Raw genomic sequence first — 120,000 nt, forward strand, 5'->3', positions numbered from 1 at the left:
AATCTCAGGACAGATAACACGACTGTACGTACAACTCAATGGGGAAATCAATGTGTGAATGCTTCATCAACACCCTATTTCACATGTGATTCCATACGTGCGAAGCCACTATAGGCTTGTAGAATCACCAGAGAAGCAGTACATACATATGTTAAAGGCTTCAGTTTCTCACGGGGCAGATTATTTAACACATGTGACGATGATGGTAAATGTTAAGTAGGAACTGTATGGAGGACGGTAGCTGTTTGTTTGCATGTATTCCAAGCAGAGGAGAATTTAATTAGCGATATTTACGACTCCTCAAGGCAAATCTGGAAGGTCTTGTTTATCGAGAGAGCTAATGGTAACACCAATAAGCAATAATGAGATGCGGTGTGTCGCGTCTCAGAGAGAGAGAGAGAGAGAGAGAGAGAGAGAGAGAGAGAGAGAGAGAGAGTACCGGTATGTATGTACGACTATGTATTTACAAGAAAAGTGAGCAGGGGTGAAAATGATTGTTACAGAGCCAGACTGAGTTAACCCATTTTGGGGCGGGAACCCCTTTTGGTGTTTTAAACATTATGTTATAATTTAGCTATTGAAAAATAGCGGACCTACAAGCTCGTAGCGCGCCACTCGGTGGCGCGCCTACGAGCTTGTAGGTCCTGCTATCTTAGAAAATGTCAGGATGTAGAAGAAGAATCTGATCTCAGGTCAAAATGGGTTAAGCCTGATTTTCTATTTATTTATTTCTATAATTTATTCGACAATAGTAGCAGTGTAGCAGTTCTACAAGCTCACCGATGCGTCGCATCCGCAACGTGCCGTGAGCTTTTAAGTCGTAGTTCTGCTGTTTTTTTTGCGTGCGTTGACAGCAGAGCATAAATCAGCCAGAGCAGTGGTTTCCAACCCTTTTCATGTCAAGGCCTGCATCATTTTGTTCGGCATTGAGGCCTGAGGCCGAATCTGGGAACGCCTTCTCTAGGCCTGACCTATAAGGTTCTGAAAACCTTCACATTTTGATTCATTATTTGTTTTAAACAGTTATGTTGCTACATGTATATAGCAATAGCTGATGAGACACAGAGAGCGCGCCGGCATCAAAGGGTAGAACAACGTATAGGTCGCACCAGGCATCAACGGGTTAAGCCACGGCCCACCATGATGAGATTTGCTTCGCAGGACCGAAAACTAAAGAATATTTTGTTGTCGTTGTTGGACACCATTTTGCCCCCAATTCCATGCCGTGTTGATGTGGTATACCATAGCTGAGATAAGGCAAACGTTGATCAAAATGACAATTATTTTACATGCTCGTGTAGACTTCTTGTAAATTAAGTAGCCTAATGGAGGTATGTAACAATAATTTAAGTCTCGAGGACCTGACAAGAGTTAAAGATCTAATAAGGGTCTTTGTTACCAACTCTCCATCATTTAGCCGGGGACCACCTGGGACACCCTCGAGGACCACTGGTGGTCCCGCCCAGACCACTGGTTGAAAACAACTGAGCTAGAGGAAAGACAGTGATCTCCTGCTGTTCCTTAATCCCTCTCTTCTCCTCCTTACCGTTCCATCGTCCAACACCAGCTGCAGGGAAGTGTCGCCATTGTTGTAATTCTTGGATAGCGCAGCCGACTTCCAGACCTCCTCTGTGTCGGGAATCCACACCCGAGCAAACTGAGAGAGAGGAGAGAGAGAGACATTACTATAAAAGAAAACAAGTTGACATTAAAAATCACACCTGTGTGAAGTGAGTGGTGCAACTCCGTGTGGGTTTTTTTTCCTCAAAAACCCTGCTGAAGCCACCAGGAGGAACCATGCTATAGCCACCAATATAACACTAGTTTAGCCTGACTTTGGCCAGACTCATAGCGTGGATTCTCTGACGCTTCATCTGTGCCGTTTCTCCTTTATTTGCAGATGGGTTCTCAGATTGCTAGTTATAGTAGAAAATGGTATGTCTGGTTACTGTATGACAGGTACAGTTGGTTCAAGTTAGTTTCAATGTTCAAGAACACCTTGAACGCCCTTGAGGTTGAGATCCCCTTTAAATATGCACAGCACTGACAATGAAATGAATTGTTTTGCACATCCCCAATCAGAGCGTTTATCAGTGTTCATACGTTGGTTCAAACTTTTTTAACCCATTCAAAACCGGGAAAGCACCTATAAAAAAACAGATCTACAAGCTCACAACACGTCACTTTGTGCTGCACTGCGAGCATGGGCATCTGCTATTTATGTTTGAGCTGCGCACACCGCTCCAATGAAGGGCTGTGTGTGTCTCTATATCTGTCTGTTCGTTTAGAGTACGACCCATTGACCCATGCAGATGATTGGGGTCACACACTGTTGAGCAGCCTACAGCTGGGCCATTGACACTGAGCAGTCATCTAATTTGGGACACACACACACACAGTCACACACACACAGTCACACACACACACACACACACACACACACACACACACACACACACTTGTTTTTCTTATTTTCTTTTCCTTTTTACAAAAAAGTTAGTGAACTACCGATTTAGAAAAGATTTTGTAGAATTGGCCTCAGGTTGTGTAATGGGAAATGGGTTGTTAATGATCTCTCTTCCTTGTAGTTTTCTGTGGGTGAAATCATGTCCACAGTTACACACAGTTCAATTCAGAAGTGCATTGAGGAATGTGGAGAGAACCCTGCACATTGGGTACAGTACATCAGTGGTCCAAATTAAGAGACCTACACTTAGAGAGTTTTCTAATGTGGCGGCTAACACCAAAGATGACTGCAGGGGCCAAACCTTGAACCAAAACAACTTTGAACCAGAGACAATAAAGCAGGCATTGTTCATCCATCATACAGCAGTAACACACTGGCTCAGGATGACAAGTCTACCGACAGACTATACTTAGTAAGGGAAACGTCGTACAATTATTTAGATAACGGTTAAATAATAATGAACTGAAATATGCAACAGAGAATATGAGGTCACGTGGTCCTGTTGGTTAGTAGTGCTGTTCAGTAGCAAATGTGTTGTTGGTGTGATATAGATGTAATGTGGGCCGCTGTATAGCCTATGGTGTAGGGATAGATGAACCAAAAGGCAGTGGCAAAGAAAACAAACTGCAAACAGCTGATGAGGAGATTGGAAACACCTGCATGCAGGGTCCTGAAGGCAATTATAGACAGACAAACACGCACAGCTGGCCCCAATAGGACAGAGGGACTAAAGGGGACGTGACAACTTACACTCAATTACCGTGTCGTCGCATACTACTAAACTAAAGTTTGTTTAGTAAGAGATAGATTACAAATTGTCAGCGTGTTTGAATCAATTTAAAATGTTTGCCAATAAACATTGGGGCTGTAGTATTAATATGACTCGAGTCTATTACAATCTAATATAAATGTAATACAAGTCCTCCCTGCATTGACACATGCCTAGAATAATTAGCCTACGGGTTCTTTTTTTCCATGACAAACATAATGACTTACATTACAAATTGCCCATGAATCATCATCATTATGAAGTATTTACGTTGCACAAAGGTTGCACCATGACAATTTCATAATGTGAGTGTGCCATGCGTGTTTGTGTGGGGAACAGACCGGCATTAGTGTGTGTGTGTGTGTGTGTGTGTGTGTGTGTGTGTGTGTAGAACTAATTTCATCATGTCTTAACGAGAATGGCAAGAAACCAAACTGGCCTGCTCTTGTTTTGGATGTTTGTCAATGTGCACCACAGCACGTCAGTACAAGCATAATTAAATACAGCTGTACAGTCCAAACAAATGAAACTCTCTATGACATGACCTTTTGACCTTACGGTTCAGCTTTACTTTCAGTGGTCAGCATTTTATGTCCAGATAAAAACATATAGGCTAAAACTATTTGCCTCTGAGCACACATTACCAACCACACCCAGGTGGTGATCGTCTGCCCAGAGGATCCATGGATGCAGCCTTCCTGCCCTCAGTGACATTTACATATAGACCGACTCAGAAACGGGTCTCATGGTCGCAGGCAATTACGTATTTCCTGTAGGTGGAGACGACATATCTGCGGTGTAAAGAGTCGGCTCTTCTACTACATTGAATGGGAAAGTGAGACTGACGTTAGTCTTCTCAAACGTTACTCTTTTACCTGCTTTTTACTAACACTAACTCTACGAAGATGCCCAGAACATCGGGATGAACCTGTGTATAGTTTATGGCTGCTCCAACAGTAGTGGCAACATTCAACTTTGGAGAGAAACGGAATGTCATACTTTAAATGCTTAGTATGAGGTATAAAGTATACAGCAGCCTTGTGTTCATACAACAGAAAGATATTGGTTAAGACTGATGTCATGTATCTTTCAGGGCCTTTCACTGCTTCGTCTCAACCATTACTCTATGGCTCTGGTCTCAGCCAAGGTTTTTTTCAACCAAGGTTCATGTTTTAGGTTGTTATTAGAGAAACTAAAAGTTGAGCATATTCTTTTTTTCATTTGCTGCTTTCTTTCGTTTTAGGGATTTTAGCTGTTTTTGTTGTTTTTACAACATTTCATAGCGATTTATTTTTAAATTATTTACTATAGTCCTAATAAGCCCCAGGAAATTACATCTGGGGTAATTTCCTGGGGTTTATTAGGACTATAGTAAATAATAAAAAAAGAAATCGCCATAATATTCTGTAAAGAAATACATATTTAGCCACATGCTCAAATGCCCCCCCCCCCCCTTGTCAAAAACAGCTAATATCCCTAAAACGAAAGAAAGCAGCAAATGAAAAAAGAAATAACGCTCATCTTTTACTTTCTCTAATAACAACCTTAAACATGAACCTTGGTTGAAAAAAACTAAAGTTGTCCTTTAAGGCCAGCACCTCTAGGAAGAAGAATAGCTTCTTCCCTGTTAGCTGTGAGAATCATGAACTCTAGACCTTGAACTGTGACCTTTGCACTTTGTGATCTGTGTGATTACACTTGAACTCTGCATTGTGAACTTGAGCTGCGATACATGAACCGTTTCTTTTTAATGCTGCTGATTATTTATGGGCATGTGCAATGTTAGTGGGTTGTGCAATTGCTTTTTTTGCACTTTAGGTTTTATGTCTATTCAGGTGTTATTTTTAGATGTATTGTATCTTTTTGCCTGACCAGGACCTGAGTAAACAAATTGTGTTCTGTACTCATTTGGAATGACAATAAAACTCCTTGAACCCTGTCCATATCAGACCTGGACCCAGCAGTATTTCCAAATGTATATAATAGTTTACTTTAGTCTTGTCTATACACACCATCAGATGGGCTGGGTTTACTACAGGAACATTACAACAAGTGCCAGAAGATGTGTTTCATTCGGGGTTAGACCAACACATTTGAGTGTTCACTGTGTATGTTCAGTATAGTTTTGTGATTGAAAACTTGACAACTCAACCTGTAGTTGGTGTGCCCATTTTGGGAGCGTGCGTTATAAAGCGAACAACGTAAAAGGAAAATAAAATCGCCAGAAAATAAAAGCTTGCCTACGGTTTCAAAATAATAATTTATTTTAATTAAAAAAAAGGGCGTCCTAAAGTCGTCTCTTCGTTGCTACTGAAAATTTCTGACGAGCCGAAATCATTTCGGCACTACAGCGGTAAAATAGGAGTATGAATCGGCCCTTAGACTGTTGGGTCTCTGATAATAGGGTTACTGTAAACTAAAATGATCAGATCATGAACGGTGGATCCTGCGTTAGCATCGAAACATGCGTCACAATAATGCAACTGTAATGAGCGGTAATAACTATAACCCCCACACACACACACACACACACACACACACACACACACCCCCATTCATATAAATACACATCTCTATAGAGCCCCTTGGGGCCACAGGCTATCAGCTGATGGCAACTATGTGGAAAAACAAAGATGAAAACACTCAGTCACATGGCTGAGTACTCCCACTGCACAAGCACGCATGTGTGTGTGTGTGTGTGTGTGTGTGTGTGTGTGTGTGTGTGTGTGTGTGTGAGATCACACACAAACTTGTTAACGACACACAGAATGGCAAGAAGATCTTGCAACTAGGGCTGCAACATTTAGCCTAATTGAACCAACTGATTCATAATGGATTATAAAATAATAAGTCAATAGTCAATTAGTATTTTGGGTTATTAAATGTCAAGTGAAAATAGCCGATCTACAAGACAATCGACAGTTTTTACAGCCCTACTTAGAAACTGCAGTTATGTTACAGAGTAGATGAGCCGGCCTTGCAGTTAGTCAGTTACGTTACAGAGTAGATGAGCTGGCCTTGCAGTTAGTCAGTTACGTTACAGAGTAGATGAGCTGGCCTTGCAGATAGTCAGTCATGTTACAGAGTAGATGAGCTGGCCTTGCAGATAGTCAGTCATGTTACAGAGTAGATGAGCTGGCCTTGCAGATAGTCAGTCATGTTACAGAGTAGATGAGCTGGCCTTGCAGATAGTCAGTCATGTTACAGAGTAGATGAGCTGGCCTTGCAGATAGTCAGTCATGTTACAGAGTAGATGAGCTGGCCTTGCAGATAGTCAGTCATGTTACAGAGTAGATGAGCTGGCCTTGCAGATAGTCAGTGCCAGCAGGTTGCTGGGCATGGATCCAGAAGTCAGCACGTTTGTCCGGGCTCAGGGCTAACTCGCTGCTGTCACCTTGCAGGGCCGCAGCTTCATTCAACCACTTTCACACCCTGGTGTCCCTATTGGGAGCATTATAGGTGAACATGTTCCACAAAAATAGCATGTCGTTGGGCACAAACCCCTATCGCCACCGCCCACACCCCGCAAAGCATTGTGGTAAATTGATGCGGCAAACGACAAGACAATTAAAATGACAAGACACTGATTGTCTCGTTGTTTCAAAGGTGGGACAGGCGCCTTCATCGGGCACAAACCCCATGTCAATCTGCTACTTTTTTTTAAGTTGAATCCTGAAAAGTGACGTTTGGACATGTCAACGTGTGACACGTTGTGAGCCTGTAGATCTGCTATTGTGTCCAATAGCCTAAGTATAAGCGGTTGAGAGCACATTGCTCATGGTTTAAACAAGGAAAAGCTGGATTTAGGCTAATAGCATTTATTTGACCAGGGATTACATCAAAAACTAATTTAGGCCCCATTAACCTTCTATTAGCCATATTTTTCATATAGAAAAAGAAAATCACACAGTGAGGGGCGCTCTTATCATCATACGTCTATACATCATCTCATTCTGGCCAATCACAATTTGTGTCCTCACTTTTGTCTTCAATGTTTGTGTTTACACACTTTGGTCTTCAATGTTTGTGATTGCACAGACGCTCAAAGCTGGACATAGGAGGGGCTAGCGTCCCTCAAAGATATTTATTTTGAGGGGCGCCAATAGACATTGTTTTGCTACAGTTTCCTATGACTACTTTTGAGTGTGTGTGTGTAGTGTACAAAATCTCTTATCATCGTACATCATTATGACGTAACATGTCTACTTGCTCAGACACTATGACGTAAAATTCTCCATTCATTGTCAATGGAAATGTAATGTTTGTGTATGACGGAAATCTACACTGTAAACACAAACATTGAAGACAAAAGTGAGGACGCATGCACATTGTGTGAATGGCCAGAATGAGATGATTCATGATTATGTAAGATCTGATCTAGTTAGTCGGGTCCATCTGATTTAAGCAACCCGCCACGCCACGCCACAGACAAATTCCTTATGAGTTCAAGCATAGTTTACTTCACCTTTAACACTGCTGTCATTTCAAACTGAGTGCATGCTGTGCTAAAGCCTGCCTCCGCTAATCTCAAACAAACATCCACATTTACTCGTAATAAAAGGTGAAATCAAGGTCACATGAGGACAAGTGAAGGATGGCAGTGTTATTTGATAAGGTGGAGGGCTTCACACCAGCTCACCAACCTCTTTATGTTGTACAGTGGTTTTCAACCAGTGGTTTAATTGTACGCTCTCAATAGTTAAATTATTGTCAGACATCTATTCTGCATTACTTACACACTGAAAGCAGAGTCAGCCAGGCAGTAGCTAGACATGTCAACACCAATAACATCATTACATGATCTGCTAACAACAACTCAAATGAGACGCTCTTGTTTGGTTCAGTGAGCAATTAAACAGGTACAACTGCCTAGACTGGATGGTACAGTAGATGTACAGTAGGAACAAGAAGACTCCAGGCCGACCCATGCCAGATGATTAGGTCCGATGCCAATCACCAATATTGAAGAGTCCCTAGACCAGACATTACCATGGTTTTGACTAATAAACTTCCATTTGTTCCATTTGAGAACATTGGTCTTAAACAAATAAAAACACACCCGTATGAAGTGAGTGGTGCAACTCCGTGTGGGCCGTGGGGGTCCCTGGAAGTTCCAGACCCACAGGAACGCGCCCAGGGTGCTGGCCCGGTGTGTGTGTGGCTGTGCAACAGTGACACTTGGTTGTGACAGACCCAGCCAGGGATGGACACAGCCAGCCAGCCAGCCACCCACGGACACACATAGCTCCGTAAGGGAGTGGTTGCACCACTCAAAAATTTACCCTCATCTTTTACTTTCTCTAATAACAACCTAAAACATGAACCTTGGTTGAAAAAAACTAAAGTTGTCCTCTAAGTAAAACGTTAAGAGTACAGTGATGCAAACATCCTGCATCCTTAGACTCACTAAATTGAGAAAGGACGCAATCATGTCACCCTCCGGCGGTCCTGGGATGCAATCAAAAAGACCATCCCTGGGTCCCGGGACGCATTACATTGAAAAAAAAAGTATTGACATAGTTTCCACCATTGCAGAACACACATTCATAAAGCACTCTCCTTCACAGGGGTCTGTGTTACACTGTGTGACGTACTGCACACCTCTGAGTATAGACTGCTCATAAACCACAGCCGGCTAGTGTTTGGCCATCACCGTGGCAACTGCAAGCTATGCCAGTACGTTGCCTACTTTAGTTTAAACTATAGGGAGTGCTTTATGAGGATTATGTTTCAATATAGCAAATGATTAACCGTTCAAAGCAAGTTGTGCAGCAAACCTTTTGCTACGCCACCACAGGATCACGCTGCAGCACGTCGTGAGCTTGTAGATCTGTTTTTTTGTTTTTCTTTTTTGTCACGTCCAGAACACATTAGGCTGCAATCACGCAGCCCGTTTGGTGAAAAACTACTTAGGTTACATATTTTGTGTAATGCTATACCGTATATGTTTTGGGAAATGCTGAACTAAATCAATAGCCAAAAACAGGACCCAGGATAAATTCCAAACCTTTTCTAGGAATGGAAAGTTTTTTTTCTTCTAATTTAAAAGTATTTCCAGGAATTTCATGACCGTGGGAACGCAGCATTTAGAATGTTACTCTCAGTGAGCCCGATTCACCAAGCTGTCCGTAAATAGTGCCTAAATAAAGGGGTGTGTGTTTTCGATGAGCACATGTGCCATTCAACCAGGAACTCTAATGTGATGTAATGTAATGTGATAATGTGACGTCTATGGTCTCACATCGGGACGCACTGCACAAGAACTTGCAGATCAGCTTATTTTGGCAAGCGAGTCCCTCACATGTCCACACATTTTTTTCAACTGCATGGCAGGGAAATAGAAATGAAGAGTTTACATAGTACACATAGTACAATCTGGTTTCAGTATTAATTTATGATATACTCTATTATTAAGGTTATTGTCTCCACCAGGCCAAAGGCATGTATGTTTTGCACTCCGTCCGTCTGTGAACAGCTAATCTCCGGCACCGTTAACCCAGGCGACATGGCCAAAGCATTTCCGGGGGTCCGCAGCCAAAAAACGAGAACCCCAGCTGCACTAGTGGACGTTAATGAAGTATACAGCCTACTCTCACAAAAGAGAAATAAGTTCAACCTCACGACCAATGGCTGATAAAACTTGGCAAGGATATTATAAAAGCCCTTTCTACTGACCAATTGCTCGGTCACCTTTGCAGAGGAAATGCAGTAATGCAGTAATGGACATGACAAGATCCCATGATCCATACCGGACCAGACCTTGGCTACCTGCCTGCCCGGCGCGTTGCTCCGGACCAGACCTTGGCTACCTGCCTGCCCGGCGCGTTGCTCCGGACCAGACCTTGGCTACCTGCCTGCCCGGCGCGTTGCTCCAAACATTCCATGGGAAAAGCATTCCGCTGGTTCCGTTTCGTAAAGCGCTGCTCGCGGTGATGATGTCATGAGGGCACAGAGAGGCCTCGTTGTACCGCAGGAGATAAAATTGATCACGCGCCGCCAAGCGGATTTATCAATTTGGTCCACTACATCATGGAAGATTATCTAGCTCCATGACATCATGTTCTCACAAGAGAGAGGGAGGTATGTCATTCAGTTACATAAGATTACAGGTCTGACTGAATTGACTTTTGTGTGAGGACTGATAAAGTACTGTGACATAGTCAGAGTGAGAGACAGAGAGAGATGGAAAGAGAGAGAGAGAGGCTGCTGACCAATGCTACAACGCTAGCCATTAATGGCTAGCGTTGACTTGGCTTCCGCTCGTAATTCAGACGGCGCATTTAGTCCGACAACGTGGCTTTGCGTTGGGGTTAGGGTTAGTAATGGGGAAAGTCAGACCAACGCGGCAATAATGATGCCGAGTCCTGCGAAGTTGCCAACCAAATCAATAGGAGTATATGCTCAAATAATGGGAAAAGATGCATTTATATAATAATAATAAAAATAATGGATTTTATATAACGCACTGTATATTCGTCAGAATCTCAAAGTGCTACAGCAAATGAATAAAAGCAGAAGAAACAACACCATTAAAAAACATCTAATAGGCCTACTGTCTGTCCCTCCATAACAAAAAATATATATATATAAAATCAAACCGGAAAACACAGGTTTGACCCCAAGCGGACACTACAGTCTACAGCACAGTACCACCTGACTCAGGAGCGCCAGCATTGGTCAGAAGGGCTGCTGAGACACTGGCGCCACCCAGGAGGTCAGGTGGAGGGGTGAAGGGGGCTTCACTGGTCACATGGCAACATGGACAGTGCTGCTAAACCCTGCTCTCTTGACAATGTTGGTATTGATTGATTGAAAAACAGTTTGTAGAATGGGTACAGTTCAACGAAAGTACAGGTCAATACAAAAACTGCCACGAGGATGCAACCAGAAAAAAGCACTAAGACTTGTTTAGATCAGGGTCCTCCATATTCAATTCATCAAAACATCATATATATTTTTTTTAAAGAAATAAATAGGGGCGGGGGAACGTTAACTGTTTTACAGGGGCCAGTGTAGAATTGCAGCCGCCTGTAATGAGAGCACTTACCCATCTCTATTCTTGTCTCTGACTGTCTCTCTATGGCTAGACATCCCCCCCCCCCCCCAGTCTCTCATTTTCAATGATGTCTCTTCCCATTTATCAGGTAAATGTGAAAGTTTTGTAACTTACTAAGACTGTATGGGCAACTAATAAAGTTCATGACAGTTAGCTCGTTGCAAAACAATGATGTCTATAGTGTCTATGCTGCCATTCCAATACTGTGTCACCGTTTACACTCAGAGATATTTAAAAAAAAAACATGTTGAAAAAATGAGTGAGTGAATCTAGGTAGAATGGGACCAATCAGCCGAATCGCTAATGCGCTACTGCAGGGATCACTGTCCGTTCACTCCACTACAGAAGACTCTGTAAACATCCTCATTCCTTGCATCCATCTTTCTGTCCATTCACCTTGTTCTCCACAGAGGGCAATGTTCCAGAACAGAGAGAGAGAGAGAGAGAGAGAGAGAGAGAGAGAGAGAGAGAGAGAGAGAGAGAGAGAGAGAGAGAGAGAGAGGCACAGACAGAGAGGGAAAGGGAGGGATAAAGAGGAACAAAGCTGGAGGAATGGGGAGAGAGAGAAAGAGACACACTCGGGGGGTTGAAGAAGAGGAGATGTATAAATAGCCACAGCAAGTGTTGAGCAGCATCACACCTCACCGAGGCATCACTGTACCGCTGAGCTGAACTTCCTGATCTCACACACACACACACACACACACACACACACACACACACACACACACACACACACACACACACACACACACACACACGTTTAGAATATATTTCTGAAGATTAATACTGCAATATGCTGCTGATTTACTCTCACACACACACACACACACACACACACACACACACACACACACAGGAATTGCATTATAATTTATAGTACAGGGCAGAGTGAGGCAGAAAACAGTTTTATAGCACAGAGCTGCAGCAGGAGGATTTGCTCATATTTATAGAGCAGCAAATTCCCCATAGTCCTTAGAGGAGACGTGAAGGATGAAATTCACACCACGCACACACGCACACACACACACACACACACACACACACACGCACACACACACACACACACACACACACACACACGCACACACACACACACACACAGTTGAGGACATGCATTTCCACACTGTGTGACATGAGCTAGGTGAAAAAGCAGTGAAATCCAGGGTTACGTGATGAGTCTGCAGATGGAACCACCCAGTGTGCCTCATGGGTGGATGGACAGACAGACGGACAGACAGACAGACGGACAGCGAAGTGGAGATGGCAGAAGCACACATACAGTATGGCATCAGAACAAAAGATTCTGTTCTATAGGCCAAATGGTTCAAAACCAATAACCAAAAGATCGAACCATAATCGACTAAATGTTGCTCGTCAATCGAATAATCAAGAAGCAGATTTCTTTTGTGGTTGTACAGTACATTGGTGGCGTAAAAAGTCATGATATTAGCTTCAAGACACACTCTTTTCCGCTGTGACCTTTAGAGTTCAGAGAATTTTGGGATCAGTCATTCTCTGTGGTTTTGGACCCCAGGGTGTGACATGTGGCCAGAGGAGAAGAAAGATTTTTTCAAATTGAATTAAAAATGTCTTTGGTCCATGTCCTAGGGCAGTTAGTAAACGAATCAAAAAAGTATTGGCAGGTATAGCAGAGAGTGTGATTGGGTTTGATAGTAGTGACCTACTTTTGTAATGCAACACATTTCCAATAGCACCTGGTCACTCAGATATACTCAGGTCAGGTCAGGGACAAATCTCGTATTGGGATGTAAGGAGTGCAAACATGTCTTTGCTCATCCGGCAGAAAAGCTCTCATCTCCATACTTTTGTGCTTTTCCTAAATTAACGCCCTAAACTTGATCAATCAGGGGTGTGCACGCTTTTCCGACACACCAAAGGTCCGAAGCGCGGGAACATGCGACGCGACGCGAAAATGCGATGGTCCGACATGCGCTGCTCCCGTGCTTGCGTTTATGGTTAGGTTAGGGATTGAGGTTTCGGATCAATAGTATGTCGGAACTAAAGCCTGTAGCCATCAATCATACATACTACAGCGTCACACAGAAGCATCAAAAGCAGCACATCCGCATTTGAATCCCGAAAGGTTAACAGTTGAGGAATTAGGAGGACATATGAGGTTTCCACCCGACAGAGACGATATATTCCTTACTCGAGGTGAAAAGGTCTTTCTTTTGTGTTTTTTTAGAAGATTATTTTGTCCGCCATTCACAAAACATGAGATATACTGTAGGGCCTATACTGTATCTACATATGTGTCCTGTCCACAAACGCTGGAACGTCCTTGGGGCTCTGCTGCACCCGGCTTTCCTCACTTTGTCGCTTCGTCTCACACTTGACAATGGCTGTCACAGTGTTATCGCTCGCAGTTGTTGACTTGTTAAAGATGACAAGTACTACACGGAGCACTTTGTTTCCGTTCATATGGACTTTCACACATCTCTGGCATGTTTAAATTCTAAAAATGTCTTCTACATGCTGACAGTTTTCTGAAAAAGCTGTGTTTCTATATGTCAGTCGTTCTTCAATTTTTCAAAAATAGCAGACCTACAAGCTATATGAGCTTGTAGATCTGCTATTTTTCAATAGCTAAAGCATAACATAATGCCAACACCAAAAGGGGTCCCCGCCTAAAAATTGGTTAAATGGAGCTGCAACAATGTTTTAAGTCATAGATTAGATTTCACATACAGTATAGTATATACTGGCAGGGCAGCATGATAACTGTGAAATCATAAATATTCATAATAATCTTTGCTGCGATCAAAATTACTAACCAAAACAATTTGTTTTAATATTACACTTTTGGTATCATCCTTGACAATTTTAAACCACAGCTGGCGTCTTACATAAAAGTAATTGAAATGAATACTGAATTCTGTGATCGTGACTGTGTAAGCTAACCTCATGGGGGTGATATATTATACACAATGAATGAATTGTGGATTCCTATTTACAGGTGAAAAGCTCAGGCGAGTCAGTGCAATCATCTGCAGGTGATGGCCCGGCTTCAGATCAGCAGATCAGAGCAGGTTGTAGTATCATGGGAGGAAGAGGAGCGGTGTGATGATAGCCTACAGGTATGAGGTTCGTCTGGCAGTAATCCTAGGGTTGGCTGAGGGAGGATCAGGTCTGGATTAGGCTTTAACTGCAGCTAATCCCATTGCAGTCAACTACAATGCCCTGTCACTACATGTACGAAATAGCACTGTGTCCTGAGTATTGTTATCATCATACAACTAATTAATGGAAAGGTAAATAGCCTCTGTGAAAGAAACAACCTCATTATTTACATTAGATTTTAGGCAATCAGACATTGCATATTATTTATGGAGATAAAGTGGCGGGTTATGAGTGCAAACAACTGAGATCGAAACATAATAACATAATTCCTTTGCCTAAAGATGGTGTGGGGGGGGGGGAAATCGAAATAAACAAGAATCCTAAAGGTGTATATCTTCCAGAACCGTGCACCCGTTACACCATTACGTGGAATTATTCAACTGAGTGCTTGCTCTCGCTTTCTTCGCCAAGCTCATGTAGGTCCCACATGGTCTACATGTATGCAGGCTAACTTGCATGGGTTGGAAGTGGGCAAGCCAATGTAGTTCCACCATGGTCTACATGTGGGCTAACTTGCCCACTTGAGGCCCATATAGTTCAGCCCACCTTGAAACCATAAGGGACCCATGTCAGCCCCACATAATTTGCCATGGTGGGGCCCACCTAGGGCCCAGGTAGAACCCACTTGAAGCCCACATGGGCTAGCCCAGTTAGGACCCACTTATGGGTCCCACATAAAACTGCCTATAGGGGCCCACCTAAGGCCCGGGTAGAACCCACTTAAAGCCCACACGGGCAACCCAGGTGAGAACCATCTGGTGCCCGCTTTCCATATGGGTCCCATAGTTAGCCCACCTGGCTCCCATATAGGTAGCCCACCTCTAAACCATATTGGACCCACGTAGGCGTGCTGCAGGCTGGGAAGTAAGTGTGACATCATGTCTGTCCCATTCTAGTGAATGCAATGTCTCAGGAACGAACGCCTCGAGGAAACTTTGTGCCACAAAAGTCCATTCAGACCCAAGGATGAACTTGTGTGACCTCACAAAACACGCTCATTAAATGCCTTCGAGTCACAGATGTAAACGGCAGCTGGTCGGCCTCAGAGCCATATAGGCCCTCATTTATCAATTGAGTGTAAAATCAAGTGTAAAAGCTGGCACGCCCTATGAAATCAAGCCTCGCCCTCATTTTTGCGACATGAACAACTGCAGTACGACCTTGGAAACCATAGTTACATGACGAAAAAATAAAATAAAAAAGTTTCCCCCCTTTGCCTTGTTGCCTGCCCCCCCACGCACGCACCAAGGCTACATGACACATCACAGTTGCATATCGCCATGAATGGAATATGCATGTCAGCTGGTCAAACAATGCTGCTCCGCTTGTGTACGACAGAAATATTGCTGAGGACAAAGCCTACGTACGACAGCTCTCGACCTAACGTGATTTTTGTCCTGGCTCACGTTCAAGTTCAAGGCGTGCACCCATATTTTGGCGTACGCCAAGTTGATAAATGAGGGCCATAGAGTATAGACAGAGTTACGCAAACTCCATTCACTTCATGGGGCCAGTCCAATGGCGGCTTACATAGACTTCTATTGGAATGCATTGAGTCTATGGGCTTGCGTGAGTATAGGCCTACATGAACCACGTGACCGTGCTGTTTTCTGCCCCCTGAATATCGCAACTCTTCTATTAGATGGCTCTGGTCGGCTTGAGGTACACAACTGCAATGTGGTATTTGTAGTTTTTAAAGCATGGACGGGATTTCTTCCCAGAACTTCTGCTTGATACGTTTAGCATTGCTGCACAATTAATCGAAGGAGGATCGAGATTTACATTCCGACACCCGTCACCTATGCAATTTAATTTTGTAAAGAATCGTGCAGTGATAGTTGGCTGTCCAATTAATTGTAGTACTTCGAAGGAGATCTGGGAGGAACAAAGCTTTTTTTTTGGATTAGGGTTCCGAGACTTGCTCAAGGACACCTCGACACAAACTCTGGGGGAGCCCGGGATCGAACTGGGAACCTCACGGTTCTCATCTGGCCGCTCTTCCGGCCACTCTACCCCTGAACCACTGCCGCCCCCGTAAAGGACATCTGGGAGGAAGGTTTGGAGGTCACAGTCAGGGACAGATAGAGAAGAGGGCTATGCTGTGTGGGGTGAGGTGGTTGAGAGGGTGGGGCAGCTTATCAGAAGTGTTTACAAATGTGTCAACGGCAGATTAGTGAGACTTGACCCCTGAGAGTGGAGCTCAGTGCTTTCACTTGCTGCTCGACAGAGGATAGTTCTGCATGTCCAGTCCAGTCTACTGACTCTTTAAGCCTAATTAGGCTTCACCCTGTTGTTGGACTATACCCACATATCTCTGCTGTCGGGAGGAAACCTCATAACTCCAAAATGTTTTTCAGGAAATTAAAAATATACATTTTTCAGGAAATAAAGAAAACCTTATATTTTTAAAACAAAGCAATACAGCCTGAGCCTCATCTAAGTTTGTGTTGTAACTTTATATATTATTGTCAATTACTTCCATGAGAGGGGGATAGGTGGTGGAGTTAGTTGCTTTAGCAGACATGTTGAGGGTCCAAATCCAATGGAGTTAAGAGGTTTTGTCCAAAGCACTTTTTACTACTTTCCATTGGTTCAATATTTTCTAAACGACACACAGACGTAAAGGGTGTTCAATAGCACTGATTCATGCCAATAACACACACACACACACACACACACACACACACACACACACACACACACACACACACACACACACACACACACACACACACAGTTTAGATGTGTTAGATTAACCCCTGGACCCCTCCAAAAGTAGTTTCCTAGTCCCAGGCAGAACTGCACTCACCCTACTGCTGCAAATCAGAAAGGCCTGAACAGGATGATGGAAAGCCTTGGTGATTCAGTTGGAGCAATCAATAAGAGGCCAATTAGCATATTGCTGAGACTTACTGTTATACAGTACAGTTTGTCTAGCTCCTCTTCCACAGGCCAGGCCGGCCTGCTCATAAATCATTCATTACAACCCTTCCCTGAATTACAAATATCACATGGCGCTTGTATGACTCCACCAACCAGTTGCAGTTGGCATATCTGTCCAGACTCATATAGTCATCTGGTACACGCAATGAATACTTTGAATGAATTTAATACAAAGTATTACGTGTACATTTTTGGCTAAATTCATCTATACTGACAACATGAAGGCTATGGAACGTGTTTTGAGAGGTCAGAGTGACCTTGACCTTTGGCCACTGAAATCTCTGCTTCAAGATTTTATCACCTGTTAGACATTTGTATGACATTTTGTCATAATTAGCTTATGAATTCTTAGTTGAGTCATGGCCACAAACATGTATTCATCGTTCGGGCGTTCATGAGATATTGCATTCATGAGATTGGAAACAGACTTCAACGGAGGGACAGCCAGACAAGCTGAAAACGTAAATGGCAGATGCACGCAAACACCTTTCGGCAATCATGTTTTGAACTTCGACTCAACTTTAGTTTATAGGGTCCGAGACTTAAATAAACAACCGTTCTTCCCATTATGTTTGTTGAAACTACTGCAGTTGCCGAGTTCATAAAAAGCTCCACCTCAGCCTTGCAGTGGGAAAAGAGGTTAGTGAATGATGTAGTCAACAGTGTAGTCCTCTTCTCCTGCCTGTTCAGATTTAGAAGAAACTATAAGTCCCGGAGGCTTGGAGAAAGATCTAAAGATCAACCCAGAAGACATAGATTAGCTCCCAATTATTTCTACAAACACAGGCCTGCCTATTGCGCGTGCGCGCGCACTCAGGCATGTGCACAGTGTTTTGCCCCGCATCTCCTCAGTAGAGCATTGAATGGACTCCCAGAGTACTGCAGAATCCTCATCACATGATGGGGGCTCATGTGAGAATCTGCTGTTTTTCTCCTCAGCTGGTCCGACGCAGCATGACACGGAGAATCCGGGAGAGGTTGCTTGATACTGTGATGGAGAGGAGATTCGCTAATCATACCAAGTGCCAAACACGATTGTCTGAGTCTGCCCAGCCACTTAATTCTATCAGTTGAGTCAGACACAACCAGGAGACAGTGTGTGTGATGATAGTAGTATCATGCAGACAGCTGAGGAAATCTGTGTCGACGTGAATCACTGTTCATTACATGATTTTATACATACATGACACTTGACATTTAACAAATAATTGTGATTAATTCAGATCCGATTGTGTTAACTGGGCTAGAAGAACAATGAACACGGCTTTGTAAACACAAATTGCACAAAGCAGAAAACTGAAAGGTCTTGCATACTTTCCAACGACATACTTATCACAAATTGTCGCAATGTGACATGTTTTGAGCTTGAGGAAGTTCCGAAGTGCTCTTTTAGCTATTTTTGTATATTAATGTAAGCTTTATGAGATTTTGCCCCCCTAAAAACCCAATGTATGGATAGTTTTGCATACCACGTGGAAAGTTGTTAATGGCACAAGCGCGTCACCTAAGCCACCACAAGATAGCATGAGTTAAAAGAGCATGTATAAGGGCAACGACATAATTATAGAAATATTTATTTAGAAATTATTAATGATTTTTTTCATTTCTTCTGTTTTTTTAAATAAAGATGAATATTACATAATATAATAACTGGGATTAGTTCAAATAATCAGGTGATCCTGTAATAATCGGACTATAGAGCGCCGAAGTCTGACGTCACTTTCAGTAGAGGCCGCCAATACACAGGTTCATGTATTCTTTTATTTGCAGTGAAATCTCCATAGGGCGATTTTAGGTCGCTTCATATAAGAACTGTGTTCTTAAACTGACCACCCCGGCCTTTCTGTCAGGGGAGTGGCTGTGCATCATTAATGATGTCCATTGATATTTGATACAGACAGTTTCTGGAGAAAATGGAATTAATGTGGCCGCAAAAGCCTTGAAACTACATATGAAGGCAATGTCGCTGCTAATATACGTCACACCCAGCTGTCAACACATTTGAGATTCCTCGTTGACGTAAGCTCAGCTGGTGGTGACTCGACTCGTACTAACCACGAAACATTAAATATCAATAAAATAAAAATAAACGTAAATTAACATTCAGTTTCTGTTGTGCAACGGGCAGATGCAGCCACCCGCCTACCCGGAAATGTAGTCTATGGTTTCTTTGACTCGTTTCTAACGCTTATTTTGTTACTCTTTGGGTATATTTGTACATTTCCACCTTCAGTCGATGCTTCATATCCATATGAGTGAAAAGGCCGGGGTGATCGGTTTATTTTTCAAACACAGTTCTTATATGAGGCGATCTAAAATCCCCCTATGGAGATTACAATGCAAATAAAAAGTACACGAACCTGGGGACTGGCGCCCTGTATTGACAGTGACGTCGGGACTTCGGTGCTCTATTAAAACCAAATAATAAAGTCTCCTGTTTTGTAAAAAAGATAACATCTGTCCAGAATCGGATTACAGTGCAAAAACAGCATGGGACCAATGTTGTTCATCTAATCATCTCTAGGCAGATGATTTAATTCATTCTTCGTTCCATCTCTGCACTAAACTGTTAGGCCTGTCAATTATTACATAATCGCCTGATCGCAATTATTGGAGATAATCGCAATTAAGTTAGCAAAATCCTCTGAATCGTTTCCTTTCACCCGTCCAAATTAATCTGTTGAAAAATAGCTGAAATAGCAACGTAGATCTGCTATTTAAACATGTTTGTTTAAAGTATCAAATTAATGCCGGTAAATACATGGCCTGTTTTTTGAGGGGCGCCTATATACAGGTTTGTTTTTAGTTTAAAAACGCCATTGACAATGAGGGGAAAATGTATGTCATCTTGTCCCTAACAAACATTAAATGCCAATAACAAAAAAGAGAATTTAATGTTTGTGTTGACGCCGTTTGTTTCACATCACCATTACATCACCTAATCAACATGAGTTATACAATCCATGCCAGTACATTACAATAGAAAATCAGACCAGGTGCCAGCGTTTCTATAGTTTTTTTGTTGTTGTTTTTTTTAAGACACAAGATTACGTCCCGGCACAGGGGGTTATAGTGCTTAAAACGTAACCTGTCGTTCCTTGGCTTGGATTGGGTTTTAATATATTAGCGCCCTTCACTTCACACAGGTGTGATTCTTTTCCTATATACAGCATTTTGTCCTAACTCGTGTCACATTTGCCATTGACAATGAAAGATAATTTACGTCATATATGTGTCTGAGCAAATTGTCTTTTTGTGCCAACACAAAAATGCCATTGACAATGAAAGGAGATTTTACGTGTCTGAGCAAATCGACATGTTACGCCATGATGATGTACGAAGAGCGCCCCTCACTTCTCACGGGTGTGATTTTTGAGGGTCGCTAGCCCCTCCTATATACTACAGGTTTAATGTCTTGTCTAGACAAACAGTAAAAACTTTTGTTTTGTCACTAACAAACATAAAATGCCATTAACAATGAACAGAGTTTAATGTTTGTTTTGTCAGTCACTGAGCAAATCGGCATATGATGTCATGTTATGATATCGCGATGATGTAAGATGATAAGGGTTGGTAAAAGCGCCCCTCACTTCACACAGGTGTGATTTTTACATTTACAACAGGAGGAGAACATCCTAGCCGGCTGCTCTGTGGCTCTGTAAATAGGCCATTTTAATCTTTAGATAACCACAGTGGAACAAAGCTATTATCTAGTTCTGTGCTCTGCCAACTAGGACTATAGGCCTAATCGTTCCTAGACAGGTTAACCTTCAGTGAATATTTCACCAGCCCATATGGAGAACCAGCTGATTATGACATAACACTTTGCTCTAGAATGCACAACTCTGTCCAAAGGGTGTGTCACGGCTTGTTAGCCCAAGACTCCATGGAGGATCCTTGCCTCTCGAACGACGCCAAATTCAAAACCGGAAAGCCGAATTGGACTCACTACAGATGAGATCCACATATAGCTCATAAAACCAAACAAGTGGCTCTTTTTCAAGCCCCTTCTGCCATTGCAAATCCCATTATCTGGAACAAGTGACCCACAGAAGCTTTAAGCATCAGCTGAGACAGTGGACAGACGTATACAGTAAGTAAGGGAGTCGGGGGGGCGAAGGATGAAAGACGGTGCTGAACAAAAAGCGGGGGGGAAAAACCGAAAGAAAGCTTACTTCCACAAACATATAATCCAACTCCTGATTCATCTTGTGGCAAGAGGGGGGCATCTATCTCATGCTGCCAACTCTTCTACCCGTCTTCTGGAGGCCTCCAGCCCTGCACGCCACAGTCACCGACCACACTAATCGACGGACACGGTCGGACACGCTGCTCGACGTTCTGTCCGGTGAAACCTCCCCATTGTGTTTTTCAGGACGGAGCAACGTTGCCTGACGTCCGTCCCCCCCCCCCCCCACTCCTCCCATATTTCTCACCCTGTCGTAGATGCCTGTCAGGATTGGGCATTCCTGTAAGTCCATCAAGCAGCCATGATCCCACCCTCAGTCACATGAGTTCTGGAGGGAGGCAGACTGACTCACAGAGCTCCCAGACACCACTTTCCCACAAACATCAGCCAGCAAAGGGCGCCCTCCAGTTGGCTACTGTCGGTTTAAGACAGTGACACCCATACACCACCGGGTGAAATGCAGTCCAACCCAAAACCTTCCCAGATTTCTGTTACTGGTGCCGATCTTGATTTCCGTAGACCACCGATTACCGATATTTGAACCGTTATTTTGTAAACTATAAAAACATTCATTTCGATTTGAAACTTTTTTGGCCCAAAACAATCTATCGGTTCGGGAAGCTCTAAAAAACCTCTCTGGTTTGCATCTTGTTGTGGTCGCTGTCTGTCTGTAGACAGAGTGTCCACTGGATGCCACAGCACGCACCACATTGGCTACACAATTACTTTAACCGGGTTACCGTGGTAATGGGATGCACATGCTCCGCATCAGCACGGAGGGAGAAAAAACACATGTTATGAAATCTAAGGGCGATAATACCACCCGACACCCTTAAAATTATTTAATGTAAAGTGTGTGATAATACAATTAAGAGCAAGACTAGTGACTTAATTCTGATTCAGCATTGAATGTGTGTATATTATGTGATTTTGTCAATTAAAATGTCAAAGTGTTTTCTCCTGGGTGTCACAGTTATTACATAATCGCCTATTCAATCACAGTTTTTGGAGATGATCATGAATGTATTGCATAGTTTTCAGCTTGTAGATCAGCTATTTTGTAAGTTAATTTGTATGTATTTTTTATTCATAATGTGCCATGACAGAAGCGCAATTAAATCGTTAATTGCGATTATTTGAGAGGCAATTCATCGTTGAGTAAAATGTCCTAATCCTGAAAGGCTTAGATAACCCAACTCATATCATCTCAGCCTTCATCCGTAGGTTCACCTCCTTCCTTTTCATGGCGAGGACCCCCAGATGTAACATTACCCTAATTGTCTTCAACATTCTTGGGAAAATAGCAGATCTCCAAGCTCACAACGAGTGGTCGTGAGCTCACAACCCATGTTGTGAGGTTGTAGATCAGATGTAGATGTACTGTAGATCTGGACCTGGTTGCTTATTTCTCTCGCAAAATCTGGCAATACTGTGTGTGTACCGCTACTGGCAAATACCAGCAAACCACCACCTACTGTAACCGACAACACAGCCAGGGAAAACAACCATGTGCGCACACACACAGCCTGTCACACACGAAAACCTCACTTCTGCCAAACGTATAAGCTACAACCGAAAGAATCATCAATGAAGAAGGCTTTAGGCCAGGGTTTGTTTCGTTAGATTTTTAGTGTTTTAGTGTCTTTTCCTTGACAATTTTGAGAATCCTTGAATGGAAACTTTAAATAAATACTGAATCAAGCAACTAAAAAACTGTCTGGGCCCGGGTGTAGACGATACAATGACCAAAGGTTGCTTTTTTTAAAGTTAAATATCCCTTTAAGTGAAACCACTTTGGGCGGGAACCCCTTTTGGTGTTAGTATTATGTTATGCTTTAGCTATTGAAAAATAGCAGATCTACCCCAGCTATTTTTGAAAAATCGAAGAACCACTGACATAGAAACATATAGCTTTTTCAGAAAACTGTCAGGATGTAGAAGACATTTGTAGAATCGAACTTATATTTATAACTAAATGGGTGGTGCATGCATAATGTGTGTAACGTGTATGATGTGCATGTCTTGCGTGTCTGCATGTTTGTGCGTGTGTACATAAGCCAAGGGAGCCACAGACGCACTCAATGCGCGGTTCTATTGGTTTGCCTCATACACACACACAAAGAGTGGAGTGTTCTCTCACCAGCCAGCACCGGAAAGGAAAAAGAAAATCACACAGCTCTAAAACACAAGATCTGACCTTTTACAAGACAGGATGCTGATTTTACCTTCTTCACTCTCTACGGAACCTACACAACTATGGGAATTGGGAAGGCTCCTCCCTTGGTCTTAAAAATAAAATCACACACGTGTGAACTGAGCGGTGGAACTATACTGTAATTGTTATAGTTACTGTACTGTACTGAACTCCTGTACTACTCTGTACTGTATTGTACTTGTGCTGTATTTTACTGTACTCTACGGTACTGTACACATTCTGTACTTGTAATGTTCGACACATACTGTACTCTACTGTAATAATATATGTACTCAACAGCGACACTTGTGCTGAAAAATAAATTGGTGTTACACTAAAAACTCAGCTTCCCATCATGCACCTGTGCACAGTGTGAAGCTCAACAGTGCCAGACATACAGCGCAGGCACACCTTAGCGCACAGCCGCTAAAAGCCGGGAATGACAATGGGCGTCAGGTTCTTCTGTCCGCGGCTGTGCGCTAAGGTGTGCCTGCACTGACAGGGCCATAGGGACACACAAAGTTACATGTTGGAGACAGTGTCCCACCGCTCAAAGTGCAGAAAGCCTGCTCCACTGGCTCTCAACTTGGGGTTTGGAACCTCCCAAAAGGTCCTTGAGGAGGTTCCAAGGGGTCCTCCCCAGCTTAGTGATTGATAGTTATAGGTACCAAATTAACTTATACAGGTCTGTATCTCTGAGAGTGTACAAATGGAACCAATTTTACAGGTCCATTTGGTTAAGATTTTATTTAACAGTAACACTGCAGGACTTTACATTGTGTAGATTGGGGTCCCATGCAGAGAAAAGACTATCAAACTGCGGGTCCTTGAAATGAAAGATGTTGAGAATCACTGGTCTACTACTCTATTACTATTAGTAAGTGGTTTTCATGGTGTTCAACAACAAAAAAAGAAAAACTACATACTGTAGTCATATACTGTCATATAGTCAACTAACATAATTTGTATTGTTGACCTATTTCTAAAATATTAGTGCAACTTTCGTTCATTTTTTACCCCTCTATCACTGTCACGGAACTATGTTTTTTGTGTCCATATCACTACACCCCAAAAATGGGGTCAACGTTGAATGAAAGTTGCGCTAATATTTTAGAAATAGGTCAACAATACAAATTACGTTAGTTTTGTGAATTAATTTACTTTTACTGCGTGGCCCCAGTGCCCCCCACAAAATGACCGGAACTACTTCATATTGACCAAAACCAGAGCAGAACTCCCACCACGGGACTCAGGGCAATCAATTAATATACAGTTGCAACCACTATATTAATGGCAAGTATTTCATACAGCTTAAGTTAAAAAATATCTGAACTATCCCTTTAAAGTTAAACCGAGTTTAATGCCATTATGTTTAGCTGGCGACCCTTTGGAACCACCTTGTTTTTTTTTACCATCAGCCTATATATAGTACACATTCACTGGGAGAAGAAGTGTGTTGTTGTAGTTTCGAAGAATGCATGTAGAAACAGTGATTTGAAGTGCACTGTCACATTATCATAGCCATTATACAAGCTGCTGAATGCACCAGCTGGCAGCACTGGGACACCAAGACTAATTTCTCTCTATCTCTCTCTCACACACACACGACATTTCTTCCTTTATTGCTCATTTTCAAATCCAACTAGTTTTGACTCCCCTTGTCTAAGGAAGATGTGGGTCATATTATACAATTGCGTGGGTGCTTTTATTAATCTACCTAAGTGTATAAAACGTACAATTATTATTAATTATATTTGCCATGGTCTTATATGGCTAATAATGGTCTGCAGCATAAAACAAGGGCAAATGCCGTCATCGCTTTGACTTAAGAGACATATTGACATTCATATAAAATGTTGTCACACACACACACACACACACACACACACACACACACACACACACAAAACCTGACTCCCAAGTCCCAACCATCTCCCAACCGAGTGACGTCAGCAGAGCTGTGACGTAGGCCTATGCTCCGTTCCAGCATCATTTGAGCGGTACCCACCTAGCCTGGCTGGACCACAGCAACAACACAAATAGCCTGCAGGCTACGAACAATGGACCCATAATAATATAATAACAACACATAATATGTGTATTAAAGGTGTTTGACCTGACGCAGGCCTATAGCAGGCAGCAATATCTTACTAGCTATAGCACACCCTTTTAGATTACAGTGGTTTTCAACGCTTTTCATATCAAGGTCCATTATTTATTCAGCTTTTGAGCCACGGACCACCATTTGATAGCATATATGTAGCCTCTCGGACTCAGACCCAAAACTAAAGAATATTTTGTTGTCATTGGATACTATTTTGTCCACAATTCCATGCTGTATTGATGTTGGTACTGCATTAGGAGATGGTTGAACACTTTTGAGAGCCTAAAATTAAACCGATTTGGGGTTTCGTTTTACACAACACCCTCAGGAGGAGTCAAAGATCTATAAGGCTCCATCATTTAGCTGGGGACCACCTGGAATCGATAAGAACCATGGTTGAAATCCACTGCTTTAGAATAAAACGACATTACGTCTGATCTCGAGCAGGCATAGTCATAAGATAGCCTACTATAGGCTCCATCCATCCATGGTGCCTGTGCTGCCTATAGCATCGCCTGCACCATGCCAGCCGCTGGCCTCAGCAGTGCATGATGATGCAAATGAAAGGTTATATAGAATTTGTTTGGCAGTAAAAAATAACACAAAAACAAAACTACAACATTAACACATCAATAATCTATATCACGGCCCCGGACTGACTGTGGCATCATGACAGATATACTGAGCAAAAATAAAAAAATCTCTGACGCATCTGTTAACGTTGCTTTGTCAGCTGCGCCCATTTTAACATAGGAATCTATATTTAGACATCGCGATCAATCATCATACCGCCTGTCTGGTCGACTAAAAATACCCAGCAACTACACATGCATGGGTCCGTTTCTGGTTTACAGTAATTTTCATTCATTCAAAGTCATCGCTATAACAACATAAAAAAATATACACTCGCATGCAGCGTAAACGTGAACTGTCAGATCGCTGATCGCTTCAATCAAAACAACCGCGTTGCGCGTCGCAGATTGCCAACATTCAAATTATGTTATTATGTACAGCAATGTCACAACAACAAGACAGCGCGGCTCAAACCCTAACATTACATGTCAGTCAGTGATCTCTACTCTTACCTTTGTGTACAGCTCCGACGCTGCCATGATGGTCACCAGTTATAATGTCCTCTCTCCACCCGATATTGTGCTACAACATCAGCAGATTATTGCAGCACTGCATGTAGGGGGTCCAGTTAAAACCTTTGTGGTTCTAACAAAATGCTCCCGTTCAAGATGTGGTCACTGGCGGAGGCACCTATATCGCCATGTTGATGATACCTACGATACCTGAAAGGCTGCGTTTGAGGTTTGATATTTGGCGTTTCACTTTGCATTCTGGGTATACGATAGAGATGAAGCCGTGATTCACTGTTGCCATGACTGAGCTTCCGAAATCTGTCAAATGACGCCCCGATGTGGCGGCGAAGGGAAGCGCACTACTATATCGGGTGTGGTGTGGTGTGGTGGTGGTGGATACAGGTATAACAGTATGTCTCTCAAGAAAGACAGATGGTTTCCCCAGATTGCAATTACATATAATGTCTGTAAGTAACAGGTCGATGCACGCAGCGTTAGCAGTACTGGCCTGGGGTGTGTACAGTACGATTACAGTGGTGGAAAGTAACTACCCGTTAAGCACATTTACTCAAGTATTTATGAAATATAATTAATAGGGATCAAGCCCGAAGATTGATTGATTTTGTGCCTTTTTGAGGGCCCCTCCTATGTCCAGCTTTTGAGGGGTTGTGTAAACACAAACATTGTCCTAACACAAACATTAATGCCATTGACAATGAATGGCCAGCTTTGAGCGTTTGTCCCAACACACACATTGCATGCCATTGACAATTCTTCTTAACCCTTCAGTTCAGTCGGTTTTCGTGAAACGCAGAAATATGGTAGAGGCCGGGCTGCTATGCCAAACAGTGAATTAAGACGCAAAGCCCATGACCAGTCCACTGGCCAAAGAAGGGTGCATGGCGCTCAATTGAAAAATGCAAACTTTGAACAGGCATAGCTCATGAACCGCTTGACCGCCAGCAATAAAATGTCCAAACACATAATATGTGTCTCCTCACGAGGAACAAATGTGTTATGGGGACTTATGACCTGTGAGTGACCCTTAGATCTCCCACCACTTGAATTATATGAAAACACAGTCAAAACACTTAGGAACAAAATCAATCTCTAGTAGAGATTGATTTTAGTAACCCATGTCCCTTAGTAACCCTTTAGTAACCCTAACCCTAGTAGAGAATCTCTACTCCTTGGATTTTTGCGCAATTTGCACAAAACCTTCTACACACAAACTTTGGACCAATATCTAAAAACCCAGTATAAGAGCATACTAATATGGACATATCATATGATACGATTTGTTATTATTGTTAAACGTGATACGATAGCCTTCTGTTGAAGGTACCACAAACCTCTTCTAAACTGGGAGATAGGCTATACTGCCTTCAGGGTGCATGCTCCACGTCTATGGAATATCTGTCAAAACAAGTTGAAGCTAATTTTTTTTTAAAGATTTTTAACTGACCTCACACTAGAAGAAAGCATTGGCCTATGCACCTGCTTTTTGTAATATGTGTTTTTAAGATTCTGATTCTATTTCTGTTTTCTGGTGTGTGTTTTTGTATTATATCTTTTTGTGTGTTTGTCATGTATGTAAAATCATTGCTGTAATTCTTTTTTTTGTATACAGGGCGCCATTGAAAAAGAGACCTTGGTCTCAATTGGATTCCCCTGAAGTAAGGTTTCAATCAATACGATTCGTATCATGTTTAACTAAACTGGCACACCCAAATGCAGACACGGCACTAATGCAAAGTCCAAGGGTTTATGAGGGGTGACAACCCATCCTATGTCCAGCTTTTAGTGTGTTTGTGTAAACACAAACATTGTGTAACACAAACATTGAAGACAAAGGTGAGGATGCAAATTCTGATTGGTCGCAATGAGATGATATATATGATGATGTTACTTGATGTACGATGATAAGAGCGCTCCTCACTTCACACAGGTGTGATTTTTATTCAAAGGAGGAATGGGGGTAGCGGTTGTCGGCTGTAGTGGACGTGGTTGAGAGGCTGATGTTGATGGCAAACAGGCAGGCACTCAGGCAGGTAACTGAAGCAGGAGTAAGTCCAAAAGCAAAGAAAACACTGGGAGCACAAGTGCAAGCAGCAACACAGTAGAGCAGGAATGTACACACACTAGTAGGCCAGTGCGCAAGCAGAGCGTGCAAGTACTGTCGACCGCTATAAACTGTCAAATCTCAGCTTCTCTGTGAAGGAACGTTTGAAATGTTGAATTAGGTTTAGCTATTTGCTACCTACCTACTTTATGCATGTAAAGAAGTAGTATTATGAAGTATGGTACAAGTTTCTATCTATAAAAGAAATACAGTTTTATCGATTTAGAATTATTCTGGATCCCTTTTTAGTTTCTCAAAGAAAAATAAATCATCAATATCCTATGAAAAGAAAATGTATATAAACAGAAATAAAATATGTTATCACGTATACAGTATAATTATTTAATTATTTATTTTAAATTGTCAATTGCTTTAAATGTACTTAATCTTGGACTATAGTGATATTAATACTAAATGCCTCTGTGTATATGTATATGTAATTTGTAAGTTGATTAGAGGTATACTGTGGTTACTTTGCGCCACTTTTGATGCGTATGCACCGTCCCAGCATATATGACGTCAGGGTATAACAGTTATAACTAGCTCTCAATGATGACGTAATAAAGATGTGGTTTAAATGACCCAATGCCAGGGTGTAATTGGTTTTCGATGGTGACGTAATGAAGATATGTTTTAGTGTCGGGAGGATTAAAGGTAATGCCCCTATGTATACATGTCTGTAATCTGACACCACTGCCATATCAAGCACAAGTCATTATATCATACGCTGGCACGGCGCATACACATCAAACGGAGACATACGAAAACGAAAACTATTACTTGTGAGCTCTGCTTGCGCAAGTAATAACTGTCAACCAGTGACCACTTATCTTGTTCGATCAACTCTGCAACGCAGAATCCCTCTGGTCATCTCACACGTGAGCCGAGTGTGATGTGATGATGTCACAGTGTGACATCACATACAGCAAAGGAATACATCACTTGATATAATCTTGCATGATTATTTCAAAGTATATACGGTCAGTCTTTTCCCGACGAATGTTTTTATCGCACTGAGTAGCCGAACTCGGGCAAGGCGCGGGAACCTGGGAACCATGCTGTCTCGCCTTTTCAGACTGCATGGCCTGCTGGTGGCATCCAACCCATGGGAGGTAATTGTGGGCATCATTGCCCTCACCGTCTATTTCATGTCCACGAATGGCCTGGCAGCTAACAACCGAGTGTGTAGCTCGAAGGAGTATCCCACACTTCAGGAGAAAGTCCTGAGTGGTGACATCATCCTTCTAACTGTCACATGCTGTATGTCAATTGTCTACTTGTATCTTCAGTTCAAGAACCTTAGACACCTGGGCTCAAAATATATAGAGGTAGACATCGCGACATATAAGCCGGATGCTGCTATAGATACTCCAGAGCGGGGGGTGCATAAGAGGAGAGAAATGCTGTCGTCCAACTTACTCGACCCTTCTGCCATAGCTCATCTACCTTATAAGGAATATGATTATTCTAAAGTGATGGGCACTTGCTCTGAGAATGTCATTGGATACATGCCTGTTCCGGTAGGAGTTGCCGGCCCTCTTCTATTGAACGGGAAGCGGTTCCACATTCCCATGGTGACCACAGAAGGCTGCCTGGTGGCCAGCACCAACAGAGGTTGCAGGGCTATTGCTTTGAGTGGTGGTTGCAGAGGCATGATTCTATCTGATGGCCTGACTAGCGGTGCTGTTGCACGGCTGCCTTCGGCGTGCAAGGCTGCGGAGGTCAAAGTCTGGCTGGACTCCATAGACGGATTCGATATTATCAAACAAGCGTTTGACCAGGCTAGCAGGTTTGCCTGTCTAGAGAAGCTACGCACAGACTTAGCTGGGAGGACTCTGTATATTCACTTCCAGTCCCAGACAGGAGATGCTATGGGCATGAACATGCTCTCAAAGGGAACCGAGAAGGCTGTGAGGAGACTTAAGGAGCATTATCCAGAGATGGAGGTGTCATCAGTCAGTGGGAACCACTGTACTGATAAGAAGCCTGCTGCCATGAACTGGATTCTGGGCCGTGGAAAGTCTGCTGTCTGTGAGGCCACTATACCTGCCACGGTGGTCAAAGAGGTCTTGAAGAGCAGTACAGCTGCCCTGGTAGCGCTGAACATAAATAAAAACCTGGTTGGCTCAGCCATGGCTGGTGCGATTGGTGGCTTTAATGCTCAAGCTGCCAACGTTGTTGCTGCTATCTACATAGCCTGTGGACAGGACCCTGCACAGACTGTGGGCAGCTCCAACTGTATAACTCTGATGGAAGCCGCTGGTCTCGAGGGAGAGGATCTGTACATCAGCTGTACCATGCCATCTCTAGAACTTGGAACTGTGGGCGGTGGCACTAATCTGCCAGCCCAACAAGCCTGTCTGCAGATGCTTGGCGTGCAGGGTCCCAGCCTAATTCAGCCGGGCGAGAATGCCCGTCAGCTGGCCAGTGTGGTTTGCGCTGCTGTCCTGGCAGGAGAACTCTCACTCATGGCTGATGTTGTGGCAGAGTCGTCCATGTTTCTTAATAGTCCAGTCATCAGCTCCCCTCCTACACTGAGACACGGAGGGACAACAGAAGACTGTTGCAGAAGAGAGTTGCAATCACCCAAATCACTGAAGAGTGCTGCCAGTTCCTCAACACCAAACCCCTCCCTTCTCACTGACTCTAAATCATCAAAGCTTGACATGGTCTCCAAACACAAGGAGGTGATTCAGCCCCTGGCAAGCTCAGTGGAAATGACTTGTCCCTGTGAGTCAACTGAAATGGATTCTTCAGGTGAGACCCCCTCTTCTCAGCGTATTATAACCTCAGAGCCTCGAAGGCTGGACAAATGTTTGGCCATACTCGTGGATCCCCAGATGGGTGCCAGTTTCCTTACCAATGCAGAAGTGGTGAACCTGGTGAAGTCACGCAAAATCCTGAACTACAACCTGGAAGCTGTGATGGACACTCCAGAGCGGGGGGTGAATATTAGGAGAGAAATGCTTTCATCTGACTTGACCAACCCTTCTGCCTTAGCTAATCTACCTCATAAGGACTATGATTACGCTAAGGTGATGGGCACTTGCTGTGAAAACGTCATTGGATACATGCCTGTTCCGGTAGGAGTTGCTGGTCCTCTTCTTTTGGATGGGAAGCGGTTCCACATTCCTATGGCGACCACAGAAGGCTGCCTGGTGGCCAGCACCAACAGAGGTTGCAGGGCTATTGCTTTGAGTGGTGGTTGCAAAAGCGTGGTTCTATCTGGCGGCATGACTAGGGGTCCCGTCGTACAGCTGCCTTCAGCAAGCCGGGCTGCAGAGGTCAAAGCCTGGCTGGACACCATAGACGGATTCAATATGATCAAACAAGCCTTCGACCAGACTAGCAGGTTTGCCTGTCTAGAGAAGCTGTTCATGCGCTTAGCTGGGAGGAACCTGTATATTCGTTTCCAGTCCCAGACAGGAGATGCTATGGGCATGAACATGCTCTCAAAGGGAACCGAGAAGGCTGTGAGCAGACTTAAGGAGAATTATCCAGAGATGGAGGTGTCATCAGTCAGTGGGAACTACTGTACCGATAAGAAGCCTGCTGCCATGAACTGGATTCTGGGCCGGGGAAAGTCTGCTGTCTGTGAGGCCACTATACCTGCCACGGTGGTCAAAGAGGTCTTGAAGAGCAGTACAGCTGCCCTGGTAGCGCTGAACATAAATAAAAACCTGGTTGGCTCAGCCATGGCTGGTGCGATTGGTGGCTTTAATGCTCAAGCTGCCAACGTTGTTGCTGCTATCTACATAGCCTGTGGACAGGACCCTGCACAGACTGTGGGCAGCTCCAACTGTATAACTCTGATGGAAGCCGCTGGTCTCGAGGGAGAGGATCTGTACATCAGCTGTACCATGCCATCTCTAGAACTTGGAACTGTGGGCGGTGGCACTAATCTGCCAGCCCAACAAGCCTGTCTGCAGATACTTGGCGTCCAGGGCCCCAGCCCAACTCAGCCGGGCGAGAATGCCCGTCAGCTGGCCAGTGTGGTTTGTGCTGCAGTCCTGGCAGGAGAACTCTCACTCATGGCTGCCCTTGCTGCTGGCCACCTAGTCCAGAGCCATTTGACACATAACAGAGCTAAAGTGAACAACAAACACCCTTCTCGTAATCAAGAGGGTAGAGACAGAAACGATGATGGTCCAGCAGCATGAGCACAAATGCTTTGGCGTGCCCCCACAGACACCACTCACTTCATACGGCGGGTGTGATTTTTTATTATAAGGCAACATTTTGTACAATTACTCCACTACTACAACTAGGCTATTTTACAGCTTTAGTAATTTGCAGATTTTTATTACTAATTTATACTTTTCGAGTATACTATTAAAAAATAGTTGAACTGATTCTGCTCTGTTGTTTTTGCAGAATCTTGGTAATGTATAAATACATTTCTGATGGCAATACATTTGCACAAGTAAACATTGTGATATTGCTACTTTTAGACAATACAAATTACGCTAGTTTTGTGGATTAATTAATTTACTTTTAATGCGTGCCCCCCCCCCCCCCTGTGCCCCCCACAAAATGACCAGAACTACTTCATATTTCACCAAAACCAGAGCAGAAATCCCACCAGCCAATCAATTAATACAGTTGCAACCACTATATTAATGGCAAGTATTTCATACAGCTTCAGTTAAAAACATTCTGATCATTCTGAACTATTTACAGTATTTCCTTTGAACTCATGCTAATATTGCCCCCAAGGCCAACATCCTGAGAGATGAACAGCACTTTACACATACCGGTATGCACTTTGAATGCACCATGCACTTTCTCCTGCCAATGTTGTCTGCTCCTGCTCTCTTTAATGTGTCTATTGTTTTTAAATGTGAAGCATCATGAGTTGTGGAGAACAGTATTTTGCTCCCCTGTATGCCCAGTGTATATTGTGGAAGTGACAATAAAATCTGATTGATTAAAAACAAACACTGCAACATGAAATAAACAAAAGATGTGTACCATAGGAACACATGCAAACAATGCACATTATGTCAACACATGCTTTTCTCCAATATCATACATATCTTATTTATTTTAGCCACTTATTATGCCATACATAGGCCTACTGTATATAGCTCACATGTTGCGATGTGATCTGTTGCACACTTGCTGACCAGTTTTGAAAATGTTCTATAATGACATGCCCAGAACTGGTATACCAGGTTTAAAGTGGTTAACAAGAAGGAAAGGTGGGTGAGACATAGATTGAATGTTGTGGGACCAATATTGATGACCTTGTTATTAATTATATTACAAAAAGAAGAGGGTGCGATGTTGAGTCCAGGAATGGCCTTTATTGTGTCCCAAAAGCAAGTCCCTCTCCTATCCAGTTGTAACACTTTCACTTAACCCATATTAGCTATTTTTGAAAAATCGAAGAACGACTGAAATAGAAACATAGCTTTTTCAGAAAACTGTCAGGATGGAAGACATTTTTAGAATCTGATCTCAGGTCAAAATATAAAGTGGAGAATGAGAAATGATATTCTTCATGTAACTGAGAACAGGATTATTGACCATATGATATAAAGTGAAACCAATCAATTGGGTGGCCTCTCCATTAAGGGTAATGCTACTCATGTGGTGTCATCACATGATTATTTACTGTTAACTCAGTATAAGGACTTGCAGGATTTGGGGAGGAAAGAAAGTAAGTGAGGGAGGCTCTTATCATACATCATCATACATAATCTCTTTTGACTTCAACGTTCATACAAACACTCAAAACTTGCCATTCATTGTCAATGGCATTCAATGTTTGTGTATTTTGTTAGGACAATGTTTGTGTTTACACCAACCATCAAAGCTGGACCTTGCCCCTCAATAAAGTGTCCATCCCTACATTAATCATCCAGTAGTAGACGTACATTCCCTAAGAATCGACCAGACAGCTGCAGTTACTAATACCAAGAAAGTCAGTGGGCCAAGAAAGTCCAGTTCTCAGACCTTTACACTAACTCCCCGTTGGGTTATTAAGTATTGAATATTTTAGGGCCAAAATAAATTTCTGATCTTCTGCTACGCTAGAACCATCCAGACTTCTCAGGTCATCTCTTTCTGTCCCCAGAATGAAAACTAAATGTGGATAAGCAAGCAGTTTGTATGCACCACATAACTCTGTCAACTGTTATCAAAGGTGAAGACTTTTGTATGCCACTGCCTTTTACTGAGGTTTAAATTAATTTCTTGTGGTGCATTGTAACTTCATTTGTACACGCATCAGTTGTAGTTTCTTTTTAAAACAAAATAGTAAAACCGTTCTGCATTTTGTATTAACTACTTAAGCCCCATTTTCACACAAACGCACAAATTAGCTAGCACATGCCCAAAATAGTGAGGCCAGCTTATCTTGAATAGAAGAAAATAAATCTTGAATAATGCAATATAAACTCATCAATCTTGCTGAGGTGTTCAACTATACATTGTTAAGAAAAAAGGCTGGAAAAATACATTTGTGCAAAACTATTTTATTTACAAAACAAAATGGCACAAAGTGACAGCAGGGCGGCCATGTACATGCACAGCTGAAAGAGATGTAGTGCTAGTTAGTATTGCATTATGGACCAGGCCAGGAAATGTCATATCTGCCAAGCAGAGAGTGTGAAGTTTATAGGCCGTTTTCTGCTCTACATTATGCGAAACAGAACGATTATTTTTATTCCGAGCACCAGATGGCATTCTCTGGGCAAGTTTCAAATTGAAATGCACACCCATGTGTGGTACAGTCCCTAGACAGCTCCGCTCTGCCTTTTTTCCTTCTTCCACTGTGCATTCCTAACAAGCGAGGACGTGTGCCCTGACTGAGGAGAGCGCAGTGTCATCATGAGAGGCTGAACTGCAGACCTGCAGGCAGGCAATAATGCAAATGTTCAGTTTAGCATCTGGTGAAGACACCATCCTCTCCAACACAGCTTCAGAACAGAGGTTCTCAAAGTGGGGTTCAGGGACCCCTCTGGGTTCCGGTCTGAAACTCGGTACAAAATGGAACCAGGTCCATTTGTATACGCTTGTATACTAGGGTCCTTTAAAAGTAAACGCTTGAGAACCCACCGACTTATCAAATGCATACATCTCCAGTTTCAATATACAGTATATCTACTGTGGAATGTGGATATTCATTGTGTGTTCAGTGCACCGGCAGTGGGATGAGTCAGTTCTGGGGGTGGAAGAAGTTGCCCTGTGGGAGCCCTGCGTCACACATGCAGTATCAGATCCATATACACAACACTCTGGCCTTTCACTGCGTGGTCCGTCTCTTTGACCGGTTGCCCTACCTCCCTCAGGTGCTTTTGAAAACATGTACACATCTACAAGACTGAGCGCTCTGATCTCAGCCATAAATTGGGGGGGGGGGGGGGGGGGGGGGGGTTATTTCATATTTCAGTCACTCAAGCACATTAACAGCATAATTTAGATAAGGACATACAGTGAATGATACAATTCTAATGTAAAACTTTCTCTCTTTTTCTTTTCAAATCTAAAAGGCTGATGCCTGCCTCAGTGGCAAAAGAAAAAACAGGATATTATGTACACTTTTGACTCCAAACTGTGCTGGTGATGTGGCCCCACATATGCCCGGGCGTGGTGGTGCGATGCAGACAAAACCCTCAATTTCCTCTCATGGGAATGGGAAAACGGCACCATCATCTCCGTCACCGTCCTCCCATCAGTGGAGTCACTCACATACACACAGATGTTCTGTCTCTTAGTGTATCATACGTAGAAGTAGAAAAGAACAAACAATAAAATAGAACCAATAGATTGATTGATGGGGGCTATGACAGCAGAGCGGGGGGGGGGGGGGGGGGATTGGCAGGGACAAATTGCAGGGAGAAAAACAAAAGTAATAGGGGGGGGGGGGGATATGGAAGTGTATCAGCTAGCAGCCAGGTTCGCTGGCTAGTAGATGAGGGTTCATTTTCAACAAAATTCAGGCTAGTGGGGACGAGGGAGGGGGTAGAGGACAGGAATAGTGTGTTAGGTTGGGGAGGGGGTATTTAGGAAGAGGGTTGAGAGGAGGGCGACGTACGCCATCAGCCAGCCAGTTTGCTGGCCACCAAGGAAGGTTTCCTCTGGGGCAGGTCTTGCGGGGTGGGGATGTGGTCCCCTGTGATCTCCTGTGATGGCTTCTCTGGCGCAGCTGTAGGTAGCTGCTTGTTCTTGATCTTGGCCTTGGCCATGTTGTAGTCTCCCGAGTCAAAGTACTTTTGCTGTAGGAAGACAAAAAGTATAGTGCCATTATTATGTGTGCTTGGTTTAACCACTTAAGCTCATTTCAAAAATAGCAAAGAAAAAAGAAATGGCAGATCTACAAGATGAGAGAGAAGTACTACCGTAGTAGACAACCCGCAGCACTCCAGGTTCAAACTAAATCCTTAAAAAGGTGCAAGGCTCGAAAGTATAAGTTGAACAAACGCTGAGGAAGGCCAGACAGGCCGAAAGCCCGAAACGCGTACGTTTTCAGTCTCAGATATAAATAAAGTCATGCAACGAAAATGTTATTTTATTAGTTAGAATACATGTAGAAGACATATTTGACAGTTGCAGAAACATAATTGCCTTCCTTGACACTTTAACGAAATGGTCAACGAGATGCAGATCCTCTGCAGTAAAGTGAATGGAGTTTCATTTCTCTCCAAACGATTACGGATCCCTGTGATTATGGTGAACTAAGCTCACATTTAATATCACACACACACTGTACCTGTAACTTTCACCAACACGCAAAACAAAAAAAGGGCCTAGTCGGGGGCAGCCCTAATTTCAGCTAATTACTAGTATTAAAATGTTAGTCTTACAACAGGGAGATGTGCAGGTCTGGTATCCCTGCATTGTTTGTGAGACAGCGAGATACAAGACAGCCTCGGTCGCAGGCTTAGGGCCGATTCATACTCCTATTTTAGAGCCGAATAAAAGTTGGTTCGGCGCTGTAGAGCCTACAGTGCGACGTCATTTGAGGTTCGGGGGGGCAGGTACCGTCCTAAAGTATAGTCTCTTCGGTGCTACTGAATATTTCTGACGAGCCGAAATCATTTTGGCACTAAAGCGCCGAAACAGTGGTAAAATAGGCGTATGAATCGGCCCTTACTCATCTGCGAAGAGAAAAGCCTGGTCACATCACATCCATCAAATCTTCCCCGGATAAGATATTTTTCCGGCCAATCACAACACTAATTTCATTCACGGATAATGTAAACTGATTTGTAAAGCATCAACGTAATTTCCTTGAATGGACTTGGACTTGCACTGAACTTTTGCACCATTACATTGCACCAGCACTATTGCACTTGGGTTACTGTACAGTATGGATATTATGTGATGCCAGTGGTGAAGGTCAAGCTCTAAACTGAATTTCGTTGTTTCATGTAAGCAATGACAAAGATCTATCTATCTGGTACTTTTCCACCAAAATAAATGATAACGTCTACAGCGTAGGTCTTGCCCAGCATGGATACAAGAGATACAGTGGGGCATGAACTTGCTCCTCCAAGCATGGCTCAAAAACAAAGCCACTGTCATGTTTTACTTCCCCAAAGGTCATGTCCACTTGCCCGAAAAGTTAACAGTTAATTATAAAAAAGGTAAAGTTTCATTTTTTTATGCCAAATACCTGGTACCAGGTACGCAGCTATGAATACGACTATGGGTTCACACTTATTTTTATATTTTTAAGTGTAGCAACAGTGAAAACAGAACCTTATATTGCACTTATTTTACATTCCAGACCAGAAGACAGAGTGCTGTCTGGCCACGTTCAGGTGTTTTTAGACATATCTCATGTTTGGTTGCGTCCCCTCTCAAACGAGCACTTGCCCGGTCAGGCACCTGAAAGCAAACTCCACCTGCCTGAAAGTTTTATTGGGCAACCCTTAGTGTCAATGCCTGAACACGTAGTCATTATTTTGAGTTTGTGTCAGTATTGTCATTATTTTGAGTTTGTGTCAAAGATACAAATAGTGCAGTCCATTGTAAACTTTGTGCGGGTAACAACCACAATCTAATTAGTTGAAGAATCAGTAACGCTAGGTTTGAGAGGCTTTAATGTGCTTAGTAGTGCTGTACTGCCGTTTAATTGATTTTGACTGCTCCTGTAAGGATAAGTAAAATGTAATACAATATATATTACTCTTGATAGCCAGCTATAAATACTATATCACTACATTTAAAAGTGTAATAAAGCATTAATCTTCCTGAACAACACTGCTGATATGATTTAAAAGTAACATTGTACAGCATATAAGATACTAATGCATTTTTAAGGTTTGCCAAGAGTGTACAGGCCAGGGCTTGATGAGTTCGAGTTGATGCAGAGCCACAAGTGGTCTGTCTGCAGACAGAGCAGACAAGCAGGTCTAAAGACAGGAGATACAGCTACAGATTTGATAGTCAACTGACAACTGTTGCAAAAAAGTTGCAAAAAACAGAAAGGTTTTGCACACTGAGCCTCTGTGCGTGTGCAAGCCTCTTCTATGCTGGCCTCGCACAATTGGCTCTAGTTTTGGTAAGCCTCCAGTTTAGAGCAATTTTTTTTTTTACATTATTGGTTTCAAACGGTTTGACACATTTCTTTGAATTGTACAGTTACAATAAGCCCAGAGATCAACTGCTCGCAACATTAGCTGCACGGTACCCGATTTGTATTTTGATTGCTCTCATACTGTGATATAAATTAATTTGTATACATTTGATAATGAAATGCACTGGATTTTAGGGCTGGGCGATTCGAAATCAGATGTTTTTGTTTGGAAGATGATTATTGAAGGGAAGACCTCCGCACGGTCGACTTACTAATAACAACAGGTGCGTTGGCGACAAAGCAGCAGACTGCAGACACGTAGAGAGGGAGGGAGACCCGCACAGTCACTTGCTGGTTCAAGAGCTTTTTATTTAATGTCCAAAATGCTTGGTTTGGAAGATGATAAAAAAAAAATTAATCGGAAAATCGATTTTCAGTTAAATTAGGGTAATTACAGTACGGATCTCAGGGCTTAAAGCAAAAAAAACATCCCAAGACTGAAAATGTTCAGACCATGTCCCAAATAAGTGATTTGTAAAACGTTGTGAAAGGGGAACCCCCCCAAACTTGCGTCGGTCTACCGCTGTCCTAGACGGTGATAAAAGTCGGTGTAATAAATCATAAATGAATAACATTATTTTTTGGGGTGGTAAAATGGTGTTTTCTCAAAGTTGCCTTTACCGAATGTGTGTGCCAATCCATGCTTCATGGATGGAAACAGCTTTTGAAGTTCTGTTTTATATTGCTAGTCTGGCCAATCAATTCAAATACTCATATCTTGAACTTACTGTAGGCCTTGACTTTACGGTCACATGGTGCAAATCAGCAGTGTGTTAAAGTTATAAAACCCAGGGCCAGAGGAAGACACTTGTATGTAGCCTTCAGTAGTCTATTATGCACCTTGCATAAGGTTGCAAGTGAGAACAAAAGTCAATTACAACTAAAGAGAGACAACCCATTGGTTAGGCAAAGAAAATCGGATAGGATAGGTGGGCACTGGGCAGCTTGACGTTTGGCTATTTTGTCCAAAATGTTTAAAGAAAAAAAATATATAAGAAAAAGTAGTCTTAAGTAATGTAAATGTGCATGGCACATTAGACTTAATTTGATCCTTCAACTTATTGTTTATGCTACAAATAGATATAAACTGGGTTTTGTAGCAATTATATTAAAAATGTCATGGTATATTTCCACTTTTTCCAGCCCAAATACTACTGTACAGTAAATGGCCATTGATTATTATTCACACTGTCGGCAGTTAACTGTGCAGAGGAGCTCACTTCTCGCCTGCATTTTCTGTAGCTCCGCCTCTGTCGATCTACAAGACCAGTGAGACCACAACGCGACATACTAAATCCGACATGGGTTGTGCTTATAACCACGCCCCCAGGCAAGTTTAGTTTACTGAGGTTAAGGTTAGGTATAGTTTTACTGAGGCCGTCAATCACAGCGACTGGCCAATCACAGAGCGTCCTTGCACAACCCGTGTAGGCTTTGGTATGACGCGACCACAACGCGTTGCGGATGCAATGCACTGTGGGCTTGTAGGTCAGTTCTGTTCCCTGTTGCGTGAAGTGAGAAACGGCAGCAGAGCAGCTACAGAACCCAGACATACAGCTGTGTTGTTTACATTTACAAAGCACTACAATCATGTACAATGGGTCACAGACGAGAGCTAGCCGCATACACAGCATTTAACATTAAAACAACGTCATGTCCACCTGTGTCATGCACGCACACACAAAAAAAAAAAAACATACGAGAAAATGAGGAACACAGCTCTGAGCCCATACATTCTAGTAATTTGCATTACTCATACTACATGGGGTGGTTGCTCAGGGAAGGTCTGCTCACTGAGCCTTGATTGCACTCAGTGACTCAAGTGTGCTAATGATGGGATTCAGGACACTAATCACAAAGCCAAGCTATGCTGCTATAAATATGGATACCATATATCCAAATTCGATCTGGTCCAAAACGGCCTAAACCTCAGGTCAAATGCTTGGCTGCGGTGTGTTGTACCAGCATTCAAATCTGAGGGGGGGCAAAAAATGTCTGGCCTTCTTTGGCCCTTGGTCGTGGAATGACCTACAGTCCAGACTAAAACTGGCTTTGAAAGTTCCCTTGAGAACTTTCAAAAGGATCATCATTTGATGTACAATCCAACACTTGCACATGTCTGGATATGTACTAGCCTATGTTTATGCCTATATATTTATTATATCGGCTAAAATCGTGGAGATTGTGTATATTTGTGTATATGGTGTATTTTGCCCTGCTACTAAAAAGAAAAAAGGACATTTATTGTATATTTTGTATTTATGCATAGGTATTTTAAGGTGTATTATGGATGTTGTATTTGCTGGTTTAAAATGTAACTTTGATGATGTGGTATTGAAGTGTAATTTTTATTTCTGCCTCTTGGCCAGTTCCCACTTGTAAAAGAGACGCAGTCTCAATGTGATTTTACTGGTTAAATAAAGGTTAAATAAATAAAAAATACACGGCCCGTGTGGCCAAGATCGCCACAAATGTTTACTCATCTCCTCAATCCTCATGCAGATCGGCTACTTTCGCCGATTTGATAACTTTGATTTGTCCTAATGTTGGTCGTTCGTAGACCAGGGCAGGCTGCGTGGCTGCTTGAGGCCTCAGCAGCACGCATGCAACCAGGAGTGGACGACGTGCACACACTGGCGCTCGCTCGTTATTAATCAAGAGGTGGACGGAGCCGCAGAGAACATTGTTATTATGAGGATTAATTAATTAATGAATTAATGTAATCTTTCTCTGCCGTGCATTTTTCTGGTGCGCGCAGCTCACAACTCTATGATGTGTGTGTGCTCACTCGCACTGATCCACGCACACAGAACATGTGTTAAACATTGAAGTAAACTTGTTGTTTGATTTAACAATGTGCCACCGAAAAAAAGCTCATAGCTTATCGATAACGTGTCCCGACCTGCTGTCCCTTACATTAACCGTTTATTTCTTGTCGAGGAGCGACGTGTGCATCGCCTCGGCTAAAAACAAAGAGAAGCTGACTTATGCTTCATTGTACGACGTGTCGCAAGCTGAAAATAGCTGATCTGGAAGCACACAACGCCCCGCGTCCGCGACAAGTGGTTTGTACATCCTCCATTTCAGGCACGTGGAAATATGCAGGATGTGAGACCTTCAGAAACGTTTGCCTTCACAATAAAAGAAAACAGAAAAAAAAAAAACATTTTTCATTTCATTTCAAGAATGAACATCCTCACCCCCTTTTGAAGGCGTTTACGGAGAAGATCAGAGCCCCCAGGTTTATGTCCCAAATGTGGATACCGGACCTTCAGTTTAGCCTCCTCTGCCTTCTCCGGACTGATCACCTTGTCCTCTTCCTAAAAGAAACACAGCAGGCAGATTAACGTTCGGTTACACTCTCACATGTCAATCTCAGCTCAGACACAATTAGCCTAAATTTTGTAAGTGCTGGAGTTTGGAAGTGCTCGTTAACTATCACTCAATGGCCCATGCGTAGTCGTGTACAACCCGTTTTGATAATTCAAGCTTTCCCTACAGCTGCAATGTTGGCGATTTTGACGTTGTTTAATATAATTACTAGGACTTTTCCGTTTGGATGAATTCGGTGGCTTGTTTTGAAAATCAAAACAAGCCAACATGTCTTTGATGTATATACTATAAATAGTAAATACCCATAGGTTTCAGTGAGTGTGAATCACATTGAGTGACAGAATAGGACTGGTTGGCTAAAGTACAGTATGTGAAATAGTATAATAAATGAGCAAAATATTCATTATTATAGACATACATAGTATTTGTAATGATAAATGCATAAAATCTTTTTTATTGGGATTATATGGCCATATTATTGGGCTTGTTTTTCAAAGGGAGATTTGCCTCATTTCTCTCGAAAGAGTTAGCTTCTTTTTGGAGCTGGGTTGGCAGTTGATAGTTGGCAACACTGAATGGGACAGAAGAACACATGCTCAGCACATTGCTTGTCAATGTCTGCAGAGACCAGTGAAAGTGACAGGACAAGTGGACCTTTATGGGTCTATGGAGTGTAGAAATGGAACCATTTGGGTTCATTTTTTTACGCTTCATTAACAATAAGGATTTTACAGAGTAGATTGGATTTATAGAGATTAAAAGGGTATGAAATGGTGGTTCTTGGCCCTGATGCATATCACACTGGGCGTCCTTCCTTAAAAAGAAAAAAAAAGTTGAGAATCACTGATTTAGCAGACGATAAAGTGCAAGATCAAAGAAACCGACTGGAAAAAGTCCAGCAATGCGCCCAGCAACTGTCGTTTTTAATTGATTAGCTACAGTGGACGCCGCGTGGCATGGCTTGATGATATAGAGATTGTCCCATCGATTGACATCTATATCGATCGACATCCAAGGATCCACAGTTGGCATTAGAACAGCAAATACCGCTGCTTGCTGCATGCGGCTGTGCTAACACAGGCTAATCCTCAACGACGGATCATTGGCAGTCTTGGCAGACGGTCGGCAGCGTTTACTGTGCATAACGGTCAGTCACACTGCCTCGGCTGACGACATATGCACCGAAGTTATGCATAATGGTACTTAAATAAAAACGGACATGTAGTTGACATTGACCCATCAAAGCCAGCTAGCTGGTTTGAAGTTAGCTTCACGTTTAAGGTTTTGAGTTTTACCCAGACAGTTGGCTGGCTGCCTGGCTACTTAGTTAGTTGTGCTACTGCTGCTACTGCATGATAGCTAGCTGATGTTAAAACTATGCATTCCGTCGACACTATAGCCGTGTGAAAACGGACCGGTTTAGATTTGATAGCATTCTGTGGCTGTTGTCAACACGGTTACAGTTAACAGGTCGCTGCTGGGTTCCGTGTTAGCTTTGTGTTCTGTACGTTAGCTTTAGCCGTTAGCTTCGAATGTCAACAAGAAGGCCAGGAACTTGAAGCTAACGGCTTCACTTTGACGAAAACAAATAAAACTAATGGATTTGAAAAAAGAAACTAGGTCGTTTTCAACTTTCAACTGTTTATTCTTCCTCTGTTCTTCTCTGCAAATTACGCCATACATTAATTTATTAAAATCAATGAGTTGTATTCATTCATTATCACCCGCCGCGCTCTTTGCCATGCTAATATTTATAGAAGTGTATATTTTATTTGTACGTCTCTAGATGTTCTGATGAATTGAAAAAAATGGTGGGCCCGGTTGTTAACACGTGTAAATGCTTCATCATGGTTCGTCCACAAAGTAACAAATGTTGTATTGACCTGTGCTTTCGTTTGAAATGTACCAATTCTGCAATACTGTGAATTTGTGAAAGAACGAAAAAAACAGTAAATCACGGTGTCGCGCACCTAAAATAGCAGATCTACAAGCTCACAACACGTCGCGGTGCGACGAGTTGTGAGCTTGTAGATCTGCTATTTTTTTCGGGGGACAGACACGCTTCTACATGTTGGTGTTGCGGTGCTCAGGTGCTGTGAGTGTGGACTCACGGTCTCGGTGGTGATGGTGGTGGTGTCCTCCTCCGCAGTCTTGGTTTCCTCCATAATGTCCTCCTCCGACATTTGTTTGTTCAACTAATATAACTTAATAATAACGTGTCTGTCTGTCTGTGTCTTCTGGCGAAGAGAAGAGACAAGCAGGCAGCTAGTTTAATCAAACAAATGTCGCCTAATGTCTTGTCCCCATGCGACGCTCAAACACACACTCTCTACTGTCCGTCCGTCGCAGCCAACAGCTTTACTCCCGCACTTAATACGGACACGCGCACGCCGTGCCCGTTTTTCTGCAGTCACCGATCGTAGTCATAACGCATAATGGTTCTCTATTTTCATTTTATTCATTTTAATTGTATTTTTTTTTAATAATATTTTTGTTACTCATTTTAGAGCTCATGTGCGTTCAAAAACGTCAACAATAATTTATAAAGCAGCCAGTAATATTTGTAACTGACGCCAACGTGCTCGTGCCCGTTCCCCTGAATTCGTAAGGTGCATTTTTTGCCTTGATTTTGTGAAGCTGCAGCCTGCCTCACACTACAATCACAATCTATTCAATAGAATAGATTCTAAAGATGTGTGAGCTGTAGGGCTCTAATATATTGCCGCATTACCGTTGGTCGCAGTTTACTATGAAAACATGCCAAACCTGTCAGTCAGTTCGTCACACCTCGTGACACGCTCCATATATGGAGCTGACCTGTTCTGACATTCCATATATTGATCTGACCTCATGATTGATTGATTGAGATATTTATTAACAGTTTGCAGAATGGGTACATTTCACGTGAAAGCACAACTCTATAGCTTACAAAGACTGTTATTGTGGACGACACACTGATAAAGCATTGCACTTGTTTACAACAGGGTCCACCTTTTTAAATTAATCAGAACATTTAGAGACATACAAATATACACTTCTATATAAAATTCTATATAAAAAACAGGAAATCATGAAAGGAGGTAAAAATGGAAAAGAATTATAGGCCTAGGCCTAAGGGGGAAAGGGGGTGGGGGCGGGATTCAGATTTTACGGGGGCCAGTTTCGAATTGCAGCCGTGCCCTTTGAGCAAAAGGAGTGAGTGCATTCTCCGGCAGCGGCAGCAGCCACGGCACTGCCGCCAATTGCCGACAACAGCCGGCACCTTCCGGCACCTTCCAGGACATGCCGGCACATGCCGGCACCTTCCGGCACCTTCCGGCACATGCCGGCACTTGCCGGCACATGCCGACACCTTCCGGCACATGCCGGCACCTTCCGGCACATGCCGGCACCCTCCGGCACTTGCCGGCACATGCCGACACCTTCCGGCACATGCCGGCACCTTCCGGCACATGCCGGCACCTTCCGGCACATGCCGGCACCTTCCGGCACATGCCGGCACCTTCCGGCACTTGCCGGCACCCTCCGGCACTTGCCGGCACATGCCGACACCTTCCGGCACATGCCGGCACCTTCCGGCACATGCCGGCACCTTCCGGCACATGCCGGCACCTTCCGGCACATGCCGGTACCTCCCGGCAACTGCCACTTGCCACCGGCACTTGCCGCCACCGTCTTTGGGGGTCTCAAGGTTCGGGGACCCCTGGGACCCCCAAATGGCTACTCTGTCATTTCTCAACCGTTTTGGACGGGGTTGGGCTTGTTGGAATCGTGTCGCCTTGGGGGTCTCAAGGTTTGGGGACCCCCAGGGACCCCCCGGGACCTGCCGGAGAATGCACTCCCCCAGCAGTCTGCTGTCACCCAGGCGGATACGTGCTTCTCGCTCTCAGGGCGTCTTACTGGTATAGGCCTATATTAGAGCTCCTGTGCGTTTAAACTTTAATAATATGTTGATGCCTATTTTAGAGAAACTATAGTAAAATACGCACATCTAATTCGTGGAGGTGCTGGGTTCAAAAAGTGACATAGGAAAAGAGAAGGGAACCCGCACACTCATATGCTCCAAAAGCATGTTGTGTTGGTTCCACCCACTGACTAGTAACGTGAGGTGTCTATTTAAGTGGGTGGATCACTCACATCTTTAGTTTGACCAGATGAAGAGCCTTTTAGACCATAATATTATCTTAATTAAATCTTCCCTTTCATAAATTGCCATATACAGTACTTTAGTTACATTACTAGTATGTATGATATACTGTACATTACAGTAGGTATATCAACTATAAAGCGTATTGGAATTGGAAAGGGCACATTTTATTAATATTTTCAAAAACAGGACAAAAGGTACCCTATGGTCCCTGCACGACACGTGTGGTGATTGGTGAACCCGTGAAACCACTATTATTTTCTGAAATGTCTTTTGTGAAAGATTTGGATCCAGAACCAAGAAGAGAGGAAGGTCTGCCAAAAACATTTCCACAGGATTTAACTGCATACACAGACCTCTCTCTCTTTTATATAATAGACTGGATGATAACTGGAGTTGTGTTTTGGCAATACGTTTGGCCTTGTGTTGGATGCAAAACTGTAGTGTCCCCTCAATCCCTGACCCCTACAGTAATTTTACCAAAGACGACCAGCATTGACAACATAAGCTGAGCAGCAATTCTGTAGACAGACAACTGAATTCGGATAGGGTATAGGCGTTAGCATACATACAGTAGGCTATGTTCTGTTGTGACAGTGATGTTTGGTTCGACTTGATTTTATTCACACACAGAGACATAAGAAACATTTAAAATACAGTCAATACATTTTGTGTTTTTATAAAGTGGATGGTGCAGGTGAGGAAAGAAACCCATCTAGGATGTATGTGTTAATGCCACACCAAAATGTAATATAAGGAGAGAAATGAAACAAGTTAAACTAATAAACAAATAGACAAACATATAGAGTAAATAATCCATGAATTTAAATGAACTAATCAATCAAAAACTCTAAAAACATACATAATTAGGCTACACTTTCTTCTGGATACTAGGCTATTAAGGAAGACAGATTGAAATGTCTGCCAGGCCAGGTGTAGGTATTAGGTAGGAATTCCATATAGTTGTAGGCCTACACCAATATTTGATTGAATAGCTACTGTCCACTATGCCGCAGTGGTTCCAGACCCATTTTGGTGTCTCCCTGTGACCCAAATATACAAAGATATTGTTGCTATTCGGGCAGAATCTCCATGTTGCAACTGTTTGTGTTGACCCTACTTGATCATACTACACTACAGCGTCACACAAAAGTATGAAAAGTAGAAGATCTACAAGTTCGAGCTTGGAAGTGAACAGAATCTACAAGTTAACACATTGCGTTGTACAAACTTGTACATTTAGATATTTTGTTTGTTCATGTTTGAAAATGTATGGAACCTTTTTTCACCTGAAATTTCTGAAATTCTTTTGAAAGTTTGTTTCTTGAAGTATTTTTCCCCCCTTACTTTTTAAATAATAAAAACAAATATAGGAAACTTAAAACAAATTGGATAGCCTATTTATTTACTCGTGACACACTCAAACGGGTGCATGAGTCATGACATGACCCATACATACTAAAAGTTACCCATTGTTTGGGGAAACACTGCTCTACTATGGGAAGATTAGAAAGGGATATGTAGGCTACTTTGATGATTTGATTGTCTCGTTCGATAATAATGTGGTAATTGTTACAGGAATCTATTTCAACCACGTGATTCCCTTATACTTGACTGGGGCTTGGTCTCCCTTTTCCCTCTACTACACCAAGTATCTTCACAGAAAATTGCAGATCTACAAGCTCACAGTGCGTTGCAATGAAACCTGGTGTGAGCTTGTAGGTCTGCCATTGTAATATGGGACTTTATGGTTAATATGTTAAAAAACAATGAAAGATTTGTAGGACGTTTATATATATTTAAAAAAAAGTGGTCCATAGTTTATAAAATAGAGATGCAGATGGTTCCCTGGACGTTGAATGCAGCTAGTCTAACAAACCTTTTCTGAATTGTAGGGCAAGACTTACTGACAAGTGGACAGACTTTCCAAATAATTCCTCGATTTCATCCCTTTATTGCACACTATCAATTTGCCCGCTCCAAAATCGTTCATCAATTATCACCCGTAAGATTTTACGATACAGTATCAATTTCTTTGCACTCTATAAAGGGCTTGACTTCTTCTGCATTCTTTTGTTTTAATATTTAGTGACAATTTAATAAATTATTTCAATTGGAACCATTTAGAATGGGCATGTAGACCAAGGTTCTTCTAAACAATCATTTGATTGTTAGTGTTAAGATCACAAAGAATTCATAAAGCTTTCACAACACAGGATGCACAGAGCACAACAGATTTAAAGATGGCTTTATAAGATATATAGATATTTATTTTTTATTTTTTTCAGATTTGAATATTAATGTCAAAAATACATACTATAATTTACACAGTTTGCACTACATCATAATGCTTAGCATGACAGACGTCACATGAGTAGTAACTGAAATATTAATTTAAATATTAAATAACTGATGGTAAACTGAAAGTAAATGTGTAAACACTAAACTAGGGTTACTCTTTCTATTGCAACACTTCCGATAAAGTGGTTCTGTAACAGTACAAAAATGATTAGAATATTACTATTTTTTTTTGTTTCATTTCCAGTTATCGTTGGAAAAGAACAAACACAGTGCGCTTCTGATGATGTTGTCGATTTTCTCTGGCTTGATTGCTTGATCAACTTCTTCAGTGGTCCATGGCTGTTGTTCTTTTTCTTTCCATTTGTTTTAACAGTCACACCAGAAGCTGCCACCAATGTCTGGTTTCAGATGTAAACGACCCCCCCCCCTCCCTGCTCTGGGTCAAATCACTTTCAATTCAGTCGACGCTGGAAGCGTTTTTTTTTTAAGTTCAAACAATTGGGTATTTTTTTGCCATGAAAAAAAAAAGGGTAGGGTTTCATATCCAATCTATGAATAAGAGATTGACAAATGACAATGAACACTTAAGTCATTACGATATGAAATGTAGTTCCCATTTAACATTTTGAAACAAGTGATTTGAAAATGATTTAGTCCCAAATGTATACAGGGTAAATGTAGGGGTCCGATGGCCTCTAGAGGGAAACCAATGCTTTGCGCTCCTCTCTCCTGCAAGACGCTGGGGAGAGTACACACACACACACACACAGGTGGAGTAAGGCCAGAGAATAAGAAGGAAAAAGTTTTACCTATGAAATCTGGTACGTAAGGCCCTGTTGGCTGGGAGAGCAGGATCTAAAAACACAACCCCGTTCTCTCGAGACCCCCGGAGAGAGACCACCCACCCACGCTTTCTCTCCGAGGTCACGGAGAACGAGGCTACGTTTCTAGATCTCTCAACTGACCCTCTCAGCTCTCCCCTGTCACATCTGTGCCCCTAGGGCAGAGACGGAATTTATAAAGATTTTCAATTTTCAAAAGACTAGCTAACTGTCATCCCTGTCACCCTGCGCCTATTTCACACCCAATTCAAATACTAGCCACACGGGAACTAGTAGGCAACGGAAAAATATCCAATCCCTGGTGATGGAAGAAGAGGTGGTGGTGTGTTGTTTTGTGTCTTAGGCTTCAGTAGTGGGCCCGTTGGGTGTTTTTGTGTCTTAGGCTTCAGTAGTGGGCCCGTTGGGTGTTTTTCGGGATGAGGAGGAAGGGGCGATGGGGGGGGGTCGGGTAGGGGGCTGGTTTCTCAACAGCGTTGGGAGTATGGAGGGTCAGCGGGCGACTCTGTGAAGGACTGGAGCTCGTAGGCAGCGCCGCTGTCCACCTCCATGGACTTCCTGGAGAAGAGCAGTCGGATGTCCCTGTGGAGGTAGATCTTACCAGACTTGGAGCTCTGGAACCTTGAGGACGGAGGGACAGGGATGGAGAGACACAGTTAAACACAATTATCATATTTGGTGTATTTATATAATTTATATCGTTGCTGTCGGGTGAGAAACCTCTCATCTCCATATTTTATTTTGTGTGTGTGCAAATGAACGTCCTACTTGATCATACTACACTAACTAAAGTATCAAAAGTAGCAGATCCAGATTAAAAAAGCTCGAAAAGTGTCGCAAAGCGAGGCGCTTTGAGCTTGTAGATCTGCTACTGTGGCAATTTTAGAATTTTAACCCTGAAAAGTTAACAGCTTTGGACATATGAGATTTCCACCCGACAGAGACATTATATGAATGACTATGAAACAGCTTCTTTGCTGATGATGAAAGTTTGTAATGTGCTTCAAGTTTCAAGCCCTAATGGTTCACCAAAATGCCTACTCTAAAGCCCAAACCACACCAATGGGTCGAGACGCAACAAAACAAGTTTTAGTATTCGTCGCAGCGGTGTGATTATGTCCTTTTGCATGTCGACGCAAGTGACTCAATTGGTTCAATTCAACGGTTGCTTGCAACTACTATTCGCAACCGCTTGGTTGCAAGGAGTTGCATGGCGACCCATTGGTGTGGTTTGGGCTTTAAACAACGTCGTGCGGAAACCTATAGCGATTATACAGGATGTAAAGTGTAATGTGAATGGCGGTCGTTCACACACACCTCAGGTGAACGAGGTAGCGCAGCGTGCGTCCCTGCCCCAGGGCGAGGGGCTTCCGGCTGGCGTGCGAGTCGCGGCGGACGGCGGGAACGGAGAAGGTCCTCTGGCGAAGGAAGGTCTGATGGCCGGCGGGCAAGGCTCGAAGGTCGTACACCACCACGAACATCTTCACCACCGTCTTATTGGGGTTGAATAAGGTCTGGCGGGACACAGGGGAAAACAACAGGGTTGAACAGGTTACTTGGAGCGGACGTAGAATACGCACATCGACAGACTGGGTGCTGGGCTAAAGAACAGTTACTTAGAGCGGACGTAGAATACGCACATCGACAGACTGGGTGCTGGGCTAAAGAACAGTTACTTACTCAAGGCCTAGATTTTACACTCGCTATGTACCTTACGCCGGTTGTATTCAACGTTTGTTCAGGACCCCTTAACCAAGAGAAAGATGAAGCAGGGACCTCCCACTACGTATTTGTACATACAATTGTGTTGCAGATTAACCTTTCCATTAGATTTCATAGATAGTTTCATTGATTTGTTTGACAGCGCTATCATTGTGTAGCATCGAGTTGGATTCATGTTTAAAGTGAATTTTCAGGAAAGTTATCCACTTAAAACCTCAAAACTGGTCTGCTCTTTATTCCCAGCTGTACACCACCCAAAACTCTTAGCCTATCTACAAGCTTTTAGATCTGCTGATTTTCAGATAACGTTTCCTCCAGAGGGTTCAAGAAAAAAAAAAAGGTTACTTCCTATCACAGAAAGATTTTGCGGTGCCCCTGTAGTAACGCTGAGGACCGCCTAGGGGTCCCGGCCCCCCCTGTTCAAGACCCCTTTCCCTACAATACGCAAAATGTATGATGTTCTCGTTATTATCTAATCTAAACCAATGTTCTTGCTCTTTTACACAGACGAAGGAATCATAGAATGAGGCTTTACCCTTTGCTTTTATGAAAGGTTTGACCAATTCAAATTGTGTGTGTCTCTCTCTCTCTCTCTCTCTCTCTCTCTCTATATATTATATATATATTCATTACAGATACAGCATTTGGCATACACGCTTACTAACCGGTTAAAAAGAGCAATGTCTCATTCAGACATTGCTGTACGGTTTATTCACATGGTGCAAAATGATTATGAACACATGTTTTCCATGTGTTTTGGAACACTTGGGGTTCAGAGAAACTCCAATGGAACACTTGGGTCAGGGAAACTCAATAACTTCCACTAGTGGATCAACTGCCAAGGAAACCGATGGAAACCCTCATCCTGTTGTGTTCCCAGCGTCCACTTCACCAAATTCCCCTCTTTCCCCACTAGGGGCCTCCCTCTCCCCATGTTGCCAGGTAGTAATCCCTTCTTTGTTCTCAGATTCTTTGCTAAAATAGCACAACATATCGGTCTTTGTGAAAGTCTCTAGCACTGAGCACAATATTAATAATAATAATAATGACCACAAAGGGTTTGTATGTAGGATGAACGTGGTGTCAACAGTTACTGTCAAAGAAAACTTTTGTTTAAAAAATAATCTATAAAATAATATTGACCAGGAAGGATTCTCACCACTTGAATGGTTCCTGATGGAGGTACACGGTAGCCCCGTTTCCCCAGGGACTCCAGGTTGATCACACCCTGCAGATGAAATGCCACAAAACAGCGTCAGGAATAAATCACAGTACATGAGAATACAGCTTCTTTTTTTAAAGATTTTCTTTTTTGGCCTATTTATTGATAGTTACAGTGAAGACGGACAGGAAAGAGGGAGGAAGAGACAGGGAGAAACACGCAGCAAAGGTCGTCATGAACGGGACTCGAACACGCGACACACCGTCAGGCCAGAGCCTATATGTGGCATGATGCGCCTGGACCGCTAGGCCAGCGGGCACCCCCATGAGAATGTACCTGTACACTGGATCTCAATGTGGGGTCCTTGAACAGTGAGACTGAGATGAAAGGAAACCAGTGGGCCCTTCTGTACAGTCTCAGAGTGTGTGTGGATTGTGGAATCAGAGTTAAAAATTATAATTAAAAAAATATATATAATCATCAAATGTGGGTTTGTGCGGAATAATGTATATCGTTGCTGTCGGACATAAACCTCTAATTTCCATATTCTAACTTTTTCTGGGGTTTACTTTCATCAATTAATACTACTGCTATTTTTGATACAAAAGTATCAAAAACAGCAGCTGGTCAATCTGCTATAACGAGAGACGATTTGGGGGTGCTTGAAAAAAAAAAGAAAAAAAAAGTTGAGAACCACTGACCTAATACACAACAACAAATTACCCCCACATGTCATGTACACAAAAACGCACATAAGACGACGCATGCACGCCGGCGGTTTTGACGATGCCGTCTCTAGTTATCGCAGATTTTACCGTAGGTTTCTGGACTTCAAGCATTAAAAAAAAATCATTCAATCAAAACCAGCCCAGGCGGGGAAGGAAGCAAATCCGAAATGGATTGAATTATTGATAAGAGAGAGCAAAGGGGTACGGATGGAATTAAAGCTCACCATATATGGCGAGGGAGCGTTGTCATCCGAGACACTGTAGAATGACACGTCCACAGGCAGGGTCATGTGACTGGGACAGAAGGATCCGCTGGCGCCCACCTCGGCCGTGAAGCCCTCCACGTTGCCCAGAGGCTCCAGGCGGTAGTTCAGCACACACTCCTGTCAGGACAACAGTGGTTCTGTCAGTTTAATACTCCCACAGCATATATATATATATATATATATATATATATGTTTGTTAAAGTGCTCTAAACAAACACTCATGTCAGGACAACAACAGTCAGTTTAATACTCCCACAGCACAAGCTCGTAACGTGTCGCTTCAGATCTGCTACTTTTTCTATTTTTGATGAAAAGTAACAGTTGTGTCAACCTGACAGGGACGATAGATACTAGGATAACCATGTTTGGACCCATATCCACTTAAGCACCATTTCAACTGTATTGAAAAATAGCGGGTCTACAAGCTCACGACACACCTGATTGCACCTTTCAAGAGAACATGATAAAACATCTACATACAGTATGTAGTAAGACTTGAAAACAAGTATTATTATTACAGTTGTGGTGGAAAACAATGTGGCAGTGAATGTTGAAAACAACTTTTTTCTGGACACGTTTAATGATTTACTGAAAGCAGTTATCGGCATCCCCTCGATACTTGCTGGCTGTCACGCCACATCTCACCCAGCAGCAAAAATAACTTCACTTTCTCATTTGCTGACCACAGCGGGTGGCGGCGGAGTGAAAATGTCAGCAGCCACTTTCACTTTCAGTGGCAGTAGCAGCTTTCAGTGCTCATTGCGGGTTGGGGACAAGCCTGGCCCCTGTCGTGACTCGCATGTGTCCTCTCTCTCTCTCTCCATCTGCCCTTGGGTTTCCTGTCTCTCTACACTTTAAATAATAAAGCAATACATTAAAAATGTATCACTTAACCCATTTAGACCTAACCTGACTCCGCCAGATGGGGGAGTCAGGTTAATTTAGACCTGACACCTTCTAAATCATGACCCAAGTTTTCTGGAAAACTTAAATGTATTACAAGAATCAGATGATGAAGACCTGTTTGGGTTTAAATGTTGTCCTTGATAAAAGTCCATCCAGAGACGTTTCTACAGTGTGCGTACTAACTGTACATCCATTCTTCATTTGTAAACATCATGTTTATCTCAGCATCGTCATGGGAACAGCATGGCTCCGATGTGGATCTCAGACTTCAAGTAGCCCAGTCTGTGACATCAGTTGTCTTTGACATAATCCATGACGTATGACTCAAATTTGGACAAGGTTTCAGCCTGATTAGAGCCACTCCACTTTTCCAGTCTCCAGTTTTTCCATTGATGAATACATTTAAGTAAACATATTTCATAAAGTATAAAGCACGTGGGGAAAGACTAGTGGCTTCAACACTGCCGCTATGGCATCGTAGAAGGTTTTTTGGTAGTGGCAAAGGTCAAATTACCACCCTGATCCCTTCTGTAGTGGACATTCTTAATCTCTCCTAGCATGTGTCAAGAAAGAAAGCAACGTGTGTGTGTGTGTGTGTGTGTGTGTGTGTGTGTGTGTACTTCTTCTGTGTTTTACCTCAAAGTTGCCCAGCAGGCTGAGGCTAGCAGGTGGAGCGCTGGCACTGAACAGCTGTTCTTCAGAGTTCTCGTCTCTCTTCAAACACACCCTGAAAGGTTAACACACACACACACACACACACACACACACACACACACACACACACACACACACACACACACACACACACACACACACACACACACACACACACACACACACACACACACACACACACACACACACACACACACACACACACACACACACACACACACACACACACACACTTGTTGGTTCACATATATACTATACATTTGACTTAAGCTCCAGCTTGCCTCGGGTATAGTTACGTATACACATGAGTCAACGTGAGTCACAGAGCAATAGTCGGAAGGTCTAACACATGACAAGGATGCAAAATATCATACTTCCCAGGACAAGGACTCATCAAAATAAGCAGTTTCAGGCCACATCCTGTGTGTGCTTGGTGAGGGGGAGGTGCTCTACACTACAGATCCATGTATATAACGAACAGGCTGCCATTTTGAGCTTCATGTGTGATTATGAGCGCAGCAGTACACAGGTGCTGCAGCAGGTGGCAGTGTGACAGAGACAAGACAGCAGGTTAAAAAAGGTGGTGTAAGCAGGGGGGCAGTCAGACGGATATTTTGTGAAGCCACTAAGGAAATGAAAGTTCATATAATGGCCTGTTGTGGCGCTCTCATTGGGCTCAAAAAAACCCATAGCCCCATAGAAGTCCATGTATTTGGGCCCAACTTCACCTAGACTGCATTACCTTAATAAACATGGTCATGAATACTTTTTGCTTCCAGTCACTAGTTTAAAGTCTCATTTCTAATGTCATAATATTCTTTTTGGAAAATTATGGTCCCATTTATTAGAAAAATGACCATAAAGTCGCGCATGTTCTGAGGGGCGTGGCTACCGTTAGAGTCTATGAACGGGATCCCCCACCCACTCGAGTCAAAATAAAAACCAACGAAGAAGAAGGGGGAAGTCCCGCCTCGTTGTCTGGGCCAGCCAATGGCCAGCTGGGCCAAAACGGATCTAGAAAGATGGCGACTTCCATTGCAAGGACTGACAGGCTTCATTTTACGTTCACGTTAGACCCGCGGAACGCTTTGTCCATATTTTTTACAGTCTATGGGTGTAAGTGATAATCTGCTGTTGAATTAAGTGTTCCGTTTATTCCCCTAGTAATCATTGCTATAGTGTTTGTTCTGTAACGGCGACCTATCCCTTCTGTCCAGCTCTTTAGTAAACAGCAGAGCCATAGAGTTTTAGACAGAGTTACAACAACTCTGTTCACTTCATGGGGCCAGGCTCTTCTACATAGACTTCTATTGAAACGGGGACAACCGGACGTTTACGGAATGCATTGGGAGTCTATGGGCTCGCGCGAGTATACATGAACCACGTGGCCAGGCTGTTTTCTGCCCCCTCAATGTCTTACTCTATGGCTCTGGTAAACAGAACCTTCTCGGTCGGAATACACATTTCTATCCAATCAGGAGAGATAATACATGCAGGATGGAGGACTTTTATTTTCCTTTTTTTCCGTTTAATGAAGAGCCGGACAGACAGGGAGTATCAATGAATACTATCAAAATATAAAGCTTTAACCTTTTAAGAAAAAACGGTGGGGGTAAAAGGTAGTTTTTTAACAAAAATAACTAATCACTTTCACCCCCTTTAACATGTGACGGGAGGTTTGAGTGACGTCTCCGGGGATATGACCTCACATGTGTTATTGTTATTCATATGTTATTGTTATTCATGAGATATCTTTTTTTCCCCTTTTTTTGACAGATGAGTCATTGTTGGCGAGCATGAGCAACACTCTCCTCCCAATAATGACAAGACGTGTCTTCATTCTTCATCATGGGAATACCGCGAATGCCTTGTTTTGGTTTTCTAGAATCTAGGCTGTACGTATCGAACAACTGGAATGGCTTCATTTCATGACACTTCTCTCTTTAACCATTTTAAATTGGGCAACACCACTTGTCAAACAATAGCTCTACAAGCATGTGACGAATTGTGAACTTAAATGCTAAATAGGCATACATTTTGCAATTGGTTGTACCATGAAGTGTATAGGACTTAACCACATAAACCAGTGGACTTGGTTGGTTAGTGTCTGCCCTGAGGTTGGGAGGTCAGGGTTCAATCCACGGGCAAGTCATACCAAAGGCTATAAATGGTATCCCAATGCCACCCTGCTTGTCACTCGGCATTACGCACCCGACCGTTGGGGGACGTTATTTGCTAGGTCCGTATATACGGACGCCAATATACGGACTTCCCACTGGGAACTGGGATTTATGCTAACAGCTAGCCGCAATAAAATAGTTAAGGGGCTGGATTGGACGAACGTCCCAGTGACATACAGTACTAGCATCATGTCCAGGGGGTGTACTTGTACATCGTGTCCAGTGGGTGTACTACAAACTGCCCCACGCTCCTAGAAACAGGAGATGGGCTCCTGACCTCTGGGCCAAATGGCTCCCGAGCCTACTTAGATAAAACCTATTATATACTTATTTGACCGCAGTGTCCCTCCGGGGTAGTTTAACCGTTTTGGCAAGACCTTTTTTTAATATTATGCTGACTTACCGCATCTGGAGTATTATGACATGCAATATCCTCCATCTATAATAGTTTTTCTTTATTATATGTACGTCATATCCAAGACATTATATCCCTCAATAAAACATTTTCAAAGCAGATGAATTGAGCACTGAGACCAACATTGGGTCCCACTAGTCCATGGACCGAGACACAGAGTGCTTTCAAAGTGACAAGAAGCAGAGGTGAATGTACCTTTTCCCAGAGGCCCAAGGCTGACCCTTACAGGCGGTCAGAGACGGGTCCAGGTCAAAGTAGCCCGTGGCGTTCTTTCTCTGAGGGACCTGTGGCAGACGGAACACGTGGTTAGAAAGCACACAGTGACAACAGAGAGAGAGAGAGACTAGACTGTTGGCTCACAAAAATGCTTCGGGGTGCATACTTAGTTTAGACTACCGGTAGTCATTAGTTAGACATGGGTTAAGTTTAGGTTTAGGTGTGCTGCCCTGTGGGAGGTTAGGTTTAGGGTGAGGGTTTGAGGGTAAGTCCTTGCGACATACTAGCGTCATGTCCAGGGGGGGTATTTGTAGATCAAGCTGCCTCACGCTACAGAAACAGGAGATAGGCTCCTGCCCTATGGGCCTCACGGCTCGGCAAGGCTACTTACTTACTTACGCCTAGCTTGCTGCTTAGCAGAAAAGGTATTCTAGGTATTGGTAGGTATTCTAGGTATATTCTAAAGATATTCTTCAAATATATTCTGTGTAGAGGTGTGACAAAAACAGCTGTCAGCTTCTATTTACGACATGTAACTGTCAAAGATTGTGCAATAGTTGTCCGGCTTGAAAGACTACAATGTCAAGAGAGCATGTGCACGCACGTGCTTGTGTGTGTGTGTGTGTGTGTGTGTGTGGAGGGGGATTCTGATTTTGGAACATACTCACTCCTGCTACTTTGCAAATGGTGACAGTGTCCATGGAGCTCATAACAGATCAAACTGTACAGGTCTATCCTCACCATCCAGCCAACAGCAAATTTTGATTTAAGTTTTAGACATGAACTTATGAGTAGTTTTCATTTAGTTTCAGTCACATTTTAGTCACCTGGAATGTTGTAGTGTAAATATCATAAGATTTTAGTCGTAATGGCAGATTTTACACTTCTGTTACATGCCTTTAGAATCCCATGATTCAAGGCATTATGACACACAACAGTGTGATAAAAAAGAAATATGACATTGGGGTGTGTGTGTGTTAAAGTTAGTAATGAGCCAGTCACGTGATGATCTGACATTCTCACTTCAACTGCAACTTAGTCAGATCTGTGGCTGATGATGAGCCACAGATGAGTCACGACGTGGCTTTGTGTGTGTGTGTGTGTGTGTGTGTGTGTGTCAACCTTAGCTATAACTAACCACAGAGCCAGTAGTATGAAAGTCTGTCGGTCTGTCTCAATGGGACAGGTTCTATTGGCGTCTGTTGCCAGAGGCCAAGGATGCCCTTTGACGCGCTATGTTGACAACGAGAAAGTGAATGAGTGTGTGTGTGTGTGTGTGTGTGTGTGTGTGTGTGTGTGTGTGTGTGTGAATGTGTGTGTGTGTGTGTGTGTGTGTGTGTGTGTGAGTGTGAGTGTGTGTGAGTGTGAGTGAGTGAGTGTCTTACAGGGCTGGAGAGCAGGGGCAGGCCGGTGCACGGGTGGAAGGCCTTTGTCGCAGTGGCATCCAACGAACGTCGGTTCTGCTTCTTCCAGCTGTTGTTGCAGTGTGGACGCAGGGGGGAGGGGCCGTGGGACCGCTGGAGCAGAGAGAGAGAGAGAGAGAGAGAGAGAGACAGACAGAGAGATGAGGGGAGAGAGTGAGTCTCAGACACGGTGAGTCTCAGCCAGCCGGGCCAGTAAAACAACACCAGCAGTGTTCATCAGTCAAGAGGGTTGCATGCCGATCCCCCCCCCCACAGCTGCTGCAAACTTGAACACTTTCACCGTTTACGCAATAACATCAAATCCCAAATGGACCCACACTGGGGGTTTTTAACCCATTTTGACCCGAGATCAGATTCTAAAAAATGTCTTCTACATCCTGATAGTTTTCTGAAAAAGCTATGTTTCTATGTCAGTGGAGTCGATTTAAAAAAAACATAGCAGAGCTACAAGCTTGTAGATCTGCTATTTTTCAATAGCTAAAGCATGACATGATGCAAACACCAAAAGGGGTTCCGGCCCAAAATGGGCTAAAAATACATATTTAGGTAGGAGACCTGACTTAGTTCTTGAATAGGTTGAATTCTGGATTTTTACCAGGCAAAATGTTAAGTGGTCCTGCTGTTGTTCACACTCTGGCAGAGGCAAAGCCACAAGGCTACCATTTCGACGGTTTGTAGCTGCTATAAAATCTACAACGTTAGTCGCTATCTGAGTTGAGCTTGCTTCAACTGTGGCCACCGGTTAGTTTTAACCACTTCCTTCTCACCTTCCTCTCTTCTTCACACAGTTCCTCCTGCATGTAATTATGTGAGGGAAGCTAATTATCTAACAGTCAGTCAGTTCCACGTTCTTTGAAAGCCAGGCAATAATAGTTTCTAGCTCAGTGGTTTTCAACCAGTGGTCCGGGGACCACCAGTGGTCCTTGAGGGGGTTCCGGGTGGTCCCCAGTACAAAACTATGGGAGAGTTGGTAACCAAATGGACCCTTATTACTGTATATCTTATGAAACCAAATGGACCCTCATTTTACACTCTCAATAGTTAAATTATTGTTAAAAAAAGACATCTACACAATTAGAGAATGTAGAAAGAATTGCTATCTTGATCAGCCCGTTATCTCTCCTAATGGTACCACGTCAATACAGCACGGAATCGCGGTCAAAACCTTATCCAGCGATAACAAAATGCCCTGTAGCTCTAATCTCATCAAATGGTGGTCCGTGGCTCAGATGCATAATAAATAATGGGCCAGGATATGAAAAAAGGTTGGAAACCACTGCTCTAAATCGAACGCATGCATGCCGACATCGACGAACGATGTGTTGATCAACACTTCAACATTGAGCGAAATGCTACGTCGCTTTGTATCGGCCACAGTGTGAACCGAACACAGCACGTTGCACAGCAATGTGCTGTTTGTTTACCACATTAACTCTGGCATCTCTATTATGGGAAAAGAACAGAGAAAATAAAGTAAAAAAAAAAAGCTTGAGCATTTTCCAAAACTCGATCTACGAGCTCCCAGCGTGCGGCACTGCCAACGTGTTGTGAGCTTGTAGATCAGCTCTTTTCGTACAACAACAACGACGACAAAGTATAAAGGGCTCAAGTGGTTACTTAAACAAGGCGCGTCCTTTTCCAGCCAGGAAGTTATTTTAAAAAAAAACACACGCACACAACAAAGTAAATGTTGTGCCAGCCGCATAGTTTTGAGGCACTGCAGACCACAGAAGACAAAAGAATGGACAACGCAGAAATGTCATGAGAAACCGCTCATTAAGGCAGTGGCTCTCAAACTTGTCTTAATTTCGAGGACTCGGAGAGCGTACAAAAACATACATTTGTATACGCTCTCAGAATTACAGTCCAGTGAGAACCACAAGCAGTGGTTCATGGCGTGGAGTCGGACCCCCAGGGCTTTGGGTTTCCCAACAAAATGCATTCACACATGATCACAATCATTTAAACCACAAACTCACAGCTTGTAGAGAAGGGGAGGGGGGGGGGGGGGTTAGCAGCCGATTACATATCAATCTGGGGGTCCTTGACATGAAAAAGGTTGAGAACCACTGCTTGTAAACGGTTCATTTGAAATTGAACCCCCTTCTCTCACGGGAAAAAAATCCCTGGACACCCCACGCTGTGAGAAGCAGTGGACTAAACGAGGGTTAACTTCTTACCAACAGGTTAGCAGGAGGCGTGGGCTCTGGACTGGAGGAGGGGCAGCTGGAGCCCGCCGAGCCACACGGCGGGGGGGAGGAGGGCGCCCGGTTCTCCTGGTCCTGGGGGGCAGTGGGGAGCTGGTGGACCTGCGTGATGCTGTAGGAGGAGGAGATGGTCTGCGTCGTCTGGGAGGGGACGACGGTGCAGTTCTGGCTCAAGCTCAGACACGCCAGGAGGGCCCCGTGTGGGCCGGCGTGGTGGTGCAGGTTGGTCTTCAGGCCGTTCTCCAGAAGAGGGGAAGAGGCGTGTTCGGGGACGACGACGACGACACCGGGAGGAGGAGGGGGAGGGGTAGGGGGAGGGGGGGTCCGGTGTCCGTCATGGGGCTCCTCTCGGGAGCAAGTCTGTTGTTGTAAACGTAGGCCGGCCTGCTGTGAGCCGTAGTGAGCGTGGTGGGGGGCGAGCTGCAGGCCTTTGAAGTCTTCAAGTGTAATGTGAGCTCCGTTCTGGGCTCGGGGGAGGGGGGGAGGAGAGCGGCATTCGGTGTTCCCCCCCGGCGGGTCCACCACTCTCGGGGGCTTTTCTGTGCAAACGGGGGGCGTGCGGCGCGTGGCAGCGGCGGTGGCGGTGTGCGGCGGCGGCTCGTGGCCGTTGGCGTCATAGCCGTTGGTGGTGGTGGTGGTGGTGGCGGCAGTGTGGTGCGAGGAGGTGGTCGACGTGTGCAAGGAGACGTGCGGGGGAGGAGGAGGGGTGTGCGAGGCGTAAGTGGTGCGCACCGTGTGCGTGACCGTGGTGGTGTGCGTGTGGTGCAGGAGGGGGCCGCCGCCGCCGCTCCGGGAGGAGGGGGACAGCGAGGGCGCCGAGAGGCGCTCCTGGATCAGTCTGGTGATGTCCTGGACCGCCTGGGCGATCAGGGTGCTGTCTCGCTCCCGCTCCCTCTCCTTCTCCGCCTTCTTCTCCTCCTCCTCCTCTCGGTGCTCTCTGGTCGTCGCGCTCAGTTTCAGCTTCCGGCAGGCGGCGGGCTTTGGGGAGGAGGAGGAGCTTGTCTCCCGCTTGTTGAACGCGGCGGTGGTGGTGGTGTCGCCCGCGACGGGCGTGTCGGGGAAGGAGGAGGAGGGGGCGGGCCGGTAGCGCCCCATGGTCTCGTAGGAGGGCGGCAGTGCGTCTTCTTTGGTCTTGTTGTTGGTGGTGGTCACGTCGTCGTGGTTAACGCCGCCCCACGTGGCTTTAGGCGTGGCGGTGGTGGTGGTGGTGGTGGGGGGGTCGTGGTGGGGGGCGAACAGGCCCGGCGGGAGGGGCGGGGTGGTCGGGTCGCAGAAGTTGAGCCTCTGTGCGATGCGGGCGATTACCTCCTGCCTCTCCTGCAGCAGGGAGCCTATCAGGGGGTTGGTCTCTGTGGCGGAGGAGGGCCTGCAAGGGGGGAAAGCGGTTGTTAGAGTTAATTAACTAAAACTAATGAAAATAATGTGTTAACTGAACTAAAAAACTAGAAAAGGAAAATAAAACGATAACCAAATTAAACTGTATTGTGTGTTTACAAAACTAACTAAAATGATAGACAAAAATGCCCATAGTTTTCGTTTTTGTCAATTTATTTATAAAGTTAATCTGTAACTGAATATATATTTTTTTTAAATGCCATCTTTTGCAAAAATATAAACTAGCAAAACCGCTCTAAAAACTAACTAAAATGTACTGAATTAGAGAAAGAAAATAAGTCAAAACTAACTAAAACTAAACAATAATAACTATTAATAACCTTGGGGAGAGGCTGCGCGGCGGCTCGGCCAATGAGAAGGCCTTGAAGGCCCTGAGGGGTGGCGGCTCTGGGAGCCCCGCCTTGTTGGCGAGGTCACCGTTGATGAGGTCGCTGACCGGGCCGAGGAGGTCGTCAGTGTGGTGCGCCGGGGGCTCGGGGGAGCCGTTCAGGGTGGGGTACAGCCACCTGGACACAAGCACAATCAGGACATTTTAGTTGACGATTATTGTCAAAATTGTGATTGATTAATTATTTAATTGTCTGTATACAAAACAAACAAATAAAAATATGACATTTAAACAAACATTGCGCGTGGGAGCTATGACAAATAACTGAAATATATATTTTTTTAAAAGACCAAAACAAAAGACTGACAATGACAGAATGCCGATAAACAAAATGCATACTTTAAATAATTACGATGACGACGACGCTGATGATAATAATAATTCTATACTTATACATTTATTTTTAATGGAAACAATTCTAATGAATATGCAAAAAAATAATTGTGACCAGGCGATGACGTAAGACAGGCCTACCTTGACGTCTTGGCTCCGGGCAGGTGTGGGGAGGGGGAGTGGGAGCGGGAGGGGGTGGGGGAGTGGGTGGTCCTGTGGAACAGCGGGGAGCCCTGACGAGGAGGGAGGTTCACCTGCAGAGGCAAGCAACAAGGAAATACGATGTGCTTGTTATACGTTTAAATATGCAAATTAGGCAATTTAAGGTACTCATTCTAACTGCACCCCCTCACGTCTACGCAACCTTCCAACTGACCTGCGGCAGCTCTCCGTTCTGAAAGGGGTGGAGGAGGCCGTCGGTGGCGGTGGAGGGGGGGCTTCTCTTCCCGTAGAGAGGGAGGCCGCTGATGGGGAGGTTGGGGATGGAGGCCGTGTTGATGGACAGGCTGGCCATGGGGTGGTGGTGGTGGTGGGGGTGGGGGGACTTGCCGCCGTAGAGGGGCAGGTTGGTGCTGTTCAGGACGTTCTCCTTGCTGGCGTGGTGGTGGTGGTCCTGGTTGTTCCTGAGGAGGCCAGGCGGGGCACACGGTTAGTTGCGAACGCAGTGAGCACTTACTATGAGACCTAGCAGATCATGTCTGTCTGTCTGTGTGTCTGTCCCGCTTTTGTGCCCATATATGGAGCCGAGTGATTTGTGTCACCATGACTCAGCCATAACCATATAAGGAGTCCCCAAAGCAGCTATACGTCCAAAACCCAAATATGTATACGAGCTGCGTTCGCTTCCCGCGTTTGCACGTCTTACTGGTAGAGTTAACTAAAAACTAAAACATACAACACAATACTTACTGGGGACCTTTTCAATCCTGCACCTGACTTATTCGTCAGGCGCAGGATTGAAAAGGGCAGAAAAACTAAAAACTAAAACTAAGCATTGTCTCAAAAATAGATAAACAAACCCGCTCTAAAAAAAGGAACTAAAACAAACTGAATTAGAAGGGGACAAAATGGTCGAAACGAACTAAAACTAAACTATAATGAAAAATCACACCCGTGTGAACCGAGTGGTGCAACTCCCCTCCCCCCCCCCCTCTCTCTCTCTCTAGCAGGCAACAGTGCAGCACTATCTCTCTCTCTCTCCGTTTCTGGCACAACAGCGCCACTTTTGCCCCTATACTAGTACTCATAGTCACACAGTCACACAGGTAGGTTAACACAGACATTGCTGCATGTTCCTTGGAGTGGTTGCACCGTTCTAACCTTGGCGTGGGTGGGGCGTGGGTGGGGGTCTTGCTGTAGAGCGGGGGCAGGCCTGTGTGGATGGAGCAGTGCAGCGTGGGGTAGGTGGGCTGGCGGGGCAGCGACTGGACGCGCACGCGCAGCGCCACGCTCTGAGACACGTTGGGCACCGGGAACAGGTGCTCCGAGGGGGGCTGGGAGAACTGCCACACCAGGTCCTCGTCCGCCGCGCTGATCCTGAGAGAGAGAGAGAGAGAGAGAGAGAGAGGACGGTGGAAATGGTTATTTCTGAATGCCAAATAGAATGTCAATGCTTAGAGCTAACTTTTCACAGCATCAATGTACTCGTTCTGACTGCGACTGTCGATCTAACAGCTGACCTGACTTTTCCAAGCGAATGTGTACTTGTGTAACTGTTTGTGTGTCGCCCTTTATCTTTAGAATAGATCCTTATATGACCATTTAGTATAGGATCTCTATTAAGAGTGAACTATAAGGATGGTCTGAGGAGGGGGTTGGGGGGTCTCCTGTGAGGGCATGGAGAGAGGACTGGTCTAGCACACCAGTCTCTTACGATCATGATCTTTCAATAAAACTTTGTCAGTCCTTCATCTTTTGAAGATTATTTAACAACGGACAGACAGGACAGACAGATAGATAGGTGGTGGTGAAGCCGCTGCCGGGGCTGAGGGTGGGGGCCTTGCTGTAGGCCCGTGTCTGTTGCGGTGGTCTGTTGTGTTGTGTCGTGTGTTAGGAGTGGTGACCTGTAGAGCGGCGGGTGTCTGTTACCTATATCTGCCGGGGCGAAGTACAACAATTGGCAAACAGCAGCAAGATTTGTGAGCTGCTGTGTTCAAATGGAACACAACCACCCTAAAAAGGACTAATCATTGCGTGTATTCCTGCACTAGCTGCCTCGAGTGATCTCGGTACATAGAAATTGATTTATTGGAGATTCTGACTTTCAATTGTGCATACATTTTGTTCCACTTTTTGCTTTGGCAATGTTAAACTATGTTTTCTCATCGTGCCAATAAAGCCCTCTGAATTGAATTGGAAGACAATGTAACAGCAAGAAAGGGCTCTAGCCCCAAATAGTCTTATCTACACAAGCTCACAAAAACTCTCATTCACGACGACGCGTTGTGAGCTTGTAGATTGGCTATTTTTGGTAGGCGACACCATTGTGCGACGGAGTACAGTAGTACAGTGGTTCCCAAACCTTTTCATATCAAGGACCCCCCAAATTGACACTTATCATGCCTGCGGACCTTAGAGTATATATGAATAGAGACGGCACCCAAGTTCTCCTCCCGTCCACTTGCATTGAGTTGCTCAGAAGCGCATGAGGCGAATCCACTCCTCCTTCCGGTTTAGGAGCCCTGTGCATTCTGGATTTTTGCCCTCAAACACATGAACGCGCGACGACCGACACATGAACTAGCATCGTGCGTGTGTGCGTGTGCGTGCTACTCGTGGTGAACGCGCATCGCTATGTTGGCAGCAGACTCGCCTTTTTACAGTCTATGCCAGGCATAGATGGTATAGGATCGTCTGCCCCCCAGTGTTGCCCCCCATAAGAGAAGAGTTTTACGGCTCTAGCAGAGATTCTCAACTATTTACATTTCAAGGACCCCCCAGTTTGACATGCAATATGCTACAGACCCCCATTTAATGGCATTTCTATCTCCGAGACTCCAATTTATATACCGGTAGTAAAATCAATGTTAATTTGAGTATAAAATAGAGTCTTCGTTACAGAGAGAAATGGAATTTCTGAGAGAAATGGAACCAAAATGAACCAAATGGACCCTAACAGGTCAATGTTGTTCCATTTGTACACAGAGTTACAGACCCACAAGGGCCCATTTGGTTCCTAACTATCATTTAGCTGGGGACCCCCTGGAACTCTCTCAAGGACCCCTGGGGGTCCCCGACCCCACTTTGAGAACCCCTACAGTAGTCAGTGTTTTGGGACAGAGAGGAACAGGCATAGTCTATAACAAATTAACAGGCCTCGAAAAATGTTGTTGACATTCATGAACTCTGGGAGTTTTGAGGCCTCCGGCGATTCAGTTGCTACTTCCTGTGATTCACATTTTTACTTCCAGACCTGAACCCAAAATGTTCCACTGATTGATGTTTTGACTTTTTGTGGGTTTTGCTCACAAAAGGTCAGCCGGTAAAACGCCAAAAAGATATCTATCAAACGTTAAAACAAGAGTAATAAAAAAAAAAGGGTATATTATACACGCAAATTGATAGAGAGAGAGAGAGAGAGAGAGAGAGAGAGAGAGAGAGCATGTGTGTGTGCGTGCGTGGCATACCTGTAGAGGATGTTCCTGGGCACGATGCCGTGCGAGGCGCTGAGCCACGCACTGAGCTGTGAGAAGAACACGTAGGATCTGACGGCGAGCAGCAGGGTCTTCTCCTCGATGAAGCGGTCACCACTCCTAACACACAACACAACACAACAGACAAGACACAGTCAGAACAACACAACACAATACACCACACCACCGCAAGACACAGTCAGAACAACACAACACAATACACCACACCACCGCAAGACACAGTCAGAACAACACAACACAATACACCACACCACCGCAAGACACAGTCAGAACAACACAACACAATACACCACACCACCGCAAGACACAGTCAGAACAACACAACACAATACAACACAACACAACACACCACACCACACTACCGCAAGACACATGTAGTCTGAACATGAACAACACAACACACCACACCACCGCAAGACACAGTCAGAACAACACAACACAATACACCACACCACCGCAAGACACAGTCAGAACAACACAACACAACACACCACACCACCGCAAGACACAGTCAGAACGCAACACAACAGAAGCGGAATGGAACGGAACACAACACAACAGATGGGAAACATGCCGGCTGATCTAGCGAATGACACTTCTAGGACGGGATCCTGGGAGGTTTTAAGTGTGCTAGTGGGTTGTGTGTGTGTGTGTGTGTGTGTGTGTGTCATCTTGTCCTCCCCATAGCGCATGCAACAGGGAATTGGTGGCCGATGTAGCTATTTGTCGCACTAATTAGCCAAGTTTTATTCATTGTGTTTTTTTTTTTGTGGAGGGCTAAAGTGCATCTGTGCAGCTGGTGTTGGTGTGCGCATTAAAGAATTGTCCTGGGACGACTGAGTAAAGTGCCGGTATGCACTTTAAAGTTCCCACATTATGGGGTTATTGTTGAGTATTGACGCAGCGATATATCAGAGTATATCAGATAATTTTAAGATGGCTTTAGAGTAAATTAGATTAACCACTTTGTCTTTCACCCCGGGGAGTTTGCAAACTTTTCTAAAATAGCAAAGACAGCCCACCTACAAGCTCAAAACAAGAGCTATTTTCACGTATGACAAAGTATAAAATAGGTAAGAAGATAGGTATATACTGTAAGTGGTTAAATTCCATTTTGGGTGGAGATTTGGGTGAGTATGTGAAAATGACAGCTGCGAAAAGTATCAAGAAACATGTCTTGAGACTCCAACTCAATCACTAGCACTTGTGTCTCCTTGTAATCACCTTCGTTTCGACAGATGCAAGTTTACTGTGCAGATATGTCTTAGTTATGTTTTCTCATGTTTTTGTTACTTATATTGGTTGTTTCGTGACCACAAATATTAAGAATATAATTTAGACAGCGAGTTGTCCTTCAGGCAGATGCGAGGTTCATTATTTACTTGGTATGCTAGATTATTTGAGGTACTACACTGTTTTCTTTGCACTCTACTTATATTTGCATTGTTTATTGACTGGAGTTCATGCTTACTCTGCTATTCCATTCTCACACAAGTAAGTAGCATTGGATGAGAGCGTCTGCTCAATTAAATTGTTAATGGGCTCTATGCACACACGCCATTTTGGAAAGAACTGGGTTGCTTCCAGACAGTGGAGTCACGAAGATGCCAAAAGCAGCGCTGCGGCAGGCGTCTCTTCCGGGTTTTTAAGACAGCTGGTGGATGGAAATGAAGCTCCACCCACGCGGCAACTTGCAAGCGTCGGCCAGAAAACCGTTAACTCTTTGCCGACGCTGCAAATTGCCATCCGCCAGCTGTCTAAAATCCCGGGAAGAGACGCCTGCCGCTCGTGGCATCTCTTCGTGACTCCACTGTCTGGATGCGGTGACTTGGGCCCCTTCCCTAATGTACATCCTTCAGGTGTTACCAATGATACTAACGAAGGCTCTGTTCCATTTTGGTCGAACAGAGTCAGGGTGCTGCTAGTGTGCATGTTGGCTCAATGGAAACACTCTGCTACACCAGTGGGTCTCAGAGTGTCCTTGAGTTGGTTTCAAATGGCCCTGTACGGGTGGGTCCATTTGGTTAGTTATGGCGGTCCTTGAAAAATGTAAGTCTGAGAACCCACTGCACACTAAATGGAACAGAGCCTTAATTAGCATAATCGGTAACACCTGTGAAGGAAGTATAGGGAAGTGGCCCCGGAAGTAGGAAGAGTAATTCTGTGTGCATATATAAGCCCATGGGAACAATGGCGTTGCATGTTTGTGACTGACTGTGTGTATTATCTTACTGTCTGGGTACAGGCGTTAGGGTCCATCTCTCCAGCAGCAGGGCGTCCTGTTTGAAGACGGGGTCAGAGACGGGGTCGCTGGGCGGACATAGCTCGTCCCCGTAGCAGCAGTCGGGCAGGAGCATCACCTCGATCATGATGGGGATGCTGTTCCTCCACAGCAACATGACCTCGGAGCGCGTCCGCCTGGCCTGCCGACACTGGACACACGCACACACACACAACAGGAGAATTAGTGATAGCATTATGCTATACTTTAGCTATTGAAAAATAGCAGATCTACAAGCTCATAGCGCGGCACCGAGTGGCGCGCTACGAGCTTGTAGCTCTGCTATTTTTTTGAAAAATCGTAAAAAATGCGGCACAAATCTTTGAATATATATATTCTTACAGCGCAAACTTTCTTTTTTTTTTTTTGACGTCAGGCCTAAAATAAATGGGTTTAAAACTAGTGGCTTGGTATACAGTCTCCACCAGAAGAGACCCAAATAAAACACCTCATAAGAAATACAAATAGAACCACCATAGGATTCAGACTGATACAAATTCTCACACTCAAATAAAGCTCTGAATGTTATACCATTACTGACAGCAACGTCCAAAGACCAAATCGGGAGCAGGTGAAAAGTGTGTGTGTGCGTGTGTGTGTGACTAGTTGATAAGAAGAAAAATGTTTTCTTTTTACATAATAGGTAGTTAAACAACTAGACTAGTCGACTAGTCGACTAGTAAATCCACTAGTCGACCTTGTTGGTACTAGTCGACTAGTTGATAAGAAGAAAATAAAGTTTAGTTTTCTTTTTTGGTCAAAGTTTTCTTTTTACATAATAGGTAGTTAAACAACTAGTAAACTACTAGTAAACTAGGCAACTAGTAAAAATGACTAGAAGTGAATGCCCTAGTGTGTGTGTGTGCGTGCGTGCGCGCGCGCGTGTGTATGTACAGTATGCTACCTGGGGTAATTTGTCGCTACACTCATGCTTGTGAAGCGGCGGCATGGCCGACTGGGCGGGCGGGCAGTGGAGCCCCTCGGCGCGGCCCTTCACGGAGCACTCCGGGGTCCGGCCCTCGGTGATGAGGAGGGTCAGGAACACCAGGAACTCCTCCGCGTCGTACTCGAAGAACTCCTCCGACGCATCTGGACGACACACAAGAGGAAGAGAGAGAGAGAGAGGGGAGTCAGGAGAAGTCCAGCTATAGCACATCAAGAAACAGCCCTTAAGAAATGTGAATCCCCTAGACTCCTTCAAAAGCGCTCTCAAAGAGCACTTACACGGACGGCTGTAATTTCGAAAATGTCCTTTTTCTAACTGTGTATATGATGATTTATTTTGCATGTCTTTAAAGACAAGGAATTGAAAATGGAGGACCATTAGGTAAACAAGTAGTGGCTTTTCTGGTTTTATCCACAGAGCACATTTTGTATTGACCTGTACTGTACTTTCCTTGAACTGTACCATCCATTCTACAAACGGTTAATAACATTCTCAATCAATCAATCAATCACACACACTTCCATCGGTACTGTAGTAAAGACTAAAGAGCCACGTTTTCTAACAGTGACAATGGGAAGATCACGCCAGCAGCGTCCACACTCAGCTCAGTACATCTATTACGGAATACTTTTGACAGTCCTAATCTGAAGTGGGGATTTTTCCATCCAGGCACAATATTTGACAAATAAACGCTGATGTTTTTGGGCCCGTGGCTGCCAGCAGCAGCAGGCGGTACACGAAGAGAGATGCCAACAGGCATGAAGAAGGACAAGCACCCGATACCTCACATGAATTCAATCTGTCACATTGCAGCAACACTGCACTAGTCTCGCCTTGGCCAGACTATTGCCTCTCGCAATTTTCAAATGCTTCCATCATACAGTCTGGAGCAACGGAAGGAAGCTAGGATCATGAGTACGTGATAGCGCGGAAGTGAAGACTCCTCCCCACTTCCGTTTAGCCACAATCGCGCAGATTTATCCTAATATAAATCTTGATCTAAGCAAAAATAAGCTCTAAAGATATTTTTTAAATATATTTTTGTGAATGGAAATGACAAACCGACTCGGATTTCGGGAGGTGTAGTCCCAGACTCTGTTGTCTGGCTACGCGATACTAGCCCCCCCTTTTCCCCCCTCACTGTATATGTTTCTTTTCCCTTTTTGCTTCCTTTATGATGAATTCCTGTTCTGTTCTTTAACTATATAGAAGTGTCTATTTGTACGTCTCTAAATGTTTTGATGAATTGAACATGGTGGACCCTGTTGTAAACAAGTGTAATGCTTAATTGGGTCGTCCACTCACAGTTAACAGTCTTTGTATTGAGTTTGTGCTTGAAATGTACTGTAACTCTGCAAACTGTTAATAAATATTTCAATCAATCAATCATAGCAAGCAACACTAACAAGGCTTTTCTCCTCGTCTCTTCAAATGTTAAGGCTGCACAAAACTTCTGCCTCAAAGTTTTTGTATGGGTTATAATATATTGTCTCTGTCGGTGTTGTGGATTAAAAAAATAAATAGCTGATCAACAAGCTCAGACGTGTATTTAGTAGGATCATAAATTATCATAATATGTAGGGCATTCATTTACGGGAGGAAAAAAAGTTAGAATATCGAGATAAGAGGTTTCTGCCCGACGACAGCAATGTTTTCTTTCCACGGGGCATCTGAATGCCTTTGAGAAACACCTCTCTTCTTATCACAGTGGAACAGCTGCAGAAATGTACAAGTCTGAAGTCGAAGGGCAGCTCCCTCGTGAATACAGTGTGTCTGGATGTTTCTCTGAAGCTCAGTACTATAGAACAAGTACTCACACAATGTAGAAATACTAGTCTGTTACAGGTAAAAGTCCGGTATTCCTAGTAAAAAGGTACAAACAAACCTAATGTGTTGCCAACAAAATATACGTATGTACAGTACCAAAAGGAAAAGTATCCCCCCCCCCCAAAAAAAAACCAAACAACTAAACTAAACTAAAACAATATTTGTCAAAATATTTAGAAAAAATTGTAGTTCTGTTATTTTCAAATACAGTAGAAATAGTAGAAAGAAGTGGACATAGTCAAAGTAAAGTACATTTGTAGTTAAGCACAGTACTTGATTAAGTGCTAAGGTGGTGTTAAAACACAGCATGCCTTCTTCTTCCCTCCTGCTGGCACAGAGACAAAGCCACGGGGTTGGGTATCATTTGTCAAATTGTCTGTTCTCTTCAAGCGCTTATTATAGCCTGCTCTCTCTCTGTGTTCCATTACTCCTGTCTGTCAGACAGTCCGGAACATTCCCACACCATCATATGGTGGTGACAGTTTGAGCTGTCGAACCAGTCAACCACGCTGAAAGCAAAAGGATTCTAAAGTTTGGGTGTATTTCACTTCAGAAAAAAGATGGTGGCAAAGCAAACTAAGCTAAGGGGGGCGTGGGGATGACATAGTGCAGGGGCTGACGGGTAAGGTCTCAGAGGCACTTGCCATTTGGGCGGTGCCGCGGTGTTGTCTGGTGAGAACTTAACCGAGATGCCAAAATCTTTGAGAGGCCAGATATCCTGTCTCGTACGGAAGGCGATTTAGTCTCTCGCAAGGAACCTAGCCGGAAAAACGTAAATGTAAATAATAATATACATTGTGTTATTGCTTCTGTTACTTGAGTATATATATATATACTTGTTCCCCTGCAGTGGGGACTGAGGCACAGAGAGACAAAGAAAGATTTGGACAGAGATGCGAACAGATGGTGAATTAAATATCTTCACGTGAGAAAATGGCGTGGTATCGGAAACGGCATAGACTTATAGATACCGGCAGCTTTTCGGATACTCTTTTAACATTTTCGGCCAGGAAATTTGTCTTATAGCATTCACATGGTCTATTTTGCAAAGTCTACAATACGTGTGGCAGACATTTGGCCCTCAAAAGTATAGTGTCACACACACACACACACACACACACACACACACACACACACCAGGCCAGAGACGGTCAGATAGCCTCAACAAAGCCGCTGATCCGACAGAAATGAGTCACCCGTTAACAGCGCCTCAGCAGTTTTTTGGCTGCTGGCTCCAGCGATGGCCCTGACCAGGCCGGCTGTAGATTTAACGTAATGACCTGGGTAACACATTAACAGCTGAGAGTGATGACACAGGCAAGGTTTTTTTTTCTGGCGTGCGCGCGTGTGTGTGTGTGTGGTGGCATGGGGGATACACACACACACCACTCCTACTGTAGCAACGCATAACAAAAGAAGTGTCACGTAGGGACAACAAGGTCTGATACCTGGCAACAAGATGTTGGCTACAAGGATCAGTCAACTGTTTTGTTAAAAAAGAAAGAAAGAGGGGTTGGCTGAAAAGTTGCAGTCAGTCAGTATACTGTGTGTGTGTGTGTGTGTGTGTGTGTGTGTTTGTGTGTGCTACACAGGGATTTGTTTGTTAAACGTGTACATTTGCGAGCGTCTCTCTTGACACGTGGCAATCTGTGGTTAACCGTGTGGACGTGACATATTATTTACTCCAAATTAAGACGCTGCGGTGCAGCAGCGTCACAAAGCACAGGATGCCGAAGTGGCCGAGTGTGTGTGTGTAGTTTGGGGTTTGAAACCTATACATGTTGTGACTTTACACAGCAGTGGTTCTCAAAGTGGGGTCCGGGGACCCCCCCCCCCTCCCCCTTGAGGGAGTTACAGGGGGTAACTAAATGATAAGTTTGGAACCAAATGGACCCTTGTGGTTCTGTAACTCTCAGAGTTAAATTAATATTGATTTTACAATATAAATTGGGGTCTCAGAGATAGAAATGCCATTAAATGGGGGTCCGTAGACTAATGCATGTCAAACTGGGGGTCCTTGAAATTATTAATCAGGTTGAAAATCACTGCTAGAGCCGTAAAACTCTTCTGTTATGGGGGGGGGTTCCCGGGCATATCTCTTCAAATGGGGGTCCGCGGGCTAATAAGTGTCAATTTCATGTCAATTCCTTGACATGAAAAAGTTTTGGGAACAGCTGTTTTACAGAGGCGCAGGGATGAACCGATTTCTCCGATTTCTCCAGTTTCAGAGAGGAGGAGAAGTAGATATATTTAGACGGTCCACGTCAGCTGAGCTCACACGTACCGCGCCTCTCTTTCTCCCCCTCTCTCTCTCTCTCTCACACACACACACACACACACCTCAAATACACACACGTGCGGGACCGAAATAACAGTCTTCTACCAGCTGATTTCAGTAGATGGATAGATACAGGTCGGGTGGAGTGTGCAGGCGGGCGGGGCGCGCAAGGTACAAGGCCTCCTACTATGCGCCCCTTGGCAGGACAGACTGGGTCTTGTTTTTAAACTTGACTACACAGCTATAGGAGGGTCTTATGAGGTTTCCACCCGACAGAGGCGATCTGCATTAAATCACATGGACCCCATTTTGTATCTCAGGGACCCGAATCTCTATCCAGTCAAAATCCTCAGTGTTAATTTGAACTCTGAAGAAGAATGTACAAAATGGAAGCAAACCGGACAAAGACAGACCGCTACAGGGCTCCATTTGGACCCCCTGGTGGTCCCCGGACCGGACGTTGAGAACCAGTGCCGTTATACCGTTACCCACGTTATGTATAGCCTCGGAGACCGCAGGCTTTTTCGTTTTCACAAGACAAATGAAAGCCTGGGTAAAAACGAGCCACATTTCCTGGTCTAGGAGTGGCAGTGAACTATACAGTGCAGAGGGGTGTCGCTCCGAATTTGGTGATGTCAGTGTTCTCCACACCGTTTTCTACCAGGGAGGGAGGAGGAGGAGGACGCTCAGATCGGTGAAACCAAATAGGATCCACCGCCGTGATCCACCCGGCAACCACCCGGCAACCACCCCTCCTAAACAGACATCATAGCGCTACCAGCTTGTAGGTCTGCTAATTTTTTTTAAACTCGTGAAAATGTGGCACAAATCTTTGAATATCATTATATTCTTTCAGAAGACTTTATTTATTTCGACGTCGGGCCTAAATGGGTTTAACTCTGGGAGTACATTTGTACACTCCCGAGTTATAAAAGCATAAATGAACAACAATGCAGATTTTTACTGTGTGGCAAACTTTTAAAAGGCTTTCTTTTTTTTTTAGGGCCAATGTGCTTACACGACGACACGTGCTCCCTTTCACTGTGACAAACGGATAAACAAACACTGCAGATGGTTTACTTTAGTAGAACACTTTAGTAAGCTTATTTTTTTTTAAAGTTCATGGCGATTTGCACAACAAAACGAGAACAAAAAGTGCACTGATGATGAATGTATGTTCTATGCGTCTATATGTTGAGATCAGCAGAGTATTTTTAGCGGAGGAGGAGCGGGTGGAGAAAAGGCCTGTAGCACCATCTTCCTCCACTCCAACCCCCCCCCCCCCCCCCCCTGTATACACTCCTCCTCCTCCAGACCAAACTTTACTGAATCCCACAGGAGGTCAGCTGATGCACTGCAGCTCCCAGAACCACAGCAGCCTTCTCTCTCTCTCTCTGTCTGTCACGCACAGGGGTGGAAAGAGTACTCAACTGTTTAAGTAAAAAAATATCAATACTGCAATGTAGAACTACTCCATTATTACAAGTAAAAGTTCCGGAATTGAAAATGTACTTGGGTAAAAAAGTACAAAAGTATTGGAAGCTAAAAAACGTACTTAAGCATTAAAAGTCATCATGCAGAATATCTCATTTCAAATGTGTAAAACGTCATTTGAAAACTTCCGATCTCACAATGTGAGCTTCTATAGATCGACTATTTTCAAATGGCCGAAATGTACACGGGGCTGAAGAATGTATGTTTTGTAATAATAATCAAAATCTACAAAGTAACTGTACTAACTAAAGCTTTCAAATAACTGTAGTTGAGTAAAAGTACAATATTTGCGAGATGTATAGTGGAGTGAAAGTATATTGGAAATGGGAAATACTCCAGTAAAGTAAAAGCACCTCAAAATGTTACATAAGTACAGTTAGTTGAGTAAATGCACTTTGCTACGTTCCACCACTGGTCACGCACGCCGTCACACTGCTATACTTGCGAGGACAACAACGACGCGCCCTGTTCAACCTCCGAACAGCGTGTTCTATAACCGACCCGACAACATTCACGTCTCCGTGAGGATGTCATGTTATGTTTTATTTATCTGACGTGGACATCACAGTCTGATCACATGATTGGACGAACCAGATGCATCGCTCGAGAGTGTATATGGCACGAGTGCTAGTTTTCAACATTTGTCCAGATGTGGTCCTTGATTGAACAGGCGCACGCGCGCGCGCGCACACACACACACACACACACACACACACACACACACACACACACACAGTAAGCCCTTCTCAGCTGTCTCTGCAGAGGTGTGCGACAGCAGGCATACTGGTGTGTATGCGCGTCTTTGTGTGTCTTTGTGTGTGTGTGCGCGTCAGTGCCATTCGTGCGATTATAAGTATGACAGTATGTCAGTCAGTCAGTCAGTGAGTGAGTGTCAGTCAATCCTATTCCTCCCATGCAGGCAGGGAAGCTCCTCCCACAGCGCTGTGAGCAGCTGCCTCTGCACGTGCAAGCGAGGAGCCTTCCAACACATAACATGAAGAGAGGGGAGGGAGGGGAAGCCAGCTGTAGGGCGAGCGAGCGTGCGAGGGAGTGTATATGGAGGGCTGGAGGCAGCAGCAACCAGGAGAGAGAGAGAGAGAGAGAGAGAGAGAGAGAGAGAGAGAGAGAGAGACGTCTTACAGCTTCACTCTTTGTGTGTCCATCTTTCAATTGATGATAGACAGCACAGCGGACACAGAAAGACAAGACAGGAAGGATAAAGTCAGACAGAGAAATAAATCGGTGGTTTTCAAACTTTGTAGTTTCAAAGGACCCCCCCCTTCCCACCTTGACTCTCTCAAGATTTACACATTGGTATTAAGGGGCCATCTGGAAGCGCCTCCATGGGGTACCGTACAGGCTTTATAGTTTCTGACACAACTATCAGTCCGACTGTCATTAGACCGACCCAAAAACCCTAACCTAACCCTAAACGCAAAGCACGGACCGACGCATTATCGGGAGCGGCGGGTGATTTCCGCTGCATGTCGGACCTTCGGTGTGTGTGGGATCTGCGTGTGCTAGTGGAGTTAGCAGTGTTGGCAGCACTATAGTCTGTATACCGCATATCTGAGAGATATGTGGGCTAAAGGTAAAGCTCTGTTTAGCACAGCAGAGAAGACAAGACTGGAGCTCGGGGGGGATGGATGGATGGATGGATGGATGGAGAGAGGGAGGGATGGATGGAGGGAGGGAGGGATGGATGGAGGGAGGGAGGGATGGAGAGAGGGGGGAGGTGGGGGACAAAGCGGATAACGGGCTCCAAGGAAAGGAGGCACAATAACCTCATTGCACATGGCGCGAGTGTCATGTTGCCGTTTTCGAGGAAAAGCGAGTGCAGGCACTCACAAATCACGTCACACCATCTTACACACGCACGCACACACACACACACACACACACACACACACACACACACACACCAAACACACACGCAGCGCAGAACAAAGGAGCAGTGAGGCAGCGAGGTTGGAACCGAGGGGCCCATGCCGCCGTTTGCATAGAGCAGATCTGTCATTCCTTCAGGGCGTCGTGACTGAATAGAGCATTCCTATGGAGCCTACACACACACACACACACACACACACACACACACACACACACACACACACACACACACACACACACACACACACACACAAAGTATATACAAAACACAGAGTTCTGAACCAGTGGTTCTCAAACACTTTCATGCCATAGACCCCCAAATAAATGTGTCCGTCGCAGAAACCCATCTGACAATATCTGGTGCCAGGGAACCCCGTTTAAAGAGTTTTTGGATGTAATGTCTGTATTTTAATGTCCATCATCAACCGTCATCAACACCATTCAATGGACATTTCCACACACTGACATTGTCGTCAGCCATTGTCCCATTATTACTAAGCATAAAGGCAAAATGTAACCCTAACCCTAACCGACCATGTGAGTCAGTTTCACTAATGGTTTTGCTTGGGCGGCAGTCATTTCACTTCCTCATTTCCGAGTCACCTACTTGCGGTATAGGCAGTAATGTAGGAAATGTATGTGGAAACTATGGCTGCATTGAATGGTCTTGATGATTAGGAACATACCGGTGATTATTATAGTATGTTGATAATGTTCGAAGCGGGTGGTTAAAGAAGTGATTAAATTGATAGTTTTTGCTGGGGAGGGGGGGGGGGGGGGGGACACGACACCTTCAAGGTCCCCACTCTGAGAACCACTGGTCTAGAACACAGTGCTGACATGAGCACCGTGTCACATGGGCGAGAGGTCGTCACATCAAAGTCATCTGCCATCTGAGCCATGACTGGCTGACTGGCTGGCGGTGAACTTTAATATGATTTGCGATGTCGTGTTATAATGGAGTCATGTAATGAACAAGCCCCCCCTCCTTCCATCACCCCCCCCCCCCGCTCTCCTCTCTCTGATAAGCTAGAGTAGAGTACCAGCAGCTCATCTCCATACTGCTTAATATGTCTCTCTCGCCGCTGTGTTAAGAATATGTTTTTTCATTTTGTATGATGAAGTGGATCTCTAATATGATTCAAATGAATTCGAGCAAATGTGAAATGTCTGTCTCTACTAGTGTGTGTGTGGGCTGTGTGTGAGCTTTCTTTCTTGCCCATCGCTGCATCGTCTCTCTGTGTGTGTGTGTGTGTGTGTGTGTGTGTGTGTGTGTGTGTGTGTGTGTGTGTGTGTGTGGAAGGTCCGTCCGTCTACGTATGCAAAAACAGTCCGTTCCTAATTCGCCATTGGTGGTGGTGTAAGTGGTGTCCTCACAACACAAACCATTGTTCTGCAACATTCTTCTTAAATTCAACAGATGCGCGCGCATTATTATATATGGCCATATATAATAAGGTATCTGAAGCGTGCTCTAACAGAGTGGTGAGTGGAGCCAAAGCGAGGCTCACAACAAGACAGAAATAGACCCAAAGATTACTCCCCCACCAGCCCAACACACACCGCAAGGACCAAAACATTCAACACTCTGAGATCTGTCTGTCTCTTCTATGTGTAATACGTGTACTCTCTCTCACACATGCGCACGCATGCACGCACGCATGTAAATGTGAATTATGTAACTGTTCAGAATTAGATGCACAGTGGCCTGCTGGCACGCACATCTTATTATTAGAGCTGCGGCTGGAAGACCGAGACTGGGAGTCTAGCCTGTGTCCATCAGCTGGACTGGATCGCACACACACACACACACACACACACACACACACACACACAGTCACATAGAGAGAGAGAGAGATATAGACCCACACCCATTATGCATGCCCACACACCCATCCAAACACACATATGCACACACACGCCCATATACACACACACACACACACACACACACACACACACACACACACACACACACACACATACAGAGATAAGCAGATGCATTCTGCAGACACACACACACACACACCCTCCTCCTGTGTGTGTGTGTGTGTGTGTGTCATGTGCGATGGAACGACGGGCTCCGGGGCAGACTGGAGGACAAGCAGAGATCACTGGGCTTACAGTAAACACCCTCGACGTCGCTGGTAAATAATTGGTGGCAGCCGAAGCCCGGGGTCAGCTATGCAAAATCAGCCAAGAGCAGACGTGCTGAGCTGAGCAAGGCTTTAACCCATGAGCTTCTCAGACCCCCCGAGACTCTGAGAGTATAAACGAATGGAACCAAGTGGACCCCCTTGCAGGTCTATTTGGTTCAGTTCATAGTACGTATACACGCCCAGAGTTACAGACCTGTAAAAGGCCTATTCATTCATTCAGAGTCCAGTTTTGGGTGAAGAGGACGTGACCACCGAAAACTACAATATGACGTCACGCTGCGGTGGTCACCGCCGCTCACCGCATACGTACAACACATCTCTCTGTTTTCACTAAACCACCGAAACGGTGGTCACCTCTTCACCAAAACTGGACTATGAATGAATAGACCTTAAGGGTCCAAGTGTCCATTTGGTTCCTATTCCCTATACTATCGTTAATCAAGCTAGGGACCCCCACCTGGAGCCCCCCCTCAAGGACCCTTAGGGATCCCCCCATGAACACACATTGAGAAACAATGCTTGAATCAAGCCAAACGTGTCTACGTAACGGTCAGTGCTAAACCAAAACTGACTGACTGACTGGAGTTGAAAATGTGTTTCATGTGCTGCTGAAAAGTCTGATTCCTGCATGGTTAAGTCGATTTATTATACAGTGACGTGCACTGAAAATAGCCGATCTACAAGCTATTAAGTATGGAAAGAGTACGCTTCCCTCTGCCGCAGATGTCTTGCTGAAAATAGCCAATCTGCAAGCTCACATCGGTGGTTGCAATGCGACGCACGTTGTGTGAGCTTGTAGATCGTCTATTTAAAGAGCGCATTACTCAACTGGGACAAAAGCAGACGTTCTCTTTCTCAACTCTGCCGGCACACACACACAGATGGAGACTATAGATTAGATGTTTTAGATCAGTTCAAAGACAGGGAGAGAGAGAGAGAGAGAGAGAGAGAGAGAGAGAGAGAGAGAGAAAGAGGGGGGAAAATGATGAAATCAGAGAAGAATAGGGTGTGATGGTGGCAGTCTGGCAGAGAAAGAGAGGAGATAGAGAGGTGCTATGGTGTTTCACCCCTACCCTCCCTCCCTCCCTCCCTTCCTCCCTTCTGCAGGCAGATAAGCTGACCCAGTCCACTGTGACACCACACACACACACACACACACACTAAGTGTTGCATAAGCACACATGGCGAAATAAATAAAACATTACCCTTCTCCAGTCCACCAGTTGAGCTGGACGAAACCAGACCACTGTGTGTGTGTGTGTGTGTGTGTGTGTGTGTGTGTGTGTGTGTGTGTGCTCAATATAAGTCAGGCAGACATGCCCCACATAACACGGTTAGCAGTGTTGTTTATGTTCTCCAGCATGCTGTGCCAGGGGAGGGAGGGAGGGACAGACACTTATGCAAGATTTGAGCTGTACATCTTTTTTTTTAGATCTGCTATCCCTGTCGGGGGGTGGGGGGGGGGGGGATAACTTTAGTGCTGCACGAGAATCATGATTCTCACACGATTCTCATTTTTTCCCCATGAAAATATGTATAAATAGGAGTGACTAAAAATGAATTGAACAGCCAACTATAGCACTGCGTGATCCTTCACAAAATGAGATCGTCTGAATCTAGATCTCTATCTTTTTTTCGATTCATTGTGTGCAGCACTGCTACGGACGCCACTTTGAGAAGCGCCGTTGGCGAGGAGTGGAGAGAACAACCAATGGCAGACACACTCAGTCAGTCATGTGACCTCTCTCACCTCAGAGAACCTCTCTCTGTAGACGAGACAGAGAGAGCTGACCTATGACATCTGACCCCTGCCCGCCCCCAGAAAACACTCACTCTGCTGTCCTCTGACCTCTGTCCTCAGAAAACCCCTGAGAGAGAGAGAGAGAGAGAGAGAGAGACACAGACACACACACAGTCACACACACACACACGCACACGCACGCACACTGAGGAAGAACCATAAGCCTTATATATACTTCGGTGCACGATGGTGTGTCGGGCTGCAACACACGACAGATGCATTGTTGTAGTCGATCTGCCATTTTGGGTGTGTGCAACACCGTCGTATACCACAAAGTATATATTAGCAGCCAAGTGTCTCTCAAAGTGGGATCCATTGTGGGACCTCAGGGTTCCTTCTAGAGGAGGGTTCTTCTCTCAAAGAGGGATCCATTTTGGGACCTCAGGGTTCCTTCTAGAGGAGGGTTCTTCTCTCAAAGTGGGATCCGTTGTGGGACCTCAGGGTTCCTTCTAGAGGAGGGTTCTTCTCTCAAAGAGGGATCCATTGTGGGACCTCAGGGTTCCTTCTAGAGGAGGGTTCTTCTCTCAAAGAGGGATCCATTGTGGGACCTCAGGGTTCCTTCTAGAGGAGGGTTCTTCTCTCAAAGAGGGATCCGTTGTGGGACCTCAGGGTTCCTTCTAGAGGAGGGTTCTTCTCTCAAAGTGGGATCCATTGTGGGACCTCAGGGTTCCTTCTAGAGGAGGGTTCTTCTCTCAAAGTGGGATCCATTGTGGGACCTCAGGGTTCCTTCTAGAGGAGGGTTCTTCTCTCAAAGAGGGATCCATTGTGGGACCTCAGGGTTCCTTCTAGAGGAGGGTTCTTCTCTCAAAGAGGGATCCATTGTGGGACCTCAGGGTTCCTTCTAGAGGAGGGTTCTTCTCTCAAAGAGGGATCCATTGTGGGACCTCAGGGTTCCTTCTAGAGGAGGGTTCTTCTCTCAAAGAGGGATCCATTGTGGGACCTCAGGGTTCCTTCTAGAGGAGGGTTCTTCTCTCAAAGTGGGATCCATTGTGGGACCTCAGGGTTCCTTCTAGAGGAGGGTTCTTCTCTCAAAGTGGGATCCATTGTGGGACCTCAGGGTTCCTTCTAGAGGAGGGTTCTTCTCTCAAAGAGGGATCCATTGTGGGACCTCAGGGTTCCTTCTAGAGGAGGGTTCTTCTCTCAAAGAGGGATCCATTGTGGGACCTCAGGGTTCCTTCTAGAGGAGGGTTCTTCTCTCAAAGTGGGATCCGTTGTGGGACCTCAGGGTTCCTTCTAGAGGAGGGTTCTTCTCTCAAAGTGGGATCCGTTGTGGGACCTCAGGGTTCCTTCTAGAGGAGGGTTCTTCTCTCAAAGAGGGATCCGTTGTGGGACCTCAGGGTTCCTTCTAGAGGAGGGTTCTTCTCTCAAAGTGGGATCCGTTGTGGGACCTCAGGGTTCCTTCTAGAGGAGGGTTCTTCTCTCAAAGTGGGATCCGTTGTGGGACCTCAGGGTTCCTTCTAGAGGAGGGTTCTTCTCTCAAAGTGGGATCCGTTGTGGGACCTCAGGGTTCCTTCTAGAGGAGGGTTCTTCTCTCAAAGTGGGATCCGTTGTGGGACCTCAGGGTTCCTTCTAGAGGAGGGTTCTTCTCTCAAAGAGGGATCCGTTGTGGGACCTCAGGGTTCCTTCTAGAGAAGGGTTCTTCTCTCAAAGTGGGATCCGTTGTGGGACCTCAGGGTTCCTTCTAGAGGAGGGTTCTTCTCTCAAAGTGGGATCCGTTGTGGGACCTCAGGGTTCCTTCTAGAGGAGGGTTCTTCTCTCAAAGTGGGATCCGTTGTGGGACCTCAGGGTTCCTTCTAGAGGAGGGTTCTTCTCTCAAAGTGGGATCCGTTGTGGGACCTCAGGGTTCCTTCTAGAGGAGGGTTCTTCTCTCAAAGAGGGATCCGTTGTGGGACCTCAGGGTTCCTTCTAGAGGAGGGTTCTTCTCTCAAAGTGGGATCCATTGTGGGACCTCAGGGTTCCTTCTAGAGGAGGGTTCTTCTTCCATCTAAATTGATGGCTTTTAAAAATGGAACGTTCCGTTCGTCCACAGACAGAGGTATAAGTGCGGTCCTTCTTGACATTTTAAGGTTCGAGAAGCACTGCATTAAAATGGGGAGACCGGGAGACAGGTGGGAGACACCGACAAGCCACGCAGACGGAATCCCACGCAGACAGGAGGCTCATGTGACACGTTAACTATAGCCCCTGGCTTCCTGTGAGGTTAGTTTTAGGGTTGGGTTTGGGTGTCGGACTAATGACTGCAGGACTGTTAATAGTACGTCGGACCAAACACATGCACTCCCCAAGACTCAGGCCGGGAGACTGACGGACACAGGCCTAATTAAAGACAGACAGACAGACTGACAGACAGACAGACAGTGGCCAGGCAGTAGTAGCGGTAGTCAACACAAAGGCAGACAGGAACACACACTAGTGTGAGACATCATGGGGTCCAACCGAATCGCTGAGAAGGACAGAGAGACGCGCAGGAACGGACACTGACTGACTGACGGGCAGATCGAGCACGATGTGAAGACAAGGCGACTGAAACAGAGGCCGATGGACAGACACAGAGAGAGAGACATAGAGAGAGAGAGAGAGAGAGAGAGAGAGAGAGAGAGAGAGAGACAGAGAGAGAGAGAGAGAGACAGACAGAGAGAGAGCACAGACTCCTGTATAGGAGGAGGTTCCTCTCCTGCGGCAGTCTGAGCCAGTCAAGCTCACTGAGGTGTGTCTGCTAGCTACGCACGCACGCACGCACGCACACACACACACAAACATGCACGCACGCAAATCAGCTACACTTGGATATAAGACCAAGGAAACAAGAAAGATAAAAAATAATGTTTTAATAAGGCAATTTAAACATGAACGACCAGAGAGCGTATAGCAACGACATCTCAAGACTCCCAACCTTTGTTGTCGTCTGTATAGTGACGGAACAGCGGGCAACAAACACAGAGAGACCCATTTCATTAGAGAGGGACAGAGAGAGAGAGAGATTACACCCACTTTCTTCCACAGAGGCTCATTCCACCGTCGCACTTATTGCCAAGTCGAGAGAGCGTCAGCTGGTCACCTGAAATCTGAAATTAACATCACAAGAGCGCCGCAGTGAGCTTCGCTGCGTGACCCCCACCTCCTCGTGTGTCACATGCACGCACGCACGGCCCCGCTCAAACACACACCGCTTATTATCGCCGCGATGAATTTGTGCGGAGGCAGAAATGGGAGATTACGCGGTCACCTCTCTGCTCTCTCCATCCACATTAAATCTCCTTACTGCAGCCCACACTGAGATACTGAGAATCCATATAAATAGACACAGAGGCTGCTATCTGTGTCTGTGCCTGGCAGCGTTCAACGCATGTTGTGAGATATGCTGTGAGCCTGACAAGACTCTCTAATGGTGTTAATTAAGGTTTTTTTTCCCTCTCTTATACAAACAAAGCCAGAAGCTGTCAAAATACCACTGCACGACGAGCAGCACATGAGCGTTTCTAATGGCCGTGTGTGTGGAGGATGTGAGACAAAGGAGTGTGCTGATGCGTGATGTGACGTGTGAATCAGTGGGTGAAACAACCCCTGAAAAGTGAAATCTGGCGCGCGTCGGCCACGTCTTGTCCACCTCGTCAGGAAAGTTGAGCACGAGCCGGTGCAATAGGGCCCGAAATATGATGAGCCAGAGGAAGCCGATCTTACGGCTCAATCGGCTCAAGTGTCCCTCAGGACGACGGCCGTTCGACAGCTTTTATCTGGCAAATGGAATGATTAGAGGTATTGAGGCCGGAGCGACCTCGACCTGCTCACAAACTTGGCCCCAGTGGAGCCACTCTTTGGTATAAGTATAGAAACTGGCGAGGGATGAACAGAGAGAGCCAGCTGGACTGACGTCGAAAAAAAACGAAAAAAAAAACGTTTGCTCTGAAAGAATATATATTCAAAGATTTGTGCCGCATTTTTACGATTTTTCTAAATCGTAGCAGACCTAAAAGTTATTTTAGGTCTATGAGCTTGTAGATCTGCTATTTTTCAATAGCTAAAGTAGTTAACAGACCAAGCAGGACGGTGGACAATCATCTTAATTAACCACTTTATCCATTCATATGTTGGCTATTCCAAAAAAAAGCTACAAAAAAGGTATTCCCGACAACGACAACTCCTACGGATCTCCAGACCCCTCGCTGTGTAACCTTGATCTACCGACCGTGTGTGTGTATGTGTGTGTATGTGTGTGTGTGTGTGTGTATGTGTGTTCGATGTCTCAGAGCGAAGGCTTTCAGACATCATCACAATCCGAGTCATTTGCCTAACAAGGCCGTTCATTTTGCAGGGGACAAAGGTGTTGCCTAGGCAACACACTACAGATATCACATTTAAATGTTCCCGTCACTGGGATTGTGAAGTGTGTGTCTGGTGTGTGTGTGTGTGTGGTTGTCTAAATATGTTATAAAGTGTTTGTGTGTCTGCAATGTGACACCGAGATGTGTGTCCTTTATGTCGTCTCATGATCTCTTTGTTCTCACTCCTACTTAATAATGTACTAGTTTCCACACACAATGAATCACAGTGCACACACACACACACACACACACACACACACACACACACGGCTCACTCATACCTAGTTGCGTGCCGGTGTCGTGCTCAGTAAATAGCAGATCTACAATGACGCGCCGTGAGCTTGTGGATATATGCTATTTAAGCACACAACGAACCAAGTGCTTTACCGTTCCAGTCTGCCTGGTCCGACTACACAAGATGCTCCCCTGGTGACGATTGGGAGAGGTTCCCAGCAAACAATATAGGCTTTTTGTACTCAGACAGAACATCGTCAATAAATCATTATAGTATCTTAAGCCCCCTGTAAAAAGAAGCCTACGTCAGCATGTTAATTGCACGAGTTATTCAAGACATCACAACACATCAAAGACTATTTTATACTGTCCTGTGACCGGCCGCACGGCTCACAGACAACAACCGACTTGATAATCGGTTATTTTCAGCAGGGCGAATGAATGCGGCCGTCGCCACTGTATGATGAAAGGCTACAGTACAGTACAGTTACAGTACACAGGCTCGGTGTGGAAGCCAGCCACAAGGGATTGAAAAACAAACCCTCTTGGACAATGGCTGCTCCAGTATACCGAAGTATTGTATATAGCTGCTAGAGCCAGACCAACTTATCCAGCCAAACAAACACCGCTCTGGTGTCTGGTTATTTCATTTAGTTCACATCATTCTTTTTTTCCAGTTGTTCGAAGTTGGCATAAGAGCCCTTAAAGAAAGTTCCGGATGTTGTTGTTGTTGTTGAGGCGGCGTGGCCACTTACATAATAAAATAAATGAAAACACTCCATCTGTCAAGCACCGTTTATGATGGAAAACTGGCTCTGCGTTTGCAGGAAGGTGACAAGTTGATCTGGTGGAGGTGTAAAAGTGTTGAGGGGAAAATAATGGGGTCGGCATGCAGAGGGCTCACTGTACCGTCTGTACGACGTTGCTGTGTTTTGGTTGTTAGGTTGCTACTTGTCAAACTCTGAGAAAACTTTTCCAGTGAGTGTTCCTCCTCCCTCTTCCACTTTCCCCGATGACACTCTGAACCCGGCCCCTCTCTCTCTCTCTCTACACAAAAGGGGCAGATTCACAGCATACATAGCAACATCCCAAGGCTCTCTTGATTGGTCGAGAGCCTGTGCTACAGTTCCAGTGGAGGGGAACCCTCTCCGGTACTCTCTGTGCTGTGAACTCGTACTCTCTGTGCTGTGAACTCGACTCTCAAGCTGCGATTAGTTTTCCACCGACAACACCACGCGCACGCACACACACACACACACACACACTCGCGCGCGCATAACCTGCCATCCTGCATCCATTACTGTGAGTCATAAACTCAGCCGGAGCCATTGTTTAGCAGCAGCTGACACACTCAAGTGCTAGAAGTTTGCGTCTCTCAGTCCATAAACAAGCTCTGAGAACACTGGGAACAAAATAAAACTAACAAACACCTTTTTCATTCCCAGGGGCAAAGCTGGGGCTAATAAAAGAGAGAACTGGTCTGGGCTGCTCTGTGCGTGTGCGTGTGCGCGCGTCGCTCTGTCGAGACCGGGGTCGACCGTCGTACACATTCACACAACCCACTAGTTTTAGTTTCTCTTAAGACCGGTTCTGCTCTGCTGCCACAGGACTATCTTTTAATGAAGTCAGCCGCCAGAGAGCCTCCGTTCTGTTCGGGGGCATGGCTGGGCTCAGAGGGTTTGAGGCAGAGCAGCTCCATTTGCATATGAACTGGCTTCATACCTTCAGTTGGGGGGGGAGGGGGGTGGGGGGGGGTCGTCTGCCTGCCTCTATACGTGCCATGCACTCGCCAAAATCGGAGCACTCCGTAGATTTTGGCCGGCGATGGTCTGTTGGCTATTCAGTGAATGCAAACAGTCTGGGGGATCAGGGCCATGATTCTGGATGATGATGATGGCTCTCATGAATAGCATTAGCAGGGGTTCTGTGGTTTGAATTCCTACTCGGGGGGGTGGGGGGTGGGGCATTTAAAGATGATCTTCATCAGAGTACGCAGAGTGCACGCTGCACAGCGAATTCATTCAAAATGACAGGAGCTGCCTTTTTGATTTAATCCAATAATCGAGAAGCAATTTCCTTTTCGACATTAATTGATGGAAGAGATTTGGGGCACTCGCATTATAGCGGTCGGATCGGCAGTTCCCGGACAACCGGATCTCCATATATACAGTACTATAATATGCCTATATATATATATATATGGGCGTAATCAGTTGGACCGGCGGTTCTGGACAACCGCCTATCCGACCCGACTCGGCGCCGGCAAGCAATGCACTCCCCTGGGCCGTCGGACGCTTCTCAACATACACGAATACGGTATATGTGAACTACAGACACAGACACAGACGGACGGACAGAGATTTTGTGCGTTTATAGTCAGTAATGATTAGTTCGATGAATTGCTGCACCCCTTTAACACAAATCAAATATAAGTAGTACGAAAGGCTCCAATAACAAACTACCACTGTCAAGTCCTTATAGCAGCTAATACTATATGAAACAATCTACCTTTGATGTTTTCAGTGTTCAGAGTAACCGTGCCCTTCCTTTTTTATTTTTTTTACAAAACATTTTTTTTATCCCACGATTTTATTATCTAATGTAATCCTGGGCGCTACACTTCTTCTGGCAGGCGGCAGGGCAGCGGATTGAGCTCATGCTTCCTTCTGTGAATGAGGAGTCCAAGCTGCATCTTTTCACCTGACAGGGGGGAGTGTCCCTGGCCGCCGTGGCCGGACGTACTGTAGCGCGTGGAAGGAACACGTTATTCTGAATTTCCGAACGGTTCCTTTCCCCCGGTTGGCCAGGGGGAGGCAGTTTAGAGACCAGCATTGTAAACCGTGCCCTTCCGCGCCGACCTTGGGAGACCAGGGGCTCGTTCGTGGCACAAACCCACCCACCCCCCCCCCCCCCCCCCCCCCCCCCCCACCCCCCCCGGCCGGGCCTCCCGAGCACCACAGCTCTGTGTGAAAAATCATTGTCCCACTAATGCCCATTATGTAAGTGGGTACGCGGTCGAGTCCACTGCTGTGGAGTAATCCCTCCCTGCATGCCCACCATGCCCTCCACAGCTGAGCTTAATCACACAGGCCCTGCCTGAGGCTGTAGTGCTGTAGTGTACAGTGTACACTGTACAGTACACAGAGGACGATGGCTCAGTGCTCTACTCTACTGCCTCCTCCCCGTCCCGGAACAATCTACTTTTATATATATATAATATATATATAAAAGTAGATTGTTCCGGGACGGGGAATGTGTGTAATGTGTGTATATATAATCTGATTATATATACACACATTACACACACACCAGCATCTTGGACCCATGCACGGCTGCAAATACCCATTTTTGTTCTAATTTCTTATCAATTATTCTAATCGATTTCTTTCTTTCGATGAATTGAGACCAGGCTGCACTTTTCTTGAGGGCCATTTCACTTCCTTGCTTACGGGCCAACAAAACGTACCATTAGCTCTGAATCTACGGTGCTGTCCATGGGTTTTGATCAGAACGCCGATGTTCTGTCCACATTTCTCACTTAACCAAGTATCTCGTTTTCAGAGTAAAATGTATTAACTTTTGCACAAGCTGTCCCCCAGGTTAAATTCCCAGGCCAGGCCAGCAATGTGTCAAATATGACAGGTCGAAAGTGTCCTTGAGCAAAGACGCCTAACCCCTAAGTGCTCCACAGCCCCTTGTGGGCAGCGATCAGCTGGGTCGAGCCAAAGCCACATTTTCCCCCCGCGGGCGCAAGTAGGTCAATATTATGGCGGCTAACTGTGCTGGCCTGGCCCGGGTTCAAATCCCACCACAAGATTCATTCCTGTGCCTCACTGTGCTCTCTCCCTGTCCACTTCTTTCCTTCCGTCTGCCTGCATAACGACAAAACACCACGCCAATGTCAAAAAGAAATTAAACAAACAAACACGTAATTAGTGATAGGCCACGAGCGGCTCTCAGTTGGAGCTCGAAGATTGTGGACCAATGGAGCAACTGACTGACTGACTGACTGACTGACTGACTGACTGACTGACGGCCAACAGACGAGAGAAATAAAGTCTCTGTAGGTTGGCGTATCAAGTCAGCAAACATGTTGGGACATGCTCAGACATGTTGCCCATGGTCTTGAACACATCGGTGCATTACATGCAGTCATATTTAAGACAAGGGCAACATGTCCTAACATGTCCTAGCATGTTGAGGCAAGGTTCGTGGTCAATTCAGCTGAGAGTTAAGGCAGTAGGCACTGGTATTGTCCGATATAAAAATAATCTCTTGGTTATTTGATTAATTGAAAGATACTTGCGAGCGCTACTGTTAAGCCACTTGATTGTGGTAGGCGCTTGCTTACACACTGCAGAGAGAATTTGGCTATCTCACAGAATCATTACATGTCACAGTCAGAGTGTGACATGATGCAACCAGGACTACCCACCCCACCATATGTCAATAATGTCACACTGTAGGAGTTGAAGTGACTCTAGCTGTCCTGTCACACTGTGTGCAACACCATTACAAACTACGTCAGCTGACATATGCCAGGGCAATGAATGCTTTACTGTGAGAGTAAAAAAAGCCAGGGTAAAAAAGAAAAAGAAAGGGAAATTTGGAGGCGGTCTTGACTTCTTTTTCTGCCTTTATTGATAGCTACAGTAGACTGACAAGGAATGGGGGAGAAAGAGATGGGGAATCGAACCCGCAACACGCATTCAGGTGACATTAGAAGCCTAGGCGCCCAGACGCGTGGCTGGCTATGCCACCCGTCCTCCGGTCCAGAGAACTGTCTATTTTCAGTGATTCCCTGTAGACATGATGACCGGTCAAATTGCTGCAGTAAATGCCTTCAGTAAACATAAAAGTCGTACTGTACCAATCTGTAAACACAATTACCGTCCCTTTTCCAACACTGTCTGTAGCAGAAGGCCATCCTTCAGCCTTTTCATAAAAGCAGGGCTCGCAACTCTTGCTGAATGCTCCGAAAACATTTAGCATAAAGCTTCGCCATGTACAACAACATACGACATGGAATTGCATCTGCCAAAACACTAATGAATGTAATGTACACGTATATGCATCTGGCTTAACCACTTTAAACCCCAGCATCCGTATTGTGGTGAAGGCTTTCGCAGAGTATAGGGAGATCGACCAGCTCACACGTTGTGACGTTGTGAGTTTTCCGAAACAGAAAATACACCAGCACAAAGTCTTGAGGGACTCCACTCAACCATACAAGGGTTTCGTTTAAAAACAGAGTGCCGAGGAGGGGCGCCCGCTGGCCAAGTGGTCCAGGCGCATGCCTGTCAATTTCCACTTACTTGATACTATCAATAAAAAGGCAGAAAAGCCAAACACTAAATTTAAAAAGAAATAATCCCCCCCCCCCCAAAAAAAAAAACACTAGGACGACGATTTAAAAAAAAGTGTACAGAAAGTGTTAAAATTATGTTTTTGCCCAACAAGTTAACAATAAGGTAGCGTGAGGCAGCTTGATGTACAAGTATAAACCCCCTGGGACATGACGCTAGTATGACGCAGGGACATACTAGCAAGTTAACAATAATAGACACAAAATGTCACGGTGCCATGGCCTCTAATTTTTATCATGTTTACCACTCGGGGAAACTAGAGCAACACGACAACCCCGTCTCTGTAACCCGAGCAGCGCAAAAAAGATCACGCTCACTTTGACCTCTCTCGGCGACACCGAGTGGACTGGGGTAATCTTATATAGACATCGGAGTCCACGTTGAGCAACGGAGCAGTTTGGCTCCCAGGATCACATGGAAGTGTGTCAGTGTTGGCAGTTCCTGGTGGCTGGTGATGACTTAAAACAAAGGAGGCCAAAGGCCTCGATGACAAGGACAGTACCGGTCTGATTGAGCCGTTTGAATGAGGGATATGGACCAGGAAAGAGTAAATAGTGGTTCTGTCTCCCTCACACAGTCACACACACACACACACAAAAAGCTGAGACATTGTGAATATGTGGTGACCACATATCACAGAAACAGTTCAGAGTGACAAGACTGGGAGTACTTTGGAGTTCAAATTCCACACGTCACCGAGTCATACCAAGGACTATAAAACCTTGCTAAGCTTCTCTGCTTAGCACTCAGAGTCAGTATCAACGATTGGATTGGAGTAACTGCATACTGTCGTGTCTACTTGTACACCAAGCTGCTTCATGCTAAGGAAACAAGAGATAGGCTCCTGAGTCCTGTGTGACACACACACACACACACACACACACACACACAAACACACACATACGTGACTCTCACGCCATTGAAAACGGATTCCCAAAGTTATCAGCACAGCTAAGCTTGCAGGCAGAGTGTGAAACTCACTGCTGTAGATAAAGAAAATACTGAGTTCAGGAAAAAGCGTGAACTCACCCCGAAAATCAGAAAATGAGATCAAACTGAGTTTTTAAGTATTGATCCGACTCCCGAGTGGGATTGACTAGACGTGGCGGATGTCAAAAGAGGATAATAAGAGACTGTGCTGGAGGGCCGGGGGGGGTATATAATCAAGACCTGTATGGACCGGCCGGTCACTCGGGAGCCACTCCGAAATTAATGACCGCAGACAACACAGCAATACGAAGAGAGGGGACAGGAAAGAGGAGAGGATCGACTGCTCTCAGGTGAAGCTTCAGCACACAGTGCTGTTAATAAACAATGTGCCCCAGGCAGAGCAGTCCTCTCTGTTGGTGAAAAGATATCCTACGGATGTGTGTGTGTGTGTGAGCAGTGTGTGCACACTCGCACGCACCATGTACGTGTGTTGTGCGTGTGTATAAAGGTTAGAGTGTGTATAACAGTTAAAGCCACACAACACATACTTAACGGAAGTATAGTGTTGGCACAACACACACACACACACACACACGAGTGCGCTATGTCACACGTGACATCCATGTACACATATTATGTTAATGTGCTATTGTGCTCGTCTATCCTTGTCCTCTGGTCTGCCCTGGAGGTTATTTTTTTCCATTCCACATGACGTTCTATAGGTTCTACTGCTTTCGGCCCGGACGGACACACAGACAGCAGAGAGGAGGGTAGCAGACTGAGGGTGTGTGACATGTCACTCTGGCGTGCGTACTGCGTGCACCAGATCAAAGCTCCTGGCTTATATAACACTATTTTGGGGACACATATACAAGGTGTCTGGTAGCAAGACGACACTTCAGCCTCGCCTCTGGTGCTCCGTTCCATCCCTCGCTGCGTGCCGTCGGTTCACTCTGCTGTACAGCAGGGAACAAAGTGACATGAGACCCTGCATCTGCTGATAAAAGGTTCTCTTTTGCAAAGCGAGTCGTACAGAAATAATCCCCTCGGATCCGGTTCTCACGGAGTCTATAGCGTGACTGACAAACAAGTACACTGAAGAAGATACAGTATAGTATATTACCAACATGACACAAATCATCGTCGAGTCTTTTATAAACAATCTGCAATGACACAGAACCCATAAACAGATGTACGTATACACACGGTAGATTTATCAATTTACAATCTATAAATGTGTCTATATCTATCTATACATCTTCCAATGCACTGTACACTACAAGACCGGCATATGTATCAGTCCCCTAACTAATGCATTGGCCTATGTGCACCTGACTCTGTTTTTCTCTTGGTGCACGGAAGTAGCTAGTGGTGCTAGTGTGTGACTGTGTGTGACTGTGTGTGACTGTGTGTGTGTGTGTGTGTGTGTGTGTGTGCGATGAGACTCATGACAGTTTTTACACAGGGGAAAGGAGGGGGGTGGGGAGGAAAGCAGTCTAGAGATGTTGTTTTTAAAGACTTTTTATGTCATAAACCCCCAAATTCATTAAAGCCACAAACCCCCATTTGGACATTACTCTATGTCCAAAATTATTTCAAATTTCAAAGATTTCTTCTTTTTTTTTCTCCATTGAAAGTTCAAAAATAGCACATGTGACACTTAAAGGCCTGAAATAGGTGGCGTGCTATGAGCTTGTATAGATCTGCTATTTTTCAATAGATAAAGTATAACATAATGCTTAGTTAAAACACCAAAAGGGGTCCCCGTCCCAGAATGGGTTAATGAGCTTTAGCCCAGAGACACATCTTTGAGAGCCACTGCTCTGGTAGAGTTTCACACTCTCTCCCAGGTGAAACTCATCAGTGTCAGGTGAAAAGCGGCTGGCTTTTTGTGTATTGAAGGTTTGTTCAGAACAACAGTGGTGGTCAACTGATAGGGACCACAGGAGAACATGTCATAAGAATGACTCTACAGACTACAGAGGCTAAGTTACACAAAGAAGGCACTCACTCAAAAGACAAACATCACGCACACACACACACGTGAATCCTGTGGCATGTGCTGCCCTAGAGCAGACCTCTCTCAAGTTATATTATGACACATAAGAGATTAGAAAAGCCAAAAATGCACTCAAATCATTCGCTTGATCAGGTCCGTGGCAGCTCCAACCTCACTACACAGGTTTTGGAATACAGGGTGGAGAGAGATACAGTCAATACTGTACACACTGTATTGTACTGTACAAGTTATGTATTGTGCTGTAGGTCCAAACCATGACTAATGGTGGACCAGACCTACGCCTACAGTCAGACCAAATAACCCTGACAAAAGCTGTTTCATTACTTAATACACCAACAAAATGCAAAAATGGTATGCGTAATATAGGTAGGAGGGAGATTCTATCTAGCACAAGTAGGCTACAGGGAAGATGGGCGGCATAATGCTGCATTTCGGGGAGTGGGGTTGTGTTCCACACCCGAGTGACAAACAACCTATTTAGGTTGCAACACTTAACAAGCCACTCTTGTTGCTGCAATGTCGAACCACTAAAAAGTGTACTCCTGTACTGCTCAACCTCACACAGGCTATAAACACACGACGACAAAACTGTATTTGAAACAACATGGACAAAGAGAGAGTGGATGAAGGTGTGGTAGAGGGGGTGGAACGCGCAAGAGACTAATAGAGGTATATAGGTCTCAAAAATAACTAGTGGGAGACCGGCCAGAGACAGAAAAAGAAAGCGTGGGAGAGATTTGGTCCTGGACAGCCAGCCCCGGCCCACCGAGATAAAACCCAACAGGTCCAGATGGTTCTTCCCGTCCCTGTGGAGCCGGCTGCTGGTTGGCTGAGAGGAGCCACAGGGGCGGAGGATGCGACGAGCTCAGCTGATGTGAGCACTGAGCAGCTCAGTGGAACCCACGCACGTACACACACACGCACACACACACTCGCATGTGACACGTGCTGCGGCACTGACACCCCCCACCAGCCTTGGTCTAAGTCTGGATGTGTGACTCGCTATATTTATGTGTGTCCCGCTAAAAGACCAAGCCTGGGGTTTATTAAGCCTGATTGGCCTGGAGAGAATAGCTTGCTCCAAGCATGTTAAGAGTGGGTGTGTGTGGTGCGCGCTATGACCAAGTGTGACAACCCAGGTTTTGTTCAGAAATAAATAATGACAATTGTCAATCTACAAGCTCAGAATCGGACGAGACATGAGCTTGTACATTTTTTTCCGCTATAGCTACACCATAGCATTGTATGATGAAATATAAAAATGTGGCCTTTCTGTGTGATGTTCCTTCAAGATAAAAACCCGACATGCATGATGTGTCTGCCAGCGCCCCAGTGTAGCCGCTAGCTACCCTTGGCGGCGTGTGTGCACTGCTCCGACTAGCGAAGATGGGTACGACTACGACGCACGTGTGTATATTTATATATATATATACATAATACAGTCCCACCAAGCCTTTAAGCCCGTGTGTACCCATATACAGCTCTGTGTGCACGTTGAAGTGCTTTGTCTGCACATACAGAGAGCAAGAGAGAGAGAGAGAGAGAGAGAGTGGGGGGAAGGGGGGGGAGACAGAGAGAGTCAGTGTTCTAGATAAGCTCCCCTCCATGCATTACGTAAGAGTAAGAGCATTAGTAGACTGGGAACACTGGACGTGCATATCAGCTGTAGCTAGATATGCTACTTATAGCCAGTCAGATGTGTCCGAACAGCATGGGGGGATATCTGCACTGCAGCTGATGAGATGGCAACGGTGGTGACTGTTGGTGTGTGTGTGCACTATCTATCTATGCAGCTCAAGGGTCTCTGAATAGGGTCCTCTTATAATGGATAGCCAGCAGCGGTATTTATCACCCAATGTCACCAGTGCGGCGCTCCACCTCCTCTAACAATAGGTGTGGGGGTGTTGAAAACGTAGCCGTGTGTTGCTGCCGAGCGATGATCGATTTTTTTGTCGTCTGCAGAACCACTCATAGACTATAAACTATAGACAATAGACATGATGTGAAAATGATTCTGGTTTTCTTAAAATCCGACAACCTGGCCCGGACTGCTGGCCTAGCTGTCCGGACACGGTCTAGGCTCCAATGTAGCCTGACAGCGAGTTGTGAGTTCCCGATCCCGACGGCCTTTGCTGCGTGTCAGTCCCCGTCTCTCTCTCTCCATTTCCTGTCTACCTACTGTAAGAAATCTTTAAAAAATGGAAAATCAAGCTGCTTTCAAGTGGGCTTTCAATATTGTTTGTGTCCTTTTTTAAAGTCTGTGCGGCACTGACTTGCCTGTACAGTCATGCAAAGCAGTACAGCACATGGTAATCATGGGAAACAACAACATTCTCACTTCAGTCCGCACACACACACACACACACACACACACACACACGTTTGCGTGACTGTTGTGCAAGAAGGACAAGAACAGCAACCACACAAAGGCACTGAGCGCACCTGTTATGCCTGCTGCCTTGAATCACAGCAGACAGACAGAGACAGGTCAGCAGCAGCCAGCAGGCAGCACAGGTGCTGTGCGGAACGATGGCCCTGATATAGCGTGACGCCCTGCACTTATCTGTCTCTCCCATCAGTGAGAGTGTATTCTGTGATCCCCTGGTGTGTTGTCCGTGATATATAGGCGTTTGTGTATGGAGGTGGGGGTGGGGTCGCTCGGAGCTGTAATCACGAGCCGGGGAACACACACGGGGGTGTGGACTTCCCTTTAACCGTTCCTCCTCCTCCGGCACCGCAGAGAGCGCTCCCGCAGGAAGGACCTCCGAACAAACACAGTAAATAATAAAGACGAACGGAGAGGAGAGCAGAGATGGAGGGCAGAGACAGAGTGAGCTTTGGCAATCTAAACGTACGTTTCCTCGTGCCAAATAAAGCTCCTTTGAATTGAAAGTTCAGTCTGTCTGAAAGTGAGTGGTGCAAAGAACTCAGCTTCACACACACACACACAAACAAACACACGAGTGGCTGCACCCTAAGGTTGCACCACTCAAAAAGGGGGGGGAAATCACACCTGTGTGAAGTGAGGGGCGCTAATATATTAAAGTCTATGTTGCTATGATTAGGTGATGTAATGATAGATAATGTGAAACAAACTTAATGGGATTTAATGTTTGTGTTAGGAACGAGATGACGTAAATGTTCCCTTCATTGTCAATGGCGTTTCTAAAAACAAACACTGAACTAAAAACAAACGTTAAACCTGTATATAGGAGGGGCCCCTCAAACATTGAAAGAGAAGGGTGGGGTGGGGATGATCATGGTGTAGAAAACCCTGGCCAAGCCAACAAATTAACTGTTCTCCTCTCCTCCTCTACCGTTCAACATGACTAGCGCTGACATCATCGCACAGTGTTTTTTGTGCACGAGAGGGAGGGATGGGAGAGAGAGACACAGACAGAGAGAGAGAGAGAGAGAGAGAGAGAGAGGGGGGGGGAGTCATAAGGTGAGGACAGCCTGTTTCTTTGCTTGGCTCTTTGTATGAAAAATATATCCATATGTCCTCTCTGCTACAGATTACCTTCTCAGTTGGTAATCTGGACACCCCGCCCTGACATGGATTTTAAAACCTGGTTTTAAGGAGAGCTACGTAGGTATAGTTGGAGACAGACTGCCTATTTCTGTGGTGCAAAAACAAGCACAATCAGGCTTTGAATCAAGATAGTATGTACTCTGACTACCAGGGTGACGGATGAAGGCTTATGCACCAACAACAGTGTAGGGCTTGCTTGCCTTTGACTGGAACTGTCGTTTGAAGGCAGATGTGAAAAGCCATATTTGACCAAGCACTAGTGTCAATGGGCCCTTAGTTTCCAATAACTGGCCTTGATTAGGGCCCGTAAAAGCTGCCAGTTGAGCCACATGCTTCCAGGGCGCAGCCTTCATTTGGGACGAAAGAAATATGTTGCGCTCTCTCTCTCTCTCTCTCTCTCTCAAAAAATAAATAAACAGACATCATGTCTGTGGGATCAAAATGAACAAGAGAGCTTTGATCTAGTACACATCCTGCTTATCTCCATTATTTTCCACTTCAGCATTTCTCCTCAACCCCTTGGCCATCTGTGGCTTCACTATACTACAGGCTTTTGTAGGATCAGCCAAAGGTGAAGAGGACAGACAGACAAGGTGTGAGGGTGAGGGTTAATGAGTTTAATCCCATCAGCATCTCACCGCCTTGCCTTGTCTTAACTCTCACCTACCTAAACCTGATCTGAGATGGGGGTGGGGGTGGGGAATCTGGGCATGGTCATCATGCCCTGTGAAGTTTGTCACACTGGTGTCAGGATGACCAGCACATGCCTGGGCTGGTCTTCCCCCTTCAGGGCATGACGCTATTGGGTGGTGACCTCTTAGGTCCGGCACCGAAATGGCAAAGAGAAAGAGCGAACCTGTGTGTCCTCAGTCTGCTCCGTGTGTTGCTTAAAGGGGCATTCCACTCATTTTCAACAATTTAACTATGTCATTAATATACCTTAGAGCTGTGTTTCGTAGAACTAGAAGTCTGGGGAAAAAATCATAATTACAGTTCTAGGAAAGACTTTATTATTATTTCCACACAACAGCTCTAAGGTATATTAATGACATAGTAAAATGTTGAAAATGAGTGGAATGCCCCTTTAAGTAAAGTAAACAGCTCCACTCTCAGCAGTCACCACTGCAGTGTCCTCCCTCTGAGAGCAGAGAGAATGGATGAGGACAAGAAGCTAGTAGGCCTCTGTGTCTTTAGGCTACAAGCAGTATGCCATCACGACGCCACCATAACAATAGCACACACACAGTCACACAGTCACAGTCACACACACACACACACAGTTAGTAATCAATTTTATAATTAGAATGTGATGGTGCGTAGCTCAACATAACACGATGACAATCGTTAAGAAGACGGGGCAAAGATCCTTGACGCAACTAATCAGAGCACAGCCTCATGACTCACTCCTTCAAGATATTACAATAACAATGAAGCCAGGAAAACATCCATCTTCTTACAATAATAATAATGCACTGAATCTCTGTACGTGAAGTCAAGTAAATGGTGCATTTATATTGCACTTTATCCAAAGCGCATGATAGTCCACGTATCTGGAGAAGAAGAAAAAAAACGTTTGACCGACCGACTCGCAGAGCCGGTCGGATAGGCGGTTGTCCAGATGCGACTGAACTGTCAGAAAGGGCTGTGGCCCAAAATGAGCCCCTTGATTGTAGAGACTTTGTCATGACAACCGCAGGCTGGGCTTGATTTGGGAAATTCCCCACACCTGCCATTTGATTACTTAGTTTAGTCAGTCTACTTTCCAGTTTCCACAGTCGGTTTGCAGTTTGCACAATTGCACTCTTCAGACATTCACCACAGACATTCACCACTGCACAAGGAAGGAGCACAGATCTCCCCCCATACCATAGGCTAATACATGGGCACGCCCATATACTGATGACATCAGGGATCTCCATATATGGCCGTAAAAGGGACAAGGACTCAGACAGACGGATAGTTGGGTATTGTACAACAAGGTGGGACATGCATTCCCCAGGGCCTTCTTCAGAGACTTTCAGGCAGCACCTCCGTTCACTTCATCGGGCCAGTCCAATGGCGGCTCTTCACATAAGACTTCTATTGGCGAATAGTGACAAAGCCCTGAACCGGACGTTTACGGAATGCACCGAGCACTGACTGTACAGTCCATGAGCGTTTGGCACTATTTTTAATTACATGAACCATGTGACCGGCGCTGTTTTTTCTGCCCCCTCATTGATGCAAATTGCAACTCTCAAATAGAAGGCTCTGGGATTCCCAATTTGCATGATCGTTCCAAACTTGCATCGTTCCGGAGTGGGCCGGTCAGGTGCCAAAACGGGCACCTGGTTAGTTTTAGGTAACAAAAAGATTTTCCCCTTACATGATTTTTCCAGCATAGTTATTTTTTTTTCCACATTCTAACAATCATCTTAATCTGAACCCATTCCAAAATGAATAATATCTCAACCCCCAAGGGGCAGGGAGCTGCAAACTGTGGAACAGTGCCAGCAGAGGTGGAGTTTCTCTGTGCTGTCCATGGCTGACCCAGCAGCATGTGCACGGTATGTGTTATTAGGCTATAATTACAGAGTACAGTGTCAGTCAAGACTCAAGAGTGTCCTTTGGCCCTCTTCATTGCCCTGATAGGGGTCTGACCAGTCCATCCATCTATATATAAAGGCATGTGGGTCTTTGCAGGCAAGGCTAGGGTTAAAATCCCTGCCCTTGTAGGGGGATGTGTTTACTCTTGGCTGTTGAGGGTGTCTTGTTACAACTTAAGCACATTGTGGAACAAGGCGGGCCCCCGAACTCCTGACCAGTGAGCTTGCCCCATCTCCAGTTTCATAACACTATGCAAACACATAAGCAAACACACACAAACCATCGCTAACTGACTGACTGCAGATAATCTCATCAAACCCAGGAGAAACTTTAAAGTACGGAGCTAGTGTGCTGTTGACGAATACTGGAGAACTCGGGTCGCCGACTCTTCTTCATCTTTGCCGAGATTTCTTCCCCTTTCGCCGACTCTTCGTCACTTTCCGGTCCGAGTTCTGTCTGAGAACTCGGACGGAAAGTGACGAAGAGTCGCCGAAACGGGAAGAAATCTCGGCACTGGAGCGCGCATCTAGCTACTGCATGATGATCATGCACGCTGATCAGACAGCAGATCAATAAAAGCATGCAAAAGCATTCAGCTTTCACAAGTGTGCCCATATAGAGAAGGAAAATAATTAAGAATTCGGTGGCATTTCTCTCAGTCCCTGTCGCAGGGTAAACAAAACGTCATATAGCACATGGCTAATTGTACCGTGCCAGGGAGGAGGAGGAGGCGGAGCGGCTGTAACTTTCTCCAGGCCAATAATGGATTTAATCATTCCAAATAGGTCTCCATTCATTGCTACGGTCGACATGCTCGTCTCACTGTCACTCGCTTTTAGTTTTGACTAACGCAGGAGTTGGATAGTTGAGATTGTAGAGCTTGTAGATCTGTCTGTTTTTGCAGCTCCGGTGTCAGGGTAACAATAAGAAAAAATGATAGGCAGAGATGAAGTGAAGTTGAACAGCCAAGCAGCAGCAAGCTACGCTACGCTAAGCTAACATCACCACCACCATGGCTGGTGTTGTGTTAGCTTAGCAGCTAAGCCTTAGCTTCTTGCAATGCTATAGCGTTCTCACTGCGGTCTCACGGTGCAGGCACTGTGGGCTGCTGCTTGGAGAGGAGAGGCTACAGGCGGCTCAGCGGCTGCTATGACCAAATTGATTGTGTGCAACATGACAACTGTTTTAAAGTATTGTACAGTGACAACTATTGAAACTTTATTGTAAACAAACACTGCGGTCCACCCAGCTCCACCCCCCTGGCTACAGCAGGCAGCCAGCAGTGAGCCTGAGCACCGCGTCGAGCGTTGTTTCCTTCCTGAAAATGATCATTATCATCGCTCCCGTTGACTTTCATTCCCGTCCCGTCCCGATCACTTGATTAATATTTTTTTTTGGTTGTGTTGCTTTAGCATCGTTAGCACAGTAGCTAGCAGTAGCTAACATTCAGAAACTTGCAGCTGCAGCTGCTGAAAGTGCCCCGAAACGTGGAGAATATTCGGCAGAATCTGAAGAAGAGTCGTCGCGCGGCGAATCTTCTTAAGAGTCTGCCGAATATTCTCCACGGTTTGCCGACTTGTCTTGAGAAGTCGGCAAAAAGGGTAAATCCGCCGAGTGTTCTTGTTACCCTGTTGACACCTCAAACCACCTCTGACCTGGAAAAACAGACTGACATGCGGAATCAATCAACGTGATTAGTTACTTTAGATGCTTATACAATACTACAGCGTATATCTTTAATACTCAGGGTAACTGGGCCTTTCTTGTGAGATGTTTGTACTGAGCTAGCCATGACAAATCACTGCAATTGTGTAATTAGCGAAACAACATCAAAACAAACAAAGACGTCTTCTCTGACTCTGGCCTTTGTTTTGCTCCTTGCCAGGCGCCACAGAGATACAGTATGTCAACGTGTAAACAGGTTGTGGCCCATATGGTTTTTAGACTCCCTCCCCCTCCCCCCACTACAGGGTGGCTGTCAAGAACGTTTTGTTTGCACTTGCAGCAGCAGCAAGCAGCTACTTTGCAAGTAAGACGAGAAACACTAGAGCTATGTAAAACACAAAAGAACAGTGTTTGGTTTGACTCAAGGCATGCATATCAGCTGTTCAATGTGAAAGTACAATGTGAGTCACCGAACCGGAGTCAAATTGCTTACACATGGTAAAGGGTGTTGCTGTTGGATGTTACGTGGTTCCAATAACAAAGAAACAGATTATGACTACGTGGTTAGAAGACAACAGTTCATGACCGACGTGTGGGAACGACACACAGAACCCAGAGCAGAAGATTAATTTACATTCTGTGTAGCTGATGTCTGCCTGTTGTTGGCTGTGTCCTAAATGTCCCCGGTCAACTATTGTTATTCATCCTCGCGACCAAGTGAACCAGCTGTTACATCATTCCCTGACTGGCCCTGGCCTGATTACTCCCCCAAGGGATGTTCTGGGTACAGTACTGTAGTGTTGTACGCTCAAAAAGTCCACTCTGGAAAAGCCCTGTCTGTCTGCAGTGCTTGCTGACCACTATTGTTACACTCAAAGTCAGAAGTGTACACTACAATAGAAATAGAATCCAAATGTAGTGTGTGTCTCTGTGGGCTATTGTAAAAAGCATTGGCATTACATACACATTTTGTGTGGACCCCAGGATGATTATAGTGTCCACTTGATATCCTAAGATTTAGACTTTCGTAGAATAGTCTATATATTTATCGATTCTGACAATGACAGATCGGAGATCCAAATAAAGAACAAACAAATACATTCGTACATTGGCCATCTCTGATGCCGACCATCAAGCTGTTTGAGAGCTGGGGTTATATACTATATACAGTTTACCGTTATATAACTTACCTCTGTCAGATTTCATGTTGTCCAGTGTCATGGTCAGTCGTCGTCAGGGTCCCCAGTGGCAGGGGTCTTGGGTCGGCGGTGATGTCTTTCTTCAGACGTCTTCAACACAACAAGGCCTGGACCTGCAGATCAGGTCCCGACTTCACTGTATGAGCACAGCAACAATATCAGCTGTGGGGAAGCCCTGTTGTGTTGCTATCCCTATCCGACAACAAAGCGTCGCTTTGTTAGCATGCTACTGTACGCTTCCATGGAGCTGCAGCACGACCGTTAACGTTCAACTAGTTGACAGCAAGCGGAACATTAAAACTGGATCTCTGGTAGCCTGTCTGTATTAATCTGGGTTCTGGGGGGGTTCCGATGGTGGGTCGAGCCCTGTCAACAACTCGTAACCGAACCCGACTACTTCTAAATCGGCTAGCAGCAAACGATCTTCCTGTCACCCTCCGTCTCAAATTCCACCACCCGTACCATCATCATCAGTGCTCCTCCGTGGAAAAGAAGCATCTCTGCTGTGGTTTCCCCCAGACTCCTGCACGGCTCTCTCCAACCCGCTTGACAACCAACCGAACCCGTCGCGCTGTGTGTTAACTACCCTGGTGCTCCACCAACAACATAGCTGTGCCAGTGGAACCAGTAACACATACGATTATTATCACTCACGACGACCTTCCTTAGTATCTCTATCGCCAGCAGCAACACCGCAGAGCAGGTACACACACACACACAATGATGATGATGATGGTGTGAAGAAGACTTTTTCTTTCAGCGGATCGGTTCTCTTTCTAGCGATTTCTTTTTAAATTCGACGGTGTTAAAGAAGCTACCCCCGGGTTCGACGCTGATGATTCGGTCTGCAGTTCTACCTGTCTGTCGAGTTCCTTTGTAATCCTCCTCCTCATCTAAAAAACTTTCACACGAAACAACAAAAGCTGCCCAGTGCCTGCGCGCTCCGATGCTGCGCTGCAACTACAAATAATAACACTTTTTTACGGTGTCTGACTGTCATTCGGAACACTGGCCTGGCCCTACAACTCACTGTCAAACGGTGTCGTTTAAGTTAACTGACATTTTTTTTAACGGACTGATCCTTCCATCCGTCCAGCACCGTGCTGCTGTGTTGTGTGTGTGTGTTACAGTGTTCTGCTGCTTGTCAAAACAGATCAGTGCAGCACTGTGTCACGTGTCCCAACAACAGCCCCGCTACGTCACTTCCGTCCAGCCTCAAATGAACCTGCCCGCCGCCGGTGTCGGGTGGGCAACCTCGTATATCCAAAATAAAACCGTTACTTTTCAGGAAATTGGGTTTGATTGATTGATTGATTGATTCATTGGTTGATTTTTTTTTTCACAGTACGAAGAATGCGGATCAAATCAATGTAATTATTATTCAGCCAACGCTCTTGTTAATATAATATAATAATTTTAAATAAATAAATAAACAAAACAGACAGACAGAATTAACCACTTTAAGTAGCAGAGTAGGCTGAAAAACAGCCAAAAGACTGCACGCACGCACATCCAAATACCAAATAGTAGGCTGGGTGCAAGAATAAAAAAGTCTAGGCTGTGCCGCTGTTGTAACAGCTAGTGAAGGCGCACCGGCTTCATTGCTACGGAAAAATAAATAAATATGGAGATACAAGGTTTCTGCCCGACAGCAACATAGCGCTGCTATGGCAACCGAAGAAGTATCACTAGCAGCTAACTTTGTGTGTGTGCTGGGGGGCAAGGCCCATGCACGTTTTTGTTAGGGACATGTCATGAAGCCAGTGTTCGACTGTGTTCCCACTTCCCACCAGTGTGTAAATCTAAACTAAAAAGGCCGTCCTTAGTTCTGGCTCCTGCCCACTGTTCCCATTATAAGCGCGCGCGCACGCATGCACGCACAAACACACGCACACACATGACACGCACACACGAGTGGGACGGTCCAACTCTCTGCACTGATTGGATACCACCACTGGGCTAAATGCGCGTTCACGCTCCCACCGCACGTGAGGTGGTTCAGTCAGTGTATTATTGAACATTATGTTCCTTCAGTGCTCGTGACTGCATTGGGTTTTATTATAGCGATTAAATGTATGGTTATTGAATGGCTTCGCAGTTTGTTTGTTTTGGAGTTGGTTTGTACAGTAGGCTACAGCTGACTGTCTGCAACCTGAGTCTCAGACAGTCAATCAAAAAATAATTAAAATCAATAATTCTAAAACCACAAATACAAACGGAAATCTAATTGCCTTGCTTTTGGATAAAGGCAAGCAGAGTAGGCATTGTCCTTTAAATGTCTATTGTTCTACCCTCTTCTAGTAGGCCTACTCTATAAGGTTCTACCGTGGTGTAGGGAACACTAGGGATGATTGATTGACTCTGACTGACTACGTAATCAGATTACGGAAAAATAAGTAACTCGATCGGCCGTAATCAACCCACGTACATTACATTTTCCAATGAAGTTTGATTACATTGATAGATAATATAGGAAACATAGGTTAACAGTGACACCGTTTTAGCAAGCCAAGACAATGAAGACATGTAGTAGGCCTATACTGGTAAGGGATCACTTTCTCAATCCAGACCCCTTCCATGAATCATGGAAGGGGATTGAGGCGTCAAGTGGGTGCGCAGGAGCCGAAGCACCCACTGGCAAAATAATAAACCAATAAATTGCGGGGCGGGTGGGCACCTTAAAATATATAGGCTACTCTAAAGTGGGCAGTGCACCCACTGTCGTTAGAGGAACCCTCCGCCACTGTAAATGATCCATCCCAATAATACACACCTCAGTTTTAGATTTTACACATTATTTCACATAATATAGGATTGTATAGCCCACTTTCAGTAACATTTGACATAAACAAAGCCACCATTTCTTCAAAACATAAGAATCTTAACTCACGTCACAAGTAAAAAATAATCCCTTTGTTTGACAAAATCAGAGCTATAGTGTCATCTTGTGGCAGGAAAGAAGAGGTGTGTGGAATTACTAAAGCCTGTGGTGTCGGAGGTTTAGGCCTACAGACTACAGTGTAACCATGTGAAATGAATGATATAGGCCTAGGCATAAATAACTAGCATCCATTTTATTACAAATCGTATTATATTGCATTACAAATACATTTATTAATCAATTCCCTGAGAGATAAACAATATAAGACTGATTGAACATTTTATTAACAGATTGCAGAATGGGTACAGGAAAGTACAGGTCAATACAAAAAACTGGTATGAGGATAAAACCAGAAAAAGCACTAAGACTTAATTGATTACATCAGGGACAGGGTCCTCCATTTTCAAATTAAAAAACTTACTTTTAGAAAAATACCTTTAAATACCCAATAGAATATAGTCGGCAGAAATAATTGATATCCAGTCAGGAGCATTATGTTTTAGCCAATTTATTTTGGTTCAGGGTAGAGAGCACAGAATAGTTCCACATACAGCCCAAAAATACAAAATGTTTCTCACCACGTCCAAAATGGACATGGTGGAAAAAAGGCCACCAGGCCTCTCTCCAGTATGGATGCGCTGATGGCTCGTTAAATGTCCCAGCTGACAAAAACCTTTACCACACTGATCACAGCTGTAAGGCCTCTCTCCAGTATAGAGTAGCAGATGAGTCTTTAATGTACTACTGACCGCAAAACCTTTACCACACCGATCACAGCTGTAAGGCCTCTCCAGTATGGATGCGCTGATGGCTGTTTAAATCTCCCGTAAGACAAAAACTCTTACCACATTGATCGCAGGCGAAGGGTTTCTTCCCTGTGTGTATTATGTTGTGCACTACAAGGTTTTTCTCATGGCGGAAGCTTTTACCACATTGATCACAGCTGTAAGGCCTCTCTCCAGTATGCCCATTGGGACAAGACCTTAAACATCTGTATATTTAATAACAATAATAATAATAAGGGAAACATGATGAGAAATGACTAATGAGCAAAGTAAAAGAATATGGAAATGAAATGTATAATTAATATTATTATATATGAATATTACAACCCATATCACACAGGATCGTGTATTTATGAAACTAATAATAAAACGATCAGCTTAAATACTAAAATAGACATGATAGACATGTATAAATAGGCCAAGCATGTAGGTATAGGCACTGGCTGTGAATAAGGACAGGTTTTATAAAGTGATGCAAAGTGTCATGGACTCATGCATGGCGGACTCATCTTCAAAGTGCTGTCCCATTTCTTTCACAACAATGTGGAGCCCTTGCAGCCTCTCACCCTCAAGCACTTACAGCTGACGTGACGTCATTAAAGTCAATGAGGGTCCAGGGCTCAGGGCTTGAGGGAGGCAATTGGGATTGGGCCTATGGTGTATTGTATCTTATGGGAGGCAGGGTTCTTCTGCTGCCGCTATGCGCACGCATGCTGTTGCTTATCAGTGTGACGTCAAGGTTCAAGGTTCAAGGTTCAAGTTTATTTAGTGTCCCCGAAGGACAAATTGGGTTGCAGCATTGGGTTGCAGCATAGACAGTACAGTCTGTTAAGGCGTTTCGGTCTGACACTGAAGGCCGTTATTTCTGGGAGCTTTTAAAGCGGTACATGTGCGGATCCCCTCTCTCCTTCCTTATGGAACAAGCCAATGGAATGAGTTTAACGTTGTTTAATGCAATCAGATAGGACTTTTCTGTTTAGATGTAGGCCTATGTCAAGTCAGAAAGTAGTTTTTTGCCAGTCAGGATAGGCGTTCCCGCATAATTTCCGGGTATGATGATGATGTCACAAGCATTACCCTCTATTATCAAAAGTTTGGGTTGTCTGACCATTTATGGGTTATGCAGTAATGTAATTATCACATCTTAAATGCATATAAGGAAAGGATTTATTCACTAGTTGAGGCAAGGTGTTATGGAGTCGGTGTCAAGACCCACCCTATGCTCATGCCTCTCATTTGTGGGTATATAGGGTAAGCAGTAGCCTATTTATTCCACAGTATAGCTGTGTAAATGTTGTAAATGTGTCAATTTGAGAATGAAAGGACATAATGTATTTTTGTATTTAAAATTGCAGAAAATATTAGATCTGGTGGTGACTGGTGAGGCCTTATACATGAGACATTGTGATTTTTACGTCTTGTTGAATCCCTTGATGGGAATAGCAAGAGACTTTGTTCAGGGGACATATTGAATAAATGTGGTCTTATAACAAACCTAGGTTCTTTGATACTTAAACGCATTCTTGTCATGTTCAGACTTACAAAAAACAGATGTTTAAGGTCTTGTCCCAATGGGCAAGACACGCTCCATTAAAGGTCTTCCAAAGCTCTCGTATAGTTTCTGATTTAATTTAACGTTTCAGTGATTCAATCTTCTTGCCTGAGCCATGAAAATGCAAAAAATAAATAAATATATATATATAAAAGGGATAAAAAACACAACAAGAGTCAGGATTTAGAAGCTGGAAATACCCACATTTTATTTTCTACCTTTTTTTTGTGACTACAGAAATGCTGAAACATTTGAACACTGAAAAAAGCGAGAGGACATCATCACTTGCTTCTCAATTTTCTTTTTCTTTTCTTCTTTTGCTTAGCAATCACAACAGATGATATTGCACGGCACTGAGAGAGCAGTAGCAAAGCCTGGGTAACAGCGATGACAAAGCCTGGGTAACAGCGATGACAAATCAAAGTCATGACATGTGGAGTTAAATATCTGAGAGTAATACCAAATATATTGCCTCTCTTTCTTGCTCACATGCGCACGCACGCACGCACGCACGCACGCACGCACGCACGCACGCACACACACACACACACACACACACACACACACACACACACACACACACACACACACACACACAGAGAGCACATTGAAGAAGCATTGTGACTGAAGGCAGTGGCCAAAAGAACAAGTGACAAGAGCTGACAAAGTATAGCACATGGCTGACAAGAGAAGAGCGATGCCATTTTTATTCTGAAATGCGAGTGCAAGATGACCCAGTACTTGTAATCTGACCTAAAACGTCTATGACAACAAATAATGCTTGTTTATCAAAACCCTCCAAGCATCTTTGTATAATTATATGAAATGCTGGGGGGACACCCCTCTCCATGGGGGAAGAAACTACGTCACCCCAGCATGCGATCCAGATGATTGTCATTGGCGTTGCAGTATTGTTTCCAGTAGACCTGTAGCCAAGCTACCCATCATATGGGAACTCCTCATATATATGGACAATAAATGAACTGAGAAAGGCCAGTGTGAAGGGCGTGTGAGGTCAGTGTTACATCAGTTGTTGATCCATAACTTGGAACAGCTTTCACTCCAGTGCTTCTCAAACGTTTGTAATTTCAAGGATCCCCAGTTTGGTGTAAAGCCTATATACGTATCTCGGAGGCGGGTCCATGTGGTTCTATTCATACGGTCTCTGAGTTACAGACCTGTAAGGGCCCATTTGGTGCCTATATAGCCATCAATAATTTAGCTGCAGACCCCCTTGCGACCTCCCACAAGGACCCCTGGGGGTCCCCGGACCCCATTTTGAGAACCACCAATTGACGCTATGGCGAACGCATCAGTGACTATAGAGATGCTATAGTCGTAAACATCTTGTCTATTCCCGTGAATCAACTCTGATGTAACCTGCCGTTTCGGCCTTGTGGAGCACACTGTGCTGTCTGAATGATTTGGACACAGAGTTACTCCCAAGCCCAGGCCTCGAATCAATTTAATCAAAGTAACAACTGTCCTATGAATCAATAATCAATAAGGTATACACGCGAGTAACAAATAAAAGACACAAGTAACAAAAGAAACAGATTGACCTAATATATGGACAAACTCGAGCATACACACTGCACACAGCAGCAGGCATGCACGCACGCACGCACGCACACACGCACACACACACACACACACACACACACACACACACACACTTGTCCTTGCACGCCTCAGTATTACTTTAAATTTGCTCTCACAAGCACTCAGACACACACACACACATGCTGGGCACACACACGGGGGGACGGGGCGTGCCGGACTTCCGCTGTCCAGGTGATTTTCATTCCACCTGTCCCACACTACACACACATACTCAGGCACACCGAAATCCTTGGTTTAAGGTTGTTTTTGTTACTTTTTTTTGCAGTTTTATTAGACTTTGCTCATAGTCATTACACGAGTATATTGTACCAAAACAACAGATACTATAGATGGAGCTCGGCGGCGGCACCACGGCGAATTAAAAAGCGACACCGGCTCCGTGGCGCGGCCCCTATGGCAGACCGGCTGCCCCAGCCCCAGCTCCACCCCACTCTGTGTGCAACGAGGCAGCAAAGTGTCGGGGACTCCATGCAGCCCCTCATTTCAAATCGCTTCAGATTGTACATTATCGGAAAAAGGAGATTCCACACATGGTAGAGTAAGCTTGTCTACGAAGCCCTATATACTTCAGTGGTTCTCAAATGTTTGTAAAATTTCCCCGGACCCCCAGTTTGATAAGAAAAAAATATATATCTGGGACCCCCCCCAATCTATACTCCGTGAAGTCCTCAGTGTTCATTTTACTCTGAGAGTCTACACATTGAGCCGTATATGGACCTGCGTTAGAGACCTCTATTTAACTCCTCAAGGACCCCTGGGGGTCCCCGGGGCCCCACTTTGAGAACCACTGCCCTACGCCATCTACATTCTATACCCGTGTGAATGGCAAATCAAACGACTCAATAAATCTACCTCACAAATGCCAGTGCTTTTCAACATCATACATATTATTTTTTTTCCTTTTCTTTTTTGGTTTGTTTTAAAAATCTTTGGATGTGCAGTAATACCCATAAAATAACTGTTATTTTTAAAAAGTCAAAAGAATAGAAAAAACACACACACGTACACACTGCTTGTTTTTTCTTGTTTTTTTCTTTGTTTTTTTTTGCCAGCCTTTGGACAAAGTAGCTCCTGTATAACTTTGTCGCCGTTGGCAAATCAACTGTCTTGGTTTTCTGGCAGTGTTCAAAACACATTACTGAAGTGCCGGCTAATGCCAGATTGATGCTTTGTCATGTGACGGTGTTGCGCGCAACACCGTCGTATGACTAAGTATAAATCAGGCTTAAGATTTTAGGTGAAGAAGAATACAAACTAGTCCTTGGTTCTATCTAAGCATGGGAAACAAGGCTGTAACAGAAAACTGTCATTTTTTTTGGTTTGTTTTCTCAAAAACCCTACTATATACAAATCTAGAGTTTCTACAAATGCATAAATTAAAGCAGTGGTTAAAAATACAAAAACAAAATGCAATTAAATTAAAACAGAAATCACAACACAGAAGTAGAGAAAAAGGGAAAATATGAACACATTATCACAGCAGTTGGTTGTACCCTGTAAAAAACAATAGTCTACCTTCATTATATAATATTGGCATAACCCCAATGTCTGATAAAAAATACGCTTCTCCCTCCGTCCTGCAAGTTTCAAACCATAACCCTGAAACTTGTCCTCTGTAACTCCAAACAGAGCACATCCACCGAAAAACAAAACAAAAAAAACAAAGGCAAAATAGATCATCATCACACAGCTCTTTTCTTTTTTGGTTTGAAGTTATAATAATAACAAGTAACACACTAGTTTAAGTGCTCTGCCTCACAGATAGACGTCTCAACGCAGAACAACGAAAAGAGGAATTATTACTATGAGGTATTCAGAGACATTGGTTAAAAGACATGCACGGCCAGAGTGCTGGGCCTTCCTACATGTGGGTGGGCAGATAGAGGAATTAAGAGTTTTCAAAGGGGAGCAGACGGATGTTAGCTGGGATGGGTTGGGATGGGGGGAGGCGGGGAGGTAAAGCCTGACTTATACTTAGAAATGCAGACGCTATAACAGCAGCCGCAAAATTGTCGCAAATAGCCAATCTACAAGATAAGCCGACACTGATAATACGTTGGAGAATAAGTTAACCACGTTCAACTTGGTGTCCTTATTTTTGGGTACATGCCAGTGGTAAGTGCAACACTGTGTGACAAAGTATAAGTCAGGCTTCAGTGGTCAAGCGTATAAGCGGAAAAGGCAGAGGGGGAATCGAAGAACTTTGGTTTGTATGGAACGACAAGCTTTGGTAAGTTTTCATTGCATGGTTGCGCTGGCGAAAGCACCACGGTGTGATGAAGACTTCCTCCTTGTTTTCTTCTTCAGTGGTGGCCCTTCTACAGGCTGAGGTATTCACAGAGTCAAAAGGTGAGAGGTCAACAGCGGTTTAACACTTTGGTTCAAGCAAGGCACTCTTCCTGGGAGTATGTTTTGTTTTTGTTTTTAAAACAAAGATTGCAACACGTCTGCTTCTATAGTTTCAGGAACATGTCTGCCTAATGGTTACATCAACAAGTCTACTGCCTATGGCAGGAGAAAATGTCGGACCTATTCCTTGGATTAACATCATCCACCTATAGATACACACTGAGAGGTGGGTTTTGGTCAAAATGAACTGGGGGAAACAGGAGAGGTAGTCCGATATATTGGATTTGAACGATATACTGGTATATCGATATATTTGCATTTTGTGAAATGTTGGGGTCCGGCAACGGATAGTTTGTTTCAAAACAGATGATTATGCACATTGTTCATAGAAATTAAAATTCAAAATGTTTTCACATTTTGAATGTGTAAAAAAGAAAGCACTTCTCTTAAATAGTCAGTAAGAGTGCTTAAAGTGCTTAAAATGTAAAATAGGGAAAACAATGACCATATCTGCCTAGAATGAAACATGCTGTGGACTGTGGAATCAGATGCATTTTTGAGGTGTGCAGACAGAGTTCACTACATTTAAGATGGTTGATAATGTTTGGAGAACTTCCTGTTCTCCAAAATATTGGAATCGGGATCGGCCTTCATTATCGGGCTACCTCTGGAAAACGCTGTGCACAACGTTGACCCCTGCTTGTAGATTCCCAATCTAACCATGTGTTGTTGAACAAGTGATGAAACAACAATTCTATTTTGTATATCAGTTCAAAATGTCAGCCATTTCAGCTTTTGTATGTCTCCACTGTCAGCAGACTATAAAACAGTATGAAATATCAATGATGGGCACAAACAGCGACAGGGGGGACAGTTAGCAAGTTAGCTGTATATATAGCAGACAAGAGAAGAGGTACCCAGATAGACTCTGTGTATATCTTTAGGTGAATCAGCACATCTGCCTATTAGCTACATCAGCATGTCATTCTAAGGAGCCGTAATCTGAGCACACGATGAAGCGAGAGCACACATAGCAGGGGTTAGCATGAGTGGAACGCAGGCAAGGGAAGAAGGAGACAAGAAGATAGGATATAGAAGAAGCAAAAGGAGGAGGGGGGGGGGGTCGTTTATATATATATCATCTAATAATAACACCACTCATAGAGGCCGTGCACTGAGACAAAATCTTTGGTTATCTTTGGTATCATCAAAGTGATAGAAATCACGTATGGAACTTGAGTGAGGTAGCATCTTTGGTTCACACTTTAAAAAACATCAGCAGGTCTTAACACATTTTTTTTTTCCAGTTTGTTTTTGTTTCATCATCTTTTTTTTTGGTTTTTCTTTTGGGGACATGAAGAAGCAGCTCTCTTCTCTTTCTCTCGCTGTCTTTGCCTTTAGCAGTGTTGTGTGTTTCCGACGCGCATAGAGCTGCTAACCCTGCCCAGGGGAAGATGAGGGCCAGGGGCTGCAGCTAATATACCTAATTGCCTCTGTGCCCTGATGCCAGCCCTGTGTAGTGCTTTCTCCCTATAGCGCTGAAATGCATAGCTTCACCAAGATTAACGGAATCAGGTATATGGGGGTTGGGGGGGGATGGGGTTTGGATGGTTTGTCATCGTGGCGATGGCGGTGGGGAGATACTTGTATACAGGTGAAGCTCATATTGCAGCCTAAAGCATGTTAAAGTGAATTGATGATTCAATATCTGAAGCACAATGACGCAGAGACAATCAAACAGCTGTGAAGCAGAGTGGTGGTGCAGTTTGTCAGGTCTCTGTCTGTCTCACATAGTGTCTACATTGATGGACAACCGTTGATCGAACTAATCAATATAACCTATAATAAAAAAAAACAATTATCAATAATTGATCGTTTTATAAAATAATGGATTCATAATCTATCCTTATTTTGTCGTTATAGGCAAAAGGTAAAATAAATACAGGAATGCGATGATAGTGAAAATGGCAGATCCACAAGCTCACAAATGAGCGTAACAAACATTTCAAAAATAGTGGAAAACAGCTAAATCTACAAGCTCACGACACGTCGCGATTCGTTGCGAGCATTGTAGATCTGCTATTTTCACTATAGGCTATCGTGTGACACATTCTACGAATCACAAAGGAAAGAATCTGCTAGTTTGCAGCCCTAAAATAAATGGTCTATAAATGCAGCTTGTGTTTGCACCATCCCACTGCTACAGAATGGATTTGTCTTTGGTCGGTATAGCTTGCTGCTGGCCCGTTCAACACATATGATGAAACTACACTGACAAAGTGATACTTCTTAAGCATGAGAGGTGCATATCAAGGATTGAGAATGTAGAACATTGTGATGATGACGACAATGCTGTCCAAACGTCGGTGCTTAATTAAGTGCTGCGCTTGCATCAAGTATGGGGCTGCTCTTTCACTCTTCCAATGACTCTATTTTTTTCCTCCTTTCAGCACCTCTCCTCTCCAATCAAAGTATGCATCAATCAAAAGGTTAGCATTTTCTGTGCTGATGGCAAAGGTCTAACTGGGATATCCCATTCTTTCCAAGCATTTTTTTAAGGCAACGGTCGTTAATATTTTGAGGGCCATTTGATATTATATTGCCGTTTGCAGAGGACATGATTTTTTTTTATTAGGACGTTAAAGGTTTTTATGAGTCAAGTTATAATTCATTCTCTTGTTCTTTGTGTCTAACTAACAGTCTCTTTTTTTGAGGGTAAGGGTGCTAAATTAGGTACAAAATAATACATATAATCAAATAGAAATGATACTTCATCTTTGGCTACAACACTTCATATGATACTATGTTACACACCGGTAGTTTGAGGTCTAAGTTGCAGGAGAGGCTTTGGAACATAGAAGGCTTTGGCATTATAATATTATGTGACGTTTCAGCGTGTTTGAAAGAAAGCACTACAGTGTGGGTTGAGGTAAGGGTTCGGGTCTGGTTTTAGGGTCAGGGTTGGGTTTGGGTTAGCAGTCAACACTATGAGCATGTCTTGCCTGTCTGCAGCACTTGATAGACAGACAGACAGAAGACAGATAGACAGACCGTTCTCACACGCACGCACGCACGCACGCACGCACGCACGCACGCACGCACGCACACACACACACACACACACACACACACACACACACACACACACACACACACACACACACACACACACACACACAGATAAGACAGGTAACACAAGACAAGTCCACCAATCAAAAAAAAAAAGGGTGCACAACATTCCAGTCGCTCTCGTGGGATTTCTCTTTGAAGCTGATTGGCCAATCCCACTGGAGCTCCTCCTTCTGGGCTGTTGTCAAAGGGTGTGGGCGGCTGCAGAACACACCAATGATAGGCTGATTAAACCTCCATTCAGAGACTCGTCATCCGACCAACCAATCAGATTAAAGATAAGGACGGCGAATGATAGGTTGATATCGGGGGGAGGAGGATGTTCAAAGTTAAAGCTGTGAGACCAGTGATAGGGAAGGGGACATCTAAATGTTTTTTGCTGCATTGTCAGACATAAACGTGTCGCCGAACAAACATTTTAAAGCAGGTTCAAAGAAGTCTTTGGTTTTGTTTTTGTTTTCGTCATCTTTGGATACTATAAATATCAGTATAAGTACAGGTTTTAAGGGCAAAACGTTGCTTCAAGGTTCTCTTTTATGTTTCTCTTTAGTATCTCTACGTTTTAAAGCTTTTCCACCGAGGTTGAGTCAGTCAGACAGACAGACTTGACAGTCTGTCGTCAGGCTTTGGTACAGGCGTTGGGGCCGGAGTTGAGTCAGTCAGACAGACTGACAGTCTGTCGTCAGGCTTTGGTACAGGCGTTGGGACCGGAGTTGGCCGGGTGGCCGGACCCGTCGTCCAGCCACTTGTCGAGGCTCCGGCGCCGCGCGTTCATGAAGAAGTTGCTGACCGTGGTGAGCTCCAGGCCGAGCTGCTGGGCGATGGTGATCTGCAGCTCCTTGGACGGACGCTTGTTCTCCTTGAAGATGGCGTGGAGCGTCCGCCGCTGCACGTCCGTGAAGACCAGGCGAGGCTTCTTGGACAGGCCGCCACGTTCGCCCCTCCCTCCGCCACCGCCGTGGTCCTGTTCCTTACGCTTGCACGCTGGACAGGGAGGGGACGGGGACAGAGAGAGAAATGGAGAGAGAGATACAGAGAGAGTTAATAATAATAATAATAATAATAGCTCAAATTTATATAGCGCTTTTCTAAATACCCAAAGCGCTTTACATAGGAACACTAGGAACAGATTTTAATAAGAAAAAAACAAAGCAAAACATAACAGATACAACAACAGTACAGGGTTAAAAACATAAAAGGATAAACGAGGCCTCAGCTGGGGAAAGGTTAGCCAGACTGTAGCATTTTCCAGTTGCTTTAAAAGAATATTTCACTCCCAAGATGGCTCACTTACTTACCCTGTGATGGCTTGAATACTCGAAGAATTTGTGTTTGTATAACACATCCCTTTACTGTGAATGAAGAATCCAAACATGGAGAGAATACGGTTGAGAGAATTGGAAAAAATAGGGATCTGTTTGTTCATTTTATGAACTCCAAAACAATGCTCACAGTGTGTGTCCTTTATCCAGTCATACAGTATGCTTGGTAAAGTTGGTATTATTTCAAAAAAATCGCTTTTAAGCTGAAAATGAACAGGCCTGTTGGGTTCAACGGGAGCTCAAGTCACATGCATGTGCCTGCCAGGCATGTGCATCATTGGTGCATGAGACAATTTAACCCGGAAGTGTTTTAAGTTTAACATATTTGACGTTTCTGCAGGAAAAGTCCTGTGTTGGAAATACTAAATACACGGACTGGATACAAGACACTTGAGATGACACTGTGAGTTTATAAATAGATTTTTCTTTCTTAAATTTTGACTTTCCAATTCTCTCCTTTTTCAATTCTCTCGGTTTTTGGATTCTTCATTCATTGTAAAGATATGTGACACAAAGCAATTATCATTGTATTAAGCCATCATAGGGTGAGTAAATGATAGCAAACGTCATTTTAAGGGTGACATATTTCTTTTAAGTAGGGCAACAGATAAGACACAACTTCATATTACAAACTAGTCCATCCGTCTTTCTTAAAAATAATCAATTTTTTTGAGGAAAAAAATGAGGAAAGTTCAACACAACTGCTTCTACATAAGCGGTTGTCTGGGTATGAAGAAGAGTAGAGGACTTTGCTAGTTGTACATATAATTATGTAATGTACTTGGTACAATATCGACCTATAAATGTACATTGTAAATTATTAGCATTCAAAACCAGCCATAATCATAAATGTATATAGCATTCAAAACCAGCCATAATCATAGTTTCATAGAGCATTCATTATAACCATAAAGGTATATCATTCGAAACCAGCCATAATCATAAGTTAATAGCATTCAAAGCCAACAATAATCATAATTATATAGCATTCAAAACCAGCCATAATCATAATGCACTGGAAGCCTTTCTACTTGTTAAATATGAACTGAACTTATGTACATGAATCATATAAGTATCCTTGTATTTTTTTATACAGAGCTCAGGTGAGTTTTTCCCACTCCTTGCAACACAGATGTGCTATATAGTACTATATATTGTATTATAACATACTCCATAGAGACTGGTCACAGCCATAATTGCAATACAAGCATTGCCATTTGGCAAACAAAGAAAATGTGGTAGAAAATGTATTACTGAGCAATTGACTGAATGTGTGCACATTAATTTACAATGCAAATATCCTGGTCATCCTGGTGAGTTTCATTTTGATAGAGCACAAGAGCACGAATAAGCAATCTACAAGCTCACATCGGGTTATGTCACAAATGCGCTGTGAGCTATAGATCCTCCTAATTAACCTTTTTGAGCAGTGCACACACTGCTCCTTTAAATGGCTATGTGTGTCCCTGTGTCCGTCTAACTGTGCCTATATACTGTATGTATGTCTGTCCGTTTAGAGTCGGACCGATTAACCCCCCCCCCCCCCCCCCCCCCCCCCCCCACACACACACACACACACACACACACAGTAACTATAACAATAATAGTATACTGTAGTTTCACCGCTCTGTTCGCAATGTAATTTCTTACTTTCCCTCTCCTTCCCAGCTGCCATCCATTGTGGCCAGTGGTGGCTCCCACTTTGGGTTTGGCTACCGTACATACGTTCTATCTCAGTGGTTATCAATCATTCTTCATGTTAAATTAAAATGTATTTGGCTGCAGACTTCCAAGTATGTTGTGCCAGGCAGGAACCCCCCCCCCATATAAGGTTTGTGTTATTAAAATTCAAGATCATTGTATGCACACAGACACGGTATC

General features: G+C 44.5%; 5 protein-coding genes across 6 annotated transcripts in view; 1 reads left to right on the forward strand and 4 right to left on the reverse strand.

The window, feature by feature from the left end:
* The window catches only part of myo5aa (myosin VAa), a gene marked incomplete at its 5' end in the record, with an annotated part of 102,549 nt that extends 75,571 nt beyond the window's left edge, over nucleotides 1-26,978 (reverse strand). Inside the window, 2 exons of the mRNA XM_080771121.1 lie at nucleotides 1,547-1,657; nucleotides 26,952-26,978. Of these exons, the coding sequence (XP_080627247.1) occupies nucleotides 1,547-1,657; nucleotides 26,952-26,978 (138 nt within the window). The remainder of the gene's footprint in view (nucleotides 1-1,546; nucleotides 1,658-26,951) is intronic.
* A 3,150-nt stretch (nucleotides 26,979-30,128) lies between these two features.
* On the forward strand, nucleotides 30,129-33,233 carry LOC308320594 (3-hydroxy-3-methylglutaryl-coenzyme A reductase-like; the record flags this gene model as incomplete). Its single annotated transcript, XM_080771133.1, has 1 exon — nucleotides 30,129-33,233. One exon carries the CDS (start codon nucleotides 30,129-30,131, stop codon nucleotides 33,231-33,233), a length of 3,105 nt encoding a protein of 1,034 aa, XP_080627259.1.
* Nucleotides 33,234-36,453: 3,220 nt separating this feature from the next.
* Nucleotides 36,454-45,372, reverse strand: arpp19a (cAMP-regulated phosphoprotein 19a). Its single transcript, XM_080761610.1, has 3 exons — nucleotides 45,106-45,372; nucleotides 42,862-42,981; nucleotides 36,454-37,295 (listed from the first exon to the last, which is right to left on the reverse strand). The coding sequence occupies exons 1-3, from the start codon at nucleotides 45,175-45,177 to the stop codon at nucleotides 37,119-37,121; spliced, it is 369 nt and encodes a 122-aa protein (XP_080617736.1). The 5' UTR covers nucleotides 45,178-45,372; the 3' UTR covers nucleotides 36,454-37,118.
* Nucleotides 45,373-49,400: 4,028 nt separating this feature from the next.
* Nucleotides 49,401-105,603, reverse strand: atosa (atos homolog A). 2 transcript variants are annotated; one of them, XM_080769103.1, is made up of 17 exons: nucleotides 105,509-105,603; nucleotides 104,470-104,614; nucleotides 71,137-71,321; nucleotides 70,184-70,383; nucleotides 67,925-68,050; nucleotides 65,619-65,834; nucleotides 64,675-64,921; nucleotides 64,440-64,552; nucleotides 63,898-64,083; nucleotides 62,156-63,548; nucleotides 59,937-60,068; nucleotides 58,531-58,619; nucleotides 55,702-55,792; nucleotides 54,118-54,276; nucleotides 53,163-53,231; nucleotides 51,599-51,795; nucleotides 49,401-50,902 (listed from the first exon to the last, which is right to left on the reverse strand). In XM_080769103.1, the coding sequence occupies exons 2-17, from the start codon at nucleotides 104,498-104,500 to the stop codon at nucleotides 50,749-50,751; spliced, it is 3,588 nt and encodes a 1,195-aa protein (XP_080625229.1). In that variant the 5' UTR covers nucleotides 104,501-104,614; nucleotides 105,509-105,603; the 3' UTR covers nucleotides 49,401-50,748. The 2 variants fall into 2 exon arrangements, with proteins under 2 accessions (XP_080625229.1, XP_080625228.1); XM_080769102.1 differs by having other exon boundaries at nucleotides 104,470-105,597.
* Nucleotides 105,604-117,479: 11,876 nt separating this feature from the next.
* The window catches only part of onecut1 (one cut homeobox 1), a gene marked incomplete at both ends in the record, with an annotated part of 10,483 nt that continues 7,962 nt past the window's right edge, over nucleotides 117,480-120,000 (reverse strand). The window contains one exon of the mRNA XM_080761738.1: nucleotides 117,480-117,781. Within this exon, the coding sequence (XP_080617864.1) occupies nucleotides 117,480-117,781 (302 nt within the window). The remainder of the gene's footprint in view (nucleotides 117,782-120,000) is intronic.

Source organism: Protomyctophum bolini (genome assembly GCF_963924005.1).
Source record: "Protomyctophum bolini genome assembly, chromosome: 1".
Lineage (NCBI taxonomy): Eukaryota > Metazoa > Chordata > Actinopteri > Myctophiformes > Myctophidae > Protomyctophum > Protomyctophum bolini.

Excerpts from the sequence above, each read along its gene's own strand:
- atosa (XM_080769103.1), bottom strand. The coding sequence starts at position 104,500 with ATGACACTGGACAACATGAAATCTGACAGAG. Across the intron at positions 68,051-70,183 it reads CTAACGCCTGTACCCAGACA|GAGTGGTGACCGCTTCATCG; the intron begins GTAAGATAATAC and ends GTTGTGTGTTAG. Across the intron at positions 58,620-59,936 it reads TGCCCCTGCTCTCCAGCCCT|GTCCCTCAGAGAAAGAACGC; the intron begins GTAAGACACTCA and ends CGTCTGCCACAG.
- arpp19a (XM_080761610.1), bottom strand. The coding sequence starts at position 45,177 with ATGTCGGAGGAGGACATTATGGAGGAAACCAAGACTGCGGAGGAGGAC. Across the intron at positions 42,982-45,105 it reads CCACCATCACCACCGAGACC|GAAGAGGACAAGGTGATCAG; the intron begins GTGAGTCCACAC and ends TGTTTCTTTTAG. Across the intron at positions 37,296-42,861 it reads GTAAACGCCTTCAAAAGGGG|CAAAAGTACTTTGACTCGGG; the intron begins GTGAGGATGTTC and ends GTCTTCCTACAG.